Source organism: Nomia melanderi, chromosome 1 (assembly GCF_051020985.1).
Source record: "Nomia melanderi isolate GNS246 chromosome 1, iyNomMela1, whole genome shotgun sequence".
NCBI classification, from domain to species: Eukaryota; Metazoa; Arthropoda; class Insecta; order Hymenoptera; family Halictidae; genus Nomia; species Nomia melanderi.
In genome coordinates, this window is record NC_134999.1 from 1,769,445 (window position 1) to 1,902,295 (window position 132,851).

Below are 132,851 nucleotides of genomic sequence, written 5' to 3' on the forward strand. Positions count from 1 at the left end.
TAAAAATAATCTCATCAATTTCATTATTTTATGTTACATTTTACCGAACATTTTCTTAGTGGTATTGATAAAATTAAAAGAAAATTAAGAAATATTTTTTATTTACCAAAGTTTATACATTCTTATGAAATATTTTGGCGAGTGTAATAACATTATAATTGAAAATTAAATATGTAGTGTGTATTTTTTACTAAAATTGTTATTATGATAAGTAAATTTTTTACAAACACAATATGTCCTATTGAAGTAATTTATATGCAAATAAATTTAAATAAAAAATTTGAGAAATATTTATTTTAAATAATGTTTTGTTTTGCAATGTTTAGAAAAGCACAGACTAACAATAGGATAGAGTGAAGATCGTATGAAACTATATGGTGTAAGGAATCTATACTACCGACTCCTCAGAAAGTAATAAAATATTTATCTTAACTCTGTTCTTACAGTTCAAATGTTTACAAACAAGAATGATTAATCCGGAAATTGAACACAATTCAGCACAGATTAAGCTAATCAAATTATTATAACATTGTCATTTTATCATCATAAAAAATTGTCATAATGTGGAAGGTACACTGATCGATAAAGAATTATTTTACTTTTGAGGAATTAAGAAATACAAATTTTTTAATAATTGCTTTAAAATTTTATAAAAAATAAATAAATTCGTATTTAAGTTATAAAAATTCACAGAGACTAATTTCCTTATATTTAGAAATATTATTAAAAAGGTATTTTCCGTGGAAAAAGGAAATTTGCTATGCTTTAACTTTAAACTTTTGATCTTTTATATGATATGAAATGTCATTTTTTAGAACATGTAAATTTTATATACCATTAAACTATTTATATATTATTAAACAGTTTCACAAAGTAAGTCTGGCTGACTGCTATGAAATGAAAGAAAATTTTCTTTTTCTTGGTTTCCATTTATTTTATCAACTTATCTTCTCTTTATGTGTATAGTGTTGAATGCTGACTGGAGGTAAAAACTTGCGATTTGCATAGACATTATCGACAAGATTTCATGTTACAATACTTTTCTCGTTTTAACTTGTAATGTTATCAACAGTACATAAGTAAATAAAACGGCGAAACTTCAAAAAATCTGCCAAATTCAATTGGACTGAAATATTGTTAATTGCTTCATTTCATAAGAAAAACAGTGCCTATGAGAAGTATGTTTGGTTATTCAAAGGTTGAAACGCAAAATTGTTCAAAAAAGTGTCTTACTGTTGTTGCGTTTGTCTCTATGTACCGTTATAGCATACAGGAGCACCGTTTTACGATGCCAACGACACAGCTATTTTTTAACACCTCTGGGTACATTGCAATAAAGATCGTAGGTAAAGGATTAAGGCGCCCAAAATTAGTACATTGTCAAATATTTCTCCTAGCTTGGGTGTTTTCAAGTGTGTTAATGATGTGCCCTGACACTTAGCTTTGCATAATAACGGATAGATTATAAACCATTGCTATAGATTTAAGATACATGCCTTAAATCTGTGCCGGCGTCTGGTATACTTACCAGGTAGTCAGTGATGTTCGGTCCCAAAGTCATTCTCTTACCACAGCTATCCCTCCATAATTGATTCTCGATATGAGTGGAGTTAGTTTTTCAACGGGCGGAAATGTAGATGCCTGTTCTTACTTTATAATCACTAAAAATCCTGGTATATCTGGTAAATACCATAAGCGGCTTTATGATGTGTGGATTATTATTGAATGTTAAGTATCAAAGCGCTTTATTGCCATATCTGAAAGTTGTAAATGGCCAGAAATGTTATACAAGGTATTTATTTTTTTTATCTGCGGCTTTCATTACAATGTACCCAGGGATTTAAAAAAATAATTGTTCCCCTAGGTATCGTGAAGCAGTGCTTATCCTATACTATGTACACAAACTCTAGATACGTACAGGCATTATATGCAATGGAAATTTTTGTCTAGGGCTTTGAGGGTCCTCGGGAGCGCCGTACCATTTCGGTGCTACACTCGACGTTACCGATAATACAAAATTTTGAGCTTCTTATGTAGAGCATTTAGTCAAAAAGTATGGGGAAACGGAAGTAGGGATGAACGTTGAGGAGGTCGTAAGTAAAAAAAATGGGCAGTTAAGGAGAATTTAAAAAAGGAGAAAAGAGAAAGAAATGAATGAAATGACCAAAGTATATTTATGCACAATGTCTGTACAGCAACAAGGCAAGGAAAGGGAAGTAAATGGGTATGATAGCTTATGGTAAGTAGGAATTTGTAACCCAAGTCCACTTTATCTGTGAGGCTGAAAATAAAAAATGTATATAAAATTGTGAATATTATGAATATTTATGTATTATGTTAATGTAAAATTAAGTAACATTTATTTATGGGTAGCTGAATAAATACATGTATATGTAATTATTTAATGGAATAATTCACGGGTTATATTTTACTTTTAATTACGGTTTAGTATTTGAATTGTGACGATCTGAAGAAGCATGTTGATTAAGAAAGTGAATCGCATGAAAGCTTTCATTGACAGCTTCGATGAATGTCGTACAAATCATCGATGAGGAACAGGATTGACTGCACATCTTATGGGACTTCGTGTCCGATGGTCTGAAAAATGTAATATTGAGGAAGTAAAATAAAATGAACAAGGTTTTTTTACTTATACTCTGTCGATAAGGTTGTAAGTGACGCGGGATTGGTGAAGTGGTCATGTAACCGCTCGGCCGTGTGACAAAACTACATTGTACGTTCAGTCTATCTTGTCTCTCGTTGGTCGTACAAATCTAACTCTCTAAAATATATAATAATGTAATTTTTAGTGCTCGTAACATTGTAAAAATTGACATCCTAGGAGACACTGTGCATGTTGCAGTCTTATATAGTTCAGAAATTAATCGTTCGATTCAGGTAGAGTTCGTTTGTGTATTTGGGATTTTTTTACGATGTCGGTATTTCAGAATGGTAGACTGAAAAATACATTGTATCCACCGTACGTATTTGAAATCTGTGTAAAATGTGATTTATTTTTCTAACACAGATTAGGGAAATTCTTTCACTATTTTAATAACCGCATGTTGGTAATAACCGGCTAGTAACTTCTGAAAATTCTCGTAGATGGCGCATTAAATATAAACTGAAGAATATTTATTCCATAAAATGTACTCTATTTATATGAATTCCATTTATTCAAACTGTATGAGTGGAAATTTATGATATCAAATATGAAGATGAAAGTTATGTATTCCGCCAAAATATAATATATGTATGTACAAAGATCGAGTTGTATGAATGTCAGACGATATACTTAATAGATTCTAATCTTTATAAAAATTGGTAAATCCTTATTATTCGCATAAGGCAGTCATCCGTATTGCTTTGTTTCTCGACGAGTTCAGATAAAGGAAGTTGTTCTATATGTATTGTAAATCGAGGAATTGACAAAAACGCTTAGCGAGAAGGAAAATTCTTAGGATCAAGTAGTAATTCTATAAATATAAACACTTTATTTATCAGAAAAAATTGTAATGTAACGGGTGGTGGATGATATGCCATAAAGCTTAATAAAAAGAAGAAAAGTTTACGAGTTAATCAAACAACAACGGGAAGCCACAAAGGAGTGCACGTCGCCAAAGGAAAATAATAACTGGAATGCAAAAAACTGATTGTTACGCACGACAGACTAGCTACGCCGAGCAAGCCTCCCAGATATCCAAAGAAACACAATGGTCCAGTCTTAATAATTGTTACTTTAAAGGAAGAGCTCCGGCTAAGGATACTGCTAAGGGCATCAGCCAACAAAGGAATGCAGCTCATACTGTGCACCCCAGAGGTTTTAATAAGGCAGAAATATGCTGCAACAATGGCGCAGAAGTGAACGGGCTACTACGTTTACCCACTCTGCTAAATATTGGACTGAAGGTCCACGGTAGAAATCGAAAAGAAAGGCCTACTTTAAAGGCGTCTCTCGCGACGTCAGTAGAGAAGAAATAATAAAATAAGCAACGCGACGTCTCCCTGCAAGATTACTCACGCTAAATACTCCAAGAAGAAGAAAATCGATCCAGTAACGAAAGAGCCTTCTAAAACCATGTTCTGTTTTCGTTGATTTATTGGTTCTAGATTAAAGTAAATTGTACGATCTTCTCGAGTGAATTAAGACCGGCATAAACTACGGAAGGTACTTAGACATGTTGTAATTGTATGTATTGCAAAAGAGATTATGGCTGAAAAAATTAGACTTCAGATAGGAGTGAACAAAGTTTTAGTGTCCAATAATACGGATATATACGAAACGTTGTTTCAAATCAAGACAAAATTTGATATAAATACAAACAATCTCATTTCCAAATAATAAAGCTGACTCTATCGAGTTATCGAACCAGTAAAAAGTTTTACCTAAAAACTATTTCTAATTAATAATATAACAGAATTCTTAAATCACATTTAAAATATGATTATTCTTCTGACAGCCCCATCTCTGTTAGATACCAACCAACTAGTGGAAAACTTTAAGCTATTAAGCTCATAAAAACTGTGGCTGCTAGAAAGATTAAAGAAAAAATTAAGTTTTAAGTGCAAGAAGAATAAATTTCTCTAATCAACCAGATTATGCAGAATGTAGAATAATTGAATTTTTTGCGTACTGCTTTGAAACTTACTCTAGAAGACATTTTCCATGACACTGACATAAAGAACCTTTTTTCGAAGGAGTTGTACGACTTTCCTCTTATAATTCTGAAAATTGTTTGCATATAGGATGGTTTTTTCGAGGGAATCCTAATGGCTGGAATCCGATGATTTATTTCTATATACCAGTTAGGTTTTTAAGAGAATAAATCCACAGTATAGTTTATGGCAATTAAATATAAAATAAAATTTACTTATTCCGGTAAGTATTTATTATGACCCATTACTTACTATGTAAAAGTCAAGAGGTTTCGTAATACAATAAATTAACAAAAGTGATAGTCTATTTGCGACATATGAATTGTAGAAAGCTGTCTTTTATAGTGGTTACTGTATATACTGGCGAGGAAGTCCTCTGGAATTAAAGGGTTAACCGGTATATAACCAAAGTGTATATAATCGCTCGTAAAATTTTAATGAAAGTTTTATATTCGTGTCGTTATTTGACTCGAAGAAGAAGAAGATAAAATAAACTTGAGTGATCTGGCGAGATCGACATATCACAGGTTAATGAATTTATTTCAAAATGTGTTACACACCTAGCTAAAGAAAGACACGTTGATTTAATAGTCGCTGTGATTTCTGTGTATTATAAAATATTTCCTTCGGAATGGAGTCCCTTAATCATGTTTATGTGTTTGAATCATGTTTTAATAGCGAATAGTTTGGAAATAATTGTACAGGTAGCTCCAAATAGGACACCTTGTATACGAGAATCTATTACTTGGCTCCGTACCAACAAGGGTTCGTCGAACTCTTTTTGCGATTAAAAAATATTGTTCTTGGTTTAGTCAATATTCAATTCACGTTTTGGTTTCCGATCACTGTTTGAATATACAGCGCTATGATTTGTTTTTCCATATTGTGTTGATAACACTGTTGGTTATAAGGTAATAGTACACGTGTTCCTCCATTTACGCGGGGTATCCATTTTACGTGGATTCATTTTACGAGAATGAAAATCGCGTAAATAGAGCCTGTTAGTATAAAAGAAAACAAAATATTGGAAAAAAAAGTTGGTACACGTTTCAGAAGTATGTATTTATTTTCACATAGTTTAACACTAGAATTACCAGATAGGTCAAAATGACTCATTTCGGGTCACTTCTGTCGCAATTATAGAAAAGGCACAGATGATTTTCGTAGAAATTATTCATTAAATTGATTTAGATAAATACGATCTACAATAGAATATAAAGAAATTGAAAACTCAATAAATGTATTCCTATAAATTTTATATGGAAACGCAGAATAATCAATTTTACTGCTTGGTAGTTCTAGTGTTAACAAAAAAATGATAATAATGACATTTCAGTAAACAAAAGTAAATTTGATTCGGTGTCACTAAATACGGATCGCGTAAATTGATATCGCATATAAACAATGTCGTGTAAATAGTGTTATCATTTACAACGTAAAAAGGAGACCTGCGTGAATGGAGGGACGGATGTATTGTAATGAGATCGTAAGTGACCAAGAAAGTTGGTACACAAAGATATACATGGAATGCGTATAAAAAGTACACAGGTGTATACAATTAGCGATATTTGATTTTATTATGCGATCTTTTCATTTCGCTTGACACACTTACACATCATCGTATGATTTCTTGCTGGGTGTATAATTCGATTAAATACAGATTATCACATTACAAGTTGCGTTTTCTCTTATAAAAATACGTTTCACAATTACAAACGTGAAGGAATTGGAAATATCCAATGGAAATACACGAATACAAGCAACGACGCGGAAATCAATATTTTGAAGTACACTTCGCGACTCAATGCATGTATGAAACGAGTTAGGAACATTTTGCTAAATTATTATTTGGCACGGCAGCCGAACGTTGTACATTTCTTTGTATGTGGCTTCGGAGAGTTTCAAAATTACGCATGGAATATACGAAGCAGCGCTGATTCATACCTTGACCGAGTCACTGCAATGCATTTCAAACATATCGCTGTATATAATTCCCAGTTACTGTCATCGTATGTTCATTTTTTTATCGGTCATCACGATTTCGGGATATAATGCACTCAAAGGTTATAGAATTCTCATCAGAGACTAATTTTCTCATGATAAAGATGTAAAAACAGTCCAGGGAATCTTCAAATATCGCGAGTTCTAATATTCAAATATTTGCTGAGAACGAAAGATAATATCCGTTTTTGTGATCAAATGTTCATTATTGCTTTTCTCGATCTCCGTTCTTTTTAATAGTTCTCAAAATCATTTTGAGAAAGATTCTGAATTCTTCAATTGAAAAGCCTTTTTTTAAAGCCTCGCTTTAAAAGAGACACTAAATTTTGTATGTCCTTCGTAGACAAATCATGGATGACTGAATGGTATTGTGAATAGTTTTTCTGTTATTTGTTCGAATACTTTTGGAAGGAAAATCAAGAAGTAGGTAAAAAATGAATTATTAACTTATTTAACTTGTAAAATGTATCACATTCTAATGAAACAACTGTCACAAATTGAAAACATGAAATTTTTCCGAAAAATAAACAGAACTTTTAGTGTGGAAAATTAGTGAATTATCGTTTGAAATTCTATTCTAATTAATTATTTAACTCTTTTCCTGGTGGCAATTTTTTACATAAAAAAAATTTCTTTGCGTGTAATGAACCGAACATTGTAAACTTTTTTATTTGCGACAGTTCTTCCGTAAGGGTGTGATATAAAAAGCAGAAAACTGCTACTTATAATTTTTCCTTCCATCGTAATTTGATAATGAATCGTAACTCATTCGTCTGTCGAATAATTAGGAAACTTTGTATTTACGTACACTGCCGTTGAAAAATATTTAATCGCTTATTAATTGAATTAAGTAAAACATTGATCTTCCAGTGAAAATAATACGAATGAACGTTTAGATTTTTGTGAAAACACTTGAAATGTTCTGTCTGAATAATAGTAGTGAACCAACAGCCATAAAATAATGTTCTTTTCAATCGTTTTCTCTTTAGATTACAATTACAGTAAATGATCAAATATTTTGTAGCGGTAATGTACATCGATCAACCATTTATCTGAACACGATAATACTGTGGACACCTTTACCAGACACGTCGAGTTTGATTTGACTTATACTTGTTAGGAAACTTACCCAGTATTCATATCATATAATACTTGTTCCACGGTAACGCAGAATACATTGGTCCACACAATGATGTAAAATATTTGTTCCTTGGAAATAGGAAGCTTTCTGGCTCATTCTTTGCGTGATACCATACCGCGATCATTTTCCTCCGTGTATAAAGAAGCCGCTGCCACGGGATGCAATAAATGGGGAAATAGTTTATCTCGCGAGACATTACACGACCAAATGCCTCGTTCGCACGTATTTCATTCGTAACCTAGCAAACTTTCGTTTTCTCCTTACAGTTTGATGTAGAATGAATTTTGAGCATTTTCATCGAATTTTGTGTTTGATTCACTTTTTCGGTTCACTAATCCCCTGCCTCGTAATACCATGTTAGCTCAGTTAGAAAGATTTAAAATAGAAGTTAATGAATATAAGTATTATTTGTATTCATTAACTATAATATAATAACAGGAAAGGATAATTATTTTTGTTAGGAATTTTTAACATTTAAAGTTCATTTAGACTTAAGAAGAGTATTGATTACTTAATTTTTATAGCAACTTATTAATGATTATCTGTCATAGCAACAAAAGGAATTATGAGGCAAGGGGTTAATATTAGTTAATATTAGTATAATAAACAGGATGTGTGATTTTCATCTTCCCAGATAAACATGTTTGAACATATGAAATAGATATATGAAAAACATTTCCAACGAAAGCTGCAGGGTATCGAGGAAGTAGATTATGTTTACATTTAATTTCACTTCGCGATAACATTCAGAGGCTTTTCCTAAATCAACTCCAAATTTTTAAACAAAAATCTATACTTTTAATTGTATGTATATTCTTGCAGCTGACAGTAATATGAGTTTGATTTGATTATTGTTTTGAGTCATTGATTACGACAGAAATTAATTACTATCTTTTCAAATTATTTTCTCATGGAAAATAAAGCTTTTTTATTTGAGATTTCGTGTTCGACAAAATCAAGTGTAAATATTTGTTGTTTACATATGCACTTGATTAACCACTGGTTAAAAATATTCGATTGACATATATACCAAAATTTGTTTATTTTTAGCATCATTATTAAAAAATTTAATTTAATTATATAATGGTTAACTTAATACAGGCATTTACCTTAACGGGTAAATACTCTATAGCTTTTTTTCGAAATGATTTTCATTATTTTGACAATTTTTCAAGACATCTGCCCAAGTAAATTAAAATTGGACACCTCGTATACGGCTGTAGTGTTCACTCAGACTTGTACACCAAGGTTTAAATCGAGCGCTAACAAGAAACGACGTACTTTAGCATGACAAAACGTTTACCGATCTTTCATTGAATAAATTACGTTTCTAATTCATCGTCTGTCAATGTAATTAATAATTTTACATATATTTGATTTAATTATAGTATTATTGAGCGCAAACGATATCTTTCTAAACTAACATCTGAACTGGATGGAATTTCGTAACAAATAATCGCATTCTATTAATTACTATCGAAAAGAACTTTTTATAACTGACCCCTCCATTTTTTCCATTACCTAATAAATAGTACAGTTTTCTTATACGAATATCTTTTATATATTATATTTTGTATCGCTTTCTTTCGCAATAACAACCACGTGTCACGTGGCCATCATAACAATACGATTTTCTTATTTTCTAACCAGATATGTTGAGCGCGATGTACACATATATTTACTATTTACAAGTTGCAGCAATAAACCACAGTTACTATAATGTGCGTTCAATTTAAGGAATAAGATACAAAATTATACAGAATGCTGTTTAATATTTGGCAAATATTGCAAGAATAAGATTATGATAAAAATGCGTATTTATGCTATTTTAGTTTTTCTTTTATGTAAGTGTCTCAGTTGTGTAAATCAATTGATCGAAAACCATGAAATCAATGAAACTTACAATTGATGTAAAGTTTGGATTAATTAAATCCAAAAGCAAAACTAATCAGATTTATGATGGAAAAATTCTATAAATTAATTTAATAGCTACTTTACCTCAAAAAGGTAAACTTACGCAGAGGAAGATATCTTAAGTTTGAGAAGATATATATTTGTCCTGTTCATCTTTGAAACCTTTTAATAAAGCAAATGAAATTTTGTATAAATTTAAATATTTAAATAATCTACATTTATATATTCAGACACAATACATTTTTGTAATTAAAATAAATTGCTTAGATTTTTAATGAATGAATTATTTCTCGCAATATTTCTCGTACAGTAAAAAACGTTCTGTATGTAAAGTCTTATGTTAAGTCCTTGCAAGCACGGAACTTTTCAAGTAGAAAATTTTCAAGATTTCTCTTGCAATTATGTTGGACTTTGGAACCAAGAAGCAAAAATTTTGCTGCAAGGTTATAATCGCATAAAGTGGTTAGAAGTGCCCATGTACGAAATTAAACTCACGCTGGACTATTTAATAGCTTGTCAAGAAACAAAAGTTCACACCTAAGTTTCAGCTCTTTATCTTGACCAGAAATGAAATTACAAAAGAAAACCAGGAGATCCCTTTTTGTTTTGTTTCCCTTACTTAAACAAATGCAAACATTCTCATAAAAATCTTACAATGTGTAGATATATTTTATGAATTATCTTTCTCACTGCTTAATTCGAAATTTTATTCATATAAAATCAAAGATGTTAAAACATAATAAAAATCCAGCTTTTGCACCAAAAAATTCGGAAGGATTTCTTAACATATTCTTTGTTAACTACAATATACCCCAGTCTCATTTTTCAGATATTTTAAGTAAATAGAAAAAAATAAGAGAAACCCTAATAACCTCGATGTTTTCTTACAGCTATCCTCCCGAAACTTGGCACGAATTATTTTTTCTTGGCAAGCTATCGAATGGTTGAACATCAATTTAATTTGGCTGAAGGGTAGCTTTGACCTCCTTATTTGGCCGCATCCTTTCGTTCCTCTTCGTTTCTTTACTGGAACGACGCGACGACTAATACGGTCAATTTTTTACAGTGTGTAGAGTCTAGGTTCGGGTACTTGATAATTATTGGGTGTAAAAACATTTTTTATTTCCATAAATAGAAATTTGTACAAAAGTTTGATTGATCTCACAGTTTCGGGGTTTGGAGAAGCTTCTTCTCCATCGATTTCATTTTGATACACTTTGCGAGGAGCGCGATTATAGTGAAAATAGCCCCGAGGAAGGACACGACTCCCAGGACAACGAGAACCATGAACCAGTTTTTGAAACTGCCGATTCTGTCGCCAAAATCGCAGTTGCAGTTCTCACTCTCGTTCAAGTTCAAAGCAGAAAAATTCACTGGCCTGAGGGAGATCAGTTTGAAATTCTCGTCTTGCACTTGCCGCCTGGTCGTCGAATTCTGCGATTTCTTTGTAAACTTGTATGATATTGTGTAAATGAATTCTTGTCCATCGTACGAACCTTTCGCGCTGTAATATTGTATCAATAGTTCTTTTCCGGTGGATGTGAGCGGAACTTGTATGTTGTTGATGTCTTGGTGAGATACGTCGCAGTAGGACCACATTAGAATACTATTGTTTGCCTGTAAATTGAATATTATTATAATTAATACAAAAATAGTAATGTTACACGAAGGAAGAAGGAAAGGAAAATGAGAAGAATTTCTATATACCATCGGTACTACGATCGACAGGGTAAAGTATAAATGATCGTAACTGAAATTTTTTTCATTGCACGTTTATATCTGTCGCGTGTTTTGTATAGTGCCTACATTATGTAACTTTTGATATTTTAGATTTTTAAAAAATAACGCGCGAATGAGAAAAAAACAAAGTTATTAAAATTAATCGAAGACGAACAAAATCGGGCTAAGGGTACTTCTGATCCCTTTATCCTGCTATACTCTTTGTTCACTATCTCACCTGTATCCCATTGTAAACAGCGATCTCGTTTCCGGTACAGTAATTCAAAGAAAAGTTTTGCTTCTGGGTCGCGTACTCCTGTTCCGGTTCATTTCTAATTATCTTCATATGAATGGAAATCTTCTCAGAAGATCTCCCAATGAATTTGTAATTGCAAAGAGTGTTGGGCGGGTACCAGCTCTGCAGAGACTTGATATTTTCTCTGGTGCGCTCCGAGCTTTTGTAAATGAACTCGCAGTTTCCATCATGTTGCACGGCCGACGATTCTTCAGTTTCTTGAAGTGACAACTGGAACCCGTCGTGCATTATCGTGCCATCCTGTTCTGCGAAGAATTCGATGATAATATGCTTTCCTCGCGAAAAAATCCGCGGCACGTGACCCTCGCCGCAGAATTTCGAAATTTCGAAAATTTTCCCGTCTACGTTCTCCAAGATAGCGAGATAGTCGCCAACGCAACTGCTGCTCCCTAATTTCTCTTGCATTCGGCCTCTTCTCACATACCGATATTCGGGAACCTTAGCAAAGAAAGAAAACATAATGATCACTGCTTTTGTTTTTGTTTCTTTCTTATTCTATTGTATATTTCTTTAGCAATATGTACATGCTTTGATTTATTTCTGGGTGATAATCTTTTTCAATGTATACATCGAAAAAGCTACGGAGGTACTATTGGGACATAAGGTCGCTTTTTGATACTTCTTGCTCCGTATAAAGATTTGTCCTGCGTTCATTTAAAATCTACGTATTAGAGTGTTGCATTATAAAATAAAAATTTTACTGTTAAATATAATGAAACACCTTGCAAAAAGGGTAATAGAGAACACAATACAATTTTTTGGGTCCTGATTAGAGAACGAGTGGTAGAAAATAAGTCGTATATGTAAAAAAGGATTTATTTAAGAAATAGCTGTTAATTAGAAAATAATTTATGAGGTATCAGTATGAGGCAAAAAGTCCATTTTGAGTTGACGAATATTTTATACTCTAATTTAATAAACAATAACACTATCAGTCAAAACAGGACAGTGAAAAAATAAAGCACGATAGTTACGGTTTACGAAAAATAAAAAAAGACATCTCCAGATTGTTATTATTAAATTTCACGATCATTTATACGAAAAACGTGACTTTTATCCTCGCCCTACTCTACGTTGAGACCGTCTCCAGAATATTTTCCACTTATTTATGGGACACCCTGTATAGAATGGTTAGGTTATTTCTTGATAGAAAATAGCTTTTAATACACTTCAGTTGAAGAATAGATCATATTGGTTTATTTTAATTATTTATTACTTATTATTGTTTAATTGGTTTATTCGAATCACGAATCGAGACAAAAAAAGAATGTTTTTGAATTATTCAATTTCAAAATCCCACGATTTGAACAATTGCAAATACAAATCAGTGGTATTGATATTGAACTAAATGTAACTTTTAATTTACGTTTGAAACAATGTAAACATACGATTTCATTTACTTGATATTTGGAATGTTGTTGAACTAAGAAAGTAGCATGTCAAAGTTAATAATTAATGTGGGATGCGGAGGAACTTTGTGGAATCCGAGGGGATTTCCTGGAAAAGTACGTAAAGAAAAAAAACTAATGCGCAACGTTCAACGACGAGACAACGAAAACTTTTGTGTGGTCAGACTACCATTTTTTGGAAACAATACATAAACATATACTTTTTATTTTTCTTGTGTATTCTATTTTTGTTTTTGATTTTCTGTGTCAATCTTCGAGGAAAATATTTACGTAATCGTATTTTTAAATACTGACAAAGGGGTTATTTATGCTATTGCTCTCAAAATAATAGAACGTGATGATTTTTAAAATTGCCCGTCGATGATTGAGAGTTATAACTTCTTTTAAAAAGTTTTTGTGTAAAATAATTATTACTGTACATTATAAGAGAGTGTAAAAGTAGTCATTACTATACATATATGATTATAAAATAGAATCAGCTTTTCTGTTGAAGTATAAATAAAATTAGCCACAAGAATATTTATAGATTTCTGAGAAAAAGTTCGTGTTACAATAATTGTTGATTTTTTCATAGCAATCTTATAAAACGTGAGCAAAGGAAAACAAATGCAGCAACAAAAAAACAACACTTGTGAAAACTTTGTTAATAATGTATGAGGTCACTTAACAGATTACCGGAAACTACTAATAAATTTTTCAATGTTCACGCTGTATTGAAAAACTATGCTTTTAACCACTTAATTGCCTTCGAGGAGTATAGACATCGTCTTAAAATCAAAACGGTACTAATTCTTTCAACGATCAATTATTTATTTTTTTTAGATAAACATGTAACTTTTCTTCGCGTTGCTTTAGCTTTTAGTTAGAATATATTTCAGGCGTATTTGGGTTGCGTCTAATAAATACGCACTTCATTCTTTGATTTCACTGCGAGCATTATCAGAGTTTTTTCAAATTAAATTCTTCAGTTAACAGGTTAAATAATAATTCGAAAAAGATTGTTATATCATTTTATATGAGGGAATTTATAAAATTTAACATTAAAATTTCTCTTCAGGAAAAGCATTAATAAATGAACGTGATACTATACTAAATCTATATCGAATGATTGTTTATGCAAACGGAACCGAATAACGTTAGAAATTACGAAACTGTCTTCACAAAATGATTTCTAAGGCTATACATAATAAATCTCAATGAACAAAGGCTATACATAATAAATCTCAATAGTCTAATAATACAGTTTTCTTAGAAATTTACATGAATTTATATTATCACGCAGGCTCTTTTGTAAACACTTCTCCTAAACATCTCTCGTGACACATTGCCAATAGCACGTAAGCCCTTTCAATGACAAGCAACCATGAATCAAACGATGACATAAAATCACGGACAAGAGTTCCTTCTCAATTATTCATCTGATTCATCATTGCGATTAATATTCCGGCGTATTACGATCGATGAAGATTGGTATCTTAGCAAATCGTAATAGATCTACATGCACCTACCTACCCCATATTCTAAAAGGATGACTCACCTGCAGCAAACTGACTTTCTCCTGGATCAACCGCTTTCTGGCGACCTCGTGCGTTCCGTCGGGCAGTATCCTCACGTCCGATATGTCTTGCAGATCACGATGGGAATTCTTCTTCGGGCTTATCAGACCCATAGACTTCTTATGGACGCGTTGCGGGTGACGAAGTCGCTTCTGGATAGATTCGGACCGGGCGCCCTGATCGCGATAGCCGGCAGATAGCCTGGAGCCGGTTTTGCCGGGGAAAACGTCTGCGGAGGACTGCTCGGTGATCTCTTTTAGACGGTCGTTATTCCTCCGGGCATCCTTGTCCACCTCCTTTCCGCGGGAATTGATCGGAGCCTTTGATCCAACAGCTTCCTTCTTCACTTTCTTAAGTCTTCTCCGATTATTCCTGCCCCTCCTGAACTTGCGGGACGTTTGCCCAATGATAAATTCCAGTTCCTCCTCGTGATCGGGACTCCTGCGTCTCCTTCCGGGCTTATTTTTCGGCGGATACTGTCCATCCGATCCGGCGACCCTCGTCTCAGGGACATCCGCCACGATTTCCACGTGCTGCTCGCAGTTCTCCGTCTGGCAGCCGTCCTGGGACGTGCGGTTCATCAGATCGAAGAGGTCGTCCGGTTGGCCGCCGATTTTGAAACGACCCGCGGACGACTCCATCGCGATCCTGCATCTGATACCGCGCGGGTAGACACCCGGATAACCCGGGGACACCAGTTTACAGGATCTTCGATCTTTACGTACGGCACATTCCAAGGGACACGCGGACGGAGGGGACGGCGAGAAGCCGCGGTGCCGTTCGATAGCCAGCTGGGCAGGCAAAATCGAGAATTGGGCGGAGAACATTACCGGATTCTCTGCGGCGAACTTTGCGTCCGAATCCATTATGATCGTCAGGTTCGGCCCCTTTCTCAGGAACAACCTGCGCGGGGTAATTAAAATGGGGAATCCCCTTTAGAATATACGATGTTCGTGTGTTTGCACGGAGGGGTACGGCGCGGGGTCACATACGCATATGAATATAAATCACTGTTTGGAATTTGCAGTAGCGTTCGAGAAATTTCAAATTTCTTTTCATTCGATATAAAGTCTACATTGTGTTTGTATTTGTGTTATGTAAAACCGTAGCTGTGCTTCTATCATTATTATATGTAATAATTCTTGAAAAAAGTTAATACGCCTTGTTACGGCGTAAGAAAATTTTTGCGACACGAATGTGAACTCTACGTTTTGCAATGCTTACCTCCAACGCAAATTTAATTGTGATGGAAGATCGTTAGTTTGTAGGAGAGGAAGACGTGATTCTCAGAATGTATGATAGAAGAATGTTTAAAGAACACGTTAATATTCGTATGCAATTACAGTTGAATGTTTCTCGGACGCTGGCTTGATGAGATCTACTCGTTTCTGAATTTTTCTTGTCCGACTCGGTGGCGTTTTTGGTATACTGTATTTCGGGGAAATTCGAGTGGAGGTGTGCTGCCTACTCCCTGACAATGATGACGTGACGTGTCACGGAAACAACCAGGGCCTGCATAAATCCAGAGGTCTGGACATCGTCTTTTTAAGTTGACTAGATCTGTTATGTACATATGTCCAGGACTTCTGATTTATTGCATGCCGGACGCTAGGGGATTTTCTGTTGGACCTGTTTGTAAAATTTTATATTTTGTGCTGCGTAAACACGCCTCGAATTTAGTATTTTTGAAAATGCAAAAAAAGAGTATCTTGTTTTTTTAACACTAAAACTATCGTAAGGATCAAATTGACCCAACTTCAGGTTTTTCATTTTGCAAGCATTTCAATTACGAAGGGGCGTTTGCGAAAGATTTTTAATTTAAATTTGTGTATTTGTTCAGATATAGGATTAGGAGACCATTCGAATCTGAAGAAACGTAGTGTTCTAATTTTTATGAAAAAGTGGGAATAAGTCACACTAATTGCTCCGTAGTTTTAGTGCTAAATTTATATTTATTATGTTGTGTCGTTTTCAATGAAGAGCAGGGATTTTCGAAAATAGCTTAAGGAAAAATGGGTTGATATAATTTTTGGGAAAAAATGAATTGTAGGAATTTCTGTGAAATTTTCTACCGTTACACTTCATGTGACACAGTTAAGTCAATAAACAGTACACTCGGTTAATGGTATGAGAGCCATCGTTAAACAACGTTGTTTACAATTTCCCGTCGACAACTTCACATTTGGAATACATTCTGTTTGCTACTATTTTATACCTTTTTAAGCTTTTACTTAGGGTGTTATTTGCATTTTACTTGTATGTGTATTTTCGCTGAACAAAATGGAACATGTTACGATCTTAAGATAAATAAGTTTCATCGAAGGCAACCGTTTGTTATAATAGAACAGTAACTAAACATAATATTTTATTACTATGTTATGTAATATACAGTAATGACAAGTAAAAATTATAATTATAATATATTTATTTTATAGAAAATTAATGTAACGTAATGAAACTTAAATGATTAACAGCTTCTTCACGATAAATTGCCAAATGTTGACAAATCAATATTTAGCATATGCATGCAATTAATTGGAAATTTGTAGGTGACAGAACTAAATTTTGATAGTAATAGCAAATTTGTTACACATGCTTTATGTGTCTGTATATGTTTCTAAAAATGATAGTAAAAGAGCTTCTATTGGTAAAAACATTTTCCATTCGATGTTCAGACGTACGTGCCTAGAATTTTTGAATATCAATTTCTTAATAAACGAGAAATTCGTTTGCATATAATGTGCAAATACCTAAATTCCTTATGTTATGATAAATATGTATATTATGTCGTCATTACGACTATTAGTTAATTGCTTCAAATTTCGGTAAGTGTAACAATAGAAATTTAATTGATTAATTGCTCTTTTTCGCCAGTACACTGACTTTTCTAACGCGATATATTATGAAAATAATATTGTTTGAAATACTATAACATCAAAAACTTTCAATAATTATTACTAACACCAACGAATTAAAAAATATTGTACATCCTGTTGAAATATCTAAAACTTGAATGTTTAATATAAAATGTCTACACGTTTTATTTTTTCCTAAGTGAAATGTTGCACTTCTGTAGAACGTGTTTTGTGTGTATATATTTTAACCACTTCATCGATGTTGCATATCTTCGATAGCATGATATTATGTTGTACGTATTAAGAGCAATTGTTCCCATAGTAAAATATGACAGAAACACTTGGAAAATTAGTTGGATGAAATTGAGCTCTGTAATGGGCAGAATATTTAGTTATATGCCAGCAAATACCGTGACAGAGGAGTGTGAGTAAATTGAAATTAAAGCAAACCAAAACGTTGGGTTTATCAGGATGGGCAACACCTATACACATTAAATGCGCGTTTATAAGCGGCTTGGAAGTGCTGTGTTTCAAACCCCAGGCGTCTGTTTAATCCATTATCTACTAAAGGTATACACATTTGGTTTATAACATGCTGTGAATATTATAATCGTGTTGGTTAATTATTTTTCATTAGCGGTACATCAATGAAAATCTCTTTTATATACTCTCTGATTTCATGTTTCACAATCGGAATACCGGGAATTCAATACTAATTTTCTTGCGTTTACCAATACGACATTGAAGTTAATCAAGTTAATTAATCTGCATACAGACAAAAATAAAATAAAAGAAGTAATAATTAAGTACATGAAATATTATAAGTAAAGTGAAATTCTTTATCTTATTTCACGATTCATTGGACCGTTATTAAAAAATGTTGTACAGCTTGATGGAAATCAACGTGTAGTGGTAAAAGTAAATAACATGCACAGATTAATAACGCTTTCTTCACTTGCATTTAAAATTTTAATTAACCGAAGTGTTGTGTACCTGGTTATGTTTCCAGTTACGTGACCGCAATATCGTCCTGATTCATCTTCAAGATCTTCGTTCCCATCCGAGAATTGAATATAAGCACCCTCGCATTTAGTATTTTTCAAGAAACCAACCTGTAATCTTCGGACTTTCAACTCGATTACCTGCACAGATAACATTTTCTTTCAACGATTAGATCATTTAATAACGATTAACTTTATATATTTTGAGGAGAGCATATTCCTATGTACTTTAATACTTGTTACAAGGTTCAACGGAAGGCAGCATATATTTTCTTTCAACGGTAACCAAAAAGAAATTGAAAAAAGACATGATTATACAAATTTTTTATTTACACCATTCTTCTTTTGAAACTGTTCAGGAATGTTTTATAGGATCATCTTTGTTTCCTAACTGAAGGTCACGTTGGTGTCATTTGAGTTGGGTCTGGATTAGTATTGTAAATTGAAAAAAGACATGATTATACAAATTTGTTATTTACACCATTCTTCTTTTGAAACTGTTCAGGAATGTTTTATAGGATCATCTTTGTTTCTTAACTGAAGGTCACGTTGGTGTCATTTGAGTTGGGTCTGGATTAGTATTTATTTAATATTATTATTACATACTTTTTTTTCTTTTAAGTTTCTCGATTTTTACCTGGTTTTACTACATCCATACGAGTTTACACCAAGTACGGATGTGTTCATACCTATGTTGAGAGATTCAGGATTACCAGGTTAACTGTCAAAGATGATTTTTTAAATTTCGCATCAAATAAAGTGCCCGAAGTCATATTGTATATTTTATTTATTTTATTTATTATCATATAGCATTTGTAGTGATTTGCTGCGGCTTACAGCCTGCGGTATGTCATTGTAAACGTGTCGCGGGCCACAAGAATTTGAAATCGGGCCGCAGGTTGTATTGTACATCATATATGTGGTTTTAAAAGGTGACCAAACTTTTCGGCTAATCTTATTTTAATTATTAATCATTAATTGTCTAATAACTTTAATGTAATTAAAATGTTTAAATTATTTTCAAAATATATCTATATTATTTTCGTCTGTAAAGCAATGTTATAATATGAGATTCTGTATAAACCTGTGGGTCTCTAGCTGGTGCCCTAATACGAACGACACAGCGTCCCATTCGGCCTGTCCAACTTATCCAGCCAACGGAATTCCTGACAGTCCGATTGCATCCTGTGGAAAAACACAATTCAATTGTAATTGCTGATGTGGTAAAAGTTTGTTTGATTTTAGTAAATAATATTGCTTAATACAATATTGTTAATATATATGTGTATAGAAAAGTAATAAAATATAAATTAAAAGAATCTATTTAAATCTTTGGCACGGTTTAATTAATAATCGAAGATATATTTTGGAATATTTTCAAAAATTGGAGGATGACGGGAAAATTCCTTGTCGAACAGTACAATTTTGTATTGGGAATTTGAACACGTAAGAAATTAACAAAGAAAATCAATTGTTTAAATTATATATTAAAAGTTTCGATTCCTTCTAGTAAGTTTTTTTACTAAATGTTATTATATTCTGCAAATTCGTATATGTGGACTGTAAACCAACATACAGAATATATTTCTGAAATTTGTGGTATTTGTCATATAGCAATAAATGTTAAACATATTTTTGCTTGTATTATTATTATGCTATATGCTTTTAGAATACTTTCAGCAATTATTTCATGTTTTAGGTTCTTAATCATCTCTTCAAAAATGAAAGAACTATTGGAAAAACAAATATGCAGTATTATCTCAGCCCGCTGTATAGAATATGAAAAGCTTTTACAGCGCACCTCGTGCTGCATTGGTTGAAGGCGACGCGACCTTCAATCAGGATCCAATTGAATGGGAACTGCATAGTAATTTTGAACTATTCAACCTAAGCCTTACGCATTGCGAAATACTTGAAAGCTTTCAAAAAGATAATTATGTACCGTGACATAGACATTGTACTTTTGGACAGATTTCAATTGATTTTGCTCAAAGATCAGAAAATGTAAAGTACTCTAATTTTTCGGTCTACATGCATGCTTATGAAGCTATAAGAAAAGTATGAAATTCAGTGACATTGTTTTTTTAATATTTCGAAAAATGCAAGTTTGACTGTCCGATTCGTAGAGTTGTTGAAATGAAAATATAAATAAAAATCCAGCGGGCGGTAAACAATTTAATTAATAATTATTATTGAAAGTAACAATTGTAAAAGTAAAAGCCATCTTAAAAAAAGAACACATACGGATTTCGTATCTGGAAATAAATTATATTAAACGTAGATGTCAATTTATATGTCAGAAGTTTGATGATTATAATAAAATTATTGATTTACAATGCAATCAACAATTAGTTTCGTATTATAAAGAATTTCTTTCGATTGATTTATTTCGTTGCGTTTAAAAACCCACTGGAAGACATAAGAAATCGCTACCGTTTCACTTTTTGTTTAGTTTCACCACTGTGAACACTATCTAAAGTAGTTTAGCCTTGTATTTCATCTTTCAGATTCCTTATTTTAGAAATGATGCACTACTAAAGGCACTTAAGTTTTATGATAAAAATGGACTTTTTCTGTCAGGAGAACATTTAATAATACACAGCATAGAATTACGATTGAAAACATTTGTAAAACATTTGTAAAAGTTTATAATATCTTTTCTTCATGCAGAAAAATATGAGAAGTATATAATAATAACAACTGATGTTAAAGAAAGTATTCAAGAAATATATGTTTCCTGTTTTGATTTCCAGTTCATATATAGAGTTTCTATGAAAATACAGTAATATTAAGTAAATAATATCGAATTCGTAATGTATTGTACAATTTAAGCAAATAGTTTTCTTTATCAATTTTTATATGACTGAATTCAGGATTCAAAATAACACAATTTGTTAAAAGTATTGTGCCCCTTATTTTCAGAAGTATTAAAAGAATATGTATTTTCAATCCTTAACTTGGAAAGTTGCTTTCACGTTTTCTACATGAACTATTGCCAATACTTAAACGAGTGCAAAATATGTCGAGAATTCCCTTCTATATAAATTTGATCAAAATCGCCGGGGGTCGATATATTCCTTTATCAGTGTATATTTCGGAACACAGTAGAACCTCAAATAACCGATTTAATTGAGAGATATGTAGATGGGATAAATTGAGTCCCAGCGTATAATAGAGATCCGAAAAGGAATTATTGAAAGCATATTTGAAGAGTAAAAACAGAATTTTTTTGTTACACGTACAGTGAAGCAAGAAAATATTTATTTATGTGAATATCTATCCATATATCGTTAATCATATTGTTTTCAGTTGAAAAAATGAACATTTTGCAATGTGACATTAATATAAAATTCAAAAATTATTTCTTTAAGGCATCTTGATTAAAAATTCAATGGATTAGAAAATGAATTGATATAATTACGTCTTCATTCATCATTCTACTGAAAAACTTCTTTTTATCTATCTGATTTCGCCAAGTTTGTATTTCAGAATATTATACCATACTAAATCGCATACCGTTAACGATTTTTATGGGCGCGTCCTTATATTGCACCAAATATTAGCTGTTGTATTATACGGGAGAAGGTCATGTTATATTTCTTACAATTTTTTACTAGTAAATGCAAGTTTGAAATAAATTAAGTATTACTTAATATGACATTTTTAGAATTTTAGAATTTGAGTAATTCGTGCCTTAAGAGATGTTTCATTGCAATATGTAAAGATTACACTCTTCAATTTACCTCAAATCTCATGCACCTTTTTTATAGGAAATGATTTCATTTTCGTTAATTTTCTTTCAACCGGTGGATTTTAACCAGCCGCCGACATTATTGACTATTAAAGGTCTGCCGAAAATCTCATTTAGTCAGGACTTCACCACGATTTTCAATTTTTATTGCACGATGATATGAAAATGACATCAAGTCCAACCATAGAAGGTCCATATTGCTGGCCACATTGCTGGCCACATTGCTGGAAGATCATATTACCAACGAAGGGTTAACGCGTTCGTGGACGACTACTGCACATATAGTATTTTAGTTTTGTTCTGGTAGATCACCACTGCATGTGCAATATATTATCTTCTTTTAATTTCTTTAATCAACACGCTAGAAAAGCTTGTAAACAAAATTATCTGCCCAATTTACATTCATCATATACACAAGAATCCGACTCCCGTCTCTCTATTGTCAATAACAACAGAAAACTCACTTTAAAAAAAGCACGTAATCAACATTGAAATTAATACTTCGCTGACTGGTAATTTTAGCCGAAAATTATTCTCTTAAATTTCAATGTACACACCTTCTTTACATATACGTTGAAATGATTGAAACAATTTAATTTAACCCTTTGAGTGCCAAGGACCGATATATCTCTTCTTCATGTACTTGCGAAGGTTTATTTTTGATTTATTAGTAATAAAGGAAGGAATGTGTTCAGTATTGTGTAAAAACTGTATGAACTTTAGACCAAACTTGAGCGAAATATAAATTTTTGTTTATAACCATGCATCTTCGTTTAAAATTGTCTGGCATTTTTTGAATATGTATGGAAGTTTCAACTGGCACTCGAAGGGTTAGCAATATAAAACGGTAAGGGATACAATCTAAAACGCTTTTGTAAAGACCTATATTACCTTCAGATAAAAATCAATAAAGCGAAATATAACTTAATTCATGAACGATTCTAGTCGTGGAAATACGATTTAGCACTAAAACTATCGAGCAGTCAGATTTACTTTTTGAAATTTTCCTTTAGAAACTCCAAGAGTGCATCTTCGAGATTTCTATTTATTTACAATTGAGTTTACGTACTGTTAAATGAATGTGACTTCTCAAAAAAAATCGTTTATTAGTTTTTCCAGTAATCGTAAAAAGAAGAAGTCTGGAATATGTTAACGCTCAGCCAATCAAATTCAGAGATCTTCCACTTTTGCCTTATCAACGAATTGTCATTTATTTGCCTTACTTAGTTTATTATTGAGTTTAATCATAATTAATGAAAATTCTCCTTTTTCAGGCAGTTGCCCAAGTGTCAAGTTTCTAGAGATTGCTCATATCAACATCCTACACAAATTCAGACCATTCGTAAACTTTTTAACACCTTCCGTGCCACGTGTACCATACATGGTACATGCCAATTTCTGTAAGAAAATATTTTCACAGGACATACGGTCACGGATGCTGGTATACGTTACGAAGCAGCGAGAACGTAAAAGAAAAATATCAAAATATATAAATATTACCAGAAACTTGAATACAACTTAATATTTTATTAAAAAAATCAAGACAATTCATAAGTAAAATATACCCGAAACCTCCCATGGCACGGATCGTGTTAACCAGTTAACTGCGTTTGACGAGTATATGCGTCCTAAGCTTGAAATGATACTAATTCCTTCAACGATGAATTCTTTATTATTTAGACAAACATGTAATTTTCCTTTATGTTACTTTAGTTTTTCATGAAAATATACTTTAGGTGCACTCGTCCTGCGTTTGACGAGTACACACTTCATTTTCTGATTTTATTGGGCGCAAAACGAGAGATTTTCCAAACTAAATTCCACAGTCAACAGGTTAAACAGATACGTTTTCTTCTGAAATTAAAGAGAGTTGTAAAATACGCTCTAACTCTTTCCATGAGATTCGAAACAGTCGAGATCCTGAATAACCAAGATCCTGGATGACGAAGACCGCGGATCATCGCGATCCGTTGAATCAAGGCCGCGCTATGTGTTGCGACAATAGTTTGAAAATCGGATGGCCTGTATATATATCATTGTTCTACCCCGACAGACAGTGTGCGCGACGGAGTTACCGTGGCGCGGATGTGGACCCTGCTTTAGGGTGGCGAAAAGCCAGTGTATCGGGCGGCGGCAGCAGCCGATGGACGTAATTCATGCTTATATCGTTACACGCGCGACGCTTCCATTGTACCGCGCAAATAATACCCGGCCGTATCGCGTCCGCGCCACGAATATTGTTAGGACAATCGCGCAAACAGGAGACTTAACGTTTCGTCCGCCGTTGTATAGTCGTATTAAGCCGAGTGCATACTGAGAGGACTAGTCGAGAGCCGGGGACATTAAAAATAAGTGCGCGTAGCGAAACGGAAACGAGGGTATTCTTCGGGCGACAAACACTCGCCCGAGAAAGTTGAAACGCGGCAACCTGTTTATTTAATACACTTCGTCCCGCGTTATTCGTCGGGTTATTCATGGTTTCTTTAACACTAGAACTACCGTAACAGTCAGAATCACTGATTTTGTTTCGAAATTATTCATATCTTAAAAGCATAGAATATTCGAAATGATTTGGAAAATAAATAGTTTCAGTTGAATACCGTAATGAATGTCTGAAGAAACCGAAAATAATCTACTGTTACAATTTTTATAGGGATTACATATTAGTTTTATTAAATGTTTGGTAGTTTTAGTGTTAACGCGTTCAGAATTCAATATTACTTATTTTTTCGTAATCTGGGGAATGCTATTGGAAATAATTAGTGATGATTTGGTATCATAGTTCATATGTTACATTATCTAGTTGCTTATTAGGTAGCGAAAAAAGTTGGTGCGGTTTTCTTGTTAATAGTGAATTGAGGTCCGATTTTAATTAGTATTTCACTAACAAGGGAAGTTATCGAACCTGGAGACTCAAAAAATTATTAAACTTTGCGTACAAGTAAAAGAAGTCGAGCCTAATTGATTGCAATCTTCTTTGGTGCCGAATTTTGCTTTGAAGAGTTGAAACCATCCCTCGAAGAAAATTCAAATTCTTCTTTTCCTGCGATTAATGTAAATGTATATCAAAATAAAAAAAAAACTACCATAAAACTGCTTCCATCATACGAATTAACGAAATTATTGATTCTGAATTGTTATGTGGTATTATATTATTACTGTACGAATTGTATCATTAATATTTGAAACTTCATAAAAAATTAATATGTAGTTAAATATGTAAATTAATAACTCTTGAAATATGTTCCCGTTCGATTATTTCATTGTAATTATGGTCACTAATCAAAAATTAAAAAAGATAAAGGTCCTTCGAAATTTATGAATAATATCCTGGCGCTACTGCAAAAACGGACGGCGTATCTGTTCTGCAGTGTTCTTAAAGATCGTTAGAAGCGGTTCAAATCATTTATTTTGTTGGCCGTCAATAAATCACTGTACGCTCACGGGGTCTCCCTTACAAAGTTTCGCTAGCGAAACCTCATCAATTTCTCCGGGTGGAACGAAGGGGAGCAACTAAAAAGAATTATTCGACGTAAACGAGTTAATTCTTCCGGTAGGTGGTGTACACGAAAGCTTGTTTCCCGGGAAGCACTAACAGCAGAGCAGTCGTATCTGTCCTGCACTAGTTAGAAGAGGAGTGATTAAATGTTCGTTACCGAAGCCGGGTCTACTTTGACCCGAATTGTCGATTCTTACACGTGAAATGTAACAAATATTAACCTTTTGCGCTCCTATGTCGAGCGTGACTCGACATCAATTTTATTCACAGGTCTGCTTCTTTGTCAAGATATTTTTAAACTACCGGATGAGTCAAATTGACACACTTCAGAATTTTTCTTTTGCAAGCATTTAAATGATGAAGGCGTTATTGGGAAAGATTCACAATGAAATCCGTGTATTTGCATAGATACAAGACTAGGAGACCTTTCAAGCTTTAAGACACGTACTGCTCTAATTTTTCTAAAAAATTCGAAATAAGTTACTCAAATTGCTCGATAGTTTTAGTGTTAATAACAATGGACCGTCATTCAATGCGCCATTATTAACGACATTATTTGGAATAAAATGGTGGTAGTATACTACTTTTCTGGTACAAATAGGGTCGAAGTAAAGGTGTATTATATAATTGCCTTTATTGCGTTTGTGATTACTACATTTAATTGGCAAATTATAATACAATGTATTACAATTCATTAAAATATTTAACTTTTAAAATTGATAGAAACTTTGATGCAATTTTTTATTTGTATTTATTCGACGATAGATGGACAGTAACATGATAATATAGTATAATAAATTTTCGAGGCACAATCAATTCACAAATATCTTTATAATACAATTGATTGCTTGAATTTGTTCTGTTTCATTCGTAATCCCTAAATCTCTAGTCTTACAATGTTTTAACTTTAATGATCACAATTAACACTTATCAGAGTATGCAGACTGAGTACTGAAGCTTTTACAATGTCATCTGGAATTGTTGATGTCAAACTCGAATATACTTAAAGGTTAATATTTTAACTAATGTTAATAATTACAATTAAAACTTCGCAGTACACAGTACAATAATATTGTAACCGTACGCTGCTTTTTGTAAATGAACCATATTGCTACTTTATAAATGTACGCTGTTTTCCATTCAAAGGTTAATTAATAACATCGCTTTATTCCGCCGGGGGCGGTGGGCATCAGATGATAATTAAATACCAGTTACCTATCAGATATAATTTTGAAAATATCATTTTTAGGGTGGAGTAAAGTAAGGATTTATTTTATCATTAAACTTTTTCCATAATTGAAGGAGAAGTTATAAAATTATAAAATGAATGTATATTGGAAAAAATGTTGTTAGAAAGCTAATTCTTCTATAATTTATTTCAACGTAAGAAATAACATAAAAATACACATTTTCAATATTTTATTTGGAGAATAACTAAATCTTGATTTTTATTTGAGTGTTCTTCTTAAAAAAGGTGATTACTACAAGATATTTTGTTACTTTCTTATTTGAACCAAGTTAGTCATTAAAATGGAAATTTTATGAAAATAATTTGTCTACTAAAGATCAACATTTTTATAGTTTAAAGTGATCCGATTCGTCTTTCCGTCGGATGCATAATATTTCTAGTACCTGTATAAATATCAAGATAAAAAGAACCGTAACATAACATTCATTACAACTGATTTTAGCCTCACCTTTGATTGGTTGTAGCATTAAGTAAGAATTAAAATAATATTAACACTAGAACTACCGAGTATTTCATACGATTGATGTGTAATTCTTATAGAAATTATAATAATATATTTTTCTCGTTTCCTTCAAGTATTCATTATAGTATTCAAATGGAACTACTTATTTCGAAAATCGTTTCGTAGATTTAACACTTTAAAATACCAATAACTGTAAAGTAAAAAAATGTGAAACCCGTAATTTTAACGAGTAAGGTAATTCTAGTGTTAAAGCCCAGATGTCTTAGCATTTTTAATAGTTTGCACTCGAGGGCTCCGGAGCGGAACCATTTAAAATTTGTTATTATACACTGTAAAATTTTATCTTCAAGTATATTGTATCATTTGAATCCATGTTTAATGAAAATGCAATAAAGTACATTACTTTTCTCTTTGAATACGTTTTTTCTATTGAAATTGCTGGTAATAATAAATAAAATTAATAAATGATGAAATGAGGTATTAATAGTGAAATTAATAAATAGTCCGACTGCAAAGGGTAAAAATAAAAGTTTTTGGATTATATACTTCGAATTACTGTTTCTTTTCATTCGAAGCGTTATGCGACGATTAAATTTCGACACCGGACATTAGGTTACGAGGAAGTCGATGTTCGGCAACATCTTGAAGATAGATTGAACGATTAGAGAGCGAGCCGCGTGAGAAATCGTTACCGAAACGCCGGACGACGGCATTCATGGCGAAAACAGGACCTTATTTATTCAACGGCCCTCCGCAACAAGGACTAATGAAATTACTCAGAGGCCGTCGACCGCCAGGAGTTTACTGGCTAATTAATTGGCATTGATGCAGCCAATTCCATTGAAATGAAGCGCTGCTCGTTGATGCCATTCCCTCTCCGCGACTCTTATGTCCATCCTTTGCCTCCTATCATTTCTCTTTTACACTCCCCGCCTACCTTCCTCCACCTTCTTCGAAGATCCCGTCTTTATCCGATCAAGAAAAATCTTTGATAACGAGATTACAGGTTTCTGCGAGAATTTACTACTTTATAGGCAAGAACGGGAAACTGAGGAACAAATTAAATACACTCTAATTACGAAAATATTTATGTGTGTTTTCAACATTATTAATCGCAAGATATTCTTAGATTTAAAATTATAATTATTATATAGTATGTATTGGTGCGGAGTCTTCGGAAGGAAAATTCAGAAACCACACATTGGTACGTGCTAATGAATAACGAACGTTTTCATGAAAAGCAATGTAGTTTATTTATTAAGACTTCTATAAAGTTATAGAATGAAGTTATAAAGTTTCTTACATCTGGAAGGTTATTTTTTGTTTTATTGGGTTGTTTCGTTATTTCTTGTTTCTGTTCTGAATACATTGCATAATAAATATCAGGTTTCTCTTTTCTGTATTAGCTTTTAATACAGAATTGTTAAATACTGTCGAACCTTAATAAGTCGATTCGCAAGGGAAAGTAGAAGATCTTCGAGACATATAGGCTTTGTATTATCATAGTTTTCGAATGCAAAAGACTTAATAAACGAAAAATTGATTGACAGGCGTTTTGTAACATGATCGTAAAGAGAATGATTCTAAAGAATTTAAAATATAGAACTTTGCCTTATGTGCAAAAATAAATGTCGATTCTGAATTCGAATCATAGAGCTAAAATACATATTAAAAACAAGACAAATAATTTGAGTTGTATAGATTTTGTATTTCGAGTTACACAGGCTTTCATAGTAGAGCTGAAAGGAGTTAGCAAATTTTACGAGTTGTAAAGGTTCAACAATAGTTAAATTTTAAGTGATTTTCAAATCATTTTCTAACTAGTTTTAAGTACTTCTTAAACAGAACTTAAGTACAAATGCAGCTTACAATTAGTTGTACGTTTGCAATGAAGCTTTGATATTAACGACGTTTACTACATTCTAACAAAGTTGTGTAAATACACCGTATGCGAGAATTTCCCTAATAGTAAATTTTCACTATTAAATGTTATTATTTTTGTCTTTAATTAAAACATAACTAAAATTGAAGACCACCTTCTTAGTATTCATTTATTTTTAACGTCAAATAAAACTACGAGGCATTAGATAATTTCATTGAATGGACATATAAAAAATTACAGAAGGCTCTGTACATTAGCAACCCTATCTTTCCAGCTACCCCTTTCTGCATCCACGGACTGATTGAATTTCTACGGCTAAAATGCTGCCATACCAACTTAATGGCGCTTTCAAACTACGATGCGCTTGGACCAGCCTAGTTTCTTTTCGCTGGTTAATTATTGCAATTTTTTAATGGCGAAATTACTGCGCGACCGGGATTTTTAATAACGTCGCATGCCGGCACATGGTTTTATATTTTTATCATTCTCATGGACTCGTTAGTATACGACCTGGGCACCGCAATCACTTTTTTACGCGACTATCTACAAAGAACTACTTTTCTTTGTTGTAAAATATTTCTGTTTTCTAATTAGTTGGCTTTTACTTTTTTACTTTATAAAGATAGTTCGAATTGTGATGAATATGGAATGTGAATAGAGAATGGCAACAGAATAATTTTAACAGACTACATCATGTTTACTTAATATACTATCGTTTCATATTATTAAATATAATTCTATTTTATTAGTGAAAAGAATCTGGTTACGTGTTCGTGTACACTCAACAATTTGTTATTATCAATAATAAATTCTGTGCTGTGTTGTTAGGTATTACATTTATTTTTCTATATGTTTTGATTGATACTATGGAAACAAAAAATAACGTTTAAAACATCAAACTCTATTGATCGCACAGAAAAATTTGGTTTAAATATTTTCACCTTCTAGTTACTTCATAACGCAATTTGAATACACTATTATGAAGTACATATTACGAAATTTATAATGTTTGTAATATTCGAAAGTTGTTACACGAATTTCTTAAATTCTCTTTTTATTGCACCAGGTTGCTAGACATATCAATTTATTGCCACAGTTATCATCTGATATTGCTTCGGTTGGAGTATTGACTTTTGCATTGACATATAACGGTGAAACATAGCTAATTTGCTATTTGCACAAATTCATCGATCAATCGCTTGCTTGTCTTAATATTTTATGATTATTGTGATTTTATAGCCCTATTACAAGTTTAAAAAGTTGCGTCCTGACTTTGATATATGCTAAATTGAATTGTTTAGATAAAATTTTCAGCACGCCAAATTAGTATTACAATAGAATCTATTTCCGTATTAGCATTCAAACACGTAGTTAATTTAGACTATCTTAATAATTTGATGAATATAGTTAACTTTTATATAACATTCCACTTGTTTCATTTTCTTCGTTTTTTAAATTATATTTCATTTTATTATATCGCATTGCATAAAACACGTACATTTTATAATTAAATTATTGCGTTTGTTTCCATATTATTATTATTATTTGGAATAATAAGAGGTCCTTTCGGCAATTAAAATTAATTTAAATAATTGAACACATTAATTTAATAAATGAAAATCGAAAAATACAAGAAGCCGTTGGTAAATAGAGAAATTCACCCCTGAATCAGTTATGCTTGATACTGAACGTGACGCGGACCATTTCAAAAGATGTTTACACACATACGATGAAAGTTAAATTTCATTACATTACCACGTTCAAAGCTCAGTTTCCAGAGTCGTTGAATCGTTCACATATCGCTTTGGCAACGAAATCGATGAAATGTCCAGTGAGTCGCAAAATTAAAAGCAGCGAATGTGAATTAAATGCAAAAATATGTTAGAGTTAAATGAAAAATTTACTGGAAAAAAGGAAAAATTATTTCCGTTGAAATCAGTTATTTTTTAACATTTGTTTCTATTCAATCAATAATATGATTAAAAAATAATTAGTAGTAGTAACTTACTACAGAAACGTATTGTGTATGATAAAATTATTAATCCCATTGATTTATTTAAATTCAGTGCTCATAGTATAGATACATCATTAGTTATCAGAAAAATGGTTATCGACAATATGACAGTATAATTTTAATCATTTTTCACAATCAATAAATCCGTTCTCATTTCTATATCGAGTGTTGAATGTCTTTTCTTATTATTCATATGAAACTTTTCACTAACAATTGTAAAAAATAAATAGACCTTAAGAAAATTGACTGAAAATAAAAGATAAATTAAAAGATCGTAACAAATAGCAGTTAATTTCTGAATAACAATAATTTTATTATTTCAATATTCGATTTGAGTTTAATAATAGATAACTATTACATTTCTCTGATATGCTTACCTAAACAAAACCTAATTTACAGTTGAAATGATTTAAACTACGCGTTGTTTAAATAAACCTATTACTTACATAATATACAGTAATGTCGGTTAAATAAATTATTCTTCAAATCAATTAACAAAGAAGAGAAAGATATTTGTTTAAGAAACATTTATTAGAATTTCCCAAGTAACATTATCATTGAAAAGTTATCTGCCAGTTCCCATGATCGATTTTGCAAAATTGAGCGTACTGCAGGGTAATGCGTGGCTATAACAGCAATCCCCATAGCTGATCATGGCACTTACGAGGAAAATGAATCTATAATAGCGAGTCCACGTCATACCCTGCATAATCGCTGAGTCTCAGTCCACTAGGAACGCGTCACGGTGTTCCGTGGAGATTCTAACGATTTCGGCTAATTAAGTTGTCCTTCAATCTACGCGGATATTATTATAAAAGGGATTAACGTCGTTTTAACGGCAGAATTTCGCCCCAACGACTTCGACGATTTCGTTTGCGTCTCGCCGAGGGACAAGGGCGCAATCTTCTCCCAACCCTCATTTGAGAGACCTCATGCGGCTCCACCTATGGAAATACCTCGTTAAGAATGAATTTACATTTACTGTCTTGTATATTTTTTTTTATTCATGCACGTGCGCACCTTACCTTTCGCGACGCACGACTAAATTATTTTGCAAATGACCGCGATTGTTGAAATGTAACACGACGTAGACAGCGTCCAAATTAAGGTGGAAATGAGGCGATTTTAAAGTGCGTTGAAAGAAAACTTTTTTGCATCTTTTTCAGTTTCTCTTTTGTTCCTCACGACGTGGATGATATTAAGGTTCTCTTCAAGTCTATCTTGTGAAAGATATATTATTTCACTATTAAAAGTAAATATTTAATCTTAAAACATTTCGATTGCTTTATATTATATTTATATTTGATTGTTTTATATTGTGCGTATTTTTCACGAAGATATTTATCAATTTTAATTGATTTCGCTAATGAGTAGCTCACTTATTACATTTAATTGTTATGTTGCTGATTAATAAGATGCAGTTTCGTCAGTAATTCTAATTGCAAGGGGTATGCGAAGAATTATTACATGTGTTTCATTTTATTTTATGATATACATTTTTCGCACACCCAAAAATCATATTAAAAAAATATTAAAAATAAAAAATTACTAAGAAACAATAAAAAAATAAGATGAAATGCAAGGAACAAGTTCCTGCGTCTGACTGGAATTTAAAACAGGGCACTCTGGAAGTCGAATCTTTAATTATTTCAATTGTCAACGTATCTGAGATGGAATTCCTGCTTGCTAAACGTACAAAATGTTCCGATTCGTACTTATGTATAATGTTTTTGAAATATCGTGTATAAATAAGAACGTTTTCACATCTGAAAACATAAAAGAAAGAAGTAAAGACTGTAGAAATACTTGCTAAATGATGTATCGAACACTAGAACTCTGTAGATTGTTGTAGTTGCTATTGATATAAAAAAATTTCTCAGAAAAGATATTAATTTCCATAGTTGTCACATTTTATAATTTACAATTAAAAAGTTTTAAGATCAACCAGATTTTCTTTCGCGAAATATTTTCGTTTCATCATCACCTCGTTAATTGACGACAATGTATTGTTTATAATTTAACAATTATATAATACTGTATCTGATAATCCTTTTATGGAAAGACATATTTGCGATTTTGTAATGCAACATTAGATTTGAGTCATTCTGTTAAGAGTTCTTATTAAATATTAAATGAAAGTTTCTATTAAATCTTTAAGTATCGAATATTTATTTTTATTTAAGAAAATATTCACATCTGATTTGGAGTATAATATTAATAATTAGACCTATTCTTTACAAGCCCTAAAATATGACGGTCCTTTGAAGCTCGTACTAATTATGTAATTATATTCCGATACCTAATTGCACTGTATGCTAGTATTATATAACCATAGTATTTGCTATCTGCCATTTCTATAAGATAATCCTTCACAGTTTATCACGTGGTGCGATCATATTCAAAACCAGAATGGTATATATAGAAGAGCACGCCACTTTCATCGTATTCAATCTGTGAAATGACGCCATATGCCCTAGACGACCCTCATTAAAGATATGCAAGGATCTGGTGATCCCCTTAATGACATTTCTCTTTTAATGTTATTTGCATGGCATTCTTCATTTGTATTACACCGTTCATACAGATCAACGTTAATATAATGTATTTATTGTCAGTTCTTCTTGCGTACAAGTTATTATTTTACTTTTAGTTCAGCCGTCAATGTAGGCATACACATTTATTTCACAGAAGTTACAACGCGATATGGAATGTTTATTAACCGTTTAACGACCATGTCCGTGACGTATTGGGCTCGAAAGATTTACGATTTTTTTATATAAACAAAAAGCTTATGCTAGGGAAATTTGAATGGTAACAATTTGATATTGTTAATCAAACGGAAACAAAAGTAATGGTTTACTTGAAGTCCGTAAATGATATTGCACACCGACAAAATTTGTACATCAAGGAGCTGAAACAAAGCCAGTTGATTTCTGAATTCGTCTTTTGAATGACAATGAAAAACAATGAAGTAAAAAATCTACATTGTATTAAACAAGAGTCAGTTAAGTAAGGACTATGTGAATATATACAAATTTAAGTTATATTTCACTTAAAAACTTCAAGTTGGTCTTCCTTTTCGCAACTTGGAGTGGTAGTGGATCTTTTTGTTGGCATAATATCGTATTATATATAAAGAGACAATGCATTTTTGAAATATTTACATTCTACTGTATTTGTATATATGCATACTGGTAAGGGCGAATTAAATAACACTGAAGGTTTGAAATTAAAACATGTTGTGAGTTCGAGAACTGTTGTTTTAAGCATTCCCAATTTTACAGAAAATTTGTCATTGTAAAGGAAATTTTTGGGCGTCAGTTATAACATTAAACAGTCTTTTACAAAAAATAGTCCGTTTCAGCTTGAAAAGGATTGTTATAGTTACAAGAAACAAGAAAATAGTCGTTTCGAGAATTTGTAGCATGTACTTCCTTTTAATAATTAAATACAATTTCATCTATGTATTTTCGTATAGTAAATAACAAATTATTTCATTTAAAAACATTCAGTCTCGTTCATCCATTATATATTTTACATTTACAAGAAATCATAAAAGTTAAAATATTAACCAATGATATAAAGGAGTAAGGGCGTACGAGTTGGAGGTAAATGCTTACGTTAATAGCCAATTATCAAGCAGTTTCTGACTAGAGTCCGTTGCTCTTAGAGAGAGCCTTATGTTTGCTGGCCGTATAATCGAAAATTAGGGTGCAGTTAGCAAAGTGCTTAAGCGACAACTGTTTATCGGTATAGTTCATGAATTCCATGAATAACAACCAGGTCCGTATATTCCGATTATCGCGAACGCGAATCACTCCTATATAAATACCTACAGGTATAGACAAAAAGATTGTATTGTATATCTCGTATTGTACACTTTTTTTGTACATTGTACATTTTTCGATGTTAATAAAGCGAAGGTAGATGTTTTAGGTGACACACATGTTTGTATTACAAAGCATGAAAAATTATTCATTTTAAGGAAACAAAATAATTCTAATTTTGTATAACAAATTTATGTGATTAATATAGTTGACTTATATATAATTTTATATATAATTTTATACACACTTCCTATTTATCTTTTCTTATCTTTAATAATACAGTTGTTCAACTAATTATATGATTAATTTCTTGTTCTCTTGCATGTACTCTGTGATACACAGTTCGATGAATGCTTTAGACAAATGGTATCTTCTACATATCTTCTCAAAAGAATATACAAAATATTTATAATCTAAAACACTCAACTAATCGCATTCGTTTTGCTCGAATCATGTGAAAAGTTTGTCTAAAATAATCTCTTCTAAGAAATTTAAAGGAAAAGAATAACAATGTTTCTTTCACTCTATCAAAGATGAAAATCTTACTTTCCTATAAACACGAAGAAGATACGGTTTCTAATTAGATTACTCTAAATTTCGCTTGCTTTCCGAGATTATTAGGGATCAGACTCGCAATGTTTAAGGACAGTCTAAGAATATTTAATCGTACGTCTATAATACTATGTGCAAATGTGATAGACTTTTTAAATTACAGTCCCTCGGAAACAATAAATATAAGGACGGAACGTTCATAGAATCTCTGAATACGTCGAAGTCAAACAGAACGAATGAATAAATCACGCTGAAATTGTCTGGCCACCATATGCCGCTCACACGTAAATCGTATGCACGATCCATCACCGATAGATAATAGCAGGTATTGAATCCATGTGCTTTAAGGACGCAGCGCTTTGGGAAAGTGGGGAACCAAATTGATCCACTATGCATTATCGTTATTATATTAAGTGGGTCGGAGTATAACCCACTAAGCTTCAAAGGCTTATGCACAGAATTGAGTAAAGGCAGGTTATTTATACCCTGATAGTGAGCACTAAAATGTTGGAAATTTTAGGGAAGACACGAGATGACGCTATGAAGTGCCTGCGAACATCGTAGAGATTTTATCGATCTTATGTCGGTGTCTAACGCAGGGAAAGTGCTCCCCTTTGCTTCATACCTTAGTCAGTTTTATTCGCGACATCGCCAAGTTTCACCCTAAGCTGTATTAATATACCATTTAATTATTAGATATAATAGTTTTTTTACACTTGCTGTCGCCTCAGAAAGAAAGTTTCCGCGAACTCTGTAAACAGTCCGAATTTAACTCTTGTCACAGTCTTCAATTTATCTATGAATTTCGAATATTATTTAAGAATATTGGAACATATGGTCTAGTAACACTTTTTTCATACCAGTTTCAAATTTAAAGTATCCTTAACAAAGTTAGAATACGACTAAATTGAAAGAGATTAAACGAAACAGACAGTGCTGCAAAAATGTCAACGTGATTAAGTTAAAAAGTCCCGAACAACATAGCAGGGTTAAGAAAATTGGTGGACAACAGGTTACTATGCGATAATACCCCTTTAGCATCGTTTGTAATTTACTAGAAATTCTTTTTAACATGCTTCGCGTTTATTTTAGCGGACTTTTGAAGAAATATTAGTTTTTGAACTTGACAGGACATTTCTCGGAAAGGGAAATAAATTAAAGATAATGCAAATTGTATTTTTTAATAAATAATTTTCAGTTATAATTACAGCTTGTTCTTCTAGTAGAAAATTACAAAAAAGGGTGAAAAGGGGTTAAAAATATATATTATTAAGAAAATCAAATCATAATTGCTGATGAAAAACAATGGTTATGAAAGTAACAACACATTTTATAAGTATTTACAATTTTATTTCCTTTGTTTCCTCTAGTTTTGATTTTCAAACTTGAATGCTTAATCCTCCGAATTTTCGTTTTCCTTTAAAAATGTAATTTTCTTAGAAAATGAGATACATAGTTATTTTTAATGAGACTTTCTTATAATGTAGTTCTCACAAAAACCTCTTGCGCCAATTTTTTGCAACTATGCATGCAATATTTTTCATATTAACTGAGCATAAATGGCTTTCAGAGAGAAAGATACGAAACGTATGTTGACGAAATGTGTACAGTGATGAATTTCGCATAACTGAATGACAAATTTATATAAACGAGTTTATATGTGTATGTATGTATAGATGTACAAACAACTTCGCGAGAAACTTATTCGATTAAATGATTCAGTATCAAATAACTCATTTTCAGTTACTCCTCCGAACAAATATTATTTTATTATACAGGGTTTCCCCGAATTCTCTGCAATACAATATATTTCTCTACCTATAGTGTGTTGCTAAACGACGCGATAACGATTATGCTCGTCAAACATAAAGCATATGCAACTGCAGTAAAATTCAATTAAATTTTAGGGAAATAGCACTTGTTTCTCTTTTTAATGAACAATAAACTTATCATTACACGATAAATCGCCGTTACCTTGTGACGAGTATACTCATCATTCACAGCGAAAAGCATAAAGTAATATACAGTAGTTTAGATTACTTTTTTATTGCTTTACGGTACTCTAGGTTACTTTCAAAGTTTATGCGACGCTAGTGAGTGAATCCAGTTGACGAAATCTCGTGTATACGAGACAACGGCCGTTAAAGTGTTAAGCATGAATTAACGCAATTTGCATGGCAATCCGAAAAACGACGAAACAAGAGAAGTTAGGAGTATCCGCGATGCGGTTCATCGAAGCAGACGCGGAGCGTAGTACCCTCCCACTACTACCACTATTAATAAGTAGCGTACATTAATAATTAATTAGCGGGCTGGCGAGCAAGCAGCCAAGCAATTTCCATAATTCAACGACTGCGGGTATATACAATATTGCGAGCGTTTTCGAACGTGAGGACTAGGGCCGCAATAATGGCGAACCCGATACTAATGATTACCGGCAGATTCGCACGCGAGTCAATTGCAAATTAGTCGACGGCTGCGTATAATTGCAGAGTTTTTTGCCGGTCGAATCAGCAGTTCTCCTGGTCTGCTTTGTATGGTAAATAGTCGTAGCGCCGTCCGTTTGTATAGCGTTTAGTTGGGAGAGCCTATTCCCCGTAGCATTTCGCGGGTTATTGTGTCGACAAATCGTGGTATACGTATAAAAAAAACAAATGGTGCGACATTACTGACCATACTAGATACCACCATTACATTTATCTGTTATGCCATCCCTAGAAAACGTTTAAAGTGTTTATTGAAACATTTGAGAATTCTTTAAACTTTCACGAACAATGTATTATTTACGAATAAAGTAAAACAATGATTATAAATATTATTTGATTATTGTTGTTAATGGTTGATTACTAATATAGAAGATAAAATAATATAAATACAAATATTTAATAGTGCTGTTATTGATTTTATTAATATTACTGTTATTAACGTAAACAAATCTGCAAGTGCATCCCATGTTAAAAGTTTCAAGCGATCTTAGATTTTTAAATAAATGAATATGTTACAAATTAATTTTTTCTCGCCGTTTGTTTCAGTGGATTTTTTGATTGCACATTTTAAGCGACAATGAATATCGCGAAATTATTGATTTCCCTATAAAAACGGCGGTATGTTAAAAGTAGGCGTCGCGCTCCGGAATTATTGACGTTATTATTTCACGGGTTAATTAAAATAGTGCAGTCGGGATTCAGGGGAGGAGAGCAGTTTGAATAATTGCGACCGGCCGAATTGTTTAATTTAAACCGTCGTGAATACGTGGAATTTAAATGTTCTCCGTTTTACACCGCTCCGTTTGAATAACCGGTGGCCGGCGAGTGAGTCAAATTAAGGGAAAATCAGAAATGATTGTCACGTTGTCGAACCGTTGGATTATATTCGACTTTGGCGCGGGGGCCGTTTGAATATTCATAGGTTTCACCCCCTTTGCGAAAAATTCCTAAGCAACGACGGGGTGACTCGCGAATGTGCAATACTCGTTGTAATTAATTGTATGCGTCAGCACGTACCCGATAACCGGATGATCCTTAATTTACTCGCTCTTTATTTTCGGCAACACCTTTCCACCGGCTATCACGCATGGAATTCAAAAGGATCATGCAAGATTTGATTAAGTGTGAAAATCAATTGGGTGTCTTCGCATCCAATGAATTTTTATTTCATTCATTTTATTTGATTTTACTTCAAACTGAAATATGTTTCTACCGTTTTGGGATTCCGAAATGCCAGTTTGAATATTTGAAAATCGGCAACGTGGCAAGACCGGCTGATGCAAAATATCAAGAAGATTCAATGGGTTGATGGATTGCACACGAGATCAAACCAGACAACGAATAAGAAAGATGAGGTCTGATCAGAAACAACAGATTTTTTTATACGAAATTGTAATTGAAGATGTAAAACGGATTTTATATAATAACCGACACTGAGATCCAACATTCACGCGGGAAAGATGTTACCGTCCGTGTGGTGAAATATCAAGTGTGTTATATAATTATGAGTTACTGGAATTGCTAATTTCAGTATTATCGACAGTAACTCATCTTTTCATTAGAGTAATGAAGCAAAGTGAAAAACTGGACTGACTATTATTACGTAACATGATAACGTTGGATCACATACCAGAGAGAACAAAGAATGTCATTTAATTCGTGAGCTGAAAGGTGTATTCATCGTGTCACTTATTCGTTGGATTTATTGTATAATTAGCCTCATTATATTACTGTTCGGGTCTTTTATACGCACATTAAAAGTATGAAAGTGATCTAACAATTCATTGATGTTTCGACAGTAGAATAGGCACAAATCATGTAACAACAAATTTATATAAAACCATCAAAATTTCTTCGAAAATATTGCGTTTAGCACGAAAGAATGAATAGAGGGAAATATTAAGGCTAATATAACTTTCGTCGTAAATGTATTCTAACTTCATAATTAAACTAAATAATATAAAGTTAAATGAATGAAGGGAAACGCAGAATTTAAATATTGTTCCATTACGAAACCAACAACATTAATCCTCAAACGAAAGGTTCACATCAAGAAAATGACCAGAACAGATGTTCGTCTATATAAATCGCGAAAATTGTAACTTCAAAACCAGAGTCAATCAAAATCGACTTGAACTGTCACTAAATAATTTTAAAAAAATTCAATATCCGTGAAATTGGCGGGTTCCGTAAATCTACTGTTAAAGAACTGTCTGTATCCTTGCAGTGATTGTAAACGAAGAAATTAGGAATTACCAATTTTCACCCACGTGATAGCTCTAGTGTTAAACTTCCCACACCCCTATCCGTGCAACTAACTCAACACACAGCGCCCCCTGTATCGTCCCGATCGCTCAACAGAATCTCTTGGCCGTTGCATTGGCGCGTGATTAAGCCGCGTCGCGAGATTAAGTCGCTACCACCGCGGCCGAAAATTCTCACGTACCTCGGGTTTCGACGAGAGCCCAGCAAAGATTGGCCAGCGAGAAGAGCAGCAGCGAAAGTAGGTAGACCGCAGCATCCCATCTCATCTTCGTTGTTCCGGATTGCTTTCTCGGTTCCTGCCTTCACTCTTCCCTTGGTCCCTTTTCACCGGTCGCGCTCATCTTCCAGCATCCCCCGCGGTCCCCTCGCTGGGCGGGCGACTTCCGTTCCGGCTGAAGGACCGTACCAGGCCGCCCCCTTCACCGAGTCGAGAGCGAGAAGAGGGGAACGTGGAAAAAGAAGGAGCGAGAAGAAGCAGCCCGTGTGTCAGCGTGGTGGTTTTACGGCCAAGAAGGGTGCTTATCACCTGGCTGATAACACCTGGAAGACAAATAGCCGTGCTGGTAAACAGAAGCGCCGTTCTCTCTCTTGTAATTAACCTGCTGGTAATCCCAAGGTGGCAAGGAATTTTCACCCCCACCGTGTTTACCTCAACCCCCTCTCTCCCTCCCGCGCCACTTTCTCGGCAAGCCCGTACCTCTCGAAACCCATCTATCTTGCACACGTACACGCGCGTTCTCTTACATGCTCTTACGGTGTTTCTCTGTTTCTCGTTCCCGGCGAGGCTTTTTTTCTGAGGTTTTCTTCGGCGCCTCTAACGAGCCGCGTATGTACTGTAAAATTGAAATAAAAGCGGACGAACGAGACCGCCGGTTCCGCGCATAAAGCGGCTGACTTAACCGTGGTCGCTCGTATAGAATTCACTTCCGCGAGCCACCGTGCACGTACTGCCTATAGGTCCTTGTACTTTACTATAGTTGATGCTAGATCGCCGGTTATACGGAGCACTAAAAAATTAGTTTGCTGGAGAAGTAAAAGTGGAATGTGGCTCGGTGTTCGAATTTTTGGTGACGATCCTTTATACATAAATTTGAAGATTGATTTACTTTGTTACGCATCGGACATCGAAGGATCTTGACTTTTTCGTTTCTGCTTCGTTAACGTTAGAGCAACCGTACCCGTCAAGATGGCGGATTTCGGTTTTCTTACTTCGCGGTTATTGATATCTTAAAAGCGTTGGATATCTGAAATGATTTTAAAAATGAACAGTTGACATATTAACCAGTTAACTGTATTTGACGAGTATACACGTCACCTTAGAGCTCGAAATAATACTGATTCTTTCAATGACGAATTATTCATTTTTTCAGATGAATATGTAATTCTTGTTTACTTGGCAATACTCGGTTGTTCTAATGTTAGCAACTGAAAAATGTTTCATCGAACCGAAAGCGAACCAAACCGATAGTGTGTATAACTGTAATTAATATATGAAGAAACTGAAAAAAATCTATTGTTACAATTATTATAAGGATTGCATATAAATTAGGTTAAACGCCCGGTTGTTCTTGTGTCAAGAAAACTGTTTCGACTGTTTGTGAGCTTTAATGAGTTCGTTTGGCGGTCGTTATGTTGAGACAAACGCACCGCGTGTTTCGTTTCTAAATGAATAACAATCAGAAACTGGTCATGACATTTTTTTCAGACTTTACACACAGATTGTTTGACAACTGAAATACATACATCCAGACATTCTTTGTTGATTGTTTCTATGCACAGAGCACTCTATATATGTATACACCTTTAAACATTAACTAAAAGATACAACTAATGCTACAAGTAAAATTAAAAATATAACTAAAACTATATTAACCCCTAGCCCTATGATTTATTTCTTAACTACGATCGATACAACTGTTTTTATCGTTAATAATTTATTAGGAAAAGAAAAAGTGTCTACGTTTACTCCAAATGGTAACAACTGATAATTGATAACTAATATTTAATTTCAATTCTACAAAAATAAATAACACTTAGATTTATGAAATTCAGTTGAAAATTTTCGTTGCAAGTCTGAGACGATATCGTAGGTCAAGGGATTAATAATTAAAGTAACAAGCATAAATTGTTTGCAATGAAAGAAATTCTTCTTGCCTACAGCCCGTGTTCTCGTTGCGACAGTCTCGAAATTGAAAGAACCTTGGTCAAATCCCATATTGAAAAGCTATTACAAAGGAGTCCGAAGACAATACAATAAGAGTTTTGTCTTTGTTCACCAAATAAATTGTGGTCACATTTCAGTAGAGAATAGAATTGAAAATTGGATTCCTTTGGAAAAGAATTTAACTATAGTTCACTTCATTATCCAATACTCTTCTTCGTTACACAACAAGAATTGAATAGAGTTTTATTTTCAATTGAATTGTATCTGGGATGTAAGTACATAAGCAAATTCTGGTTTTTCCAACAATGAGAGATTCTGTGAGATTTCGAAAAGCTTTCTTTGCATACTAATGCATGTAATCCCGAAATTTTTTCATATCTTCTCAGGATATCTGAGATTCTGTTCAAATTTGCATTTGTAATGGGCTGTATCATGTTCATAATATGGAATATTAACTTACTAAGATTTTTTAAGTATGTACTTCGAAATCTGTAAAATATTTGTTTTTTTTTAATATTTAAAATAATGGCTAAAATATGAAACAGCTTTTACTTGAAAGCAGTCAAATACTTTACGTATTACACTAAAATGTAGTAAACTGTACGCACTCTGAAAATTAAATATTACGCCATCGTGGAAATGCAACTGTCGCAGATTTCCTACCTCTGTGTAAATACGTTAAAGCATATTTATGTGCTTGTATGCTTTTTATTGCAGTCAACATTCAGCAAATATTTATTTCTATGTGTAAATTTGTTACTGCGATATTAAAAAAGGTACAAAATTATTCTGCTCGCAGAATATATTTTCAAATTTTTATAAAATTCCATTTATATACTTTATGTGAAGTAACTACATGGTTTACTGCAATGAAAAGAATTATTCGTATCCCGTAATACATTTAACTTCAACGTGAAATTATTTTATAATAGCACACCTGTATCGAATCTTTGTTATGTTGAAATGGATAAAATATTGATAGCTTCCGTATGATATATATTGTATCAAGCAATGTATAAATATTTATAACGTCACATGTACGGTTTTTAGATATTGCAAGAAATGCCGAGAAACAACATTCGAATACTTATTTTAACATATAGTTTATTTCAATACGCAAAACAAATTAAAAATTAATATTTGATTGCATATCCTTTTCACATGAAAATTGTTTGTAAATATTTGAATATAAAATTAATTAAATTATTTGTTAATACATCTTATATTAAAATATGGTCAAATTCATAATTCTCCTTTATCATTCAGTATCTTCGTGTTTTTGGTTTAAATTCTTTCCATAAGTGTTCCATTGAGTTTATAATTCGAGACTATGAGGGAGTTTCCAAAATATGTGGTGCGTTACACAATAACCATACTGTTATTATAGTCATACATCGCGTTTCGGGTTGTTATTTGGCGAAAAATAATAAGAATTTGAAGTTTAAATTATTTCGACGATCTGTTTTAAATTGTTCTTTAAAATATTTTAATGGACATGCTAGTATATTTCAGTATCTATAATTTGCAAATTTCCTACATTAATATTGGTCTCATGATGTCTTTCTTTAGAATTCCAGAATTATTTTGGGTCAAAAATCAAACTCTCTTTCATCTGTAAATGTTTGCTGTAAAAACTCTAGGTTATTATTTTTTTTTATTCTTTTCATTCGTATCCTTCTTTGTGGACTGTATTCGATTTCCTCCAGTAACTTAAGAAAATAATTTTCTATTCGGGAAACCCATATTCCCCACTTTTGTTCAGCCTGCCAATGATTGTGTTAGTAATTTGCTCTCAAAGGGATTAATTTTAATTTCTTTTTAAAATAAATTAATGTTGTTTCATATTTTTTAAGAATATATTGCACGGTGGCATGGATTTCCCCATCATTCTGTTTATTTCCCGGAGGGACTTCCCTTCTTCGTATGTAGCTTAATCATAATTTTTCTCTCTTTTGTTCTTGGTTCTCTTCGCTTCGTACACATTTTGTTCAGAATAAAATATTTCTTATAGAATACTATACAATACACCGGATATAAACAAATAACTGCACAAAACATGGTTCATTAAATACCTGTTGCTTCCCATAGACTTTTTCTTGCTTTGAAAGGAATTTTCCCCGGTACATGTACGAATACTTTCTCCTTGAATATATTTTCTAACTTCTGTTAACGTTTCTTGTTACCTTGTAAATATTCGTAAATATTTTGGAATATCTATTTACTTATCTATTTGTTACCTTGTAAATATTTACTTATACGTTAATAGAATATATGTATATGATTCGGAAGCTATTATTTACTGTACTTTGAGGCAAACTAATTTTGATTGAATTTTGTCATTAGTCAATAATTTAATGAGATAATTAAAATAATTTAAAGAAGATAATTATAAAGTAGTTTCAAATGTGGGACGGTGTATGAATACTTCTCTCAGTCGCCGGTTGTTTATAAATCAGAATAAAAAGTTTTTAGAAGAGCACTTTTGTTCTAAATAAGTAAATCTGTCCAAATGTACATACTTTTGTTTACGCGGATGTTGCGTTGTAGACGCAATAACAATAACATAAGTTATAGGGAGTAGTTTAAAGTCAATCGGTGTAAATCAGTTTTCATTTTACGTAGTTTAAAAGAGTTTCTATCGTTAAAACTTTGCGCTGATAAAGTAATTGGAACACTACCTGTAGAATTAAATCTTAACACTTAACCGGCTGGTCGGGTAAAAGTACCCCTTTAAAAAACTTACGCAAACGGCCGGCGGGTATTAGGTAATACCCGTTTAGACTTTCTTGTAGATTAAAATCATTTCTAAGTAATTAAGTATAACAATTATCGATTCCTTTATAAATTTATATATTAGACAGTAGTAGCTTATATTATATACCATAAAAAAACAGTGATAAATATGTAACTCATAGAAAAATTCATAATTCACCTGACATCAGTCAGTCATTTAGATTAGGTCTGGGTTAGTAATTATTTAACATTACAACACATTATTAATATTTCATTATTATTACCATAATTATTAATATTTTATTTCTTAAAAAGAAAGGTATTCCATATAATACGTAAGTACCGCATGATGGAATGTATAGGGACTCAATGAGATTTCTTGTCTTGAGTATTATTTGTGTTTCGCAAAAACATTACATTTTATTGAATAAAATATCGTAACCGTGGAGGTAGCTATTAAAATAAATGCTGCCAGCGAATGAGTTAAACGTTCAAGATGAAAATATGATTGACGCCAAACAATCTACTATCATTCTATAATTAAAAATTCACATAGAGATGGTGGTAAGGAATCCAGAAAACGAAAAACCCCGTTCAGCTGTACCAAAAACTGCCAAAGATTTGTCGCGTTAGTGGAAACCGTTCCGCTTCGTAAAGTATCGCGAATCCCCGGCCGCGATTCCGAAATCCCAGTCTCAACCGGCGATACCAATCTCCGATCCATCAAATGATAACGACCGTGCAGACACAGGTATAATAGAATCTTCGTCGAATCCTCGCCGAGCTGTAACGGCGATCATGTGCGTTCGACACGTTTCCTCTACGACGAAAGTGTCCCTTTATTCGGCGCGCCGCGAACTTATTCCGATTCCGTGATCCTCGGGATTCCGCGGCGCGCGCGTGGTACGTGCGCAGCGGCCGATGTTTGCCTCCCTCCTTATGGTAAACGCCAGGCCGAGGATCTAGGGGCTGACTCGAATTCTCGATCCGGCGGAAGCCACCGATTCGATAGGAGAGTTCGGTTAAGGGGCGAGCAGCGGGAAATCGAGGTTCGGCTAAGAGGCGGCGAATGAAATTCCGAAAGTTTCTGCTCAGCGAAACAGGTCACGGAACGAAGAGAGCTGAGGAACGGCGCGGCGTGGCGGCGCGGTCTTTAAAAAGTTTTTCGTGGCTCCGCCGGCGGTGATGCCGCTCGGATTCCCCGGGGATAAAACAAAGGATAATCAGGTCGCTTTTTATTCCCGGGACAGGCTGCGGAGCAGGTACTCTTGCGAAGGAGCTTGGAATTACCGGCTTCCGACCCTTCTTTTCCTGTCTTCGCCTGAATTAGGCCACGTTAATCCTGCGATGAGCAGGGAGGGCGAGAGTATTGGCCTGCGGCGGGATATTTTCCTTCGTGTGTACGACGGCTGTGTCTTTAATACGTTGCAGCGAGCAACTAAATAATGTCTGTCACGCGTTACTGTTGAAATTGAATTATAAGGTGTTGGTTGAAGGTGCTTAAAGATGATAAATATAAAATACACCATATTTTACACAATTAGTGTCCGGTGGATGACTAGATACTTCATCATTGTGTACTAGAAGTATCTAGTTCTTCCCTAATTTGAATAATTTTATTCTTTCAAAAATTACACAAAAAGAAATCCTGAATGGGTTTATCGATTTTAGTGTTAAATTGAAATGTGAAATGATGAATGTGTCAGTACAGGAAATTAAATTATAATAAACAAGTAAATTGCGAATGTTTATGTAACTTCACAATTTTAGCACTGAACGCTAAATAAACACTATTAAGAGGGGAAACTAGGAGAAAGAGACTTTTGAAGAAGTTTCTGAAAGATTAAATATTTATTCTTTATATATTAAACCATTTTGTACGAAAATTATAATAGGAACAAATTTTTTTTTCGATATATTTAACATCTTTATTTGTAGTTTGCTGGTAATAAGTTCATACGGAATACACCAGCCAAGTTTTTGAATTTATTTGATATTCTGTATAGTTGACTTTATGTTAATAATCGTTCTTAAATATCTGCTGTGAACACCCAAAACGATGGAACAATATTTAAATTAACGTTAATTTAAAAAATGTTATGTATACATAGTAGAGAACAGTTACCATATTAATAAAGAATTGTCTTGCAATTCGTCTAAACAATTGTTTCAAAGTTTTTAATTCTTAATGACAAGCGAAGCTTGGGTTTCGAGTTTGAAACGACTCTGAACTGTAATGACCGAACTTGCAATCCAATTCTCCCAATTGGAAGTTCAAACGATCAGTGTTATAGGTATGGTTCCATGCTATTCGATTAGGAAAATTTTGGTTCTACTTGAGTATATATGCATGTGTATATATATAACCAAAATTTTCCTAATCGAATAGCATGGAATATATAAACTTCGAAAATAATATCAGTAGGAAGAGCCTTATTTCAAAGAAATGGAATTGTAAAACTTTAGTGAAACAAGAAATACAATTTACAGCATTACGTTTATATTGTTTTATTATTTAATTGTTCGAGTTACACAAGTTAGGTTAAACATTAAAAATATCTAATAGAATAAAAGTGTTTTGTTACGGTTTCTGTTAAGCATTATTTATTATAAAAGTATAATATTTTGTAGTATATAGGAGAAAGTGTTCACGTTTAACAATATAAAGTAAAAAAAGAATAAAAGAAGATTCGTTTATACGACGATTGTAAGATGTATACATATACCACTGTCTTCTTCTTTTCAATAAAATAATTATAGACAATGTCTTTACATTAAACTATTCTTTAACAGCATAACTTTGAATAAAGGTTCGGTTTTATAAATAATTTTCAATTGAAGCCACTGATTATAGATGCACCTATAAATCCTTTTCCTTGTTAACGTATATATTATATATCAAGAAAAAATATATTTCATGTTAAATAATGATTTTGTATTCACTTTCTAAATATATTTCTGATAGTTTCTTCTCAAACTGGAAGACAAACTAATCCTCGTATAACGATCCTGAAGCTATTTTGACCCAATAGTACTTATTATTACCTATATTTATATATTTTCTTATTTAATCATTTGTTTATATGGTTATATAAACAAGTAATCATGCATGTAATTAATAGTGTACATGTAATTCAATATAAAATTGATCCCTAAAATCTGTGTAGCTATAGTAGACAATTTCTTATAGGGTCAAGTGACTAAATACCTGACATTCGAAACTTAATACAAATTTTATTGCATTAGAAAATTAATAAAATTCTATATTCAATACTTATGACTTTATATTTAATATTATATAATTCCACATTTAATTGTTCTGATTTTACATTAAATAATAACAAATTCTTACATAAATATTTAATATTTATGATTTTATATCTAATACTAGAAAATTTTGCATTTAATACTAATAATTTTAAATCTAATACTAGAAAATTCTGCATTTAATATTTATAATTTTAAATCTAATACTAGAAAATTCTCTATTTAATATTTATGATTTTATATCCGATATTACAGGCCGCAGTTTCAGGATTCTACTTCCGAAGTCAGTGATGCGGGCGCATATACTTTCGAGTCAATGGCAACCTAATAAGACCGTACTCAATCTGGCCGGCTCACGAGCGAAATTAACCTCGACTAGTTGAACAAATTTCCGTTTCCGTACAAGTGCACGTAATTTGAATCTTTGGATCGTAATTGGATAGTTTAAGATACTCCCAGTGTCCAGCAAGTTACTTAGTTTAACTACTTTATTGGCTGGGGTATATCGTCCGGTAGAAGGATCGAAGCCATTCACCACTCCCGCTTGTCGATGCTTACTTACAATTAGCCGGTTCTAATTGCAGCCACTTTTGATTAGGTCAACCAAACTTCGGCCTTCGTTAATTTCTTCATGGCTAGCAGGTTCGTTTCAGTTCCCGGACCGAATTAAATCCATGGACGAAGGAGGAAGAGAAAGACGAAAAAGGAGATACGTTTTCTCGCGGGGGAAACATCTTGGAAAATTTAAAAGAAATTCATATAATAATAATAAAAGTTGTAAATATACTAGAGAAATATTAGTTAATTGTTTGCTTGGTTTACAGATAATATAACATTAAATCGAACGATTGTTTAAAAGGTCATTGGTAGGATTAACCAACGCATCTCTGGTCTCGAATTATAAATTTTCAATATAAAAAACAAGCATCAGAAAAACATAGTTCTGTAATAAAGAAAAAATTGCACAAATTATCAAATCAAGCAGATATTACGTCAAAGTAATCAATTATTCGTATATGGTAGAGACAATTATACGAATCTTTCGATTGTATAATCCTATTCAAACTATATTAAATTACTCGTCTACATCAGGGGTATAATTTAATTAGAAAATGAATCCTTACCTAATTCTTGTTTCAACATGATAAATGGTGAATATAAAAATACATGTTTTCTTAATGTCAGAAACATTGGTAGTTTATTTTCACCTCAACCTTCTTCTTTAACCAGTTAACTGCATTTGACCAGTATACACGTCATCTTAAAACTCGAAATGATACTAATATTTTCAGTGATGAATTAGTTATTTTTTCAGATACACATACAATTCTTCTTCGTTTTCCTTTGGTTTTTCGTTAGAATACATTACAGGTATATTTGCACTGTTAACAAATAGGGGGACCGAGGCGAATCGGATAAAAATAAGAATATTGGCCATATTTGTTACCATGTTATAGAAATGAGCATGCTAACCGTCCATATTGCTTCACACACCTTGCGTACACTTAATCTAATAGATCTTCAATTGTTTCAAATCGTTGTTCGCAACTAGCACGTGTTAGAATCGAAGCGAACGCGCGTGAACGTAACGAATTTGTGGCTAGTCTAAAATACGTTGTTCGGAATTTTACATTCAAAGTGGCAAGCTGTGCTTGGAAATTCAACTATGTTGATTATTATTAGTTTCTAAAGTGTCTAAATTCAGTATTTAATCTACTTTAGATTATTATATTGTATTTTGTTCACTTATCGTATTCACTTTTTTTTTATTCACAAATCCTTCAAAATGGGGCTATTTGGATCAAATCGCGCGGAGTGAATCGGATTACGGGTTCCTATAGACACAAACTCCTAGTTACAGGTTTCAAAAAGATACAACAATAAGAGTTACCTCCAAAAAACTGACCATACGTCAAGCTCCGGAAATTTATCGCATACCTAGTACAACCCTACAAACAAGACTTGTCGAATAATAAAAAAAAAAACGAATTTTACATTTGTCATCGCCTGTGAATAAAATGACACTTCTTGGAAAACAACAAAAGAAGTTAAATACTAGGCCAAAGAAAGATACTATTAGAAAAGCGATGAAGACTAATAAGAATTAATAACATAAATACAGGATCTTTCAGAAAATAATATTGCGTTTATTGCAATGAAAAGTGTATCCACACACTATCGAAAAATTGGGTTCATCGCAATCTTTGCGAAAAGTCGTGTCACGACACCTGTGTTAATAGATATAGTGTTAAAAGGTAGTATATTTGCGACAAATCTGTCAACAATTGATTTTATTATCGTTAAATTGTACAGTTTTGGATCAAACAAAAAGTTTGTACAAAAAATTGAATTTCTTTTTAGATTCCCGAATGACCAGCGAAAAACTAATAGTTGAAACTTAGAACTAATATCTTTCTGAATAAATGTCTTATCAATACATATCCAGCTTCAATACCGGTCAAAGAAATTATTAGGAAACTTAAAAACCTACGTTTCATAAGTAAAAAACTGAAAACAAAGTTTTGAAGTTTTCTAATCATTTCTTTTACTATTATTGCAGCTGAATAGTTCTGTTAATAAGAAATTTATGAAAAAAAGATATTGATTCTAAGTTTCAACTACTGCTTTTTCGCTGTTAAATCTGAACTGATCCGATTCGCCTCGGTCCACCTTATTAAACTTCGTTGGTTGATTTTATTGCGCGCACAATGGAAGATTTTTCAAACTAAATTCCACAGTTAACTGGTTAAAGCGATCAATAAGTTTCAGCAAGAATCACGAATCTACATCCACTGAATCGTCGAGATATGCCGGAGTACGCCAGCGGACATAATGAATCCAACACCCGTCGTTCTACTCCGGCTAGACGCAGCCGCAGACACAGGGACACGTTCGAACTCGCCGACAATCGAAGAAGAAACGTCGAGGAAAATCTCAATTTGAACGGCGAATCTTCTTCTCCATGAATCGAAACGTACCTTTTGATTAGTTCAGCGAGAAGTCGACGGAGAAACGGCGAGTGGGACTAAAAATGGCGGAACAAACGAGGAAAGGGTCGCATAGATTTCAAGTGCAGGATCGATCTTCGAGAGGAGAGGACTGGAGCCAGGGAACTGCGGGTACGAACGGTGGAGACGCAGGCCGGATAATTTTAGCGGCAATTACCGGATCCAATTGGAAGTTGAATAGACGAAAACGACCTTAGACGCCGTAAAAGAGACGACACATTCGCCGGAAAACAAGAACCCGGTTCCTTGAATTAGAAAAGCAACCGAATGAAATTCGCGGCGACTGCGAGAAAATGTTCGAACAAAAACGTGCTCCCCGCTTTCCCTCTCTCGTCGCTTATGCCTTTTATCTAACCCCGGGCTAACCCCGAGCCCCTTCAAATTGAATCAGGCTCGTTAGTTTCGTTATATGTCTTGTAAACACCCGACCTGCCTCCTTTTCCCGCTTCTTTGCTGCCCCGTTCTCCTTGTCCCGCTAAACGAAGCGTTTAGATAGGGACGGCATGAACTGCACCATTGATATTTTAATCAAATTTTTTTGAGGCGCGGAGCAGATTTCCTACGAACAAGCAAACGAAGTACTAAGGCGTGCTTTTTAATCTCAGTTTTGGAAAATGAATTGGTAATCATGTGCAAAGTTAAGCGTCGAAGTATAACTTGCCTTTTATTTCCAATTAGATAGGAATCTTCGAACAGTGTTTTAATTATTTTTTTCGTTTTTCTGTTTATTGCTTTCTTTCATTTTCTAAAGATAGGACTTAGAGAGACCGAGAATCAATTTTTAGAGAGAGGGTTTTAGGAAATTTGGAATGATTCCAAGTGCTGTCACTGAAATGCTGTGAAGGGTATGCTATTTAATATAATATTGGGTTACTCCGCATCAGATTATTGATAGTAGAAAAAAGTAGATTATTCATTGATAATTGTTTTGTCGTAACATATCATGTTGGACACTGTATTCAACTACAAGCAACGAACGAAATTGTATCACACAATGTCATGTAAAATTTTCAAGCTAATGATATGAGTTGCAAACGCTAAGCACGTTACAGATTCCTAATAGAATCACGTGAGTAGAAAGGGTTAAGATAAGGCATACAGAATTAAATGTGCAGTTAATCATAAAAAACGAGAATGTATTGTACATTCATAATGTAGGGAAACTAATGATTTTTCTATTTTCATTTATTATATCATTTATGGATATTTACCATTTTTGCATGAATATAAAAATGTTATACAAATTTCTATAATAGAAGATTTTCCATAACAAAGCAATATTATAATACTACACAATTCCTAAAAGAAACGATATTATATATGGGAAAGCCATTCTCAATCAAATAGGAATTTTCCATAAGAATTATACCACAAATCGTGATCCACAAATTGTTTTCTTATAGATTTTTCTGATTTTAGAAATCAGTATGTTTTATTATTTCATTATTAATGGTCCGTTATGGAGTTTACGTGCTTATTTTTTTTTCAAATATAGAAGAAAGATACAAGGTACTAGAAAAACATGATTAAAAAGTCAGAGTACTAGATTAATATCTATCTTATGATCGTTGAGCATTGCAAATGGAAAGCTTACAACGTCAAAATGTACAACAAACTTGGAATGTTTTATCATACGAGAAACACTGATATCTCGGTAAATCGTTGGGCATTTTACAATAGCATCGCGTGGCTCCCGTTCATCGCGTGCCGTCGACGATTTGCCGAACGCAGTCAACCGCGCTGAGCTTGATACGTTTTACATTTTACGTTTTTGTTGTATGTTCCTGAAATCGCTCCATCTTGTTAAAAACAGGATTTTGTAGAGGAAATTTCAACAAATTGTCTCATATTTTTTCGAAGAAATAGGTGGAAATTGCATCATATTTAACATTAAATATTTCATCTCAAGATATCATCATACTATTCTGTAATAATTACAAATTCCATGGCAGATACAGAAGATTTAAACTGATTGTAATTTGTGTGGTCAAAGTGAAACAGGTATATCGATGATTTGTTGAACCTATAAAATTCAATGTCTCGCAGGTCGATCGAATTATAGGAACTTTAGGGTTTGCAGAACTTAACCTCTTAAGACAAATAACAAACTCTGCGAATTCAAAAAAATTGTGATTCATAATCTATGATTATGAAAGAAATAGCTCTTATAGAGGACATTTTTAATGCACAACTATACGAAAACAAAAACTTAATACTGTATTTCCAATCAAATTCTATAAAATTCTATAAAACATACGTACTCAATTTATTTCCATGTTAGCGAGGTCCTAAATTAAAATTCATTAATTTGTAACATCACATAAAACCATTGTATAAGCTATAAACATAAATAGTCTATAATTATTGTACAATTCGTAATCACAAATATATTTCAACATTAAAAAAGAAATGATTAGAAATGGCACAAGGAATATTTCACAGCAAACGCGTCGTAACTCGAGCTACGGCGCTTTAATAACAAGAGTTCATCTTACACGGTTGACATTCAATAATTGATAACGCGTATCTGAAATACGGAAGACGGTTGCAACATACTATTTTATAAGATTGTTTCATTTTGCACCTGAAAAAATGCTTTGATTAAAATATCAGAATTACAATTCATACCGCTTCGTTGTTAATGCCTCCGAACGTATTGCCGCAACTATGTTATCGGAGTCGGGTGATTAATTGTATTGTAATTATCAAATTTATGATGGAGCGTTATAGACACAGATTGGGATTGGAAGTTTATTAGCTGTCGATAATTGAATGAATCGACATCCATGAACCGAGTTTGAAATTGAGTTGGTTTCAGTTTACTGTGGCGATACAGAACATTAATCGATTTTATATTCGATGCAATAATGAAATGTAAAATATCCTTGACGTAGCAACGGCTTCATCACCGGGGTAGAATCGAGACTATCGATTCTGTCGGGTGCTTTTTCAGCTAACGGTTATCGGTCTGCGATTTTTTATTTGTCTGAAGAAAATCGAATAGTCGTCACAGTGGGAAGTTTCAACGGATCTGCCGGTATTATTATTTACAGATAAAAATGTTAAATCACTTTGTTGAGAATTCGATTTTGTTGATTCTGATGAAGCACCTGACCTGATTGCACGGAGATTGCTTTCTATTGGAACGAAACTGTATCATAGATTTCCGATTCAGCTGTATAAGAAGCAATTACGGAGGTCACTAGAAAATCGTTAACATTTCTTGAACGTTATGTATTACAGATCGATGAAGAAATGTAGTTGATGGCTAATATATTCTACATCAAAACTGTCGATAGTGATACAGTATTTTCGAATGCGAATTATCTATTTCCTAAAATTGTTTTTCAAATTTATAAAATTTATTGTTAGTTCAATGAACTCAAGAAGAATTTATTTCCTGTAATTTCTCAAATTATTCATTTACTTAAACCATTCAGTTTGGGAATACATTTCTTTCACAGTATTAGAAGAAAAATCATACTGTTGATAATTGTGCCATTGTTAATAACTATTTTGGAGATATTTACTTCGTGTAACGTGTAGCATTCAGCAAAAATGTCCTTCGACAATTTTTTTCCTCTGGTTTTTTCTTTCCCACATATTAAGTTTTCATTATTCTATACACAGTAAATGTAACAAATATTATTTGCTCATAAAGCTTTCCTAAATATCCAGCATTAACAATTCCAGCCCATTTAAATGGAAACTCAATTTCTCTCCACGCGACGATTAAAAATATTTAATGCAAAACAATAGCGAACTATCAGCTTGTCTAATTAGTAACAAATTGTCTAGCCCTTAATGCGTTAACTCGTTCATTTCATTTTCAAACGAGTGCTCGACCTTCTTTCTTCTATATATTCAAAAACGAAAAAAACTCGAGTTATCGTGCAATCACTAAGCAATGAGGAAATAATTTTTCCCCAACGGACAAGTCAGGACTTCTTCGGTAGGATCTCCATTTTTAGAAACCGTTTCGTTACTTCAATTTCGGATGATTGCGTATTCTTCCGCGGAACGCGCGTGGATGTTCGTCGTTATTTCGAATTAGCTCGGATACCCTTAAAGCCCGAGGAAAACCTCGTTCTCCAGCGATTTATCGAAATAGAATGAGCGTAACGAAGAGCTTACTGCCGAGCTGGAAATTGCCGCGAGTTCCTTGGCTCGACAATTTAACCGTCTCCCGTAAATAACAAATAAATATCCGAGAGGCCACGCGAAATTGTCCGCCGCTGCAGTTCGACCGATGAAACAACCGCCGTAGGAGCCAAATTCTTCGATGACTCAAAGCGATATGCGGGCCCTCTTTTATTATCCAACAGTTTGTCCAATTTCGTATCCCCGCGCAATTCTTTCACGTCCGACGTCGCGTTCGTTGTTTTTATATAGGTATTGTGGAGGAACTTTTTGCTCTCTTGCATCGTCTTGTCTTCCATTCCCTTCTTCCATTTGAGGCAGTCCGTTTGTTCTCTATATCTACGAACAACACATACCGAGCGTCGATCACAGTTCGTAACGGAAACCTGGTGTAGTCCATAAATATAATTTCTTTTTAGTTTTAACAGTAAAACTGCTGAGCAATTAAAGTGACTTATTTCCAATTATCTATAGAGATTAGAACAATACGTTTCTTGAGATTCGAAGCGTCTTCTAGCCTTGTGTCTGTACAAATATGATAATTTCATTTAAAATCTTTCGCATACACAACTTCATAATATAGGAGAAAGAGAATATTTCATTTGTGTAAACAATATTTTTATTATACAACTTGTAATGAAACAATGAATCTAAATCAAATCACGCGCACGATATGTATATTCGGATATATTTATCTCTCTCGCAAACTTTCTAGAACATTCTGTCGTCAGCATGCATTAACTTCACGTACATTTGGAATATTACAGATTCATTTAACATGAACATCATGAGCATATATAAATTCATATTACAGAAAATCGATTTAGTCTAAAATATTCCAATGACTTAAACGTTTATTCAAAACACACGCGCACGCACAGTCGCGCCGTTCATCTATTGCACACATGTTCATCGTTCGTCTATACATCCATTCCTTCATAATTGAAATACTTGCAAAATAAAAATTCTGAAATAGGTTAATTTGACCCCTTCGGTGGTTTTAGCGTTATAGCGACACGTTATATTGGTTTTGAGGTTCATACTTTTCCACGGGGCTAAGGAATTATTTTACTTCACATATTAACCCCTTGTCCTATGATTTATTTCTCGGCTATGATCGATGGAACTAATTTACCATAAATAATTCCTTCAAACAAAAAAACAGAAAAAGTCTAGGCATATTCTACGTCTATGTTTGCTTCAAAGTATATGGATAACAGAAGAATAATATTTATTTTGAATTCACAGGAATTGAGTAATATTTAATATTAACACGTTGTGATAAGGCAAGAGGTTAAAACGTTTCATGTCACCGTGAATTCCGGTTATACTTTACTTATAATGTGTATTGATTTTATAAATTAAATTTTAGGTTGTATTTAAGTTTTTGGTGATATTTTTATAATTTGATATAATTTCGTTACGTTTCCGTTGCTTTGTAACGTGTAATGCTATCGGTGGCTACGTGTCTCGGAAAAATATTTTCTTAGAAAAGTTGCCATATACCATATAATGGTACATACGGGACTGAACATGTTAATTATGTAGAACTTAAGATATATATTTGACTGTCTATTAGATATCTTTCTACGCATTATCTATATTGCTTTTTATTATCACTGATGATTAAGATAGGAAAAAGAAGATTGAAAAAGAAATCTTAGAAAAAAGAAAGCGATGTGAAAAATAAATATTGCATTTCTTATTTATAAAAACCAGTAAATAAATCAATTAAAATCTTTAGAACTTACAGTACAGACTTTATAACCGTTACAACTTTTAAGTAATAAAAACAATTTATATTTTCAATATTTTTTTAACACATTTTTCGGAACGTACTTACATATTTTTCAAAAGTTTTACCTAAATTTTTCTATTCTACTTTAAGCAATTTTTGTCTTAAAAAAAACAAAGGAACTAGTTAATAATTTAAAACATTAAGAAATTCCAGTAAAATCAAGAATTTTTTAGCAATGTAGTTAACAGAAACGCAGTACTAGGTATTAAGTGAGTAGTTAATTAGAAAATATAATCGTTTCGAATTTTTACTTCTCTAATTCCTTTCCTACATCGATAAAAATATTTCCGTTCCACTAATTACAAACAGTTATACTCATACTAAATATATTTTAACAGACATAAATGATAATTACTTTCCCGAGGAACCGTGCTTATCTGAATAAATCATTATTCACAGTATCCATTCAATCCGATGGAAAACAGGAACCCATAGACTATAGACAATGCATTTAATTGCGTTGTAGATTCGTTGCTCCATTATTCCTATTGACAAAACCAATATTCGAGGACAGACTTTGTTCAAACTAGCTTTAATTGAACTTATTAAATAATGCGTTCGGTCAACGCGGCCCTTTGTGTTACGATGTTATTGGATTTTATCCGCATTCTAATGAAGAAATGAATATTAAAGTTGCTTTGAAAGTCAAGTGTATTGTTGCCGGGCAAATCAATTAATCGAACCGCACGAAACGGTAGGCTAAAGAAGTGATTCTTGCGTTTATATTAAGATCGGCTTTTGTGAAATTGATTTTGCTAGTCAATAGGAAATAATGGAATCAATTACATACGAAGTGGAGGCGGTTCTTATGTCCGAATGCGGAAATCCAGTTCGAGAAGGAACGGACAATATTTCCGCAATTGCTCGATAACGTTGCAGTGGAATTCCAGTCAAACCCTACGCTGAATTTATCGTTTTGTCGATATTTGTATTTGCATAGTCTCTTCCGCCGTTTATTTAGTTAAAAACGTTTGCACATAGGAAAATATATCGTTCATTGAAACAGGCCGCCTGAGAGAGTGTGCGTAGCAGATAGAAAGCGTAGCGAAATTTTTTTATGCTCACGAGGAGTGTGCAAGGCCTTCGGGTCACCGATTTCGTTGAAACTTTGCATATTGGTAGATTTGGTTTTCCTGTTTATGAATATATACCATTATAAGGGCGGATACTCAATAGTTTTTTAGATATTCGTTATTAAAAATTTATTACGTCAATAAGTACAGTATTAATCAGAATAATCACCAAGTTGAATAATGGCGTGAGGGTAACGTTCTGGAATTGTATTCTGTAGACCAGGGCGTTCGGTTCCCCGTGGGAAAGAAATATTTTTCGATTTTGTTTTATTTAAATTAATTCAATTTTGTGCATGTTAAATGTTAATTTAGCAGTCGTGAAGGGAAACTGACTAACGATGAGGAATACATTTCGATGCAGGCGAAATGCCTTATCAGCTCTAACATAAACTGTTTATGTTAGACGAGTCGTTTGGTGGAGGTACTGACAGTGAGGAGAGTTAAAAGGTCCACACTGTGGTACATGTAATTTCTATATGTATGTTATATTTCTTGTTTTTTTACATTTTTTGTATTTGCATATATCTTGCATTGTTATATTTTTCTGTTTTACGTGTTTTTGTACTATTTGAACTTTGTATAGCTTTATACATTACATTTTGTATTTTTTTATATAGTTAAGTCTTCTAGGAAATAAAGTAATTTTTTATTAACATTTAACATACACAAAATTAAATTAATTTAAATTAAAAAAATCGAAAAATATTTCTTTCCCACGGAGCACCGAACCCTGGTCTATAGAATACAATTCCAGAACGTAAAGACTTGAGGGTGTGTCTAATCTTAATAGTTAAATTCTAGTTTTCTTTGGCTATTTTTTGGTTTATTGCTTATATTTAAATCCTTTGGTACACCTAGCGGTTTTTTGGCAGTTACGTTAGGTGTTTTCGATTGCGATTGAACTTATTCTAGCTTATAACTAAGTCGTTATATTCTAAAGTTAGGGTAAATTTCTACATATTTACATGGATTTCGGTATTTACACTATTTACAGAGTGGTGATGTCTTACATACTATGATCTTATTATATACTGTTTTATTACTGTAGCCACCAGTATTTCTCGATTTCCTTTGGGCTTATCATTTTGTCTCTGTCTGAGCCTCACGCCATTATTCAACTTGACGATTAATCTGATTAATACTATACTTATTGACGTGATAAATTTTTAATAACGAATATCTAAAAAACTATTGAGTATCTTCCCTTATAATGGTATATATTCATAAACAAAAGAAACAAATCTACCAATATGCAAAGTTTCGGTGCAAAGAAGGCCTTGCACTCTCCTTGTCAGACCTGAACTAATTTCTCTTGTGGAAATCAGTCGAGGTATTTTCATATTTTCTTTCGGTCGTAATTTCATTTTAGGGATAGTGGAGTATCTTATACATCTTCATATATAATAAATAAGATATATCTGAATAATATCTTATACAATAAGAAACTTATTTATACGAATGTATGTAAACTTATGTACAGTTTTTTATTAAAATTTTTAGACTTTGTTCTCGTAGAGTTCTTTATTATCACGAGATTAAATAAATATGATGATAATTTGTTCCTTATGATTAAGACAACTTTAAGGTTAATAATTATAATTAATATATTATTATAAAATTAATAAATAGGTTTAGATAATTCATTATAATTATAATTTATTAGAGATATATATGTATTTTTTTCTCATTCTATGTCTACGATTACTTTGAAACATAACAATTACTGACCGGTAAATAATATTTCATTTGGACTCCAAAGAACTGAATATCATTTGTGTTTATTAAGGTCTGTTTGGAATCTTCACCACGAGCCCCATACGATATTATTGTACAAGGCAAGGGGTTAATTTTGAATTTTCAATAATATATGGACAGAGTCCTGAAATACTATGTGTGGTGGATGTTTTGAGCGGTGATTGTATAGACCAAAATAAAAGTCGAAAGTGAGGAAATTGCAATTTTAGCTTTGTTTTTAAGCTATTAATAATTAAAAGTTTTTTAAACTGTGATGATCTGCCAATAGTGATGCGTTAGGTCAGGATGAACGAGATATTTCGACGTTCCGCGTGAGAGATAGACGCAGAAACTTGACTGACGCACCGTGATTGGTGGCTTCTAATCATTACTGTTACAAAGTGCAAAAAGGAAGTACATATAAAATCAATAAAATAAGAAGATGTATAAATAGTCGGTTGGTAAAAATGATTTTTCTTTTTAAAATCTCGATTTATCCGGCGTGTTTCGGTCTCGACTGCCAGTTAATCGAGGTTATATTACATCAGGCCTAGAAAGATAAAGATGGTGTCTTCCCCGCCCATTAATAACAAAATATTAACCAGTTAGCTCTATTTGACAAGTATACTCGTCACGAAGAAACAGCAAGGTTTCGTGTTATGCCGAGTTTACTCGTCAAAACAGCTATAACTTACGCTTTCCGATAAATTTTAGGTATACACTTTTCAAAGAGGGCGCAACAACTAACTGGTTTACATTATTTATCTCAAGTAGAATATTAGAAAAGAATGATTCATTGTTGTCTATGCTTGCAAAATAAATATGGAATTATTACTTACGATAATTACTTACTTCAGTAAGGACACGATTTCTCAAAGAAAGTGTCGAAAATAAATGATCATGTATGCAGACAAGTTGCTTAGTGTCGAGCCACGGGCTTTCCAGGGTTAATGTACAGCGAATTGTGTACAAGATTTTGTACAGATCCTGTTTAGCGGCAAACCAAGCATGCGAAAAGGGAAAAAAATTTCTATGACTATCTTGAGAACCGGCGTCCGCAGGTCTTCCTTTCAAGAGGAAGTGAAAAGGGTCTCGAACCCTAGCGCCGCATCAATCACCATTATCGGGTTCCTTATCTCACTAGACGTCACAATTAAACGAATCGAGGGACATTTTTCTCTTCTCAGACCACCTAATGCAGCCTTTTGTATCGCTCCTCGTATAAAGAGGCCGGGGAACCGGGCAAAGCAACAACACAGCCGGAAGAGAGCCGGCCAGATGCCGAGGAATTCAAGGAGCGAATCCTTGCTAATTTCTTCTGGGAAGAAATACCCTGAGCAGTAGACAGAAAGACTTCTGACCTTCCCGAAAAATTGTTCACAAAAGGAGAAATCGGATTGAAGAAATCCGGAGAGGAAACGACGTGCCTGAATCAGCCAGAGGGAGGAACAAAGTGGATGAAGGTGGACACCTATGGAAGAGATGAAAAGGCTGCTGGTTTTGCGCAGAAAGGATTACAATTTGCGAGGCATGATGAATGTGACGATTAAAAAAGAAAGGAAAAATAATAAGGTAAATAGATATGAAGACTGTGATTGACTCTTTTGATACAACGGACGAGATTTCTTGTTACCATGATGTTGTCGTACAATGCTATGGACGAGATATCTCGAACACCTTTATTATTGATATAAAGTATTTCGTTTGAAAATCTGACATAAGTGATCGATTTTTAAGACATGTCATCGTTGGCGGAAAGTGCTTAAACTCCATACTTTACACAATTTATAAAATTAAAAGACTACAGAAAAATGTAGCGTGCATTAATACTTAAGTGCTTACAGAAATTCCAAAAAAGAGGAGAATATAAAATGATCATGAATTAACAATCATAAAATGATCTTCCTTTTTTACTATCAGCTTTGTTTTTACATTTCTTAATTTCTTATTTTCTTAAAAATTCAGTAAAGAGATCGGATATTTACGCAACAAACACGGGCATGCTTCTTTCAAAGATATTTTGTAGTTGTAGCATGTGTTCCAACAAAAAATGTCACCTCGTTCGTCGACGCTAAACAGGAATTACGTTTCACCCCCTTTGTCATTCGACTCAATGCGAGCAGTGAAGATGGAATAACGATAAAATGAAAGGAAGCAAGGAGTCGGTAGAGTATCCGGAAAACCGGGAGAAAAGGAGGATCTCGAAGGTCGTCCAAGAAACATGGTGGAAGTACGGCAGGGTAATAATAAATTGAAGAGTGTCTCGCAAAAACCTTCAAGTTCGCGGGCTTAACGTGTTCCTGGGAGATGGAGGGCTGAAGCCGAGACTAGCCTGAAGGGAGAGTCGAAGCATCCCTTTTGACGTTTGCTGCGCGAACCGTTTTGACAGATTGTCTTTCATCCGGAGAGCGAATAATGAACTTTAATTACCGAAAGCTATCGCGCCATGGAGTGCCATTCCATAAGAAGATTATTGTTTGATAGGTGCTTATCACTGGAAAGGTACATTGCCACTTAACACATTCCGTATCGGTTTTTCAGAAAACTGGACTGCACGGTCGGCGTTTTCAATGAGATCTACGCATAAAAAATATCAAATGCTTGATGGTTGTTTAATATATTTTAGGTAATAATTCGTTGTAATAAAATTCGATATTTTATAAATAAATAAGATATTTATTAGTCGAAATTATTACGATAAATAATAAATATTACAAAATTAAATATGCAATGTTTATGTATAAATGTAATTTCTCGGTCCAAGTACACAATGTGTCAACAGTATTAGGACATTGGTTTTCGAAAAATTAACAATAGAGAACGTATTATTTGAACAAGGAAAGAATTAGGCCTGTTTCTTTAAACAATTTTTCAGATAATTAGTATAGAGACTCGAAATTGCAAATATATCGTGAAATGATTAAAAATAAAATAGTTTCGAAAAATTAATATTTTTTGTATAAAAAAGAGTACTGATAAATAGTGAGTAATGTGTAAAAATTAAATAGTCAACTGTCGTATTACTCTCAAAATAAATATTTCTTCATTAAAATTGAAAAGTGTTAAATGCCTTAAAGGATAATGTTCCATAAAAATACACGTTTTCATAATTTTAAAATACACATGAATAAATTCTGTAATTTCGAAATTATCAGTAATTTTTTCTTTATAATTTTCTTTTGCAATAATTCCTTGTAACTACTCTCAACTATTGCTTTCAGTAATTAATTATAGACATTTAATTGATTAATTAGTTGATCAATAGACGTTTGAAAATTTCTGTTACTATTTAACAACTATTAGTAGTTCGATAGCTTTTCCTCGAATTAATGGACTTGGCATTGGCATTCCACCGCTCCGTTCTTGTGGTATCAATTTACCGTAATGCTCCATCCAATTTATCATCATTTACTAATTTCAAACCTCTTTAACAACAACTGCTAACTTTATTGTTTAATTTATTTTCAAATTAGAAGAGTGTTGATTTATTACTTTGAATTATAATAACCTCGTATTTTCCATCTGTAACTGAATTAGATGATATAATTGAAGAACTGCCTGTTTTTGAACATTTAATAATATTTGACGTCTTCCCTAATTTCAACAGCACACTCATTTCTTTTGATATTGCTCATATAAACGAAACGTATTCATACTAAACTTATACGAGGCAGTAAACTCGGGTATCATATTTGAAGCTTGATACATGTATCAAAATGCGAACACTGTTACACGTATGATACACGATCCAGTCAACTGAGACGCCTATATAAATCGTTACGCGACAGTCGTTTCCTCACTTCCAAAATTGTTTAAACATGATGAAATATTCATAATAAGTGTAAAAATATATATTATTTTTTTACTTTAACGTAGAATCTGTGAAATTGTATGTTGCAAGAATACGTGTTATAACTTTTGTACTTAACATACAAATCATTTTTAAAGTAATAATAATTTATTATTTAAATAATTAACTATTTTAAAAATAATGACAAAGTATTTAACTTTTTTAATATTAAATTTATCACGAACTTTGAGTAATAAACGTCTACGTCAATTGCGTATTGGACGTTTAAATACACAAATTAAGTTGAAATTAATTGGACAATGTAATCGGTCCCTCGGATAATTGAAGTATCCCATAAACGACCTTCTACTGTAATATTTAATCGATGTTATGTAATCTCTACAAGTTCCTTTAATATTATACTAACAAGGACATGCATTCAGATACATTGTGAGTGCCGTGTATATAATTATTTTGCCCATGTATGTGTAATAAAACCTTCCATAGTCGAAATAATTGGGAAACATAAGTATGCAGGCAAACCATTTTTCCGAGGATAGAACACTAAGTTTTCTCATATTCATTTTCATGTAAAAAATTAACGATTCTAGTAAAATATTGGATTTTTAATAATAGTCTTTGATAATTTGAGTACATATATTGTATTTTTAATTTTCAACTGCACTAATTATACTACACATCCCTAAAACAAAAAAATATCGAAAGGGTTATAAACTATAAAAATTTATATTTTCTTTTCCATTTAGAATAGTTTATGGAAAATAGCTTATAATGAAAATATATATATATATATATACATCCTCATATGTTAATCCTCAGCTATCCCTTATTCTCCAAACGATTCGATGGAAAATACGTATTTTTAAATTGCATAAATATTTATTAAAAGCCTCCCATTAATCCAACGAATGGAAATATGCAGATTCTTCTTTGATGTCCTCTGATTTTATGGGAAGTCTCCAATCAAGGAACCTTGAAACTGCGTAAGCCTTTATATTATCGCGTAACCCGTAGCTAAGCAGAAAAGTTTCGGTCCCAACAATTGAATTCTTCACAATTAATCAAATAAACCAATCGAGTCGGCCCAGGAAGATCGAGAACGATTAGGGGCTTCGCAGAGCTTAATTATTTTACAGTTGAGAGCGTCCTTCACTATTGTGCACCCTCTTCCAAATCCTGTGGGCTCCTCTTATCGAATTCTCCAAGCCAGTTCTGGCCGATCCTATGGGAATCCTTTGGAAGCATCGAAATCTTAAACTACGACGATTTAATTGTCCAACTACGATTAATGGACAGTGTCCAAATTGTTTTAGCTTTTTAAAGTTCATCGACGAAAATTTTTCTAATCGAAGTTGCGAAGATTAGAAAGAAAATTATTTGATCTTTTTACAAAGAATTGTTATACATTCGGTGGAGTATAAAAATTGCAAAATATTTTATTGTAATTTATATTTTGTTATGTTTTGTAGAATAAAATATGCTACAGATGCACGGACGTCCAAAGTTTAATGATAACAAATTGCGGACCAGACGTTTTAAGGCACAGTAGTCAGCGAATTTTTGTGGAAAATATTTTTAAACTACTAATAGTCTTCTATTAGTAAACTGAAAAACATTGTCACATAACACATTAGATTTCATTTCAAGAAATATTTAAAAATTATACGTATATTCAAAACATATTTTAATCGGAAGTTTTTCTGTACAAAAACTTTGTGCAAAATGCAGGATATTTCGTTATCGTTCATTTGAAAGCTTTATTATCGTATTTTCTGTATTCAGCTACCAGGTAAAAGGAAATCAAATTTACAATAAAAATAATTTTGAACTCGTGAAATTCTGTATGTTTCAGAAAGGCTTAATTACTCCAGAAGTACGTTATCTAATGAAGATTTATTTTTTGATCAACAATTTACTACATAATCTAACTACAACTTATTCTTTCAGTAAAATTCTAAATATTACATTTTCTAAAATTTCTACTAACATTCCTCACGTTACACAACAGATTACCATTTTCTCAAACAATTTCTGATATCTAATACCTCTACGATTTGAACAATCGCAAAATGAGGGAACAGAAACCAGTGATTCCCATTGACGCAGCCTTTCCGGTAATACTATCGTCATTAAAGCAGCATAATCTTCCGCGAGAGATTCAAATCGAAAGATAGACGGGCATAACTTGATTTCGAACCGCTCTTCGGGGAACGGGATCGTCTTTATTACAGCCGTGAGTCACCCGTTTATTTTTCTGGGCGCAAATAAGGCGAGCCGCGCTATTTTTCTTGCAAATTTTCTCCCAGCATAATTAAAATAGATCCCCTGGGTCCGCTTGGATTTGCGTTCGCGCGAGATCCGTGTCGGTCTACCCGTACGGACCCGACGTGTTTCCACCGTTTGTCGCGCTGTTTCCTCTCTACGTTTTACCCGTCACCGTGCCACGTGTACCGATTTAAATTCAGCCCTCGCCAGAACCACGACCCACCCTGCTAATAAGTGTTTTCTTTCCAAACAGACAGCGCCCGCTTGTCTTCCGTGCTTCTGGCTTCATTACCGCCGCGGCAATAACTCCTCCTCTACAAGCTCTCGATCATCGAGCCTCCCCCCTTTTTTTCTCGTCCGCGCACGCCTTTTTTCCTCATTTTTCTCCCCCTTTTTTTTCGTTCGACTGTCGCCGCCACGGTCTGGTATCATTCACGACACGAATGCATGTATAATTTCACTCGAATGCGGGAAAGGATGAAATCAAGTTATTGCTTTGAATTTCAATCGGGGAAACGAACGGAGGAATTTTGTTGAAGTTTCGAGTGATCCTGCGCTGCTCCTCGTTATTAGGAGGCTGTGCACTGGCGGCAAGAAATGCAGGCGAGTATTAATTCCACGCTTTATAATGTTTTCCAGGGGATAGGGGTGTTTTGTTGTTAATTATTTTGCGGAAAGGCAAAGGAATTTTGTAATTATTGGGAATGCATAATTCCTCTAACGTTTTTTTGTGTATACTAATTTTTCAAGAAGTAAGTTTATTATGGTTATTTGTTTATTAAATTATGTTATTATGTTATTATTTTTGTTAGACGTGTATATTAATATATTAATAGATTTTATTAAATTACGCAACGTAATCTAGTAAGGTGATATGATCTAATAAAAACACATACCACTAAATTCGTTTTATAATCATTACAGTTAAAGTCAACTTAGAAAATACTTTTGAGTTCAATTTTTGAAAATTTAATTTTCAGATAACCTCGTAATTAATTAATTATAGATACATTTAGTCTACGTTTCACGAGTATGTACTTTATTCTTTGATTTCATCGTGCGCGCTATCAGAGATTTTTCAAATTAAATTCCACAGTAAACAGGTTAAATAGATATGTTCTTTAGATATTTCTTTACAAAATTCGTGATTTCATGTAAAAAGATATTAAAGTATCCGTACCAAAAAGCAACTGAGCTTCCCGATCAATCCAGTATTTACATGAAAATTTACAAACCGCTACAGTGCGCAAAACATAATGTAGTTTCTTGCGCTATCACGTAACATTTCTCGTGCCTAGCTTAAGGGAACCTCGGAAGCATGCAACTCGCAATCACTGAAAAGTTTAATAAGTTCAGCTGTAATCCTGTTTTCATGAAAATGCACGGCGAAGTGTTCGCTTTTGTCCACGTAATCCTATAGTATCGTGTAGCGGAGCCTCCACTTCTCACAGGGGACACTTTAAAGCGGCTAAAAACCCTGCAGAGCCGCAAGAAACCGGTAATAGTCAGGGTTACTGAAATCCTCATTATTATACCGGCGTGTAACCGATTCTGTAACCGAGCTTTAATATGCGAGACAATAAGATAGACGTCGAGTGACTCGCTGCACGAAAATGCTGACAAGAAACAAAAAAAATACAGCGCATAACTAACGATATAACGACATAATTCGAAAATAATGGTCCTGAATTTTACAGAGTAAAGAGATTTCAATCATTTTAAAAATACTACCTGGATACATGTGTCACGTGTAAGTTGTAATTGGCAACAATGTTTCTCCTAACAAATATTACTAGTTTTATTGTTATAGTTAAGAGTCCTAAGATAAATTTACTGGAATTTAATAAATAACATATCGTTAGTTTTATTAAATTATTAAGTTATTTATTATTTTATTTACTTCTGACTATTACTTAATGTAAGAGTTTTATTTAATTACTCTTATACATAGTTATTCCACTACAGTGTTGCACAAGCTATTTCCGAAGAAAAAATTTATGAATTAATTCCATTCTAATTTCCATTCCAATTTCCATTAACTCCATTCCAATTTTTCTAAATGTATTTAACATAACACGATAATTTGAACTAATCATTAAAAATTCTCAAATTATATGAAATCATTCGAAGCTTGGGTCAGAATAGACCCGGGCATGGCGGATGCAGTTAATTTCTTGCGACCCCGCGTTAGATCAAAATCGACATTTAGTTTCATTTCAATAGTTACGTACATACTTTATTCATCTTAGTCGCAATTATTCTTTCTTATCTATTTGTTACAATATCACAGCTTTGTTATACAAGTAGCATAAGTAATAATATTGTCATTTATCAAATATTCTTAAATAAATTTGTAAAGCTACATTAATAGCTTAAATTAACTTTAATGCAACTTTCTGAATAAAAAAACCTAGAATACTTTGAACTGTAAAGGGTTATCCCTTTGAGGACTAATGTCGTCATTTTGTTGACATCAAACTTCCGTATCTGATATATGAAGTTTTAAGCATACAATTTAATTATTCAACTAACAAGAAATCAGTACATAATTTTCTTTTCTTTTAGCATTTAGAAGTTCATTGTACAATTTAGCTTCTCCTGCTAAAGCTTCTGAATACTTCGAAAATCCTTGTCCACAAAGGGTTAGCCAGTTGACTGCATTTGACAAGTATACACGTCATCTTAAAACTTGAAATAATACTAATCTTTACAACGATCAATTAGTTATTTTTCATATAAACATGTAATTCTTCTTCGTTTTGCTTTAGTTTTTCGTCAGAATATATTATACGTACATTTCTACTACACTTGACGAGTACACGAGTCATTTTCCGATTTTATTGCGCGCGAAACGAGAGAATTTTCAAACTAAATTTCACAGTTAACAGATTAAAAAGGAATTTATAGGGTAAGGGTTAATAAATTCTCAGAAAATCATCTACAACTGCATCTTTTCAATAATGCTACAAAAAGATTAGGGTCAGTCATTTTAAGGCGTCTGATGAAGTTCCAGCGTCGGTTCCCTGTCGTGTTCGATCATGTTCAAAATGAAGGTGGAAAAACAAGGCAAAACGAATATATACTTCATTCGTTGACCTTATTACGCGCACAATGAGAGATTTTTCAAACTAAATTCCACAGTTAACTGGTCAATATACCTATTTATTTGCCTTCTGTGTCCCATTAGATTGGCAATCAAACTTTGAGTCCAGTTCGTTTTAACCTCCTTTCTTCCTTTCCCGTCCTTTAAATCTTGCTTTCTTTGTTTCTCGTGATTTCACGGATGAATCGCTTCGATGGAAAAGGAACGATAAAACGATTTCCACCGAAGAGTCCGCGTAGTTATGGTTATTTTAAGCAAAGTGTTAAGTGCCCTCCCGGCTACAACGAAGTCACGTTTACACTGGTACCGTCTCAACAGCAATGATTCACCGACGGCTTACAACAGTTACACCGGCCGGATCATATTCCGTCTCTCTTGTTCACGTTCGACTCGTGGTAGCTCGTTTCGTCGCAGCGTTTTCGCAGTTCCCCCGTCTGGCCAAAACCACTTCGCGGCCGATAAATCAGCCGGCGCAATTAGATGTGCCTACCGGAATCAACGTGAAAGCTGCTCCCCGTCATTGCTACCCCCGGCCGGCCTTTTTTTCGTCGAATTGTCTACGCTAGCGGCGCGTAACTGGGGTCCTCTTGCCATTCCCGAGCGTTAGTACCTCCTGTGAATGGCCATTAGCTCGGATTTGGGAATATTTATTAGTATCAGTGTTCCTGATATCTAGTAAAAGCGTTCTATCCAGCTCGATTGATCGTCTCATCTAGATAGATCCCTTTGGACCGAGACCAAGTTTGGGGTGAATCGTGATTTTGCTACGCGGTATCAAATTTCTGGATCAATACAATCCTTGTTTGAATAAGGAACTGTGGTATTTTGTATCATTATAGGGAGATCACGAAATGATTAAGGATTTCTGTATTTTATACACTATTGTGGTTTTTTATGTTGCTAGAAGAAATAAATGTGTTAGAACGAAATATATGTGTAATTCGTTTACTTTCATTTTATTTCATAGATTTAAGATCATTGAGTGAGAACCTCGATGTACGAAGATTTTAAACATGTATCATTTGAAAAATAGGAAGTAGTTAGGTAACATTCTAAGAAATCGAGGCATAAATATTTTGTTATACTTGAAGATTTTTGTATTATATTATACATTATATTTTGATAAAAGTATTCTAAAGTAATAAATTTCTGATAACTATGGAATAAACTTTTAAACATTTGGACTAATAGCAGTGAAACTTATTTCAAACTGTTTGCACAATAGTGGTTGCAGATACGCGATGATAGTTAAAAATATTCAGTGACTGCAGTCAATGTCATCCACTGCATCTACTTACACATAAGTTTTCTTTCCTCCACAGAAGTGTTTATCAAGAAAGTATGCAAACTTTTAATGAAATTAACTGTACATATGTAACACAATACATGAAAAAAATATAGAACGTATTTTTTTGTAGTTTATGTCAATCAGACAACCACTAATTTCTAAGTAATATGAAGTAAAAATAAAAAATTACAAAGATAAAAATATACAAATTTCCATTTATATTTTCACTATTCGAAGATTAATTTAAATTCATAATGACAAGTTTCTTAGTGAACTTTGGAACACGTTATTTTATAAATTATATTATTCCCTCTTTAATTCTCTTCCATTTGAATATATTTTCAGTGTAATTCCGAGCTTTCAAATTACGCAGTCGCAATACCAGCGAAACCGTTAGATAATGCTAACGAAAAAACAACGAACGACTCGGATCGAAGTCAGACATGTTCAATTTGGGCGTAGCTCGATCGTTTTATCGCGAGAACGAGAAACGTGACGTGCGATCGCAGCGAAAATAACAAACAATATTTCGTGTTTCCACATATAAAAGTTGCACATTAATTGCTCGCGTTCACGTGCGTATCATAAAAGGGCCAACTAATCTAGAGTGTTCCGATTGGAACCATTGTTATAGACCCTTTATTTTATTCGACGCCCGAAATGTACCGTTGTAAATCTGCGACTGGTTTGCCTCGAGCTAGTATTTATTGCTATCCGTGAATTCCAATTTCCACCATAAAGACTCTGTATAAGGTAAATCTAGCGTAGTAAAACTCTTACTCTGTATAAACTACATGCTGCAACACTGATTACTATATATCCCTATCAAACGATTTATTTTGTGTGTTTAACACTAGTGCGATTGGTAAGTTCTCCAGCTTTAATAATTAATTCTGCCTATTTATTTTGTTGCATAATTTTGTATAACATTTATTTTGAGACATACAGTATGTATCTATTTGTTATAGAAGGCTGATCAGATTTCAGTGATGTTTTTAGAACTAGATGCTGAAATGAAATTGGATTTTGGGTTTAATTAAGTATTTAGATTTATTCATGAGCAAGATTTATTCTTGCCTACATAGCGATAAACGTAATCAATGTTTATAAATGCAATATTGTAGTTTATGTTAGAAAGTATAAACTGGTGAGTTGCTTTTATTGGTAGACACTTTTAATGTTAGATAGAAAGGAGATAGTGTTTTTCGTTCATAGTTTTGAAAGATTAATTAATAGGAAAAGGATAATAAGGGGAATATTGTGTCGAATGTAATTCTAGTTTTAAATTTTTTATAAATAACATTCACGTTACATTTGGAGTCCAATTGAAATAAGTAGGAGAGTCAACAATTAATGATATGTTCGTTAATAGTAATTAATATCAATGCCTGTTATGAAACAAGTATATTTTTATGTGACCACTGAAACGGTAATTTATTTTACTATAATCACTCTGGATTTTGATCTTGTTTTGACAAGAAGAATAGAACAATTATCAAATTCATAAATCAAACTTATCTTAATTCTTATATTAAGAATTGCGCAGAAAACACTCACTGTTCTCCACACGTTTTTTAAAAATTATTCATTGCTCGCTACATATTTGCCAAAAATGATTCTCTGGTCTCTGCACATTTTCCAAAAAGTATTCATTGCTCTCCACACTCCCTAGCGAGGTATCTTACTGCTACGATATTGACTTATAAATCAGCAGTTCTAGTATCTACACGTTTTCCTCTGACACTTTCATTTATGCAGCCAGTCGGTACAAGAGGGAGCTCCGAAGAGGATAAACAAACGTGAAACACAGACCGATAGGAAAAGAGAAATGAAGAAAAATACTGAGGAAAGTATGGCGCAGGGCGCAGGTAGTCGAAGTTTAGAACGCAGAGGGTAAACAGTGGAGGGAAATCAAGAGAGGGAAGAGAAAGAAAAAGGCGATGCGAGTGGTGGCATAGGACTCGCAACTGCCGGGAGGTCTGCGCTCATTTTAGGGAACCCTTCACGAGAAGGAAAACAGTGTTGCATGATATCACACAGATATATTATTTCGTCGCACGTCCGTGTATTTTTTATTCCTTCGGATGGCTGGCCGACAATACACGCTGTGAATCAAGTAATTGTAAGCTTAGAATTTCACGTATCTTCGTTGCTTTTAACGATGCAGCAAAAAATTTGCGAGAGGGGGAGAGAAAATTCATATTATGGTAATAAAAATTCTTTCATAGAAGTCATATTTTCTGAAACATTATACTGCGAACGTTGAAAAAGATTACTTCATAGAGATATCATAGATATTAGGAATATAAATTAATATTGTGATACTCAATCGAATTAATTATTATTGCTTTAAATTTAAATATTTTCTTGCTGTTTCGAAGTTACGAAATGTTGATTTTGATATTTAAAATTATTACCCCTTGCCATGCAATATCGTGTCAGACTCGTGAGGAAGTTGTTAAATGAAATTTGAAAGAACAAAATGGTACTCAATTGCTTTGAATTTAAATTAAATACTCTTTTTCTATTACCAAGTGTTATTAAATATTAGTGTTCTATTATCAATTGCTATTAAATATTATTTCTCTGGTATCAATTGTTATTAAATATTAGGTCTCTGGTATCAATTGTTATTAAATATTATTTTTCTTATTACCAATGCTCTAGAGTAAACGCGAATATAGATGAATTGGGAATTCATCTTTGTTTTCGGGTAAACTATTAATGATAAAGTCATCTCAGACATAGCATTTATGAAGGAAATCAGCAGACGAGGAGTTAACTATCAAGTGAATAGACAAAAATAAAATAGACAAAAATAGAATGAACAAAAATAAAAATAATTTGGAAGCACGGCTGATGGGTTCTGCACGAACTGAACTTACACGAGAAACACAGGAGATATGTGTAACAAAAGGAACAAAGAACTTTATTTACTTAGAACAAAAGAACAAAGAACAAAGAAGTTATTTATTCCCGGAATGAGTTCATTCTTATGCGGCTTATTCATCGAACCCTGACCCCGTTGCTTATTATCAATTTCGGTCGTTCCAACATCATCTAATTAATACGTAATTGAAAAGGGTAAAAAGGGTGCAAAAATATATTGATAATTAATCAACTTAAAATCATTATATTTTCTCTCAAGACGATCCGTCATTTGCCTGAAATATTAAGTACAGTCATCACAAAGTAAATGCAAACAATTAAGGAACTGATATCATACTGCCTATAAGTAAAGATTTTACATAGAATTTAACAAATATAAATGTTATTTATTTCGTTTGAATGCAAATTAAATATTATTCCTCTGTTATCCATGGTTATACTTTAGAGCAAACGTTAATATAGAATATGCTTGGAATCTTCCTTGTATTTTCAATAAATTATTAATAAGAGAATAGATCGATCATAGTTCAGAAGTAAATCACAGAGTAAGGGGCTAGAAAAAGCGGAAAAGACATTTTTTTAAAGAGAATGCCTTTAAAAGAAAACAACAGGAATTTAAAAAACTTTTAAAGAGAGTTTAGAAGAAGCTCCGAGTTACTTCGCACACCTGACATTTATACGTAGAATAGATTTTGAACCCTAACTGACTCGGCTCGAATATATTAAAAGAAAGAATACGCAAGTAGGTTCGAAGTAGCTTGGGAAAACGATTACTTTGCTCGCTAACACGTGTCACTATTTAGAAGTTTAATGGAATTCACACCGGGCTGGGGATATCTAGAGCGTTCCGCTCCGTAACAGGAGAAATGTCTTTCTTTTGGATCTGGCTAGGGGCTGTTCTCGAGATAACATTGAATTCATGCGTACGGGAAAGAAAGAAATAACTGGGAATAAGTGAGTACAGCTTTATGGGCAGATCCTTTCGCGATAATAAAGGTATTGTGCGCTGAAAATATAACGGGAAGTAAGTTGGTGTAATCTTTCTGATGAGCCTTTTTCCATGGAAACCGCATCGTCTCCCCGGCAAATTGCGTTAACTCATTTCTTATTGTACTTTTCCGTTTTCCAAACCGCAGAAATATTACACCGACTTGATGGAAGACCACTTCTTTGCTCTTAGAGAGATACGGCTGATTATTTTGCCAAGCATTTCTTGGAAATAACTATTATACTCTATTTTTCGAAAGAAGAGACCTGACGGCCACTGTCGGTTGTAATAGCCATCCATCACACCACAATTACTCCAGACTGATGATTTAGGTGCTTGGAATAAAGTGGACAGCTATTGTGACTGCCAATGTATCTCTCAAGGGGCGGTCGCGAGGTGATATGTACTCTGCTTTCTGAACGTGATTAGGCTCAAATTGTAGGGGCTCACGAATACAAACGAACTAGAGTGTTATCTACATATGGTTCGAATTTGTTATGGAGAGTTTTTATAAACGTTGAAATTTATAGAAAGTCATTTCATGTATTTGATATGCGTTTTTTACTTACATACAATGTGTCTCGAAAACTCTGCCCACTTAAATATCTCAGTTATTTCAACCAATACGAGAAAATATTACTTACAGAAATTATAGAGATTAAGAAAGTACAAAATACGGTGTAAATGTTATCCTTGCAAGTAGAGGTGTAGAAAAGATATATCGGTCACCTTTGTTTCTTTTTAAATGGAATATATAATCTTTTATACACGATTTCGATAGATCGGTGTATTCTGAGTATAAAAGAGCCTTAAAACTTACCGTTGCTGAGATATTTGACTTTGTATCGAAATAAGATTTCGTTTATCGCACAGTGTAATGAAAAATAGAATATTTATTCACATCTTTTTAGAGACAATGACTGTACATAATGTTCTATAGTGTTTCTATACTTGTCAGCCCGTATAATTCAAACCTAACCGTGATCAGAAGGGACAGAATCATCTCGAGACTAACCCTTGTCAGTTTTCTTCTTCTTTCGAGAAACAGATCACAGTGAAGAAATACTGCAAAAATGTAAGATTACCAATGTTTTACATAGCAAAACGATATGATGACCTCTAACAAAAAGCACAGGAGCTTTCCACTTAAACGAATTCGTTGAAATCGAAGAGATATCGCGAGCCTGAAAAGTGAAATGTATTAATTAACTTAAAGTATTTAACGCTAGATTTAGATTTAGTGAAAATTATAACTTCAAAACCAGAGTATTGTAATGCGTATTCGCACAATTACACGAATCAAAATCAACTTAAACTGTTACTAAATAATATTTAAAAAATGCAATATTCATCAAATTGACAGGTTTCATAAATCTAATGTCAATGACACTTAGTCGGTCTGCTGTTGTTCGTAGTTGATTATTTCACGGCTAATATTGTTTCAGGGTGTAGGTGCTTGCACTAGAAACACGAAGTTATTGTTCTTTGTCATCGCAACAGCCTGGTCCATTTAATTATTCTGATTTAATTATCATCGCTCGCTTTAGAATATTCCTCCAAGGAGTAAAGCAGTGTCACGCGATCCAGCAGGATTACATTGCACAAGGCGGGTAGTTCTGGCGTGCATTTTCATGAAACAGGATTACACTGGAACTTGTTTAACTTTTCAGTAACGACGGGAAATTTAACTTGCTTCGAAATGCCTCTTAATACCAGTCACAGCGTTACAGTTGCGAAGTAACGCGTTCTTGATAAATCGAATTTCACTGACGAAGTCAATCCGCACGAAAATAAGATAAGACCGAGGCGAGATGATAAGAAAAATTCGTGTTATCTGAAACGGGTAAATGGAAATTTGCGGAATCAATACCAAATGGTATTGTATTTGAACAAAACTCCGTGTAACCATTGTTTCCGTAGATTCAATTTTTTAAGAAATATTAATATTATCATTATTTTTCATTTTCTATGTCAATACAAGAAGACGAATACAATGACAAATGGAATAAATAAATTGGAATAATCCAATTGTTAATTTATAGAGCTAAAAAATGTTTAAAAGATTGTAATAGAATTGGGTACTGTTTCTTTTTGATTCCTGTTTATTGAAATTAGTCAGAAAAGCAAACGAACCTCAGTTCTTTTGAATCTATTTATGAAGATGAAAAATATAAGTTTGTTACCTTTCACGATGAATTAAATAACGAAGAAAATTGTAACCATGAACAGTAAGTGATTCAAACTTACATCTCTGTTAATAGTTATCTACAAAGAAAATTCATAGACTGCATTTATTTTTTAAGCGCTTTAGGGTGACGTGCCCCTTTAAAACGATGACATAATGTATTCTATTATGGGCCATTTACGTAACTCAATAAAAACTTGTGGTTTAATAGAAAAAAGTCCGGCTGGTAATCGGAATGAACTGACGTGGACGCCGCTCATCGCGATAAACTTCCTTGCCCGTTAGAAATTTAGTTATGGAACTTTTTCCAGAGTTCCGGAGATACGGAAATGCAGAAGTACTTCTTAAGACTGCACGGTTCATAAGGACTTAACGATGCGTAAAATATTCTATAGTATGATTAAAGGGACCACTAAATTTGCAACATTGAAAGATATACTGAATTCTAACAGATTCAACCCCTTGCCCTAAGACTGATTTCTTATATGATTTCTTTATCGTTAATAATTTAACAGAAAAAAATTTCTATGCTTATTCTATGTCTACGTTCACTTCAAAAGTTAACGATTAATAGAAGAAAAGTAATATTTAATTTATATTTAAAAAATGTAAATAACACTTTGATTTCTCGAATTCAGTTTGAAATTTTCGTCATGAGTCTGACACAATATTGTAGGTAATTAGGGGTTAATGCTATTCAGTATTCTCCATAATCCTTGGAAAATTATAATCTTAATTATAACTTTTTGTCGCGTTAAATTATGAGTTTTACAAATTTACTAATTATTGTTTAGACGACAGATTAAATAATTCTAGACATTGCCTTCTGTAAAATATTTATTCCAAACGTTTCAATTGATTGTTATCTTTAATGGTGGTTCTAATTGAATAAGAAAGACATGAATGTTCTCGAGAGTCTTGGTTTATACAATTTTTACTCGTAACGATTCGTTCAGCATTATATAGTCACGATACATGTTATTGATTCTTAAAGGATCATCAATGTCTCAAGAGGATTATACGATCCTCATTTATCATACCCAGGGCAAGGAATCTTATTAAAAAATTTAAAATTAATAGGAGCGGAATCTGAATGAAAATTAAATGAAAGTCGATACTGCTTCTGAATAATAGGATAATACCTAAGTAGATGTTTCTGGTGAGCTATTGGTGTCTATGTTTAATAAGTTAACAAAGCTATATAAATATGAAATAATAACTTGTAGGGCAAACTTATAAGAAGTAAACATATTTTTGATATATTTCTTAACTAAATTCAGACATTAATACACAATTTTGGTTTAACCATACTTTTACGAACCAAACAACGTTTCGAATATTAAACAAAATCTCAATAGAAGATTATTTTTAAATTAAAAGCAATGTCACGCATAAATTTGATTAAGATCAATGTTTTGTATCTAATGATCCCTTTTGAACAGGTGCAAAATGTTTCCTTTTTAAATAGGTAATTGTATTTCGTCTAAATTTGTAGATATACTAAAAACGGATATATAGTTTAGTTAACTATAGCAACGAGCAGATTACATAACAAACTATTTCTACCCCAAGAATTTTTATACGACCCTTCAATCTTACTCAACATAGACATTTTTAATACTTTTAAAAAGGGAACGTGTTGTTTCCTTAATAGAACGTTTTCATCGTCGGCAAATCATTTCCATTTATTAATCGAGTTCCTGTCATGGTAAGTAAATTTTACATTTCACTGTAAAACGGAGCTATTGAAGTGCAAAGGGAGAAATAAAACCTTAAAGTTGATTAGATTTCAAATATCGAGTGAAAATAACAGTACTCGGGGGTTTTATTTCGATTCCACCATCTCGTTTCCTAAAAATCTTTTCGTGATCTTCGTAAGAGAGGGAATCGTAACGAAATCTGTCCGTTTTGACGAGAATGCTTTCCCGATCGATTTAATTCACACAGTCCAATGGGTGGATGGTTCTATCAAGAAAAGTAACTTTTAATTACTCGACAGAAGTGTATTGACCGACCGAAACCAGTCTCCATCAAATTCCGTTAAAATACGTCCGACGATTCACGAATTGGGACATGCGACTGAACGGACGCGATACGATTCTGTGTCCCATGCCATGCTCTCTCTCACAAAGTGCAAAGAACGAACAATAGTTTTATCGTCTGCGAGTGAATCAAAGGGTGCGTCAAATGCTGATAACGGGTGTATCATTTTTTAACCGCAATATGTCGTTCTCGATAGAGGAAGACCATTCTGTTTCTATATCTCGATGTACTCGATATTTTCTTTTTAACATTTGATTCAACGTAGAATAAAGCGCAACAATCAAAATTGTATAGGGTGTTTTGAATCGGAAGGTGTATTGTCGTTTTTGCGCGTAAATAATCTATCAAGGAAAATTCAGTAACATTTCGCGATTCCAATAAAAACAGTTTAAAAATGGATCAATATTAGGAACTAAATGTGAATATAAAAATGAATCAATACAAATGAATCAATAAAAACGAATCAACAAAAGAGGAATCAAACTAAATCAATGCACAGTCAGTATATAGTGACATAAATGTTTGCTGATTATTCGTTTTCTGAATAAATAGCTTTTTGTAATAAAAGAAATATGAAGGAACGCTTGAACATGTGTTTGTTGAAATCAGCTTATGTAAATTCAAAAGGAAGTGCAGGAGAACATTGTTAGAAATTATTAGTTTAGATTGTCTTTTATATTGTTTTTTTTCCTCTAATGTCTACATATTGCGATAGATGAAATGTTTTTCAATGGTACAGTATACATATATAGATAAATAACGAATTTTTTCATTTTACAGATTACCACTGATAGTATTAATTACTCATAGTAAGTATAAACTTTTTTATGCAAGTTTCTGCATAAAATTTTCTGTCCAGTACAGTTTACACATTTTAAAGAAAATATAAGGCTCTAACACCTTGTTAGATTCGCACAATACGTACTTCTAAACTTGTCGCCCTGACCTTTGATGTTTAGCTACACGAATAGCTAGGGATGAGTGTGGCTTAAATTTAACCCTTAGTATCATGATTCCTTTTTTCTTTTTGCGCCCACAAAGATTCCTATCAATGTATTTTCGTCTTCTCTAGTGTAACAGTTTTTTTATTTAAATGGATAACTGTGAATTGTTGTACAATTTTAATATTATGTACTATTACACATACTATAAATGTGTAGTTATCACAAATTTTTGTAAAAGGTAAAACAAAATAAATAAGATAGAGAAAGAATACTTATCTGCTGCTTTTAAGAGTTTCAATGAAACTATGTGCAATTCTATTAATTACTTATATTTCATATTAAAATCAAACAGTGGCATTTCCAACCTTTTATATTTACGTTATACGATGATACTGAAGGTTAAAAGAACTATTACTTTATTGTTTGATAACAAATGTATTTGTACAAAAAAAAAACAGACATATATGTAAATAATTCTACATAGTATATATTATCTTTCAAAAGTTTGAATCATTGCTTTAGTGTAAGTGAAAAGTCATTCGAATGAATAGAATGCAATTTTAACCCTCGTAACACTTTTAGAACCTTCATTTCACGAATCTTCAAATATATGTGGGGAGCCAGAAAGGATGTATCATAGTTCACATAAATGCTTCCATTACAGCGATTCTCAGCTCAGGATATGCATACCTTCAAAGAAAATATGACGGAAGAAGAAAATACGCTTATAAGACAGATGGAGCAGAATGTGAACAACTTTCTGGCAAAGCGCTTAAGTTTCTCTTGTCATTTACAAATGCCCGGCTAAAGGAGGCTCTTTCCTTTTTTATATCTCAATAAAAAGTAACCTCTTGGCTTGAACTAACGTATCTCGCACATGACTGAAATGTTGGGCCAAAAACTAAATCGCACGTCTAAAAACTCGCAGTTCTCTTAGCATTGTCCAACGTAATGTAACGTTACTTTACTATAACCGTAGAATTGACATTTGTAGAAATACATTTGTTACTTTATCGGAGAATATTCGTAACTAAATATTGCAGAATTAAATGCACACATCATACGGTTGTTGATTGAATTTAAAGCAAAGTGATTAAGACCGAATTTCGAATTAATTACATACATAACAGTAAATTAAAGAATCGCAAGGGAAAATATTTGTTATAAATATGAAATCATATCCAGATTTTACAGTAATAATTCAATGTATAAATACAATGTATTACCTAAAGAAATGTAGTTGTTATGTTAACCGATTATTACCTCACGCTCTGTGTTCCAATTTAATAGATAAATGCAATTACACTAGGAATTATTCGTTATTTAAAAGACGTGTGAAATTCATTTTTTTCTGTTTCGAGGGAATAGTAATTTAGTACACTCAGTTTGTCTCTAGGTGGATACGTGTAGGAAATATAAAGGTCACTGCTACTTTTCCAAGTATAATCAGGTAATCTTTTTGCATGAGTCTACAAAGAAGTGTTAACCTGTACACATCGAAAACCTAATAAAACGGAAAAATTTGCATTTATAAATTAAAACGAGACATCCTATATATATATATACGCACTATTCATCTTGCACTACTTATTTCGGTTACAATATATAAATTCAAAGTATTAATTGCAAACATTTCGTTACAGTTTACTATAAAGAACAAGCAAACAATAAAACTACAGCAAATCTGAATAAAGAGTTTACTAAATAGTAACTAACTGAGAAAAGATCGAAAGTCATAGTCTACACATCGGATGTAAATGAAAATCAATTCGTTACTGCGCTGTGCTTCAACGGAAGGACTCACAGGCGTACGCCAAATTCAAGGGAAAACCCTGTCCAGGAACGTCGCGTAAAAACGCAAGCTACAATTTTCACGGCGCGGTGCCTCCGCGCATACTGGCTTCCCCGAAGCCGCGACACGATATTCCATTATCGTTAATCCGCATAAACGCACGAGTGCGCCGCGCCGAGCCGCGCCGAGCGGCGTAGCACGGTCTCGCCGCGACTTATCATACCTAATGAAAACACAGGAAACGCGCGATACATCGTCGCTCGACTTGGCCTTAGGGTTACTTATTTTCGTCGGCCGCCGACTACGATGGTCAGTCGCCGATAGCGGGACGTCAGCTATCTTCCCCGTGACGCGTCGGAAAGTGCAAGAAATCATCTCGTTGAATGGACCAAAGAAAAGGAAAGAAAAGGAAAGAAAAAAAAAAGAAAGGAAGAAAGAGAAGAACGAGGTCCCGTCTTATTGTGTGTCGACCGGTCGCAATCTCTTTCGCCCTCAAAATTGCAGAAAAGTGCTCCGTTGTATCGGTCCTCTTTGTATATTAAACGTGAAAGGCGGCGAGAAACATTTTCCTTCGCTTTTATCCCCGTCCCCGTCCGTCGCTCGCCTTGATCACCTTTTTTCCCCCGGCCTCTGACGACTTCGCCCGAGAACGCGAGGGATTACTCGCAGCCGATTGTGCCGTTCGCCCGCGACGAAAACGCCCGCACGATTAAACCTAACGATCCACTATTCCGGCCAAGAATAATACCGTGCGTCTTACCATGAAGAGTTACGGCAAGCGGAAACTAACGAGGGCGCACCTTCGCATCCACTTTATTCGCGGCCAAGGAGAGATTATTTCACGCGTACCGCCACCCCCACCAGCCCCGCGTCGACGGCAACCGCTGGTCCCCCTCCCGTCATCTTTCACGGCGGAGCTACCCTGGGCGCGAGCCGATGCGACACCCTCGCCGCGCTATCTCGGATGCCGAGGCCTTATGTCTTTGCTGCTTTTTACGGGCTTATGTGAACGAATTTTATATCAGATTGCGCTGAAACGTCTCGTCGCGATGAACTCGTGTCGCCGTGCGACACCGTCTGGATCGTTCCGCTTGTGCTCTTGACCGTACGTCAGAGCGATTTCGGGAAGATTATGGCCCGGCTGAGTTTGTGACAGGTTGATTGAATGGAATTTTCGAATGTTCCGGCTGTTTGCTGCTGATTCGAGCTGCGTTGGATAATTTTTTAGGATTATGGTGGTAGTTAATTGAGATAAAGGGGAGATACTCGTTTTATGTGGTCGCAGGCTCTGGTCGCTTCTACCTTTGAGTGTTTTCCATGTTTTTAGTAAGATTGAAATGTGTAAAAGGAATTAAACTATGGACTGTAACGAATAGTAAGTAACACGTTAAGCGCCATGCTTAACTAGTCACTGATATATTACTTTAGTTTCATTTGACTTTCTTTTTATTATTATATATACACATTTATTTTCTTACTTCTGTAACACACTTCATAAAAATCTTTCTTTTCACTCGCCCGGCGCTCAATTCCTTCGATCCCAGTGACTTCTCGCAATCCTATCACGTCGCTCCTCCAAATTTCAAGCTCTCCGAAATCCAAATCGAAATACCCAGAAAAATATTTCTTAATGATCATCATCACAGTGATCGGAATATTAGAATGTTACCAATTAAAAACTCTTCGAATAACAAGATATCATTGATCACTAACAATACACGAAAAAAGTATCGCTAAATGTTTCTAGTAAAAACAGGAATTATGGTAATGGGCAATCATTGGAGTAGGTAATTTTACATACACGATAGAAGATGAAGGCAGAATGATTAATTACAGGAAGATATTGTTGATATTCTTGTAAATTCTAATGAGTTTGCGAAAGTAGAAGTATTAAGCTGTAATTTCAATCGATCTAACTAATGCACTTTGACAGGAGAGCTGATAATCTGCTTCAGCGTGCATCAATACGTGGAAAATCGATGCAGAGCATGCAATACATCGAATTTCGTGTCACCCGAGGGTATTAGTAACACGAACGTCTGCTAATAACTACTCAGTCATCGTGTGGGACGCATGGTCGCTAATTAATAAGCTGTTTGATTGGCTAATTAGTTGGTTATAACTTTTGACGTATCGGATCCATCTGGATGTTTGCTAAAACCGCTATATTAAAGACATTTCCAACATTTTTCGGTGCATGTACATTTAGTTCGTACGTAACAAAGAATATTTGCGAGGAATAAAACACAGCTTTTGATGAAATGTTACAGAGGCTTGTCGAGTAGTGAAAAAAAGAACATGTAGCTCTTTCATCTCTTGTGCCTCAAATTCAAGGGGAACAATTACCCAATGGAATTTCGTTTGCTCGAAATTAATTTAAATAACTGCAGGAATATGCAAGTCTTGCAATTAATGTTTCAACAACGAATATTCTTTTTCTACAAAGAAATGAAAACTTCTTTTTACTACTTGCATTTCCTACCATTTTTTAATTAACAGTACGTATAGAATGCAATGTAAAATTGGCTACTTTTTACTATCTTATGTATCATAATTAAGAATATTATACAATATTTCATATTTCTACATTTCAATGGTAAACCTACCATTATTTACTTAAACAATTGAAATAGGCACTCCAGTTACTTGCAATTAATAATACAATTAATCATCGCGTATTCAATAAAAATATTCGTAGTTTTTGAAGTTTTAAAATTTATACCTATTTGCCCAACCACTTTATTTGAAAAATTTATATTAACGTAAAATTGTCCAACGAATGAGAATTTCCACATAGAATTCTCGTGAGGTAAAATTCTCGTAGCATTGGATCAGAAGTTTTTCAAAGGATTATACCGAAAGTACAGTAACTTTTAAACATATTATTTTCAAGGGGGTAAATAAAGAATGATTTATTGTGTACATTAACATTCTGTTGAACACAGAGATCCTCTGAAGTATATCTTCGATGATGTGACAAAATCTTTGTTAGAGAACTTTTCATCGACTAAACATCATTCATCAGCTCATCCAACGAATCAATTGGTCGAATGGTTAAATAATAAATACTTAGACCAGTAAGTTATGTGTAACTTGTAATCTTTATAAAAATCGTAACAAAAGATTTTTTTGGTTACTCAATATGTAAAAATTGCGACAACAAATTTTATCCGGTTCCTTCATATTTTCAGTATAGTATTCAAGTAACGCTACTTATTTTTAAAATCATTTCTGATATTTAAGCTTCCAAGATACCAATAATTGCGAGATAAGGGAATATTGTGAAAATTTTCATTTGAACAGCTATGATAGTTCTAGTATTAAAGTCTCAGTAATTTGACGCATAATGTTCACTGTGTACGCGTTACGTTTACTAAAATGTTTAACGATTCCATTTTACACGATCATTAAACATTGAATAATTGCATAATGCACGCAATTCTATTATTTTCAGTGTATCGTAGTCTTTCATGAGAGCTCTTACTAACACTTGTAACACACGAAACCAGTTTCGGTATTTACACGAGAAGTGTAGCAATTCTATTAACCCTTTGGACTCCAAATTTCTTTCGTATTTTTTCCTCGATAACTCTGTATTATTATATTACGATGTTTTATTTGAAAGGCATTTTAAAAAATCGACACTTTGTACAGAGCAGTGTAAACGATGCCTCTTACTAATAATATTGAAAATAATATAATAATATAATCTATTTTAAAAATATCTTCACAAAGAAGCACACCTGTGAATAAAACTGATGTCGAATCACACTCGACTCAGGAGCGCAAAGGGTTAAAAACTTACTTTCAAGTAGACGAATAAAGAATTGTTTATTCCACGCATTAACGTTTCATTGGTATTTTTACTGGTCTCGTTACTTTTGTGCCGCACTGTGTGTATTTGTCGCGCAGGGTGTATTTTTACCCCCCCGGTCGAGAGTGCCAGCGCTCCACGGTCACGAACACAACTTTCCCCCGGTAACTATATCGCACGGTACTTAAAGTCTCGAGTCTCGCGGTTCGTCCCACGAGATCATTTACAATTTCATCGCACGACGTGTCACTCGTGGCGTTACGAGTTTCTCGGTTGCTGTCCGAAACGTGTTCCAGCATATCCATATATTAGCTGTACAAATTAATTCAATGTCTTCTTTTTTTCCTTACAGAAATGGGAACTTTGCTTGCAGAAGAATGAAGTTTTTAGAGTCCTGCGATGGATCGTGGTTGATCTCTATGCATCTTTCTTTATTTTATCATTGATATTGTCAACATTAGAACTGCCGAGCATTTAACCCTTTGCACTCGAGAGGCTTCTTTCAGTTAGCATTTGATTTCACCCAACAAAATTATAAAATGGAAAATTCAATATTATATTTTATATCATGTATCAATGCATGGAACATCGAAATACAATAGTTCCGTGCCTTAATTTATGCAAGATATTTCTTTACGTTAATTGTAAAACATGTAATTGAAATTTCATCGGAACATAACGAGTATTTGTTAAGAAAAATATTCTCGAGTGCACGGAGTTAATACAAATAATGTGTAACCCTTACCAAAATTGTACAATGGTTTTTCCGTTTTCTTTAAATATATTCATTAGAATATTCAAGTGAAATTATTTATTTTTCAAATCATTTCGGATGTTTAACGCCCTTAAGATACCAATTATTGCGAAATAAAACAACTGAATCCCGTTATTTTTACGGGTGCGGTAGTTCTAGTGTTAACAATAGAACTCAGTTTCAAAAATCCCTTATTCAGCGTGCAATGAAATCAAACAATGAAGCGCATATACGACAAACGTAGGCAACATATAATGTATTCTAACGAAAAACTAAAGCAAAGCGGAGGAGAATTACACGTTTATTTGAAAAAAATAAATAATTCATCGTTGAAGAAATCAGTTTCATTTCGAGTTTTTTAAAATGACGTGCATACTCGTCGAACACAATTAACTGGTTACGTAATTTTTTTCCTTATATTTTAATTATAAAATTGTTAAACATATTATTACAAATTAATAATAACAATACAGTTTCGAAATAATATAGGTAAGAAAGACATGTGAATAAATTGTGTAAAACGTGTTTTAAGAATAAAATAATGCATTTATAAATATATATGGCTTTGATGATTCTATTTGAAATTAAATATGCACGATGTAGTCCTCAGTAACATGGGTTTAAATGATAAATATGCGTCATGACTTCCGATGACTCTAATTCATGTTTTGAATAAATGAGAAATCCATTTACGAAGAAAAGGTGGCAGATTTGGGTCGATAAAGTTGTCATTGCAGTTTCAAATCTGTTCCACTGCTTTCAAGTGCGTGACAGGTGATGTCGGAGCGACCGGAGTAGTTCGTAATCCAACGGAATTTAATGAGGATTAAAGTGTTCGTTCTAGGAATTAACTACATCAATTAGGGAAGCCGGTCATTGCAGTTTTTATATTTCTATAAAATTTTATAGAACCAATATATATAATAAACGACCGCAGACCCGTCAAATAAACACATATCTGTGTCTTTCTTTCAAATATACAGTTATCGGTATCGCTATGTACGTAATTTGTGTAAAATTTCACGAGGATTAAGGAATTTGTTCTGAATAAACGAGTATAATATAAACACGATAAAATAAACGAAATACCACAAAATACATGACACGTTTTTATGGTATTCATGGCGTATCAGATTTAATCTGCGAGTTTTTCCGCAAAAACGTATTTTATGTCATCAGCTACAGTATTCTGGAAAGTCTTTTGAATTTTACTATCATCGATATAAACGTATTCTGTCTTTCTTTTTTATTGTCCACGCTCGGCGTGCACGAAATTCAATTGTTTCGTTTTTAAGTATTTTTCATTATTTACTCCACCAAATTAATAATGATATTTTAGTCGCATTTTTCGAATATTTTCAGTCGCATCGTTTAATAAAGATTTTTTATGGTTTTCGATGTTGATATAGTATTGAATATAGAGTAAGTATTGAATAAAAATGATTTGGTGGAAATAATTCTTTTTTCAAGAAACAGATGCACGTTTGTAAGTTATTTAATTTTATACAAATACATCTTGGGTGTATTAAAGACTGTGCGTCGTATTCGAAAGTCATATTTGCTATCATTAACTGCGTTGATAGGTTGATATCCTGATTCGTATTCGTGTTTTCTTTACAATCTTTAACATAGTAAAGGCTGATATATATTGAAATGGAAGGTTATGTTTTTCTTAAGAAATATTCTGGTTTCTTCCGTTATAACTAAGATATGATAATACACATTAAAAAAAGGTTCGTCAATAAATGTGTAACTTCACTTAATAATCATAGGAAAAATTTGAAGTCGATTACTCAAATATATTCCAATTTTTATGTCCATCGTTAAAAAAAATGTTCATTCGAAATAGAATGTTGGGTATACCAACAAGCTACGTAGATCGTTTCGTTCGAAATATTTTATCTTTGTTAATTTTCCAGTGTATTGAATAAAACAGTATTAATTCTTTGTATTTCTCAAACCTCTATGCTTAACACCTTAAATCCTTTAATACTAGAACTACAGAGAACTTAAACCGTCTTTTGAAAATGTCTTTATAAAAGCTATATGCGTGAATTTATTAACATTTCAATCGGTTTATACTTCAGTTTAGGTATTACTAAATCAGCTTCTGTAATCATTTCTTAAAGAAGTATCCGTATTTTTGCAGTCATTTTAAAAGAAGAAATTAGGAATTGGTCATTTTGACCCACCTGGTAGTTCTAGCGTTAAGCTTAGTATCCCAAAACCCAAAAATAGCAGAAAATCGTTAAAATTTCAAGCACTGTTATTACAGTCGACTCAATATATTACCATGCATAAGCTTAACACTCCAAACCCCAAAATAGCAGAAAAATGTTCAAATTTTAAGCAATGTTATTACAGTCGTCTCAATACATTCCCATGTATAAGTTCAACACTCCGAAACCTAAAAATAGCAGCAAAGCATTCAAATTTTAAGCAGTGTTATTACAGTCGACTCAATGCATTCCCACGCACAAGTTTAACATTCCAAAACCGTGAAACGACAAACAAGTACCGCGGACATTTTAAATTACCGGAAAGCTATAAAACGCCTTAAAAATAAAGGAAAATATGGCTAATGGTTTAAATGCTAATCAGCTGTCAGTACATGTGTCTTGGTTGAATGTGATGATAGATGATCTTGCATTGAATAAGGGGAAGAAATAAAAATGTCGAATGTATTGTCCATAAATTCTTCTACTTTAATACATTACAGGTAGATGACGAGATATCTCGCATTTCGTGAGTAGCTCTAACGGTAAAGATTTCTAAGCCATAATATATTTTAAAGATATACACGATTTTCAGATATTTACTGAGATTAAACATTTCACGTGAAGTGGTTACTAAGCAACGAAATGTTTGGTTGATGATGCGTTATCCCGGTAATTAACATTGCAGCGTATTTTTAAAAATACATATTATTATTAAAACGTTTGCACAGTTTAATATGATTTTTATAAGTTTAAGTACGCAGTATAATATTTTTGTAGTGAAATGGTAAATCATAGAGCAGATGATTAAGCACTATTATTACAATCGACACAACATAAAACCACCATCAAAAGAATGCAAATGAGTTTGTACGTCTAACAACCCGTTGTCAGCCTAAAAGTGACAGGGTGGATCGTTAGGTGGCTCCGAAACGAAAATACCAACACACGGAACATTTTCTAGGCCATTGAGCCGGTCCGTGTTCGGCATTGATACGAAAAACGCGATTTATTGATTCTGGATACGACGCCGACAGTGAGCTCGGCGTTGCCCACGCTAACATATGAGCGTTTAAACTGCTCGGCCATGCGGACCGATGTTTACCCTTGAAACGGGGTCGTAGTCACGACTCGCGGGATTTGCCCCATTCATTCGCCGTTACAAATATGTTAGTCATGCATAATTGCCCGGCAGGCCCGTTCAATGAGACAGGAGCGCACCATCCGAGTCCACGGAATATCGGAATTCAATTCGTCCCTCGAAATATTAAACGCGTCCGCGGTCCCTGTAATCTGGACATCGATCGGCCCGAATTAATTATTTCCCGCCTTAATACCGGCCTGCATGATAACGCGCCAGCCGATGGCCCGTGCTAAATATAAAACACAGCTCGACGCGAAATGCAACGGTCGCGTGGTAAATCCGCGTGATCGATGGATCACGGGAATGTGGGTAACGCGCCGATATCACTGCACCTCCCTTTCTCTTCTTTTCCACTGAATTTACACGTCGACGTTATTCCGCGCATCGAAGGGAAAATTGAACGCGGGATCTCTTTCTTCTTTCGTGGTTTCATTTTTCCGCTGGACAAAATAATAACACCCATTGATGTTCGTCTCGATGTTATTCGAAAGTGATTATGTGTACGTAAAAGTTTGCGAGAGTGCTGTTTTTTCCTCGATTATGTGAAAAAGGTCGGTTACTATTTGTAATTCTTCTTAGCGCGTGAATTAAAAATTAAAATGTTGGGATATGCGAGAAAAAAATATATTTGAAAACAATATTTTATTGTATTCTTAATATAATGATTGTAAATTATGAATATTAATATTAATACGTTTATTAATATTGATATTGATTATGCTATATAACAACCAGCACACGGCGATTTTGATGAAACTTCTGTGAAACATAGTTCTCAAGAAAGTATTTGCCATATATTTTTTCTTATCGGCCAACATCCACTTTGAACGGGTGAGAACTTCCCTCAGAGTTGAGGGTTGAACACATATTTTTTACAATATCAATGAAACTAGGGGTGTAGGAATGAAATCTATGTTGTTCCGTTTGAGGCGAACAATTTAAAAGACAGATTTCTTTTCTACAGACCCTAGTTTCCGATACATTATAAAAATATACTTTCAACCCTCAAATTTAAGGAGTGTTTCCACCCGTTCAGAGTGGCTGTTAGCCGATAAGAAAAGATACGTGTCAAATATTTTCTTGAGAACTGTTTCACAGAAGTTTCATCAAAATCGCCGTGTGCTGGTTGAAATGGTTCCCTTGTAGGCATAGAATGTAGTTCTAAAGATCTCTCGTACATAATTAAAATTAAACATTAGCACGTAGGTGTGCTACAAAATTTTTCCCTTGCTCGACAACACTTTAAAAGTGTTTCAATAAAAATTGGACATGATCAATAAATAATGCAATTTTAATAATACATATATATTTATATACAGTGACTCACGAAAGTATTTGAACACTTGCCATGAAATACTTTTTTAAATATAATAAGTGTATTATACAACTCTTCCCGAAATATTACAAACACTGAAAGGAGGTATGACTCTCTAGATTAGATAAGTAAAGTTTCAAGAAAATCAAAAGATGTATAAAATAGTTATGAATTATTCCTTATGAACATAAAGATATTGCTGAAGCCACAAAAATATTTGAACACACAGAAACGAGTTCCAAGAATCAATGAAAACACAGTTTTTCGAGCACTGAATGTAAACATTGAAACGTTAGTCGTCATCGTATATACATTTGTCAGTCACATTCTAGCATTCATGGTGAAATATTACGATATTGATCATGTGTCCTAAAACATCTGAAATTCCTCAAAGTGAAAGAAAATTAATTGACAAGTGGCGTAAAGAAGGAAAGACGTTTGGTGAAATAAGTAAATTATTAAATATAGATAGATCTACAATACATTATATTATTAAAAAATGGAACTTTAAAGGAAATCTAAAAAATAAATGCCGTTCCGACCGACCAAAAACTCTAACGGAAAGAGATAATAGAGCATTGATACGTGAAATAAAAAAAAATTCAAAAATTTCTGCTACAAAACTTGCAGCGATAGTTAAACAGAACTTCGAAAAAGGTGTGCATCCAGAACTATGCAGAAGAGTGCTACGTGAAAATAATTATCATGTCAGGGTTCCGAGAAAAAAGCCGTACATTAGTGATAATAAGAAGAGATTAAAGTTTTAAGAAGAAGACATTTAACGTTTTTGGTTCGGACGGATGTAATTTTATTTGGAGACAAGCAAATATAGAGATGGAAGCGAAAAACTTGCGTGCTACAGTGAAACATGTGGGTGACTCAGTTATTATCTGGGGGTGTATGGTGGTAGACAGCACTGGGAATTTGGTCTTCATAGAGGGAACAATGGATAAATACAAATATTTAAACATTTTACAACAAAATTTAAAGGAAAGTACAAGAAAATTGGATATATACGAAGACTTTTACTTTCAAGATAATGATCCTAAACATACTGCAGGAATCGTTAAGAAATGGATCATATGTATAATACTCCCCACATATTGGTCATATCACCACAAAAGAGCTGATATTAACCCAATTGAACATCTATGGGCAATAATAGGGAAAGAGTTACAAAAATTTAATATAACATCCAAGTCAAGTTTAAAACAAAAAATACTGGAAGTGTGGAATTCTATATCATCAAGTGTTACAGAAAAGTTAGTAAACAGTGTGATTTGAGGTCCAAAGGTGGACCTACTAAATATTAAAGATTGAAAAGATACCTGTTCAAATACTTTTGTGGTTTCAGCAATCTTTATGTTTATAACAAATAATTCATAACTATTCTATATGTCTTTCGATTTTCTTTACACTTCACCTATATAATCTAAAGAATCCTTCCTTACATTGTTTATAATATTTCGGTAAGAGTTGTATAATATATTTATTATAGTTAATAAATTGTATATATCATCAAATAATACTCCTTTACTTTTTATATTTTCAGAGCAGATAGTTATATTCTTAAAAATTACATTATATTCACATGACAAGTTTATTCGAGGAACGCGTCAATGAGGTTTTCAAATGACACGTATACTTGTCAAACACAATTAACTGGTTAAGCAATGATTTGTACATACAATTTGTTTAACAACTGTTGCAAAATTACGTTTCAGCTTTATTCAACTGTTGCTTTAGCTTTTCTACTAAACTAAACAGACCCAGAATGTCTGTAAAAATTCATAAATGGCCTACCATTTTGTCGCATAATGTGGACCGAATACCATAGACCGTGCACAAAAGTATCGAAAAGACGTTCCCTAGAAAAGGATCGCCGTTTGTGATGAAGAATCGCAGCTTTCTTGGAATCGGTACCAACAGGTGTGCCAGTTTCTGGGAATGCAGCGTGTATATTTCTTTATGCACTGTGGCTGCACGTGTTCCAGCGATTAAATAAACACATTCTTCATTATAGTTTGTGTGCATATTGTGGAAAAGATACCATAAAATAGCTAAATATCAAACTTTATTGTATATACAATACTACTAAAGTACTTGGATCAGCTTTCGTTATGTATGTATTTATTTTAATCCTATTTCTTAATTATGGGTTTTCTATTGAATTCTTAATTATGTAGATAATCGACGAAATATCGTATAAATTACCTTTATACAGAAATTCTTGGATTTTTTTAATAAAGTTTGGTTTTGTTTAGATGATTTTATCCCCTTGTCTTATAATTTCTTTCATAACTGCGTACGCTACGATAACTTTGTCATTAATAACTTATTAAAAAATAAAGGGAAATCCCTAATTCATCTATATCCACCTTATGTATTTTCGAATACAATGTACACAATATTAGTGCAATTCTAGTTTGAACAGTGCACAAGAATCAACATTCAAATAAAAAAATTAAGAGCAATAAACGATTTCAATGCTTTATTTGAATTATATACATTTTGATACTTTATACTTCTTTTTGTGGACAATTATTGGTTATACTGATCACGGAACGAAATTTTTAAAGAATAGTCAAATAAAAATATTAATGTTGTAGTTCCAAAAATCTTTGATGATTCAATATCTAAGACGCAATATAATTTTAGTGTTGTGTGAATAATGAGTAACAGAACAGAATTTAACGAAAATTGATAGTGCAGTATTTGATTTATATCACGTTAGGAAAAGATAAATTTAAAAATTTGATGAAAGCATGAATGTTTTAGCGAGAATATTTCATTAATGACGCTTGTATAATTTAATCGATCTAACATTATTGCTAATGGAAACAGCCTTCCTTCTATCTCGGCGAGCGTCTACCATTTACCATTAAACAGCGGGGCTCTTCATAATTCCTCAAAACACGATATCGATAAAGCCACCGAACCGAACTTTGTCGAACATTAAACGTGACTGAATCAGAAAACGAAACATTTTCTAGAATAATTTCTTTATTTTTGTAATAAAGGCATTTTTCGACATAATTCTAATAAAACATTTTAGCAACTAAAATTCTAACCCTATGTATATTTATATATATAACATAATTTTACATAAATATACGATCTAAGATTTTAATGTTTGGGTGTCTTGTGTTATTACAATTCTATAGACAGCAACAGTTTTAACTTACACCATATTAGACGCAAATAATATCTCCTCAATTAATTTCGTTGAATACAAAAGTGCTGATCACAATTGAAAATTCTTTGAACTCTGTCAGGTGACATTAGGTATACTTATCCTATAAATCGCCATTGCTAAGTTTAGATTTGGCGGCAATAAGAACGAATCAAGCCGGATCGAAGTCCGAAGAGTCTGAGCCGCGTACCAGCCGAGGGGACCACGTGCTTCTTAATGCGAGATCGTTAAGTGCATCAACGATCGCGTCTCTTTAGCATTCAAATTACATTGGCGTCACCTGTCGCGCGGGACCAGAAAAATTCGACAACTCAATTTGAATAAATTTCGCGGCGTGCATTCGAGAGCATGCGATAAAACTTTCTCGAGCATAAAATTAGCGACTGTACGCGATGGTTTGCGGCCTACCTTCTCTGATCGTGCACCATAAATTCTTCTTGGTCCCCGAGCACACTTTCTTAACGAGATCTTCGTCGATTGTCCACTGGGACCGCGCCGGAAAGTCGGCCCAGACGCACAAACACCCTGAAACTTTTGCAACAACGATTCACTTTAAACGTCAGCTTGTTCCATCATCTCATTCGAACGCATCGATCGCGACGCGAAGAAATCAAGATTCAATTATAACCCCGACATAAATCTCTGTTTCACTTTGGCCTGTCGATTAGAGCTGCGTTGAAGTCACCGACACTGTTTTCATCGAGAAGAATTTGTCGAAACGAAGATCAACTGATGCTAGTATTAGTTCTTTTTCCTTGAAAACACTGTTTCGACGTAAAAGTATTACGATTTATTGATATTGATTTTTTCTATGGTTATTATACGTGAAATTCATATTATACAAGAATATAATATTATCTGTAGCTAGCTTTCAGTGACTTATTGTCTCGAATTTTGTATTATTATTATATTGTTATTTGTATACTCAAATATACTTGTATTCTAAGTAATTCCAAGTAATGTACATACTTATACATTGAGTTAGCTTTGTGTTTAAACATTTTCTCTTCTCCTTTCAAATAAGGGAATATAAAACACTACTCTAAATTAATAAAATTGATAACAATTTCTTAATTTTTGTTCCGTCTTTAAAATCAGTGCATATGATATTTATAATATAGTATATTTTAGATGATTATACTATAGCGTTGCAAATCCATGATGACAAATGAGAAACGGTAAGTAGAAAAGTGTGTATGCGTGTACAGCGAGTTACAATCGAAATGCTACGCTTTTACTGTCAAGCTATTTTTAAATGTCGCGCGCAAAGCTCCACCCAAGTTTATGAAAATGTTTAGTGTCTATGAGAAATGTAAATAACGCAAAAAATTAAAAAAAAGTAAATAATTAAAAATCAACGATTTCGAGTTACCTAACTTTAAAAATAAAGAGATGACTTTTGCAATCAAACGCTTCTTAGCTAAAAAAAACAGTAATTGAAGGAAGCTAGAAAATTTCAGTTGAAAAAGTCTGCGATTTTTCAATTAAAAAGAAACGATTCGCCCAGGTTGCATGGAGACGTGAGTTCCAAATATGTCGCAGAACTTGTTTCAGAACGTTATAAACGAATATGTAAATGTTTTACAACATATAATCTCAAGTAAAAGTAATCACTCAAAAGAAATCACGTGGCATCAAATTCCCCTACAATTCACACACTACCGACCAAATGCAAACTATAAATAATATTTAATACTTTAGCCTTGGGTGGGTTCAAAATTGTCCCATTTTCTTTTTGACGGTTAATGGGCGGTCGGATATTTTTCAACCTACCAAACTCAATTGAAATTACTTATACTCTTATACTATTATCATGCAGGTCGAGTTTTTCATTTCTTTAAAGTAGTCTACCCCTAAGGGTTAAATTTTACCAATTACCGAAGACTTTGATATTTTAATCGTAACACGCTGCGCAACGCGCCTTTCAAATTCAGTTATTACTAGCATCCGTCAAACCTGACGTCAACGAATTCCTCTCTGTCAAAACACTGTCGCAGAAACCTGTGCCAGAGATTTCAGCGTAACCCGTCGATTGCCACCATAGATCTCCGTTTACTCGATAGGAAAAAGCTGCGTTCCCTTTTCCACCCCACGCGGCAGCCGCGCACCAACACTGTCTCACTGCTCTCAACCTTTTACGTTTGGCATCGAACCGAGGGAATCACAGTCGAAACTTTCCCCGCGGAGTCCGATCAGTCTTTGTCGAAGGGTCTTTTCGAGAAAAAGAAGAGAAAGAAAAAAACTGGTTGGATTTCCTATTCCGCAAGTGTATCACCTTTTCCAACCCTCCTCTTCCTTCCTTCTTTATTTCTTTATTTTTTCTCGTTATCAGCCTCCCCGTTACACTCTGTCCACCAAAAGATTAGTCTCGTCGGGACGATTGAATCGCGAGGAAAACACCGTTCACGTCTTCCCCCGACGGTTGTCTGTTCCCTGATCGAGTAACGGGGACGAAATTGTCGAGTCGAGTCGAACGCGCGCGGTTCGAAGGGAAAAAGTTTTTCCAAATCTACTGCCGGGGTGGGGGGTAGGCGCGCGCGATGCTAGCCCGTAGAGGGGTGCGCGCGGCCAGCACGTGACACTTTTTATCGGGGAATCACACGTGTCACGCGAGATTATTGGCCTTTGTGAGCGCCTTGACAAATGGTCCACCGCATATGGCGCGTCGCGCACGACTGAGGCCAGATTTCGCTTCCACCATCCTCTCCCTCTGATCTACCCCCACCGGGGTTTGCTCCATCCTCTTCGGGTCCGCGGCGCGGAGCGTTTCCACGAGTGTCATCGTTCCAGCACGCAGACTCCGTTTCCACGGCGCGGCGCGGCGCTTTCCTCCTCGCGGGAGCAGACGACGACGAGCTCTTTAGTCAGGTGCCTCCTCTTCTTTTCAATGCAACGCGGAAAACCGTTGTTGTGCTGTTTTCTTGCTGCGGCTGAGGGTACACTCGTCGACAAAATCATAGTTGGCCTATGATAGTATGAAGTTGTAGGGATTTCTTGGATTTTTTTTCATGATTCGTGAATGTTGGTTTGCTTTAGGATGAAAAGGGGGTGTTTTGTTTGTATTAGTAACTGTAGCTACTTTCGTTACTTTTTGTGATAAAAGAAAGTTTGGAATGAAATTGTAGATCTATGGAGACTCTTGTTTCATGCTTGTACTTTTGGAGACATTTTTCATTCAATAGTACTAAATTGTTTTATTTGAATGATATTACAATTAATATTAAGATGAATTCAATAATGTATCATATATTTTCTGTATGAATAATAAGAATACTTGGAGTATAGTGAAGGTGAATAGGATACCTACCCGTATACTGGCAAATACAATATCTGTAAATATATGTACATAATTGGGAACACTGGAAGTAATTATAAGTATGATAGGGTGGGTAAATGTAGGAAAAACTAAACCAAGGATACATTTAAACCGTTTTAAAATTAATATGAAATATATAAATTTATTTTAAAAACTCATGAAAAAAACAGAATGCTTCCGCGATCTTTGCTTTGTAAACAATGTATTATGGGTTATATTGAACTTATATTTTATAACAAGTCAAATTTTTCAGTATTCTAGGGTAAAAACATTTTTATATCTGCTCCAGAGCTATCGTAGGAAAATACGCCGATGTGATATTCGCCGATTTTTATGAAACTTCCGTGAAAAATAGTTGTCATAAAAATATTTGATACGTATTTTATGTGTCCTCCATCATTTATATTTGAAGGACGTAAATAGCTTTCACTGTTGATGGTGGGAAATATATTTAGTGGAATACCTTGAAAACTACTGGAGCTAGAAAAAATTCAATGAACAACTTCTGAGGTTCACCGTAACGTAATTACTTAAATCCTACTTACCTGTTTAATTGTGCGGGTTTAAAAACTTCGTCTAGCAAAGAATACGAGAAAAGACTTAGTTGACTTAGTAATCTTTTGTAACACAAAACGGTGGAAATTTCAGTATATAGGTATTTTTTATGTCGACATATGCATATACATATATAATTTTCATATCAGTAGAAATACACTCGAAAATGAGTTAACATTTGATGGTAAAAATTCAATAATATAAAGAATTAATTAGCAGTGCATTATTGAAATAAATGAAACGTTTTAAAAATTGCTTTTCACAGATAGATTGCTTTGTAAAAAGTACACATTTTCGTTACTTATTTCGTTATTTATTATACACAATGTTCTTATCGCTTCAATAATGTTCAAATATATTTCTCATCCATAACTTTGACAGCTCTTTTCACCCCTTCAATATGATTGATGGCCGATTCAAAAAAATAGATGACGAATATTTTTGAAGTAGCTATTTTTTATCAAAATTTTATTAAATTCAGCGAATGTCACTTTCCTATGTTCTCTTGTAAGATTATTATGAGAATGAAATTGAAATTGGAAACTGCATTAACATCATATTACAAAGAATATTGATTGAACTTTGCTCGACAACATACGCAATGAAAGAAGAAATGTTCTACGATTATTATTATTATTATTATCATAATCGTAGAACAATTTTTCTTTCATTGTATATTCATTCATTGCAATTATTATTATTATTATCATTATGTACAAAAGTAATTATCAGGATTGTGTTGACAGATATATTGAAAGATGGATACATGACATCATTAAACTTTTTTACATACCATCTCAACACTGTTTCAGATTTTTATTATTTTTTTAATGCCCGAAAATATTTCAAACTCTCACGTTAAAACATGTTGATGCCCTTTAATAAATGTTAGAAAAATGTATGGTCAAAGAAAAGTCCTGGTGACGTAAAATAGAAAAAATAGGTGATTATACAAAATGAGGTCATTCGAATTGTGTTTAAAATATTTCTATATCACGGAACATTTATTTTATTTTTCTATATTACTAAAAATTTATTGTAAAATTTTAGACAGACCAGTACAATTACCATATTTAAATATGATTAATAATTGTTAAAGACACTTTGTGCAAGTAAAGAACTTGCACAAAAATCAGCCTCGAGATATTATTGAAAAATATGTAAATAAAGTGATATAACATATCGAAAACACATATTGTTGTCAAAGTGAACGGCTGAGACAATAGAAAATATATAAGGATCTATTAATTGTTCAACATATAAGAACTTATAATTTCTTCAATTGTATCCATAAATACAATAAATGAAGATCAAGAAAATTCCAATTTACTATACGTTATATTACAACGAAGTCATATTTACAAAAGTCATTTAGAAAATTCGGAATATTTTGGACTTGCAGGGGAACCTAACGTATGCCATCTTTTTGTCCAGGAGTGTAGTCTGTTTTCTTATTGTGGCTGGGGGTAAGTGTATTCTGGAGAAGACCCCGTGCCGTGAATAGTTCTTTGGCGCGTCTGAGGATCAGGTAATTCTCATTGTGATCTCCCGGGTTTCTGTTCCTTTCCGTTTCGTGTTGCAGACAATCATGTAACAGATACTTTTTGAACAAGCAAACTGGCCAAGATGTTCCTGCTTCGAAGAAATCGGACCTTCGGTCCAGGCCGAGCCACTACAATTCGTCAAACATATTTTCCCTTAGGGCTGCTTCCGTTGGATCATTTTCTCGAGTGGTTTTCCCTTCTCCCGAGATCTATAAAGTTGAGACCGTTAACTGAATCACTCGAATGCGGTACACCCTCTTGTGACTGTTTGAATATCCCGGTGTTGAAACCTTCTCTGCTTTTAACGGAATGTCTCTTAGCGACACATCTTTTTCTCTGTTTGTAAATATATGTCGGATAACTGGGATAGGCTATAATTCTGTTCTTGGCGACGTTAATAAAAAAAAATTGTAAAAGGAAACTTTGTATTATTTGAGAGACTATATCATACTAGACTTTAGTTCTTTTTTCCGAAATGCATTGGCGCAATTGCAAATTGTAGTTTCACTTTAAAATGAAACTTTATTTTTCTTTTATATAAATCGTTTTCTTTGCGTCAGTTTATTTAAAAAAGGTTTAAGACACTATCCTTGAAAACTCAATTTAACACACTTTTAGCACAACACTGAATTTTCGAAGTAAAGTATTTCGAGTAATATTGAGTTGAGTAAAATGGTTGGTTCTTTGTAATGAAAATTTTCATAGGTTATGAATTCAGGGTTTACGGATTTGTTTTTAATGTTTTCTTTTAATGACTAGACTCTAACTACATTGAAAGAATTTTTTAATTTGTTGGTAAAAAAGTTACTGATTAAATTGATAAAAGTACGTCATTTTTTGTCTGTACTGAAATAAATCAAATTTAGTTTGAAAAATGGTTTTATTATTCAAAAAGCTTTTTCTCAATTATTAATACTTTTCTAACACTCTATATGGTAGGCTATAATACATATAATCGTAAATTTTTATGCAATAAAATGATGTGCACAATTAATACCTGAAGAGTATCAATTGTAGCTACAAACTCTGATAATAGTTATTTATATTGTAATTTAAATGTATCACAAAAAATATAATTTTTATATTTCCTATATTATTATAACTTTCCTATCTTCTATCTTTCCTATTTCCTATCTCCTATCCTAATTTCCTATATATATATATACATATTACAATAAAAAGGAAGGGGTAAAAACGAGTGAAATCATAAAAATACACAAAGAAAAAAGAATAAAAGTAAATAAGAATAGAAGGGACAAAGCAAGCTAAACTAGCAGCGAATAAAAAATAATAGAATTACAAAGAAGGAAGCATAAAATAAGCAGAATGAAAGACGTGAAAGTAAAACTTTACTATTGTGTCAAGTTATGGTGTGTTTAGACTAAACGAACGAACGTTCGTTCGTTCTCCACTTCAACAAAATTCAAGTCCAAACGAGCATTTCTTCATGCTGCTTAAATTATTCGCTGAACGTGTCGGAATGCACGAAGGATATTTACTCAATTTTATAAACAAACGCCGGATGTATAAAGAACGTTTGGCTCGTATTCTTTAAATGCGGAGTAGAATAATAACATATTGTTACAGTTACTGTAATTATCCATATACTTTTTTCTCCGAAAGCTTCTAATCAATTTGTATTGTATAATTTATTTTGTTCACAAAACATTCGGTAAATTGATCGTACATGTACGTATAGAACATAGAAATAGTAGATACCTTTAAAGTGTTTTCATCGAAGATTTATTTGTGACGAGGCTAACTGTGAATAAAAACTCAAATGAAAATAACTATTGAACATTTATCCCCGTTTGGTCTAAATTACGGCAACATGTGTTCGTATTCGTCGTGAACATATGTACCTTGATTACCGTTTACACTAGATGAGCACAAATTTGTCGAAATGGGAGACGAACGAGCATTCGTTTGATCTAAACGCATCATTGGATGCGTCTAATTGGGACATATGATCATTTTATACGTGAAAAATATATATTATCTATTACTACTGCATTACACATTCTTCTCTATAATTAAAATTCACGATTTTTGTTAGACACGGTTTAAACATCGTGAGCGTAAACAGTGAAATATGGTTTGTTAATTTCTTTCATTCTGTTAATTATCTAATAATTCCCCATCTAAATATACCTAAAAGCAAGTTTCATTTCAAAATGAAAAATACCATACAGTCCATTAAAACTTAGAATCTATTCATATTCCACATATAATTATTTTCTATATAATCGTATTAAAAATCACGAAAAAATTTCTCAACTGGCAACAAATAACTCACCCATCTTACCCATGTTGATATTTTGAAAGTGTTACATGGTTTCTCGAAGCCAAGATAAATACCAATCTTGTGGGCATTACGGATCAGATAACACTTTATACTCGATACCTATTTTTCTCTTTCACCCTTTTCCTATCTGCATGTTTCCTGTACCGTTCAACGCTTTAGATAAATAGATGTCGGAGTGATGGCACCGACGCTCACTGAACGTAGCTGCATTGAACGCGAAGCGGCATTGAATTAATTATATGACAATCCCTCATGGAATCCTGATCTTCGGCCAGGTGTATCTTTTTATGACGACGATCAAAGCGGAAGAATGCATTTAAGCCGGCATTTTTATTTGTAATGGAGACGCGGTGGTAGCTTTTCTTTTTCGGAGGATTCTGGGAACCTTCCTCGTGGGTGTTGTAAATTAGGCGAGCCTTATTGTGTCTTATGTTCCTGTCACGTCTAATATAGGGAACTTTATGTCTTACCGTTTCGGTGTAAGCACGTATACCGGCCGGCCCACTAGATAAGCAACCGCCAGAAACAGCAGGAAGTTCTCAGGGGAAGTTCATTTATTGATTCGACTTCACTGAAAGGCGATTCATTTATTTCTCACTATTCCTTCGTCCGCTATCCTTTCACCTTTACGATGTTACCTTTACCAAAGCCGAGTGCCTTTTGATGCTGGTTAAGATACAACCGATACGGAGCGGTGACTAATTATAAACTATTACTTCGCATTACCATTTTCTGTCATTTTGGATGCTATGTTTTGTTAACGCGTTGATACGTTAACAAGAAACTTGTGACATTTTCTTCCTGATAGTAACTCTTAAGAAGTATGTAAAGGCATTTCATATAATCAAATGAAATGGAGATATAAATAGGTCTGTAAGTTTTAGAAATATGTACAGTCAACCCTCGAATAATATGGTACTTGAATTACACGCTATCCTTTAGTTGTTAGAAATTCTTAATAGCAGTATTTTACGCCGCCGACAAAAATCTTGCACAATTAATCCTTTACACTCTCAGTTACCACTTGATTTGATGCAGTGAAACTATAAAATTTGATATTTAATATTGAACTTTGTATAATGAATCAATGTGTGAAATATTGGAACAAAATAGCTTTGTTCCTCAATTTACTTGTAATTTCTCTTTGAGTTAATTTCAGAGAATATCGTCTTTGTCTCGTCAGAAAATGTTACATTCCTAACGAAATACTTCTGAGTGCAAACCCTGAGGAAGACACATACTGAAATTGTACAGTAGTGTGTAGTGTGATTGTAATAGAAATTCAGCCTCATCAGTATTAAAATACATACTCGATTAACACGTTTGTCAATAACACAGAACCAATTAACCGTATTATTCGAAGGTTAACTATATACCCTGTTTAATACTGGGTTTAGGAAATCTTTCGATTTAACGGATTTCAAATTTCACGGTTGGTATGACAAGAATTGTAAATACCTGTTATTATCTAGTAATTTATGTTCACTTTGATTAACGTAACAATATAAATACATCTGTTGATTTATTCTATCTTCTAACTTCCAGTTTTTCATTGTTAATGTTTGTACAGTGTATGTTTATTTCTCTGGATTTCATTTTCGTCAAATTTCATAGGTAATCGTAGTAAATAGGATTTATTCATAAAATTATAAGTGACGACATGCATATTCGCTACAAAATTTATTGAATTATCATTTGAAAAATATATCATCTATTCAGAGAAGTATACGTATGAAAGTTCTATATGATTTACTGACCTTCCATGCATATATCAAATTGGTACTGAAACAATTCACGCTCTTAATATTAATCTTTTCGTCCTGAATGGTACACATTGGTACTACGAACATTTGAAATTACTGGAAAGCTAGAAAACCTGTTTAACCAGTTTAACCTGTTAACTGTAGAATTTAGTTTGAAAAATCTCTCGTTTTGTGCATAACAAAATCAAAAATTGAAGTGTGATCTCGTCAAACGCAGGGCGAATGCAGCTAGGGTATATTTTAATGAAAAACCAAAGCAAAACAAACAAGAATCACATGTTTGTCTGAAAAAAATAAATAATTCATTGTTGAAAGAATTAGTATTATAGGCTATTTATCAACTGTCAGTACATGTGTTTTGATTGATTATTACGCGGCTGTAAGTTTCTTTTTACAAAATTCATATTAGAAAGCATACATTTTCAGGGATGAAAGGGATAAAGTGAAGTTACCACTTCGATAAATGGACTGGGCACAAAAATCTCACGCATTGATATTTAGTAATTAAAATGGAACCAATAAAGTGTAATTTTAGTAATTGCATTCGATATGTTGACTATCTATTGAAGTGTAGGATATTTGAACACTTAGAGACTAATTACCAATTTCCAACTGACCTCCAGGAAGTCCTAAATAATCAAAGGCTGTGTCAACCATCTTGACTATATCTTAAGGAGCCAGATACCCTAATATACGACGCTATCGAAAGCACCAGAATTCTAATTGACGGTGACCGACGTAACAAATGAAATTGTTACACGTAAAAAGATCATAAATTACATTCAGCGTAAATTGTTATCAACAAGCTATATTTATATATTAATATTCGTAAGAATATTGTCTAATATCAATAAAATAATTGTCACAAATAAACAATAGAAAACATGCTACTTTTCATTACTCGCAAAAGCGATCCTACTTAGCTCCTCCAATTTGAATTGTTTGAAAACGCAAAGGAAAATGCGCAATATCACTCGCCATTGAAATTATTTCGGTGCATGTTCGTCCATTCGTGTGAAAAGAGAAAAGGAGAAAAAAAGCGGTTTCTACCTGAATGTTCTTCATTCATTCGAATTTTTCGTCGCTCCATTTTGCGAATAAAAGGACTCGCGAGATATAAAACTGCCTGACAAGAGATTCTATGCCGGCGGGTCCCGACACGGCGGAACAAAAATTACAGGCGCACGTAGCGCGTTGCACTATCAACTAAAATGAAAAGCATCCCGAGGCTAGGCCGAGGCGTGCGCGCGGGGTGAGATAAGATCTACAAATTTCATACAACTTTCCCGTCCGAAGAGTGGCCGCGCCGTGTCGCGCCAAGATATCTTTTCCGAAAATTTACAATGCTTGTTTCGCCCGAATTAACGGGCACAATGGCAGCTTCCGAGATTGCTCCTGTCACGAATTCCGTTTGTGACACCCTTAGAGTGTATTAGCCAGACTCACGCGTCCCGCAGGAGCAGTTTTCCTGGAAGTTTCATCCAAGTTTGGATCCTGTTATACCCTTTCTCCCGTCCGTCCGATAGAAGTCTTCGTCCCGGGGACGAGTCTGAACGACCAGCAAACCTCACGATATAGGAGCGTCCCTATGCGATTATCCTTCGGCACGGGGAGTTATCGCGTTGCACCTGTTCCAACGAGTTCACAATTAGCCGGTTTAAATGAACACCATTCGACAATTTCCTCTTGCCTGTCTGCTCGCATTCTCTGACTGATAGGAGAGCTGCACTGGCCTATGTATGTACACCGCTCTTTATTTCTGGTAATGCCATCCTGCTGACTATCGTCCGCGGAATTTGAGAGAATTAACGCCTTGTCTTACAATAACGCGTGAGATTCGTGGCGAAGACTTTAAATAGAAAGTAACGAAAATAAATGTTATTCTATTCTGTTGAATTCTGTTGAAATATGAAATATTATTCTCCTGTTATCAATTATTGTTGTTTATAGCGAAGATGGACTGGGATATGTCTAGAATTTGTCTCTTTTTTCAATAAATTATTAATGATCACGCAGTTGTATCGATCACAGTTGAGAAATGAATCATAAGGCAATTATAGGGAAAAATAATTGGGTAATTACATTTATTGTTTTTCGTGAGGGAATGTACAGTTTTTTATTCTCTGTTAATAGACTGTAGAAATTTGGATTTATTGCTACAATTTTCGTTGTAAATGCACCAATAAGTAAGCCGTTGAGAATGTGAGGACATTATATTCATGTTATAAATATAAATTAATTTGTATAAAAATAGAAATATTTATGTTAAACATTTATATTAATTAATAAATATTTACATTTAAATAACCTTAACAAGTTAGTCACCTAAATTGTTTAAAATTTCTTTTAAGATCGTTGTGTAATACACATTTGAATCAGCAGAAAATAAATCAATATCCAAAAATTTCCTGTACAAAGAATAATACATTTTTTTCAAAAATTTTGCAATGAGTATAAATACTGGAGGATTTAGTTATGGAATAAAATTCTTTTTGATAAATATGGTGTCTATTTGATTTTTATAAGACAGTGTTTTGATGTATCTTCTCGCTGTATCAGAGAAAAATAATTGGGCAATCTATTGGTCTGAAATATAAATGAAATAAAAAAAATTATTAAAATACAATAAAAAGTCATTCTAAATACCAATTCATATAATTTCAACTTTCTCATATAGTTATCGAAATTGAAATTGAACTGTAACTCAAATTTAACAGAAAAATATCCTTCGTTTATCATAAAAAAGATGTTTGAAATTAAAGAAGTAAAATAATTTTAAAAAATTTCTGCTAAAATTTTATAGTCGTTTTTAAGAGGTGTTTAATACAGTTTTGAAGATATTATTACAAGAGACACGTATTTAAACTTTGAAGTGCATTACCCTCATAATCCTCCTGTCGTCGAGCCTTCATTCCATTAATTTTACATAGTTGTTTGTGCGGAATCCTCGTTTCTTCTTAGCTTCCCTTCACTGCTGGAGAAGCATTGAATCATTTGGCATAGTACACGGCCGCATGACAATGTGTATTTGCCAGTTACTAATTTTAACGTGTAAATACATTATCTGTAATAATGTTACTGATGCTTCGTTAAATGCACGTGTTACTGTACATATTGTATTTATAATAGATGCACTATTATAAGGTTCATGTGAAGCAATTTTGCGAATAATTTAAATTGTACTTCACTCGTTTGTCTACTGAAGGTAAATTTCCAACATAAGATTTTAGTAAAAGATTTAATTTTAATAAGTATTTCTATTTGAAGGCGTATAACCTTAATCCATTTCAGTTTTCTTACCTCAGACATTTTTTAACGTGATTTTATTGAAATATGTTATAAAACTTGTACTTCCGAATGTAGTAATTTTTGAAATGTTCGATCCATTGGATGGGTAATTGAAATTAAAGTATTTGATTGCAATTTCTATAAATTACTCTATGTAGTTACCATTTTAAATTAATAATTAATAAGTTACACATTATAATATTACTTGTTAAATATCAATCAATACATTACTTACTAAATTTCCTGTGATCGAAAGAAAAGAGTACACTTTTATAAGAATAAGATCAGAAATAAGATCGATCGCGAGAGAAACAAGGATGATACTCGTTATTCAACGTAACGATGTCAATCGCAAAAACAGAGCAAAATGATTGAACATGTCGTTTCTGTAAAATATGGATATCGGTGATTTGGAAGAGTTGTAAAGAAACTGTAGAGAATCTTCAAAGAAAAAAAGTACAGACGTAATATTCGATTAGTGAGTTGATGCAAAAAACTATTTATTAGCTAATCTATGAAGATTTACCGTATCAAGTTTACTGCACTGATGTTTAAGTGAATACATGTATAATAATAGTGAATGTTTCAATGGCTTATTATGACGTTTTGTTATTAATTGTAAGTCATTTATGTTTTGACGTCATAAACTATTTCAGTAGCTGATTAATTAGCAGAAATAATTTTTAATGAAAGCAATTCCTTCGTTCGTAAGGTATTCGAAACAAATGCGAATGCTAATTGGACCGATTGCTTCAAGTTTTATCGTCACGCTGAGAATTATGGGTGCTCAAAGAAGACCCGAATAAGCGACAAAAGAGGCAAGAATTGCCAGAAGAAAAGCTAATGCTGCTTTAAACGATCTTCTCTGCGAGAATGAGGAAGGGGAAGGAGAATTCTATGACGCTGGAATAGCTAATTAAGTGTAAGTATGATAATTTGGTTTTTATATAGTATGAAACTTTACGTAAAACTTCAAACGCATTTTCCTCAAAATGACATTTTTTTAATTGACTTTACCTTCATTCAACCACTTGATTGAAACTTTTCCAATATATTCAGTGTATGTTCCTCCACTGCTCGATCTAAAACTAGATCAATAATTATAAAATTTGAGTTTTACAATTTAAAGGATAGGCACAAGCACTATTTGTTATGAAATTGAAATTCTTTTTTTCAGAAGAAAATTTCTTTGAGAAAAATGTTGGATATTCTTTAAATAATTTTCAGAAACCTACTAGATTATTAAATAGCATGTTTAACAGTTTTCTGTAAAAACATTCTGAACATCAGAAAATCCTTCTTTAATGTTATGCTAAGGAGACTCAAAGATTATCATAATGTTCTTTTTATTCGTTACTTTGACAACGCTTTCAAGATCACCTTTATTTTTGTATTCGGAAATCTATAATTCTTTACACCTACTGTTTAACCAATGCTGAGGTATGTTCACCTATAAATGTAAAATAAAGAATATCTTCAGAATCAAATAAAATATATTTTTCCACTACTTGAATGGGAGAAATAATTCCGTTGAAACGATACTCGAAATAGTACTCATCAGCTGTAATACACATGTGCAAACAGTATGTAATTGATTGCTTGGTTCCTACGTGTCTATACTTACAGCTAAACACAACAAACCATTACATGACCAGGAAATCACTCTTTCAAGAAATTATATCTATAATGGTATTTGAAAAACATGAAAATAGTGATAATGGAAGATTTGTCAACTACAAATTTCTCAAAAAATTCCTCCACTCGTTAAATATTTTAATTATTCGTTAGTATGTGCAATTCACAGGATTGCTTTTATTGTTATATCGTTCAGTGTACAATTCTTGTACCATCATTAAATTAACTTAATAGATTTTATAAATCAAGATTATCTCAATCTCTCCATCGTTAGTAATAATCATCATAGAAAATATTTACAGAAAGATCGTAAAAACAATAGAAATTCAGTCAATTTAAAAAATGACGTAAAATTCCTTTGACTCAGACTTTTTAGATTATTCTCTCAATTTAGGCGAAGAAAATATCTATAAATAAGCATTGCGTACAAAAACATTAAAATACATATTCTTTCTCGAGGAAAACAAAATTCTTTAACTAAACTTTTTAAATTATAAGTAATATTATATTTATCTTAGATTACAAGTAATTATATAGACTTGCGCAACTAAATGAGATCAATTAAAACATTTTCCTTATTTTCTATAAAATTGACGAATTTTTTTCTCAAAATCAGTTTTTTACAAAATTTCATAGTGGTTGATATATTTATAAATAGAATCATAATAACCATACCATTATCATTTTCCAATCATTAAATTTCGAGATATTCACGTTCCAAAATAATTAAAATTTTCTAAAGATTTATGCAGTACGTCAAGCCTCATATTCGTATCTGAACATAAACATATCTACTAGTATTGAAAACGATAACCAAAGTTAATTACTTTTATACTTCATTGATAATTTCTAAGGTTTTAGGTGCTCAAAATGGTGGTCGTTTGCTTCGATGAACAATTGAAATCATTTAAGCAATTCTTCGTATCCATTTGCCATTTCGTGTGACATTATTGGTGCGCCTGCAGTTGCAATTCTTTTTTTCATACCGTCAAGTCTTTTTAGTTTTTTATGATAAAAGCATATTTCGTAGTTGATTCCAAAAAAATAAAACTAATGATGTAAAATTAGGAAAACGACATGATTACACCACAGTTTGATGTCGTCTGTTCTATTAATATTTTTGATCGAAGGTGAATGTATGATTCGACGTGCTAAATAAATCCTTAACAAATTTAATTCACTCCAAACGCATATATCATGAAATTAAATGTACGGAATGCTATATTTACTAATTGGTTGTTGAATTTCTTTTTATGCCCAACAGAAATATCGAAAATATATTATATAAAATTCAATTTCGATACATATAAATGACCTTACAGAAATTTATTGTATAGTTTACTCTATTGTTCCTAGAAAAATTTATGTTGGTTCGTTTAGATCTTGGAAATTAGGGATTTAAAAATAGACAATTAGAATAGATATTCTTGTAATTGCATCAATTACGATAGACGTAAACGTTTACCAAGTAATGTTTATAAAATTCAACATGCATCAAATTGACGCGTTCACTAAACATAATGTTAAAATAACGTAGAAAAATGATCATGATAAATATTTTTTCTATCCTTTTACTTACTTCTTAAAATAAGGTAACTTTATCCTAAAAAGTTTGACCGTATAATCGTAAATAATGCAGTTACTTAGACGATTCCATTTACTTTGCATCTCTTCGCTTGTCGCGTTTTGTCTCATCGCTTATTGTTTATTGTATGTCGTGCATAAGGTTTGTGTCAGCAAAAAGTTATATATGGATCATGCGGTCCGTAACCAACTGCTAACATCTTACTACGCGGTTTTGTCGGAATACCGGAATGAAGGTGCATAGTAGCACATGCCATTGACTTACAGGACGATGAAAATAAATACATCCCTAAAATTAACTGAAATTCCTAGCATGGTATCTTAGTTTAGTAGAATGTTAGTGTTTTTTATCTTCCATTTTGCTTAATATACTGATCTATGAAATTAATCATTTGATTATTAATGATATCTGATATAGTTTATTATTTTAAGATCATTATTTACATTAAAAAAGTATATAAAAACATGTATTCCTTAATTATATTCTTTAATTGTTTATTAGGTATACAATATAGATATAATAAAAACATCTATTATTTTCATTCTGATTTTATTTTTTATTTATTATCTTACAATATAATAAACTGAATAAACACTTCACGGGTGATTGGTTTATTAATTGATATATAATATCTATTAACATCTTGATTTTACAAGATGTTTCTGTACATGTGATGCGCGTATATGTTAAAAAATACTGGAATTTAAGAGATACATATAAACTACCGTTAAATTTTACTTAATTGAAACTATATTAAATTGATTTAATAATGAGCATATTTTGCACGCTACATAGCAACTGATTAAAATCACTGTTTCAAGTTGGTTTTTAACGACGCAATTCAATTTCTGAGAATGAGTACAAAAATATATCTCACGCGAACCTGATAGTCTTTCCGTAGAACGCGCTCCAGTCAGAAGGTTTAGAGCTTTTCGTATAGCTTGGTAATTTCCATTATAAAGCTGAGGTTCTATTTATAATCCAGGACACAGTTAATTTTTAGTGAACATATGTATACGTGAATGTTTTTAAAAGTTACTTTGATTGGTTAAGCTAAAATTTCTAAAGTTAAACAACGATTTTTAATTATAAACTTAAAAAAAAACTTCTAATAAAGAAATTCAATTCTAATTGTGATGGAATAATAAAATGAAACACTTCATACATTGTCCTAAATTAGTCTAAATACCGTGCAACGATTTTCTCAATTTATTGTACATACAATTAACAGACGAAGGTAATTTTACTTCGTAAAACAATCATTTTATTTTACCTCTGTATAATATTCTAGGCAAGTAAACATATAAAGACAAAATTTATATTCAGTAATGAAAAACAATTTGAACAGAAATTCATATCATAGTATTATAACGAATAGAGAAATGTATTCGTATATATTTATAGAAAAATTTACTTCTACGTTATCTCGATAAATGAGCAAAATATTGCAAATGCACCATTCATGCGATGACACTCTTACAAATTCCTAATCAAAGTAGTTAATAAATTGCAACGTACAGATTTCATTTCTACACATGATTTACAATGAAACATTTTAAAAGTTTAAAGATTGTCAAAAATACTTGAAATAATATTGCTAATTCACCAGTCACTACTTTGTTTCATATTCTTCTTTCTAGGCAAACACTTTCGCCTGGCATCGTATATAGCAATCATTTCGTAACGCTCATTTAATGAAAAAAAAATCAAGAAAATTTCCTAGACAACAGTGCAACAAGTATCTAAATATTACTAAAAAAAAAGAAAAGAAGAATTTTTTCATATCATAAATGAACGTAATAACTTGCCCGCGTAACATTAACTTCGGAAAATATGAAGAATCCGGGAGCGTCCCACCGTTTCATTATACAAGCACCGTGTTTATTTAACTTTGCGTAAAGCCGATGCCCGGTATTCAGGGTTAACTATAATTTTCAGGCAAGCTAAATGCAGGACGATTATCTTTGGCGTCGCTTCGGCTGGTGTTTGTAAATGCGGTTGCTACTAAACGTTCCCGCGATATATCAAGCCGCTCTATATATATAAAGCTTTTAAGCCCGGATTCTGTGCCTCCTCGTATAATTAGGACCGTAAGTGTTCTCGTAGGTGCTGCCACATATACCACCCCACGATACGATCTATAGGCTGTCAAGGAGATCGTTCCTACAGATTATTCGGACTCGGTTCAGTCCACTGCTGTTAATAAGAGGCTTCGTCCTGTGCTGGCTGCACACCCATAAACGCGATTTCTTTTCGCACGACCGTCGGGGGACTTTCAGACGAGGTTCCCCGAGTCGTCAGTTTCTCTTGCGCGATCCTGCGTACCCTCGGCAGCTGCGTCTTCGGGCCCGCCGGTCCGTGAAACCTACAAAAATGCGCGTGCATTAAAGCCAGATGCTAGGCGACGTCTTTATAATTCTTAATCCCTGGCTTACAGCGCGATTACAACGCTCCCGTCGGTAGTGTGAACTTTACCACTAAACCCGTAGAAATAAAAACTGAGGTCGCACGACCTGACGGTTGTTATTGTGTGCTCAGTCCTCTTTCCTGTGAGTACGTATTTACTCGGTCATCCCACCAGTAATGGAGCTTTTTCCGGGAGCTGTATTATTCGAAAGACTTCCCTACTCTGACGGATTAAAAATAACGACTTCTGTTTATGTTTCTTTTATAGTTTAATAGTTTAGAATTGATAGTTGGGAAAAGATTTAGATAATTTCGGAAATTTGGCAATGATACGGGACATTAAGCGGAATGATGGAGTACTTTAATTCTCGGTGATGGATAGCCGTTTTGATTTGTAACAGAATTCTTATTGCAGATGGGCTTCAGGGAGTTATACGGTAAATTTTGTGTATACCTCTGACTGTATATATTACAATTATATGTAGTAATCGCATGAATACGTTAACACTAAAACTACCGAGGATCGGTAATTTACTTCGATGTTTCATAAAAGTGAGAAGACAACATTTCTTGGGACATGAAGTGCCTCTTATTGTTGTGTTACGTATAAATAGGCAAATTCATTCTATAATTTCTCATAAAAACATCATTCCTGATTTTATTGATTGCAAAATAAACATTTTTAAATGTGTCATTTTGATCTGTCATTTATTATGCGAATGTTAAATCGTGCCTTTGTTTTACGATAGAACAATGCAAAGAATTTCATTATGATACTTTAGTAAATGACTTCATACAAGAAGTTATTAAGATCAGTCTATAAAAATGTATCAGCAGTTGATTTATTAAAGCAACGTTTAACATAAAATAATAATGAAGGCTTCAATACCCGACTTCTGGTATTTCCGAAACATTTGTATCATGATGATGAAACTATTGGAATTATTTACACAGTAATTAAAATAGTAACAAAATACCAATTATCGAATAGGAAATTAGACCTAAAATAAAATTTGCTATCTTTTATAATTCCTTGTCACCTAATATATTTAATTAGAGGATGGTGTAAACAGATGAGAAAATGTAGATTTTTTCATAAAATAATTTATCTTAGAACAAACATTACTGTCTAAGAAAGAATACTGTTCTTAAACTCTGTTATTCGTTTTCACGCCCTTAGTGTTCAAAAGTTAATAACACTTATACCTCTATTTTTCATTTATTCAGGAGCTACTAAATTTTATGCATTTATAGCTATTCAAAATAGAAGTTAGAAACTTTTACTATACTTTTCACTGTTCTGTTATTTGATTGAAACCATGTCTGAAGAAACTTGAAATTTCTTTAATGTCAGTCCTCTATCTTTATTAAAATGTGTACTTACATAAACATTCGCAGTCTATTTCTCAAACATATTCATTTTTCTCATGCTTCATTCTCCTCCGTACCTCTGCTCGTTTTATTTTCTGGATGCAGGTAGATAAGTATGTATATACGTACATGTTCGCCTAATATACGTACAGACAAAACTGCATTACTCATTGAAAGACCTGATACATCGGCTGCATGCCAGATAAAGTTTGCAGTGTGCGAATTGTTTTCCGCATTCGGACTGGTTCCGCGGCGGTTCCCTGAATTTCGGACGGTCGCGATACACAAAATGTCGGTTGAAAGTTCCGTGGAACGGGGGAGAAGGAGAGCTGAAGGTGGGCGAACTTTATTTCAGCGCCGTGCGTTTATTTCGCCGCCGTCAGACGAAAACTTTCGGTCGCAATCGTATGATAAGAGTTTGGATTGTTCTAAGGCGTTTTACGCAAAGTTCGCGGAGTGAAGCGAAACGGGTAAGTCCCGTGAACTATATCACCGAGTCACTGTCCGACTTCATCCTCCCGCTGATTTGTACGATGTTCTTAAGAATAAAAGTACTTCTGGCTATCCACTTAAACCCAGTGCACTCTTTGGGTCAACTTTTTAATTTTATTATTATAATCTAATAAATTTATTATTATTATTATTACCGTCATTATTGTTATTATCTATTTGTTATACGAAAAAAATCTATTAAAGGAAATGAAGTATGCAGAAGAAGGAAGGTTGTAAGCAGAAAAGCATTAAATAAATGTAATGGAATAATGATTAAAATGTGTAATAAAATTGCTTAAAAATTATTGATAAACAAATGAATATTGCTGGTGGTTTTGAATATTTCTGAATATTATTTGAATATTTTGTACTATATTAGTAGAAAATACTACTGAATTATTTTATTCTTTTTGGAATAAAACGATATTTTTATTAATTAAGAAGGAACTACGAGATACAATAAAATTCACATATCAGTTCAATAAAAGGGTGAACTTTCGGAAAATTGTGTTTAAGAATAAGAAAAGAAATATTTCACATTGTAGAATGTATACAGATTTTTAGTTCATGTGATTTTAATTCAATTTTTATCATAAAAAAAGACACAATATGGGAAGTAACATATTCTTTTCTTGGAATATGACTTTTTCACAGAAATACATTTCTGTCCTGATTTTATCAATGTTATGTTATCATGTTATAGAACATAGAAATACAAATGTTACAAGCTATACAAGAAGTAAGCAACTACACATGCTTAAAATGAATATTTTATAAATCCATTAACATTGTTATTTTTTACGTAGTGACACTATACCCAACATTACGTAAAAGTAAGCGGAACGAGAGAGAATTCTCTCCGAGTGACGCCACAAAGCGTTGATGAGAATCGTTCGAATACGTGCATATGGGCCGTCCACTTTTTTTGAAAGAAATAAATTCTGTTCGGTCTCGTTGAAGCACGGCCAGAATGTTTTTCAATCTATTAATACCCGCCGGCGTGTTTAGTTCAAAATATTTTTCTTGTAACAGTGATAATGCTAGGAAGTTACGTAAAATATAGTGGTTCCCATTTTTATGTCTATCGAACTATTATAATTTCTTTTAAATGCAAGAAAATTTTATAGTATGAAAATTTCTGTGAATAATTTATATTAATACAAATAAATGATTTCTTAAACTGTACGTTTTTTGTGCAATACGGGTATTATGTAGCAAGGACTTAGCTATAAATTTTGTTTAAAATAAAAAAAGTTTTCAATTATACTAAAAACTTGAATGATTTAATGTCTTTGGTCCCTGCAATTGACAATAACCATAATAAGTTCCTATGAAAGAGTTTTATACATTTCGAGTGATTTTCATTCTTATCAGTGGAACTTTTGTACATTTAAAAAGTCTCATTATGAAGATCAATTTTTTGTAAAAGGAATAGAATGATTGAAACAGTCATTAAAACAAATCATTTTTCATTGCTTTTATCTTATTTGTTTTGTTCTCATCATTTTGACAAATTTAAAAGGAGTAAATTAATAAACTCATCTTGATTAAGAAAAAAAAATATTAAATAACTCCGAAATTAGTAATTGCTGCATTCAAGTTTGTTAACACGTTTCTTTGTTTATTCCAATTTTCTAAGTATTATGTATACCACTTTGCCATTAATAAAAAATTAAAAAATATGATTTTTAACGATTTTATACAAGTGCTCTGAAAATTTTTGGTGTTACCTAATGCATTTTGCTATTAAATAATGGAGTTTGGCTTCTACCGTCAGGATCAGTCTAATCCCTCTGTATCGTGAAAATTACTTATAGTAATGATCTTTGGGGGGATTCCTATATGGACTGTCCCATTGTAATCTCCCCAGGCAAATATCCGAGAAAATATGAAAGATACGGGAGAATGTTTTTCAACGAAGAATGGCTTATTTATATAGCTTAGTCTGCGTAAAGAATTACTACATTGTTCAATAAATGTTAACCCTTTTTTATGTTTTTCAGTATGTAACAGACGATTTGATATATTCGTGTGTAAAATACGAAAAAACAAATTTTCAAAATGAACTATTCTTGTACGTTATCTACCAAAATGATGAAAATATTTTTTTTAGAAAGTAATTTTATACATTCTGCAGAATAAAATGATATACATGTATACAACACTCTAAACATAATAATATTTATATGATAAAAACTATACCTAAACTGGATTAGAAAGGGATAGATATATAATACTGAATATAAACTGAGAAACAGAAGAAAATAGTGTGTAAAGAGAGACACGGTTGCTTTAAACAGTGTTTAAACATATCGAAGACGTTTATATTATTTTATTTAATTTTTGAATCTAAAACGCCTGTGTAGTTTCATTATCTGAGGACCAAATATTTTCTAACTCGAAGATATGTTGTAATTTCAGAATTAAATTTTTCAAACATGACGGTAAAACGTGTATTATAAATTGATATTTCCGAAGAGAGAGTGTACAAGAATTTACCAATGGATATTATAATTCAGAAATCATGGTTACATCATAAGTTAGTAACATTTCAAAAGCCTTCCAACGTTAGCTACACAGGCATCTAATAAAAAATATACATCTTTCTTTAAAAATTGAAAGCTACCTGCCTCAAAGCTTCGAAATCAAATAAACATAAATATAATTGTTCCCCTGTTAAATCCAAAAGCTTATACTATCAAAATCTTTCTACATTTTTTATACTTTCGGAGATATCTGTCCGATCAGATTAAAATCGAATAGCCTGCATAATCATTTACTTCATAGCTTACTTATAGCCGCCGCGTATATGCACAGCCTCCATGAACCAGAACGTGAAATGCCTATCATGAATTCCTATTGTGATGCCTCCGAATTCCATGCTGGTATACCATGGATAATCCGTATATCGGGGGGAAGAATGGTGTTTCCGAGATTCCCAGCCCTAGGACACCATTACATGTCACTATTGTCGTCACCGCCGCGTGAGCCTGTCCTTTTATTATCTAAGCAACGCTTCATGGAGGACCCATTGGTCGTTGTGGTCGATTAACCCCCCGTGGTTCGCGTCATTTCAAGAAGATCAGTACAAAAGCACCGATAAATCACGGTTCGGAGGTTCCAGCGATAAACTATCACTTTCCACGAGTCATTCCCAATCTGCTAACGAAGCGATTATTTGGATCTGTACTTCTGCCGTTGTCAACAGCCCGGCACCTACATAGTGACTTAACAGGCAAAATGGCGATGGAGTCTGTGGAAATTGGATAAATGATTTTTTAACAGAATCTCTTGCACCGTCGTTATTGTTATTATGATTAATGTCCTTTTTATTGGAGGGATATCGAGTGACTTATAAGAGGGATGGAAGGACCTGGGGTGCAAGCTATTCTTCTATTACAATGGTTTTCAAAGGAAGGTCACTAGTTTCGCACTCAAGAAATTCGTATATTACACCAATGTCGCCGTAAATCTGCAACTTTTACGGACACGGGATGAAATTGAATTGTTACTTAAGAAATTGTTCAAATAGTTGCGTTATAAGAACTGTTGGCGGTAAGGAGGTTGTCGGTATAAATTTCCTTTCTATTGTGCAGCGTTCTTTCACACCTGAAATTTCAAGCACCTAAACAAGATTACAAGAAATTGATACGCCGTTTGATTTAAAAAAGATTGTTGGTATTATATGTTTCTATTACTACAATCGCACCGAAAAAATATTTATTTAACGTTAGAACTACCGAGTATTTAATACGATTCATATGTAATCCCTATAAAAATTGTAACAATAGATTATTTTCAGTTTCTTCAGACATTCATTATAGTATTCAAGTGAAACTATTTGTTTTCAAAATCGTTTCAAATATTCATTGCTTTGGAAGTATCAATAATCACAAAACAAAAAGACCAAAACCAGTCATTTCGTCATTCGTTTTGATTGCTACGTAGTTCGAACGTTGAAAAAGATATGAAGACATAATACGCAGCGATTTCAAAGACAACAGTTCGCAACACTCGGCTCGACACATGTATAACATAATCAAACACCAATTTATATTACACAATCGCGAATATATCGAAGGGAAAATAATACCTTCAATAAAAAAAACCGTTATTCAACCTGAAATCCATTCAAAGCAATTCATTTAAAAGGTTAAACTTTAACAACCGAATTCTATAGAATCGCCTATGGACACGCGCATTTCAAAACTGAATGACGAAATTTTTCGAAAATCCATGGACCAGGTAAAACTCGTGCAATATCATCGAACAAGTAAACAAAATGAAAATAACGGTCCATTGATCGCGTTCAACTATTCGGCGAGAAGAAAACGATATTTCACCGATCACCGTTTCCGTTCACCGAAGCGAAAATATCATTCGACGGTCGTCCGTCAATGGCCCCGGTCACGCGTTTGTACATCGTCCCGATGAAAACGTGATCGGTAGGCCTAATAAAGCGCATTGTCCGACTCTAATGGTAAGCGGGAACGCGATAAAACGCGAACCATTAGGGGCTTGTAAAGTGTTAACGCAAGGGCTGCTGAGTCCGCGGCGCGGCGGTCAGGACACAGAAGTTACACCGTTCGGACCAGCTATCAGAACTTAAGGGTTGTTACCGCGTTCTGTCTCACCCGGAGGGTCCACGGGACCCCACAAAATTCTAACAGTAATAAATTATATTCGGGGCACGCACCAGTCCTAAGGGTGAGTACCACGTGTGCTGCACCAAATGGTACTTTCATTGCACTTGTCTGACGGCTTTTGCATTCTGGCTAGCTTCTACACTGCCTCCCCACCCCTCCCCGATTTATCGTTCTTCTTTCCATGAAGTTCGAAACGATATCAGGCCATTTGTTTTTTCTGTTTCTCCAGTTTTCCGGCGAATACCTTTCACCGTTAGCTGATCCTCTTTGTATCCCGGTGAGACGCTATTGGCGCACGTTGCGATTTATTCCGGCTTAACCCCTTGCTCTGTGATTTATTTTCGCAATTGCACTCGTTAGAACTATTTACCGTCAATAATGCACTAGAAAAGCAAAAAATTCGATGCTCCTTCTATATCTAGATTCACTCTAAACCATGCAAATCGCTAACAAGAAACATCATGTTTTCATTTAAACTCGGATTCCATGCCACCGAAAATTTCGGTTATATCTTGCTTATGAAGTGCGCTGATTTTCTAAATAAAATGTAAAGTTACATTCAAGTTTTTGGTGACTTTTATAACGTATACCGCTATCCTCTGCCACATGACTCACAAAAAATATTTCCTTACAAAAATTGCGCGTGTACCACGAATTGTACATTGGAACGTGTTAAACAATATTAAAAATCTTAAATCTCTAGTCTGACATTGTAAGACAAGGGGTTAACACATTGACTATCACGGAAAACATCAGCGTTTTATGTATCGCTTATTGTTTTTGTAGCAAAGATTAAAAGGAAGAATTATTAATCATTTGGTGTCACAATTCTTACGTTACACTATTAACTAGTTATTTACGGTGCTGAACACTTGTATCCGATATTAGTTGTCTTATGAGAAATAATTATTTTCTTGTAATTTAGAAGCTCCGGTCATCATTTCAATCACCGATTTTCAATACCACCTAGCCTTCGTTTGCCTTGGCGTGCGCGTTTGTGACCTATCGGCTTCCGGTCCTCGACGAACTTGAATTTTTTTTTAAAAACCGCGCCGGTAGGTCGGATGGGAAGTATTTTATCGGGACATTTGACAGGTGAGACTCAGCCGTGGTTGATTCGAATGTGCAATTGTTGCGAAGCCGCTGAATTGTTCTAATATTTGCACAGCGCGGCGCACTTGTGCACTGCAAAAGAACGATCCTTCAAGCACTCCAAAAGGCCCTTTTCGTATTCTGTAAAGATTAATTGAAAAAAGCCGAGATGCCAGGTAACGTCGGTATTTTGAATTTTTAGACCTAACTTCAAACAGTCGAAAATAGAAACAGAAAATTTATGACATAAATATTCGTATCTGCATTTATAGACGATAAAGATTTGTATAAAATGATTGTAACATGTTATTATGTTCCGTTACTATAACAAAATAATATTTTTGAAGAAAAATTCATTTATTTATCGATTTAACAACATAAGAGAAACAATTTTCGTAATAAATTGAAAAATCGTATTCCGTGTTTTTATCTTAATTTATTATATAATGTTAATTAAATCACTTTTTTGCCTATTTAATAAAATAATATTTCGATAAAATCATTAGTTACAAATATTAAAATCTTTTAATTCTTGTATTATTTGCATTGAAAATATACTCGAGTAATAACCAAACATATAAAAGAATAAAATCAGTTTCAATAAAATTTCCAAGGGGCGCTATGTTGTATTTTGACAGGCAACTTCAACGTCGATAAATCGAAAAAAGTATTATTTATATTTCCATGATAAATATTTCTACCGTCAAAAATATTACAATTTTTTTTTCTCCAGCACGATGAAATAACGTCAATATTAAAAAAAAACATTATATAGTTTCCTAAAAAAAAATTCTTAAAGTAGTAAGAATTTAGTGTGTGATGAAGTGTAATATTCTTTAACGAACGGATGGTAGAAACGGCCGAAACTACAGTTTGTTAAGTGCATTCTTGTAATTTCAGATAAAATATTTGTTTTCCATTTTGTATTGCTATTCATTCAACGCAACAATACGTCATCTGTAACAAGAGGCAGAAGAATACGTAAATAACATACCTCTGTCCATGGCTACGATTCTATTATTGATCAGGTAATCGTTTCATAGTATTAAACATTGCAAATAAACATGTGAGGTTAATGTGCGTAGTTGATAATTGATATAAATATTAATTAATGTAAATGCAATTAATGTAAATATTATAAAATCCATTTAAAAACAAGCAAGTATATAAATACACATTAAGAAAAGTAAATCGAGGAGTAAATACTTTTCAAGACAATTATTTTCGTTTATTTCCTGAAAAGTAAGTTTCTTATAAACAAGAGTTTACGACACCACAAAATTGCACGTTAACTACTAAGAGAAATCCAATTGGTAATTAAGCTGAAACAACCAGGTGTTCACGTAGTCTGAACATGTAGCGATTAGCACAAGTTGTTCAATAAAGGAGACTTTGAACCGAATGTAATGCCCGTTTAATATTCACAAAGTCGAGTTTGTAACGCGAACTTTATATAGGACAGAAAATCTTCCGAAAATTACCGATTGTTATCGTCCCTCAGCTTGTTTCTAAATGTTTCTTTATGTATCTCCATGGCTCTTTAATGTATCGGAGGTGAGAGTGTGAAACAGTACGTGGGAATGAGATAGAAAAAATTGTTCGATAATTTCTACTTAATTTCTAATTTGGTTAAGAATTCGTTATAAAAAATTATTTCCAATTATATTCTAATGTCTTAAGTAATTATCACAAAAAATAGTGTTAAATCTTTTGTATGTTCTCTTGTTAATATTTTATTTCTATTTATTAATACGATTTAAAACTTTGTATTATTAGTATTATTAAACAAATTTTGCATTATTTAATATACTTATATACTTGTACATACATTTATATGTACATTTTGTAGCTAATATTATTGTTTGTTTAATTATAATAATTGAAACAATTCATGTGAAATAACTTTGTGATTGTAGAATGAAAAACATATAATTTTATTTTCCTTTCTTCTAATCCTAATGCTAGTTGAGATATTGTCAATTATAAGTTGAAGTCAACATGTTTGAACTGCCAGGAAATTGTGGAACTGCCTTCGCAAATATTAAGCGAATAACTAACTAAACATTAATCAAGCACAATTCTATTTGATATATAATTAAATTAAGAGAATGCCCGTCATAGATAACGTAACAATTTCCTTGTTTAACACTGTTTTTACCAAAAAGTGTCGCAAAACACCTTTTAGAAATTTTAATTCAAAATTATTTTTTAGGCTTATTTATTTTTCCTCAACTGACTTTACGACTTTTTTTATAATAATTATAGGATTAATTCAGAGTATATGATTTGATTAGATTATATTAAATAATTTAATAGATTTTATTAAATTATCTCTTAGTAAAAATAATATTAAAAGAGGATACAATACCTATTAAGTTAGGTTTTTACAAAGAAACTAGAAAGGTTAAAGTTAAAGACTATTAAAATTTGGTTTGAAAATTTCAGTGTGATAGTGGAATTTCAAAAGTAAGGAGTGGAGCTGGCCAAATTATAGAAGTTTGCGACAGTTGCTAGAATTTGATGTTCACCAGATAATTCAAGAGCATAAAATAATATCAATTCTTCTGTTTCAACAAAATAATTGAAAGACAGAAAATGTTCTCATTTACATTTCTCTACGAAATGGCAATTTCATATAAGTACGTTAACTTAGTAATATCCGCCAAAACTATTTGCATATTTCAAAAAACGATGCTTATTAACACTCGTATTCACGATTTCTGTTTTCCAATTATTGAAAAGATAATGTACGCTTCTCTGAGAAATTACTAGAGAAATTGGTTTAGTAATACACAACTACATTGAAAATCAATTGAAGTCTCAACAGTTGCACTATCTAGTTTCTACAAAGAAACTTCAAAAAGATAATCTGACTGCTCGGTAAATCTACTACTAAAAATAGATAGCATTTTTATATGGTTCATAAAAGAATTACCTGATGCATCATGGCGTTACTCATAGTCAAAACGATAAAAAAACACTTTCTTCCTTCTGAAACGGTCACTCACTTTAAAGAGGACTGCTCTCGTTTTAAACGTTGTAACTGGTACCGATACGGGCAAGGCAATTCCGAAGAATCATAGGAACAGAACCTAAAAACCTGGTAATAGAGAAACCGTTGCCTGTATTACATGTATTTTGGAGAAATTTCCGACTGAAAACAACGGAATGGTCCTATTCACGCGGCAATACAAATGAATCCGTGCATAAATTAAAATAAAACGCGACGAACCGGCGGAATTTTCGCGTGTGTCGCGCGTAACAATGTCGACATCGTAATTTTCGCTCGTCCACAAAACGTGGATATGTCATTCATTGTGGTTCGCCGGGACGTGTACATACTTCACCGGTTCGCGAACCTCCGCCACGGTGATACTCGTTCAAACCAGCCGTGCTAGTTTATTTATACGTGCGTGTGTACGTTATCGTTAAAGTGTGAAATGATGTATCTTCGTTGACAGCTTCCGTCCCCTCATTTCCCACGCGTGCGGACAGCGCGCTTTCCGTGGGCGGACCCGTCGTTTCGCTTGATAATTGGGTTACGCGCGAAAAGCATTACCCCCTCGATTGGGAAAAGCAATCTTTCTCCTCTGATGATACGTAATGTTTGAGAGATTGTTGACCGGCACAACTTTCCAGCCGATGTTAATATATATTGTAATCGGCGGGCCGCAGGAATTTATGCAAATTACTAATTTTATCATCCAATTTTCGAGTGTATTTATTTTAAGATTTATCGCCTCTGCTTAAGACTTTATTCAACTGGAAATGAAGTGCGAAGAATTTTTAATCTTAATTTTAATAAGTTCCGTTTATTTATATCTGTTATAAATCTACGAAACGTCCAGTTTAATGAGTAAAAGCGTGAAATTCTTTCGAAACCTTATATGAGCAGCTTAAACGTTGATGTTGTTGAAACTTCAATACTTGAAATTTTTCTGTTAAATGTATAAGTTGTTAAAGAAAACGTAGAGATGTGTTACCCACATAATGGTTGAGTATTTTCTATAGTTTCTTCGTATTTTTATAATAATTTCTTTAATTGTACAAAGCCAAAATTCTTCGTAACGACTGCACTACTGTCTCTCTTATGTCTCATATATTCAATAAAATTCGATTCGTTCGATACGTTATCAAGAAAATGAATATTTAAGTTTATGTGAAAAATGATGTCACCTGAATTCGGCTGACATGGCAAACAAAATGTTAACCTAAGAAATTCAAAATGCAAATGCATACAACCGCAGAAAAATTCAAAGATTAACTACCACTTAGCAATGAAACAAATGCCTCCTCAAAATACTAACAAAATGTTCATTTCTAATTGTCCGAAATTTTCTAAACCCAAAGCAAATTTTTCCGTAATTCTCGCTTGATATTCTCACAGAACCCCAAGAATTAATAATCACCGCGATGAATCTAAATTTATCACTTTACATTTCATTAAACAAACCCCCGGGAATTTTTACGGCGGCCGGATTCGAAGCACGTCCACCCTCGATACCGATTAGCAATTTGTGTTCCTACAAGGAAACGTAACGAGAGTTCAATCCGTTATGATTTATACCGGGACCTAAACTCCGATTTTCCTCGATCACGAAGTATCTCCTTTTATTCCCGGCGTCCCTCCACCCCTCGCTGAATCTCTTCGAGACGTTCCCCATTTTAGTATCCACGACCTTTCAACAGCCGAGCGTTCGGAAAAATAATTCGATCGCCTGGATTTCCTCCGGTGCGGCGGTATCAGGTGCGTTCCTCGCGGCATCCGTCATTTCGCGAGTCGTCGTGTTTCGACGTGGGTCTCAGTTTCTACCCTCGGAAGCCGGCAGATTACATCCTCGATATGCATTTCCCCTGGCCGGGGAGAGCGGAGTCGGCGGGTTGCCACTCGACGAAAAGGGGATCGACCACGAGGACACGCGTAACGACCAAAGATCCTCTCGCAGGACGAGAAAGGAAGGACTCTCGTCCTCTCGATATATCCTCCTCATACGTGTCGCACTTGGAAATCGCGCCGCTCCGAAGCAGTCCAATAATTCGGATCTCGTATTTTGCCATTTTCTCGAAAGCGTCCCGTCTGCGCCTCCTCGCCCTGTGACCCCCAGCTTCCTCTCTCCCTCTCCCCAACGTGGAACCCCACGGCCATCCGAGCAACCCCCGTGCCAGGGTTCCCCAAAACAACCGCCTTCCCGTACGTGATCGGGGTGAGTAAACGTGCTATCGCGGGAGGGCTCAAGGAAACCAGTCCGCACGACGGAGTTTTGAGACCGTACCAAGTTCGCACTCGGAACTCGACAAACAGGCGTGTGTGCAGCCACCTACCGTGTTACCTTCTTTTTCTGTTTTCTTCTTTTTTTTTGGTCTTCTTCTTCTTCTTCTTCTTCTTCTTTCTTTTTTTCGTTTTCCGGGAGACACGCCACGGCGCTGCTCCTCGAGCACAATTCCGGCCGTGTCCTTCACGAATTCCGCTAACGACCGGGCTCCGCTGTTCTTCGGAGTTTCGGACCTCGGATCAGTTCCACCGAACAGTTGTATTGTAAAGCGTAGCCGGGTAACAGGGTAAACGAGGCATTGTGCGAGCGAGTTTCCAGGTTGTTTGAGGGAATGCGAAAACTGTCGAGCATCTGAAAATATGAAATACGGTTGGGGTATTTTTTGATGGAGATTGATGAATTAAGTTGTTCGAAGAATATAAATGTAAATTTCTATTTTATTTGGAACTCTGGAAATGGTTGGGGCGGGTTTATTCGGTGTCTTCGACGTTTGTTGTAATAGGACATCAACGATTCACAGTGCGGCCAAATGGCCGTTTCCTGAACATAACTCAATAACTTAAGAAGTATGAGTGATGCAAAAAATGCTTCAGACAAAAGTTTTCAGGTTTTCATTTTTGAAATAAAAACATTTTATATAGCACAGACCACTTAGCAATAAATTGTTAACCTTCAATTTTCGTTATGTGAATAATCCAATGTTTGGTTTTTGTCCACAGACGGCTGCACTGCGCGGCTAGTCGCCATAACTGGCAAGAAGAGGAACGTCGAAAATTTTATTCATCCGCCAATAGGAATATGTTATCAGTATAGCATATTTTTTTCAAAAAGATAGTAATAATTATAGGAATGACGACGATTAATTCCAAAAAGTTTTGTAGAAGTGTTATATAATAGGTAATGCAGAAAACTACAAAATTATAGAGTAGTAGCGTTAAATTAAGAAAATATTAAAACATTAAAAGCATGTTTACACGTACGTATTTCCCGTATGTTGGCAAGATAATATTACTATAATTGCCGTTATATTTTCTTAACTTAAAGTTATCCTATATTTTTAAATACGTATTTAATAGTTAGAAAAGTTATTAGAAATTTGTTTATATCGATCCCATATAACATTAACAAGAATAGACATTACTAACTGATCTATAGGGAATGTTTGATTGAATGCATATGTACATATGTAATATAATGTAATGAAATGGTTAATTAAATAATTGCGAGAATTGATAATGCATTGCAGTAGAATTGATGCACATTATACCTTATTATACTAGTTACCTTTCGACGTGACAGCCTTGCATGGCATTCAAGCAGTTAAATTTACTAGAAGTAAAATAATTCAAATATCTACAAAATTAGAAGTTATATTGACTAAAGCAGTATAGTATTTAAACAAAGTTAACAACAAATCAAATAAGTAGTTCCTAATTTCAGAAATCGTACAATGACGAGATACATACACTCGTCATGCGTGTAATGTTACATGTGACATGTTTTTCCAAGCACAATATTTATACAGCTTCTAATTGAGAATAAATTGGTGTAATAATTAATAGTGCCTTACTAGATTGCCGGTGAACATCAGTGAATAATATACATTTAATTAACAAAATGTGAATCATGAAATAAATCATTTTGTTTTCTTTAATAAGAATAAAATGTTTCCTCAAGAAACAATTTGATGATTAAATCGTACCGCTGAGGGTTAATTTATGGAGATCTAGAATTGCAATGAGTGATTAGTATTTAGGAGATCGTATGTAATACGAAATATATGTAAAATCTATAATGTTCGAACATTACTGAATTTAACTCGCTTTTGTTCTATTGGCTACGCTGTCCTGCGGCAGGGGTGCATCGATCAAATGAGACATAAATTATTCAGGTTTCGGGTAACGTGTACACGTTTAACGGAAATGGAATCCATTCGGCTGTTCTTCTGCGAGGTATTTTCGTGGTCGAAGGCGAGGCTGCCGCGACAGCTGCAGGGACAGCCCTTTCGCATTTGTCTTAATTTCTTGAAATGGCGGTACGAGCCTGATTTCTTCGTATTACGAGCACCGATGAATTAGCTCTTAGAGATTACGCTCGCTAGTTAGAACAATCTTCTCGGCACCGACGGAGTCAGGCATAATGACGACTCTCCTTCTTAGGGCGATTCCCGACCCCTGTGAAGTCCTATCAAAAGACTTTCTCCTCGAGAGAATTAATGATTGTTTTGGATTAGTTTGGTAATCGTATCGTGACCCGTGAACCTTGAAAAGTAAAGCCACGACGAGGTCGCCAGGATCTTAGTCGTGAGAAGCTTCATTTATTTCTTACAGGCGTTAATGTCGTATCATTGTTACCGGGCAGTGTTTGACGTGAAACGATTAAAATGTTTAATCGGATTAATCAATTAATATGTATTACAGAAGTTAAATAATGGTCAATCATTTTTATTGTTTTAACCTATTGATGTTGTCTATCGGTAATTGTAAATATTATCATTAACTTTGCAAATGTTGCATTTCAAAACAAAAATATTTAATAATTCAATTGATGGTGAAATGATTGTTATATATACAACTACATCGATTGCTAACTGTAATTATACAGTGGTTTAATTTGAAATTTATTTTTTAATATCAATTGATACTAAAAATATTATAATATAAATTTTAATTGCTAATTGTTAAATGTTAAATACATTAAATATTATCAAATACTACTATTGGGGAAATTATATAGAAAAATTTAATATAAATAAATACTGATTGAATATATAAATGTATAGATAAGACTATTTAAAAAAAACGGTACAATTGTTATCTCATTACTTTATGGCAACTATGTAATTATTTTTCGTTGAATAAGAACGTTAACCTATAATAAATTTGTACTAATATTTTGTTTAGTTATAAATTTAACTAAAAAGTTTATTTAAAGTAAACTGAGAAGAATCATTACCAAATGTCCAATGGAAATTTTAAAAATAATATGTAGGCTCATATAAATTTTGTTATATTATGCTTAAGTGCTAAGGCTATTCTTAAACGGTCAAGTCTTTTTTTTATAAAACTGTTTGTAATAACAAGCTAGACTTTCAAACAACTTTAACTGTTTCAAATTCAGTTAGAACTCCTAATCTATAGTATCTATTCTTTTTTCTACAGTGGCACTGACCACATTAATATTATTTTAAATATGAAAATATTTCTTTTATCATTTTCAAATCATTCTGTCATTAGTGTCTACGTATATATAATTTATTTTAAAATTTCTTCATATTTTTGAAATTAAATAGGTGGAAATTGAGTAAGAATTATTATTTTAACGGTAATTAATTAACGATTTAAAGTATGTAATACATGAAGGCGTTTTAAAAATAAAAATAAAATGAAATAAAAGTAATTCATTATAAAATTTTATTTGAATCTCAATTTAATCGCATTTTGCATATTCGCGTATTTTATTAATGCAAAAAATCCGCGGTCTAGTTATTAATGATGGAGGTATCTAGATAAAACGAACGTTAGATTTACTAATGAAAATTTCATAATTATATTCTTGCCCAATTCGGAACGCAATCAATAACGTATAATGAACAACGTCGTTACTCCAGCCATTTTCATTAAAAATTTTCCTGCCAGACAATGGATGAACGAAAATGCTTCCATGATAATATTATCCCTGGAAAAATTTCAATAACTATAGATGTACCTCGTCGAACAATGTTAAAAGCGGCTAAAATTTCCATTTATTCGTGTCTCGAACATTTTACGCTTCGAGAGAACGCTCACATGTTAACAGATTAATCGTATAATATTTTTTGAAACATTCACCATTCTCAATCCCATGAGAAAACGAAATGCTGCTCTTGCTTTAGTGATATTCACTAATAATTCACTATTTACCGAATTGAATCAGTCCTGTTGTTACAAAGAATCTCGACATTCGAATTAAAAATAAAATTCTTAACATTGGTTTAACCCTTTGCCCTATGATTTATTTCTTAATTATGATCAGTACAATTACTTTATCGTTAATAATTGATTAGAAACAGACAATTTGTTATGCTAATCCTATATCTACATTTACTCCAAAGACTCACGATTGATAATAAAAAAGTAATATTTAATTTATATTAAAAAAAAAACAATTGCACTTAAATTTTTTTAAACCGGTTTAAAACTGTCGTCATAAGTCTGACACGGTATTGCAGGGCAAGGTGTTAAATAATTATTTCTCTAGTTTGGTAAAAAATACCTGACTGTCAAAACATTTTTTAAGCCGAAAGCTAAAATTTCTTTCTCAAGCTGCCCTTGTTCGTGTTTCTGATTATGTTGCCATAGTTTATACATATGGTCTATGTATCAAAGTAGAATATAATATAATTGTTTACATGTTTCCTTCAGTGTGTATAAATTTTCTGACAATTCTCAAGTTCCGATTACCTTCGATTGGAATATGACAATACAAAATTGAATTCATTATCTATTTACGCAATTCGAATCACGGGTACGATACCAGAATCCGAATAGTTAGTAAATTATGTAAACTATGATTTATGATTTATGTCTAAATGTAGGACACCAACGAATAAATAATTTGTTAGAATTAAAATGAATAAAATCATGTACAACAGATTATTTAATGAGCGTTCCGGTATCTTATTTAGAATTTCTCATGTTACAAAAATGCATTTGCTTTGACCAATTTTGTATTAAAATTTACATTAAATAGTAAATAAACTGAAAAATACAAGATTTAAATTTACATTATATAAATTTCTTACTTTAAATTTAACGTTAACACTGTTTAAAGCATGTCGCATTCCCGATTCACGCCACTATATTCTCATTACTTTATATGATTACTTTCAAAATACACATATTATTCCATTCATTATTTTTTTTATAGTCTTCACAATGAAATTTGCAATAAAAACGGATTATATTAGCTATTTACACAATGCGGTAGCTATAATACCACGGTGTACAAAAATGCATAGCGGAGGGTACCGAAAATGTTGTGGAATCCGATATATTCGTAATTTATTACGCGCTTGTAGCATCCCCATTAAAATGCGGACGATTTATTTGGTTCTCGTCTTACGTTAGACATAAATTTCTACTTAACCTATCCGAGACCTGGAATTTAGATCGCGCGCGCGCGCGTCTCCTTCGCATAGTAGCCCCTAACTCACCCTCTTCCAGGCTCACCCCTCGATATATCTAACAGCGAAGACAAAATCTAGACGTGCTATCTCCCATGTCTCTGTTCTTCAGAGACTCTTTTCACGGGAGTATCGACCATTCGATATTGCTCCGATTGTCGACTTTCTTTCGACGTTTCCTCGTACAATTCAGTGATTTACTATTCTTTTACCGTGATTCCTCCGAAATTAATCCTACAAAGATTAAGGTTTCAGATTAAGCAACATTATCTGCGTTTATGATCATCATTTGTACTTCCAGTGCTTCCTTTGAGGAACAATATCTGTATTATATTAAAAACAGTTCTTCAATGTCAATCATGAAGAGATAGAAGACGATAAATAATATTTTTGATTGCTTTGTATGGGACAAAAAATTGTTTTATTACTGTGTAAAGTTTGGGTTTGAGACGTTTTTCTTTTCTGCGACCTGATATTTATAAATTTTTTGTATTATAGTTTAATCTTTTCGGAATATTGGCAATCAATGCCAGTAAAAGCTCGATAGTTCTAATTGAACATTTAGAAAATTTTATTGTTCATTTATTATATTCATTATAGTAAATATAGTATATAATATATTTATTGTAGTATACAATATTCATTATATACTAATTATAGTATATAATATTAATTGTTTCATTCCTAACATTTCATAGTAAGAAAAGTGTTGATTGCAAAATCATTGATAAATTGAAGTAAAATCTTTTTGCTACTACACCAAGTTATAAGTTTCTGGATTCTCAGTAAGAAATCAGAAAATAATACTTCCTTTGTAAATATTAACAATACTAGAGTAAAAACAGATACTTCATTATATTATTAATCTTCAAATAATGGAATGAACATTTCCAATATTGTATACATAATATAAGTAAAAAATTATACTATTCACTGCAGCTGAAACTGTGTACTCCAGCCCACAAGAATTTTCAAAATATAGTAAAATAAAAAGTTTCATAGGATTTAATAGTTTTTCATTATTCTTCTCCCATGAAAATATTATAGAAATACAGTACCGCTTTACTGCATTTTCTTAAAATTCGTCTACAAAAGTGCGAATTTACATAAAATTCGCAGCCTATTGATGAGGTTAACCTCTTCGTAGATTGTAAAGGCTTCATCCCCAGGGAACAATGTATCCTACCATTCAATCAAGATGCACTTTTAAATGTCATTCTGGCTTGCATATTCTATGAGACTGTGCCATCTGTTGAATCGACGTCACTGATAAAATAAATACGCTGTATTAAGTTCATGAAATATGCGTGTCCGTCAGTGCTTCTTAGGGTGAATATATTATGTGTGTGTTCAGGAGATCGAAGGTCTATCCATTAAGAAGTGTGGCACTAAAGATTCAACTTTAAAACTTAGTTAACCTAATTGAGTTCTTCTATTTTACGAGCAACTGACTTTCCCATAAAACAGTGGAAGCGAACTTGTACTCATAATTTTATAAATATATTGGGAACTTCGGTCTTGGTCATTATTCTAAGTAGGAAAATTTAAATTAAAAAATGGTTTTACATTTTAAACTAATCAAATGGAATTTAATCTGAATACATTCATTGCGTAATTTTTTTATATATGTTTTGCACTTAATATTGCTCAATATTTTGATTATACAGTCTCATAAAAATATAAATAAGGTTTTTATGCTAATCACTAATTGAAGGGGATACTGCAAGATGGGGGCAGCCCTATTTTTGCCTAGTTTCAGGCAATCTGTTATTATTAATAAATTATGTACATTAGTATTACATGATTATATAATTATATGTTTTGTATTTATTATTATTTATTACTATTTATTATTATTTATTATTACCTTTTTATCATTTGAAAATGATTTCACGCCATAATTTATATTTAATTGAAACGTTAACATTTTAACATATAATATACTTAATTTAAACATTAAGTTCCAACACTATAACAAAATATACTCTCATTTTAAATTTCGCTTTTTTAGTTGATATTTACTACTCTTTTTCTACTTTGAGACAAAAAGGAGGTAGCTCCAATATTGAAATCATATTTATTGGAACAATAACAAACATATGGGTTCCTTGTTCAATGCAAAAGTTTATTAACACAAATCTTAGTTGACCATAAACTCACAGCATATTTGAACCGGTATTTGATTTTTTATTGATTTTC

At 33.2% G+C, this 132,851-nt stretch overlaps 1 protein-coding gene across 1 annotated transcript; it reads right to left on the minus strand.

Moving 5' to 3' along the window:
• Positions 1-10,067: 10,067 nt before the first annotated feature.
• Positions 10,068-96,879, minus strand: LOC116432805 (uncharacterized). The gene is made up of 8 exons (XM_031990233.2): positions 96,174-96,879; positions 94,626-94,907; positions 40,738-41,096; positions 19,653-19,753; positions 18,561-18,709; positions 14,694-15,615; positions 11,670-12,185; positions 10,068-11,329 (listed from the first exon to the last, which is right to left on the minus strand). The coding sequence occupies exons 3-8, from the start codon at positions 40,820-40,822 to the stop codon at positions 10,874-10,876; spliced, it is 2,229 nt and encodes a 742-aa protein (XP_031846093.1). The 5' UTR covers positions 40,823-41,096; positions 94,626-94,907; positions 96,174-96,879; the 3' UTR covers positions 10,068-10,873.
• Between the last annotated feature and the right edge of the window lie 35,972 nt (positions 96,880-132,851).

Bases quoted from the DNA above. Each gene is read 5' to 3' on its own strand.
- LOC116432805 (XM_031990233.2), bottom strand. From the start codon at position 40,822: ATGAGATGGGATGCTGCGGTCTACCTACTTTCGCTGCTGCTCTTCTCG. The intron at 19,754-40,737 runs GTACGTGAGAAT...GTTTTTCCACAG, and splicing joins GGCTCTCGTCGAAACCCGAG to GATGCAATCGGACTGTCAGG. The intron at 15,616-18,560 runs GTACACAACACT...TACCCCGCGCAG, and splicing joins GTAACTGGAAACATAACCAG to GTTGTTCCTGAGAAAGGGGC.